This window comes from Xenopus laevis, chromosome 3L (assembly GCF_017654675.1).
Source record: "Xenopus laevis strain J_2021 chromosome 3L, Xenopus_laevis_v10.1, whole genome shotgun sequence".
NCBI lineage: Eukaryota > Metazoa > Chordata > Amphibia > Anura > Pipidae > Xenopus > Xenopus laevis.
The window spans coordinates 62,791,576-62,935,754 of NC_054375.1; the positions used below are offsets into that span (position 1 = coordinate 62,791,576).

Sequence of the window (144,179 nt, forward strand, 5' to 3'; positions counted from 1 at the left end):
CCTGGTCAGTAAAAATTATGCATGATGCCAATGTGATTCCCATTTCAGCTGCCCTGCAATGTCCCTTACAGACCCCTGGGGTCCCACAGGTAAGAGTGGCAAGGGCCTGCTGTTATGGGTGGAAATGCTAAATACAATGAAATGGAAATGGAACTGCCATGAAACGTAACTATATAGTGAAATCGAGTATCAGTGCCATGGACAATGTACTTACTTTGCTATCCAAAGTAGTAACAGAAAACATAGGCATTGCACTCTGGATTGAAAGTTTAATTAACAAGGTATACATGTTAATTAACCTACAAACATTGTTTAGATTTTTGCAATTAAAATTTTAGGCTCAGCACAGGGTTTGTACACATAAGACCCTCAACACACATTTTTAAAATTGTAAACGTGTGCATTGCAATATTTTCTTTGAACAGAGAGCCACCTTGTGGTGTAATAAAGTCAAGTCTACTTGTACAGACAAGGAAAATATAAAGCAATCCCAACTAATACACCCCAATGTAAATAGAGGATATGTCAAACTGCACAGCAGCTTATAGATGCCTATATAGATCTCTTTTAACCCTTTCTTTATTCTCTACAGTTTCTTTTGCTTTGTTTAGTCTGCAAAGTGCCTGTTAAGTCAATATTAAATTTGGCTTATTGTTCAAATCAATTTGAACTGGAAAAAACATTATTTTCTTTCCTTTCTTTCTGTAAAATCAAAAAGCAAAACACAAGAGCCATAAACATTCTGTTAACGATATGCTTATAAACTGTTCTTAGTGATCTATTATAATCAGTGCTTAGTGATATCATTTTTGTTGTGCCTTTATATGGTCATGGAACTCCTCTGTGACTTATGATATCCCTATATTTTACAATAATCATTATTACCTATATAATACCACCAGACTTAACATAATACAATTATGCTTTGCTGGATTCCTTAAAACATAGTTTTTTTGGTCATTTTGATTTGTTTCAAATGCACATAAACACATTTTACAGCATCAATGGATATTATCATTGTTTTTCATAACTATAAATTACTTAATAACAGCTTATAAATATTCAAATGCAAGCAGTCAAAAGAAAACAAGAAAACTGCTGTTAGAATGTCAGATTGGGTGCAGCTACATGGAGCAGTTTTCACCGCCAAAATGATTAGGTGTGCATTTTGGCTTTGAATCTGATTCGGTTGCATGCACCTAGACTGACACAGGAGAAGGTCAATGCAAGCGGAGGGGTTTATGCTCATCCGCATAAAATTATTATTATTATTATTATATACTCCCCCCCAAGTTTTCTCCTAAAACAGGAAATGAACAAATGTCCCAGGTCTCCATAATGGTTTATAATTTATCAATAAATGTTGATTCTGTGCCTCTCTGCTGATAATACTGCATGTCTCTCAGATGCTGCAGCATAAAACCTGTTACATTGTATCTTTTCTGTGCATTAGTCTGGTTACATGATGCTGTGTCTTTCTACAGATAACATGGCACGTCTCTCTGGCAGCTGAACCAGCCTCATACTTGTTACTTTTCTGAGCCTAAGGCTAAGGGCACACATTTAATTTGCTGATCTCTGTCTGTATTTCATACACAGGCTGAGAAAAGTGGATCTTCTCCTTCATGTAGCTCACTATGGGGCACAGGGTGCAGCTACACTGAGCTGAAAGGATTTATGCTTTTGTGGTTTGGGTCAAAATTTGCTCATTTTAGCTGCAGACAGGCCAATGCTATGCCTCTCAGTGGAGCTACATAAAGGAGCAGATGGGAGCAGGTTCTCTTGGTGCAGAAGTAGGCCATCCGCATCATGTGCCATTTGCCTTAGCCTGGTCACATGAATTTGTGTGTTTGATAGTGAGACCGTGTTATAATATGACTGACAGTATTAGAATTAGGGATGCACCGTATCCAAATGCTTGGCCGAAACAAATCTTAAACCAATAAAACACAAAAATATGCAGCTGTGTCAATTCATGTGCACACTCTGTGAGCGCTTCATCAATTTCCACCCATGTACCTGCAATTATCTTCAGCACGATGGCAACTTCCGGCTTTAAATTTGGTTCAGTATTTAGCCAAATCTGTAATGAAGGGTTTGGGATTTGACCGAATACAGAAAGCTAGGATTTGATGCATTCCTAATTAGAATATTCAGCAAGTGTAACATTTAGGGGGAGCCTGGTTGTGATGAGGGGTTCAGTGATTTTGGAAAGGCTTTAAGGAATGGACTGAGTTTTGGGACTCCAGAAAAAGACTGCCTTGTGATAGCAGTGTGGACTTTTGTTTTCTACATGTGAAAAACTTCAATCTGGTGAAACTCTGCCTTACTGATTTTCTTATTCAGCACAGAAGTTGTTTTATTTAGTCTGCTATGAAAATGAACCACAGGCAGGAGCCTGCAAACTTTATGGCCAACCCGAGTAGCCTGTCTCATCTGCAGGGTCGGACTGGGGGTCCGGGGCCCACCGGGACTGGTGTCCAGGGCCCCCCTCTGGCCCCCGCTACCTACTTGTTAGGCGAATCCCTGCTCGGCGCCCAGGCGGCGCATCGCGGATGCGCAAACGGAAACGGCGCTCGGCGCGCATGCGCAAACGGCGCTGCTATGCGCCGAAATTTTTTTTATTATTTTTAAAAAACTGTTTGGGAGAGGGGGACTGGCCCGGCGGGGCCCACTAGGGTGGGGGCCCACCGGGTATTTTCCCGGTATCCCGCCGGGCCAGTCCGACACTGCTCATCCGTGCAACCGAATTATCTGACCTCCCTACCTGCTGCTACAAGCAAACTCCCGCAATATATAAAATGGTGACTGGTTAACTATCTATGTACACTTTCTCATCCATATTATGTTTTTGGCTTTATATCAGTTCCAAATTGTGATTGTAACTGTTTGCTTCTGTTTAGATTTTTTTTTAAGTAGACGTATGGGATCCGTTATCCGGAAACTCATTATCCAGAAAGCTCCGAATTACTGAATGGTCGTCTCCCATAGACTCCATTATAATCAAATAATCCAAAAATGTTTACATTATTTTCTCTTTCTCTGTAGTAATAAAACAGTACCTTGTACTTAATTCAAACTAAGATATAATTAATCCTTATTGACTTAATCTATGAAGGAAAGATTCATTATCTGGAAAACCCCAGGTCCCGAGCATTCTGGATAGCAGGTCCCATACCTGTAATACATTTAAGCTGCTGCGTTTTAGAGAACTGGCAGCAGCTGTTTTGCAATAAGACAGTAGGTGGCAGTGTTGTCTTTGATGTATACAGAAAAGCACCGATGACATTAACCTTTAATTGTTGGCTAAAACAGGTATGGGATATGTTTTCTGGAATGCTTGGGACCTGGGGTTTTCTTGATAAGGTTTTTTTTTTTACCTTAATTTGAATCACCATACCCTCTAATAAAACTCAACAGAATTATTTTGCCACCGATATAGATTTATGCAGCTTAGTCACCATCAAGTACAAGATTTAGTTTTATTATTACAGAGAAAAAGGAAATATTTTTTAAAATTAGAATTATTTGATTATAGGGTAACTATCATGAAAAGCAATGTTGGCTTCATCTTATAGAAATGACGCCCAACATTTTGGAAATAGAAAGGGGGACAAAAAGATTTGTCGTGTGGATCGTGTCAATTTTTACCACGCCTATTTTGTGGCCACACCCCCTAATTACCATGTCCATTTTACAAAATTTGTCAGGTTATGAAGGTTTTTAAGCATTTCTGTGGTTTTTCTGTGTTATTACAGCTTTGCTAATGAAGGTGAATTTCCCTCTAAGCTGCAAATCACAGTTTCTCCAAGAGACCTGCTTATCTTGTTACAAAAGTATCTAAATATCTATTCTGGGGTCTCTGCTAAAAGCCAATTAAGTTAGAAACATTGTATCTTTGGGACATTTCAGTAACAAATTCGGACTGTGGGTTGAGCTGTCAAAATCGGGACTGTCCCGTGAAAAACAGACTATTGGGAGGTATGGTCACCTCCTAAATATAATTAATAATAAATGCTATACTGCTTCTGGAATAATCATGTTACTCTTGTCTATCCCCCTTCTCAGCAATCTGTCAGATTTTCAATGACAGTTAGGTCTAATACATATTGGGGAGGATCCTTGGCAAAGTTGATTGTTCCCCTTTAAAACTGATTATACAGTATATGGCAGGATAATGCATAAAAGAGAATCTATCTGTTTAATGTTAAATTTAAGATAGACTATAAGAAAAACTTTCAGTACTTACAAATGTGGCAATACTTTTTTAAAGTGACTATTCCAGAATACAGTTGGTGTGAAGTAGGTAGGTTCATGCTAAGAGAAAACATTAGTAAGACCCTATGCTGGTTCAGCATGTGAATGGTTTCAGAGGAAGGAAGCAATCCCTTGTTCCAACTAGATAGAGGCAGTTTATTATGTTACCAGCAGCTGCACTAGAAAAGAATTGGAAAATTGTCCCTTCTTGCATTGTTCCTGAGTCAATGTGTGTGTGCCAGTAAGTGGATACTTTACAACATGAATGAAAAATATGTAGACATCGCTTTCTGCCCCTCCCCTGAGATCTAGTCTACAAGGAAACATTCACACATGTGCATAAATACTATTTTTTTAAATAAAACACCTATTATCTCTTTAACAAGACTAGACTGCATAACTACCAAGGGCCATTCTGCTGCAGAGGCCCAGACATAAAGATATAGTGACCCATGAGTATTAGTGGTATTGACTGTATGTTCAGTAGGCAATATTGAAATGATGTTCTATATTTTTTTAAGGAAAGGCATAACTGCTCCAACTCACCACGATCTTATGGTTTGAGGCCGGCAGCACTTAGCATTTATCCGGGTGCAGGAAACTCTTAGTGTCCCAGGCCACACAAAATACAGGAAAGAGAAAGGGTTTTCCACAAGCCAGATTATTGGTTATAAGTTGAATTTGTATATGTTAGCTAACCATGCAGCGTGTTCTTAATATGGATTAATAAAGATGTCGGCTTTTAACCAATAATCTGCCATGCGGAACTTCACCCTTTCTCCTTCCTATATTTTTTTTAAATAAAATGTTTTTTATGCACTTCATAGCTTTGTTAGAACTTTTTAGTTGAGCGTACTTAATATTTATATAAGCATGAGTGCTAAACAGTCTTTAAATGAAAATAGACTGCAGAGCTCTGCTGCTTAGTGCTTTATTCTACACACGACATGTTTCGGATCACATGGACCCTTTCTCACTCCATGTGATCCGAAACATGTCGTGTGTAGAATAAAGCACTAAGCAGCAGAGCTCTGCAGTCTATGGCTTCCTTCACTGTTTTCATTTGATGTTATTTGAGGTCTATACGGTGTGACCTTTGGAAGGAGAGCCTATTATCATAAGGATTGGGGATACGCTGATAATTCATTTGTTGGATGCTAAACAGTCTTTCATGCTATAACAGTGATCAGGTGTGAAAATTGTAAAAATTATAGAAAAAGGATACACATCACCACATACAGAACGGCAGTAATGAGAAAATGTAAACAGTATTTTACCCTTTGCAGACTTAAAGCCAATGCTGGTGATTTACTCCTGCCTACTCTGGAACAGCTAGCAATTCTGCATTCCTCCTGTCCATATCATACCTGTTTAATAAGAACTTCACTTGGGTGAATGACTACCCTATCCCTTATTTTTAATCTAAAGAACACATCCCTGTGTTATTTTGTGCCAAACTGACCGGTTCCCTTTTCATTATTATTTGTTTTACTAATCTTTGTCTTAGTTTAAACTTCTTCTTTTTTGTGGTTGACCTGACAATTCCCTTTATTTGTTCTTCCTCATGAAGGATAGTGGGCTCATGTTATCACCTGCAAAAGGAGAATTAGGGAGTGTATGTGGAAGCTGTATTCTGCCTCCCCAACTATTATACAGAGAAACAAGGCATATTGTTCATCTGAGCAAGTAAATCTACCCAAGGTGTGATAACTACATAACACTCTGGCCATGATTTTGTTGTCATTGTTTATTCAAAAAATGGTCAAACTGATTTTTTTATTCCTGATTCAGTTATGCATTGTGCTTCTTGTTTTTGACAATGTGAGTGGTGTTTTTATTACTATAAAAATATGCGTGACTTTCCCTAGACAAGAAAAAGGATAACCGCTTTCTTTAGTTTAGAAAGGATAGTCATTTCTAATCAAGAAAACCATCTGTCACATGAGGCCGTGATGCCAACCAAATACTCAATCGGGTATATATGAGTTATCAGTGTGATTCTAAAATCAGTTAGAGGCATGCTGGCTTCTTGCTCTTCTACCATTAAAAAATTTTGCTACAAAGTATTTATAATGCACTTTACAAAGTACAATTTCTGTCACATGGAGATTAGCAGTTACTTGTTGCTGGATAAATAGGTGTCATTGTTTTTTACAAAGCAAACCATCTGTTATGGCTCCATAGAGTACAAGCTATACGTTGTATAACTGCCATTCATCCCCCATTGTTACATTAACAGGTTGCCCTTATAATGAACATACCCATCAGTGTTTTGTGATTGAACCAGGATGCTACCCAGTACACCGCAAATACGGTCTTGCACCTTGCAGCACTTTAATATGTATAGGAAGCTCAGTCTAAAATAACATGCTGGGGTGCAGCAGAAACATTCCATGGGTGGAACAATTGCTTCTGTATACTTACTTGTGCTTAATAATCAAGGCCCAACCCTAGCAAAGAGACCAGCCAGAAGCCAGTAGTCACAAGCCTCTCCCTTCATTGCTCTGTGTGTCTTATGGACAAGTCAGTTGCCTGCATCTTTCCTACTCAGTTTTTTTAATCTGTTTAAGAATTTCCAAGTAACAGTGTTGTAAACAGCATGCCTTTCAACTCTGATAGAGCATCCATGGGTCATTGTGACTCATGCAGCTTTACGATCATAAAAATTCTAGCCATGAAACACGACCGACCGCACATTAAATAGTAAGTAAACCATGCTAACAAATGCAGAGAAATCGACATTGAGGGTAAAAAAACACATCCCTTAAATTCATATGTAAATACACAAATGAGAGGCCCTATCTCAATGTACTATTGAATAATTATTATACAGAGTACACCAACACCAGATTATGTGAAAAAAAGCAACATAAATTGGACAATAGATTTTTGGCTGTTATAAAGTACTAATGTTGTTTTCATTGAACTCACTCCTGCCTTCCCCTATAAATAAGGTCATTTGTTTAAAGTGAGATGTATAAAGTGTGAGTGAGTGTATAAACAAACAACTCCCTTCCCTAAGTTGCGGTCTTTGTAATTGGAAGCTGCGCATTATAAAGGGTAGTTTGTTTTTTTATTTAATTTCACTGTCAACATTTATAGCATGTTACTACTATTAGTATTCGTTTTACTTTTTCAATTTTCATCACCCATAAACATTGTACTATTCTGCCATAACTGCTCTGAGGCTTTCAAGTTGGTTCAAGTTAGAATTAGGCTTTCTGGACACATTATAGAGAACTAAAGCTCTACTTTCTGAAAAGTATAACTTATCTTCACACAGTATTCTCTCACTGTCTTTACACAACCAACATTTTTTTCATGGTGGTATTCTTTTAAATATTCAGGGACAATGAAGTACTGAAGATTTCCCTTTTATTGGTTTATACACTGTTTATCCTTTTTATTCATTTATGAAAAAGCATGAATAACAATGACATCAAGAGTGTGCTTTCTTTTCTCCCTAGAGCTCTTCTCACGCATGGTGTCTGTAGATGTTCCCATCAGAGGCTATCTACTACCGCAGAGATGTCCACTAACTCCATGTCATCCGGGAAATACACAAAGATAAGTGAACAAAAGGGGCATACAGAATAAAACATGACAGTAATGTACAGTGGCAAACTAAGATCTCAACAATAATAAATTATGACTTAACGAGCACACTTATTATTATTTATTATGCAAATTTGTAAAAAATAGTTACAGCACTGAGAAGCGGTTGTTGAGGCACTGAACATGAATCAACTTCCCATATATTCAGTTGTGCTGTTGTATGTGTTAAAAATAACATGATGTTTCATGGGTGGGTTTCTGCCAGACTAGTTTCCGCCGTAAAGATAATATGATGAAAAAAATTGCAGCAGACAAGCATTCCCTAACCAGGAGAAGTTGATATTTTGGATCTCCGTGCCTTAGGCAGCTAAAAACTATTTAAACATTAAATAAACCCAATAAGATTGTTTTGCCTCCAACCAGAATCTATTATATAGAATCAACTACAATGTACTGCTTTATTATTACAGAGAAAAATTAAATTAATAAACAATTGAATTATTTAGAGTCTATGGGAGCTGGCTGTCCTGTAATTCAGAGCTTTCTGCATAAATGTTTCTGGAAAAAGGATCCCATATTTGTTTATTGTGATTGTTTGTAGCTTCTGTTCCTCTGGCCAGATTAGCACAGGAAATAAAAACCCTATGTTTTTTAAGATTAAAACAATACACAAAAAGCATGTTCAGCAGCACAAGTACTTTTCATAGAGTGTGGACCTATCTGGAATGTGGTACCTGTCTTTGATGCCAATTTTTCAATCATGCTCCAGATTCCCTGCATGCTCAAGGTGAGGCAAACCGTAGTACCCAAAGAAAGTACATTTTGCCACCGGTACAAACATTTTAGACAACATCTGAACCCCCATTTCGCATTTTTCAGAACACAACAAAAAAAATTATGGAAAATCCGGGAAAATGTAAAATCAGGGAAATGCATTATGCATTTTATGTTGGTGTGCCGAAAGAAAAAGTGTAAATTGAGATGTATAAAATTAAGTTTTCACTTTCTTGGAAAGTGTTTGAAATATTTTATTTGATTTTCCCATTAAACAAATAGAATCAATAGACAACAAATATTATGCAGAAGAAGAGAGAACGGTACAGTCGACTAAATAGTATGTTATTGTCAAAAAGTATACCATATTAGAAAATTAACAAGAGCTAACAAAAATTAATTTACTAACTAAGTCAGTGGATGAATCTGGAATGTTGGATAGATCTTTTACAGTTGAAGAAACCGCATAATATGATCACCAGTTTTAGAGTTGCATATTTCAAAATAAGGAGACCAAATCTGCCTAAAAAAATCTTTAGAATCACTTCCTTGAGATTTAATAATTAAGGCTTCTTGCCAACAAAGCTGATTCATATAAGAAATGGTGTCCGATAATGAGGGGGGTTCCTTATATAGCCAATAATTAAGTAAAGCTTTCCTGGAAGCAGCTAAAAAATAAGTAGTAAGTAATTCATTTTCATGGGAGATAGACATTGACTTATGGAAAGTGTACACTGGAGAAATAACCATATCTAGCACTGAAAATGGGAGGCAAATAACTGGCCTAGGGAAATCAGCAATAAGATACATTGAATTGTGAGCATACTAGACAGAGCAATACATTAAAAAGGGCTAAAAACAAATTAGCATGGCTGAATTCACAATTCTTGCGTTCTTTTCACTGCTAGTTAGAAGTTGTTTTGAGCGGTCTCAATTGTGTTCTGATTCATTATCTTTTTTATAGAGGTCTGGCATATAATCTGCAGAAACCCAGCTCCACAGGTGCCTCATTTATCTTTAAAAAATGCTATTTAACCCTCACCTTCACTGTTAAATAGGAAACAACAATATTTAGCCCCAGGCTACATCTTTTTTCCACATTACATCTATGCATGAATATGCTTGACCGGCTACTCATGGCGCTTTTTATTGCTGTCAATGAAAAGTGACCAACTAGTATTTTTTACATATAGTTTATGAGCCATACCGCTTACAATATAAAAGCAGTTGCTCTAATGCACCTGCACAGAACGCAGGTTGGGACACAGCATGTTTTTCCTGCGTTTTTACATGCGTCTGTGTGAGAACAGTGGCAGTCTGAAGCCAGTAAATTTAAGATCATCATCAAGCACTACATAATCAGCAGCTTAATCTTAAATGAAACTTTTGAAAGAAAAAATATTCAACCATTATCCATGGTGAAACAGTGTGCTGTATTTAGGTGTGAATTTCTTTATTACCCACATAGTGAATATTATATAATTGCCAAAAGACTGGGACTCGACATGGCACTAGAAGTTACATTTGCATCTGTCGTATCTAAGATTATATAAAAGTGCTCAATTCAAATCAATTTAGATATTAATAAAACAATTCTCTACTAATATAAACATGTTTGGTACTTGTTTTGGTACTATTTTTGGCTTTGTACAAGTTTTACCAACGCCTATACTAGTATGTGAGCTTTTTTTTTTTTAGCCCCTTTTTCATGTTTTCACTTTTTTCATGTACTCTCTTTGTACAAGCAGTTTAGTAATGCGAGGATCATTTTCCTTCTCTAAATTACTCCGTTATTTAGACAATAAAAGCCCCTGGAAGTGTTTTGTTCCAATGTAATGTATATCTGCGGGATTTATGGACTAAAGTATGGAATCTGCAATTTAATGCCATCAACTGCAGGGTTTAAAGTCCAAATGCAGTATACTGTATCAAAGGCACAAGACTACAAAAAACTGCAAAGCAATATGACCTGGGAAATAGACCTAAAGGTATATAAGGAGTGCAATTATGTTGGCTGAAATCTAATGCCAAATAACAGAAAGTAGTAGTCAAACCATTTTACCACTTTGCAGACTTCCATTTTTCTGCCTCTTTTGTTCAGCTTTTAAAACAATAACTTTTAAGTAAACATTGGTACAGATGTTAGCTTTACTTCTTTGCAGCACCGTGTTGGACCACAGTGCTGCAAAGAAGTAACCCTAACATCTGTACCAATTCTCCATTACAGCCAGGCCACTATCTATTTGTCCAAATGACCATAGCGTGTGTGAATCTGATAAGGGCTCTAGTAGAGCAGGGACTGAATAATGTATAAAAATAAGTTTAAGGTAAGCGTATCCAAATAGTTTGTTGCAACAATGTAAACATTTGTGTATTTCCTTGAAGTCACAAGCTATGAGCACATACTGTAGCTAAGGTCATGCAGCAGGTTGAGTATCTGCAACAAACCTTCACTGCAGCGGTGCTATAGAGCGGCAGTAGTTAGTGGAAACTGCAGGACGATTTACCTGCAGGTCAGTGCAGGTGTGCTGAGCATTTTGTTTTGCTTTTCTAAAACACACAGCTGTCCTCACCACTGCCTCCAGAAGTTCCTTACTTCTAGCTGGTAGTGAATTCAGATAAAAGGGTTGCTGGAACCTGCTGACAAGTATAGCATAGCATACTATATGCATGAAACATAAGTATAACCCCTTTTTGGCTACCCCCTTCTGTGCCCAAAGTTATACATCACATTATTTACCACTTACAGGTCCTGAGTCCCCTTAGCTATGTGAAAGGGTACTGGGAATACTCTTCTAGCAGTGCCTCCACCTAATGGGATCCGAGAATACACCTGCGAATAGTCCCATTAGGAAAACATTCAACGCACACACTTGCTTTATAAAAATATCAACTTTATACAAAGAAGTGCAGATTAAAGGGGAAGTAAACTGTAACAATACACATACAAATGCATTCAAAGCATGACCCAATACCCTGATGAACCTGTGCCAGTCCTATCCTGGTAATTCCCTGCCAGGCAAAGTCCCGCACTACTCCTTTGGAGACAAAGAGTCTCAGTCCCTTTTCCCAACAAGAGCACACATGGTCCAGGTAGCGCTATTTCCCAAGTACCTCCCGATGGACAAGGTACTGGCTCCCACGTGGCAGGCACATAAACAGCCTGTGACACAGTAGAAACCCCGCTGGATCCTTTCCTCTACTTTCCCCAGGCAGACTCACTCAGGAGCTACAGACCCTCCTGATCGAGCTCCCAGGCATGGGGTCGCCTACCCTAGCCTCAGAGGCCTCCTGCCTCTACATGGTGGCAGCTGAATTCACAATCCTCCAGCAGTAAGATGGCTGTGAACACGTGGCAATCTCCTTTTATATGGTGCAGCAGCGACACCTAGTGACTTCCTTTGGGATCAGCCATGCTGCACCAATCCAAGGGCTCTGTCCCTGGGAAACCCCATATCTCAGCCATAGAGGGGATTTCCAGACCATGAGGTCTCAGACCGTAGGGGATTAACACTACGGGTCCATACATAAGTTATGTCATAAGTTAAGGCCAGACTTGGTAACGTTCCTATAACCCCTTGAGCACAGATTGAGCTATAGGATACCTATAGCTAAAAAGCTTGACGCAGACTATAACTAACACATGTGCAAATGCTTCTGCATGAATAAACTGCTGTGCATGATATGTAAACATACTAATTCTACTACACTGTCTAAGGCATCTTCTATCTGTTTCACCTATGTACATGCCTTTCTCATGCTACTAGCAATGCTCAGGAATGCTGGAAAATAGTGTGGCATGCTGGGAAATGTCAGCACAATGCAGGCCAAATATTGATTTAAAGCATTTTGTGCCCCCTTTATGAGGCCTATGTTGTTCCTGTAAGGGTAATAGCACATGGGATGTTTTGTAAATCTGCTCTACCGTTGGGATCCAAATTATCCCTACTTCCACTTTATATTAGTGCTGGTGGGAAGACATATGCATCACTTCCTATTTTTTGAAGTAGCCCAAATTTGTCTCACAAGGAAACTTCAGGCTACTTTGCGTAGGGTTGCCATCTTGCCTCTTAAATAATACCCACATATTGAATACACATCCTGAATGGATAGTAGGTAATTTGTTTAGATGCATACTGCATGGCTGCATTTGAATCACTAGTCTGCAGCATGCATCCAAATGAATTGCTAATTAGCCATGCAGGGTGTGGATTTAATATGTGGTAGGTATTAAAGTGGTGAGGGGGCAACCCTAATCTTTGCACAATGTATGTCTTTCAGCCATTGATTTACATTACTGCTGGTAGGAAAGAAATTAGGGACATTTTGTTGCCTGCTGTAGCACAGATTTATTGTAGGCAATAAACATCCCAAGTGCCATTGCCCTAATAAGCAAAAGCTTTCAAAAGCCATCAAATGTAGTAGTGGGTTAGTTATCTCTTCTTGCTCCTAAATCCTTTTCTGTACTTAGGCACATTTTGTTAATTTTCTCTGTGACTATACTTTCATCCCTGTTTTATATACATTTGGATCTCATATTAGCCTTTTGCCAAAGTGTAACCACAGCATCACTTTGTCCTTTCTCTACATTGCAGCAATAATTGTATCTATTATTTTAGGCTGCCCTTTGGACAGAGAACCTGCTGCTGTTATTTATATACAAAAAGACTGTAAAAAGAGTACAATGTAGTACATTATACCAGTTACTGTCCTTGTCCATGGTTAGATGGCAGATCTCACACCACATACCAAAGTATTAGTGTTTAGTTAGCTGAGAGTAGTTAAGCTGTAACATTTTATGCATCTTCACTTATGCATTTGCTTATTAGGTATGCACCTCTTCAAATTAATTAGTAAGGTGGCTTAGAGTTATTGCAGCCGTTAAGGGAATGTGAACTTCTCTAAGATATTCTGATTGGCTTGTGGTACATGGGGAATTTTTGCTGCTTCTGTAATCGGAAAACAGCAGCAGTCAAATATCCTATATAGGGGAAATCCACTGCCTAAAGCAGACAGGCAGTGACAAGTGAAGCAACACTTCAAAATGCTAATTTTTGCACTGTAATACTGAAAAAGGAGTAGTTTGCATTTGGTCCAAGCAGGATTCCCACCACTCACTGTCAAACGGCACAATATGTCTGATTACATTGTACTATCAGCAAGCAAAAACTGCATGATAAACTTAATATGTCAGATAACAAGATGACTGGTATGGATCATTCACCTCACCATGTGGAATCCACTTGCATATGTCATTAAATTTGGGATGCCTACATTGCAAGAGTCAGTTTTAGGAAATGTTAAATACATGTTAATAATAAATAATAATAATTGACACAAATATCTATGATAATATACAATATATATATATATATATATATATATATATATATATATATATATATATATATATATATATATATATATATATATATATATATATATATATATGTTACATACACACACCTGTGATGGCACCCAGAAAAGCGGAGCAGTATTTTTTATGTCCCCTCAATGAAAAAGAAGTCACATTTATCTATATGGTAAACGAAAAAGATTTTTGAAAACATATGCAGAAAACATTAAGGCCCTATTCTTGAACTTCATTTGCTAGAAGAAATTTCAAACCCATTAACCCCATTGAGAGGAACTTTTCAATGGTGTCCATTGTCCATCATTGGGTTCTTAAAGACTCCAAATTACTAACTTCAATAGCTAAGAGGATAAATTAACAATTGTTGATCTTTCCAAACTAATCTGGCAGTTCATAAATCTACTTCTTCTTTCCTCTTTAAAACACAATGAGAAGGAATTAGATCCTTCATTAAAGGCAAATTAACTCCCCCCTTTATGCAACAAAGCCCCATACACTACCCTCCATAGTGGAGGAAGAAGGTAGAGGACACTATGGATCAGGGATCCCCAACCTTTTGAACCTGTGAGCAACATTCAGAAGTAAAAGTAGTTGAGGAGCAACACTAGCATGAAAAATGTTCTTGGGGTGCCAAATAAGTGCTGTGAATGGCCATTTTTAGCCTCTATCTGAATTTTCAACCAACATTAAGGCTCTGTGTGGCAGTGGACCTGGTTTTTATACAACCAAAACTTGCCCCAAAGCCTGGAATTCAAAAATAAGTTCCTGCTTTGAGGCCAATAGGAGCAACATCCAAGGGGTTGGAGAGCAACATGTTTCTCTCGAGCTACAGGTTAGGGATCACTGCTATAGAGGGTAGTGGATGGGGATTTTGACATGGGGGGTTCGTTTGCCTTTTAACAAAGGATCTAATTCCTAATTTTTTTGTGTGGAAGAGTAAAGCTGTCCATACATCTGCTCGTTTGGCTTTCACTGATATGTCCACCTTGGGCCAAAATTAGACAAGATTCCGATGAAAGACCACATTAACGAGCAGATGCAGATCCAACAGGAATATCAAACCTGCCATATATTAGTTGGATAAGCTACCAAATAGGTCTGAAGGGGCCAACTGGGTAGCTTAACTCTGTCCATGTATTGTCCTTAAGTCTCCAAGGATTTCTAACATATTGTACATTGGGACTTTATGTGGCTGTCTTCAGCTTTTTCAGCTTTTATGAAATATTTTTTAGACTTCATATCAGGCATGATTAATCACTCTGATTAAAGACTGTTCATTTTCACTGATACGATTGAAATTGTAACATGGAAGGAGCAAGGACTGGAAATTAAACAAAATTAAACATATAGTAAGTAGTATGGAATCATGACAAACTACACAAAGAAATAGTTATGCTAGAATTTATGAAATAACATATGAAAGATACAATATTTCCAGAAAGAGAGGAACTACTTACTAGGACTGTGCTTAAAAGCAAATTTTACTACAGGGTTCTACTAGTTAAGACAATACTATAGATCAGTACAAATCTTTAGCTTAAGTTCTTTCCGCATCCCCCTTGGCAAAAGCCATCCCACATTTCTACTTACCTATGGTGAAAAACAATATAAGGAATTCATCACCGTCTTGCATAACAGACTTATTCTTTCAAACCTACTAGCTCATGCTGCCAAAAAATAACAGAATAATTATTTAATAAATAGGGAAGCACCAAATCCACTATTTGGGATTCGGCTGAATCCCCGAATCCTTCGTCACAGATTTGGCCGAATACCAAACCGAAACCGAACCTTAATTTTCATATTTAAATTAGGGGTAGGAAAGAAAAAAGTGGAAAAAATCCTTTTGTTACGAAAAGTCATGTGATTTTCCTACCCGCCCCTAATTTACATATTCAAAATAGGATTCGGATTTGGTTCGGCCAGGCACAAGGATTCGGCTGAATCTGAATCCTGCCGAAAAAGGCCGAATCCTGGCCGAATCCCGAACTGAATAGGGGTGCATCCCTATTAATAAATAGAATGGTCAGGATTCTCACTGGGTCCTCTTTACACTTGGTTCACAAGTAGCTCTACGTTTACTCCCTGGGTTAAATAGACTTCCAAAGTATACAGAAGAAAAAATATTGTTTTATTAAGGGATTTATCTATGTTTATCTAATTCTGTTGCTGTATCTTTCTTAGACAAACAAATACTATGTTACCAAAATTATAACTTACTGAAAGAAACTACTCATTTGCTATGCATCAAAAGATATTTGGAATTTGTTACTATATCTGTTACTATATTTGAAACAAAATCCTGAATATTGAAGGACACAATATTGAGAAACACATTACCTAAAGAATAGCATAATTTAAGCAATGTATATAATATTGGAGACAGGTGATTAATTAATATGAATCGACAATTTCCTGCTTTGTCTTAAATGTATTGATTTTTCCACTGATTGTCGAGTCCTTAGGCTTGGGTTTGTAGGCAATTTTATGGATTTTGTATAACAGGGAGACTAGAAGAAACTGCTAAAACAAAGTGCAGCAAAAGTCCAAAAACAATTATTCCTTTAATTTAATAATCAGAAGGCTTAGGGCTGCTTTGATGGTTCTCACGTTCAGGGGCCCTATGATACTGAAGTTGAAGGTCCAGTAATCTACCTTACACCATCATCCAACATGGCCATCCATCCCTAAGACAATGGAGCAGCTAGCGTACACTGTTCTGATTCAGGGTGCAGGGTACTTGGATCACACAGGTTCCCTAAATCCTGGGCATGTGCACTGGAGGACCACTGAAGGCACATTTGGGACCATGGGGTCTCTGTTTCCATGTATATGTATAGCTACTGTATAAATATAGTGTATTATTTGCAAATTCAAGAGCTACAAAGATGCTGCATAAAGTGCATGGTGAACAAAATGCTTCCAATCAAAAAAGCCTCTGGATTCTGGTGAAAAGAACAGCAGGACATGAAGTATGCAATTAAATATATTTCCCAAACTTTCTCTTGCTAAAGAAACACAGCACTTGCAAGGTAAAAAATCCCAGTTCATAGTCATAATTATAGGGGCTTTTACAGAAATAGCAATATCACATGAAATATCCCTTGTGTGGTTCTCAAGGAAAAATTAACAGCCAAAAGGACCATAAGTGACTGTTTTTAAGGTTTTATTGTAACTAAGGAAATGTGGGTAAAGAATTCAATCACTACATATAAAACAGTCTACTGAGAGACTGTGAGCTGCACTAAAATATACTGTAGTATATTGCCAAACAGAACAAATCTGAAGGGGAGCACAATAAATCTACATTTACATTCTTCACACTGGCAACAGCACACTTATTTGCTAAAAAGTGTTATTAATGTAATTTATGTTACTTTACACAAAATAATACCAAGCAGCTCCCTGTGCCTGGGATACAAAGGTATGGCCCAAATATTGAAGAACATTTTTTTACAGTCATACCACTACCTGTCCGTTGTTAATCTGGCACTAACAGTGTTACTTGGACTGACAATCTGCAGATTTTATAAAATGTAAGAGGGGTTACTGTAAGATGCCACAGACAGTCATTATTTATTGGGTCTTTTTTTTTGAGGCTGTGTGGACCCCTGCTTACTTGAAATGCCTGGGTCTGTTTTGAATCGTAGTCCAGACCTGTTTGGACTGAATGGGTCCCAGGGATTTGTGTAGTATAAATGAAGTCTCTAACCCAGGGATCCCCAACCTTTTGAAACCGTGAGCAACATTCAGAAGTAAAAGGAGTTGGGGAGCAACACAAGCATGAAAAATGTTCTTGGAGTGCCAAATAAGTGCTGTGATTGTTCATTCAGTAGCCCCTATGTGGATTGTCAACCTACATTGAGGCTCTGTTTGGCAGTACACCTGGTTTTTATACAACCAAAACTTGCCTCCAAGCCTGGAATTCAAAAATAAACACCTGCTATGAGGCCACTGAGAGCAACATCCAAGGGGTTGGAGAGCAACATGTTGCTCACGAGCTACTGGTTGGGGATCACTGCTATACTAGGTTTTGCTCTGTAGTGAAGTGAAATCATGTCAATTAGCTGAGTATAATGCATTTACTGCAGTCTCTAGAGTATTTTTATAAGCTTATCAGAAGCAGGGGAGTCATAAAAACAATCCATTTATTTGTAGGGCAGGGGTCACCCACGCACATTGTTTACAGAGAACTAACAGCAGAAATAATATGAATGTTACCTTTTGTTGCATCCAAATTCAATGGGCTTGTTCCTGCTCTAACTATTATTCTTTGGAGGGATGTAAAACATGTAGGATATGCAATACATCAACAGGAAGGCTGCAATCTGTATTATATAGTTTCATAATAGACAAGGCTGATAAAAGGCACACATTCAAGTTCAACCTTTTGCTTAATTTCTATTCGATTCAGAGGAAGATAAAAACAATTGAATATGACTCAAATTTGCAAGTTTGATTTCACAAACTCCTGTATTTTCTTACTTGCAAAAAGGCATCTACCCCTTTCTTGAAACTATTTGCTGGTATAAACACTTCAGCGACAGAATTAAACAACGTCACAACTCTGAAACTCTAAAAAAAAAACACAAAAATATTTAACTTCCTGCATTCTAATCTTAAGGGATTCCCATGTATTTTTGCAAAGATCTAATGGTGAATAAGGCATCACTAGATTTATGATAGGTTCCATTTTATACTGTATTTATACAGTTTCCTACTTATGTTAATGTTGCACATAGTATTTCTCCCCATGACTCCCATTGACATAAATGCATCACCTAGAAGTGTAGGTGCAAGTACTTACCACCAGAACATTTTTGGGCACAATAATCAAAATAAAATACATGTTTGTAGGTGACATGAGTCTTTCTAAATTACACCAATCAGGGCATCTGTCTAACTTTGTATTAGACAGACACATTTATATTTACTTCACGGCTGCTTGGAGACAGCTGTTAACTATGAGGGCTATGACACATTTAGCAGTAACGTAACTAGAGCACCGAGGGCCAGGCCAGGCAGCCGGGCCCCCCACCCCCCTGAACGAAAGTTTGCCACCAGATTCCCGTTGGCACAAACATCTAGTGGACCCCAAGGGGGTGCAGGCCCCGGTAGTTCTGCCATTGAAATTTAGGTAATTTGATTGCAGCTATATTTATGAGATTACAGTAGTTTAAAAGTCATAGCAGTAGCATAGCCTATTTTGTTTTGCATTAAGATGAATTATATATATATATATATATATATATATATATATATATATATATATATATATATATGATTTTGAAGGGTTTTTCGTAGAGGGAAAACAGCCAGTGCAAGGGAGTTTTCTCTGCATAGATGGGTTAGACAGGATGTCAAAATTCTGTGGAATCCATTGCTCATAAGAATAACGTAGGAACAACATTTACACTGGAACAACAAAAGCACCTTACGTAAAACCTTAAGTACATAGCATATCTGGGAGATTACATGTGAAAGTAGTTTTTAATATTGTGCAATGATAGGATGTTAGGATATTGTTTCCTCCTTCAGAATAAGCAAAACATGATGCTTGTATGAAACATGAGGTGGGAAATTGCACGTTTAGACATGAGATCATTCAAAAGGACACATACTGTATACTTTATTTCCTGGGTTTATCAAAGTAATATATTTAAAAAAATTCACCTTAGAAAAAAATGAAGGGTCTGGTTTTTTTATCAATGTGTTTTTCATTGTTTTAACCAATAAATTATTTACAACATCATATGGCATTGATTCTGAAGATATCTCAGCAAACATATACAGGTATGGGATCTGTTATCCAGCAACCCGTTATCCAGAAAGCTCCGAATTACAGAATGGCCGTCTCCCATAGACTCCATTATAATCAAATAATCCAAATTTTTAAAAATGATTTTCTTTTTCTCTGTAGTAATAAAACAGTACATCGTACTTGATTCAAAGCAAGATATAATTAATCCTTATTGGAAGCAAAACCAGCTTATTGGGTTTATTTATGATTTTCTAGTAAACTTAATATGTTAAGATCCAAATTACGGAATGATCCATTATCTGGAAACCCCCAGGTCCCGAGCATTCTGGATAACTGGTCCCATACCTGTATATGAAAAAAAACCCATAATAATATTTTGTTTAGATATCAAAGAAGATTGCCGTTCACACCGTTAGTGATTCTGATAATCCAGTTATGAAGGGTCTGTTTTAACTGTGTATTGTAAAATCTAGTGGACTTATTTATGACAAAGCTGCTGCTTTATAGAAGACAAAGTATAAGATTTGATTTGAGCTAGTGCTTCTGTATTGTAGCCCATCTAAGCTTCTGCATGGATGACTTGTAGTGATATAAAATCATTTTGGGCAGTTTTACAACATTCTTGCTGGATGGAACATTTGGTTTCCTGTAAATCCATTTCTATTAGTGGTAACTTATCAGTTTTTGGTGAAAGCTATTTTAAAACGATACTCTTACATTTAAAATTTTCTGTATAATGTAAGCACCATGCGGCTCAAAGGAATCAGCTGACTTGTCTGTATCTGTTGGATCAGATGGAACTTCTGTCAGGTTATAAAAGTTATCATTTTTTTTAAACCTTTTTCTCGCTGCTTTGAAGTGTGAACCTTGGAGCACAATTATCCCCCCCCCCGCTCAGACTGGACCACCCTATAAACTTTGCCCAGCGTTGATAAATGACCCCCCACTGTGTGGAATACTATATATATTTATTTACTTATTTATTTTTGCATAACCTAATTTTGTTTTAAAGTCTCTGCTTTCAAAAGTACAGAATCCCTAGAGATAATTGAGACCATTAAAAGTGCAATATCATGGGTCACAACCAGACATCAAGTACAGCACAAACTAATCTGTGGTATGTGCCTTGAGCTACATATGGCCTCTGGCCTGTACTGTACAGCCTTGCTCAATCCCATAGGGGCAAATTCACTAAAGTGCGAAGTGGCTAACACTGGCGAAAATTCGCCAGTGTGACAGCATTTTGTCACTTCGCTGATTTACTATGGGTACCGAATTTTCGTTCTGGCGAATGGACGTAACTACGCTAATTTGCTAAGATGCAGATTTTTCTGAACGTGACCTCTTGCGCCAGAGTTTACTTCTCCAGCTCAGACCAGGCGCAGTGCAATAGAGTAGATAGGAGTTTGTTCAAAAGTCGTTGGAAAAAAGTCCCAAAAAACGCTGGGGTCTTTTACTTTTTACAGGGTGACAGGCTGAAAAAGATCGTACATTTTTTTGGGGTACCCTCCTTCCCCCCTACATTTCCTAACATATGGCACCTAAACTATACTGTGGGCACATGTGTAGGGCAATATAACACCTCAATTTTATTTAAGGTTCCCTGGGCTTGTGTAGTGTAATGTAGTTGCTGCAACATATACGTCCATTGTACTTTAACTTCACGCTGTATGTTAATTAGGCGTCGCTAGCGTAACTTCAAACTGTTTATCGAATTATCACTAGCGCAACTTCGCTAGCTTCGGATTTTCGTGAATTAGCATTGTCCTGGCAAATCTACACCTGGTGAAGTGTTGCGATGTGAGTGAAGCCGTCGCTGGCAAATTTATGGAGGTTGGTGAATTTGCCCCATTGTGTCTTGTACATGGCAGAGAAAGTGAAATAAATGCTTTTGGTTTGCTTCCTATAACCTGCTTCCCACAGCTGTACATTGCTTAAGACTTTATCCCTCACATGACTGAGGTCTCCCTGTAAAGAAAAGCTACATTTATATTGTTATTCTCACACTACTTCATCACTTCAGAGTCAGACTCAGGGTGGGTATTCACAAGTGTAAAAAAATAAAGGTGAAAGAAGACAAGTTCTTAAATATCACCAGAGAAACCTGTTTCCCGTCATGCCTCCCTTATGCAATTTCATTTACACTGAAAAGATGGTCATTTGTTCAAACACATAATAAGGACAGAGTTGCCTGTACAGTGAGCAGGGAGAGAGGAATGAAGCAGGGGGGCCGTGTGTGAGGCTCGGTTAAGCTTGGCTGCATTGTACCCACAAGCCTCCACCTCTCTGACCTCTGTGGCAAACAGGAGTGTTAGAAACGTTGTGTCAGTGAGCAGAGGCTTCAGTCGCAGCAGGGCTGCTGGGGGAGAGCCAGGAGAATAGAGCAGGGCTGGGCTACTGCCTGTTTGTTGCCTTCTCTCCTGGGAGTTTGCATTAAACACACGCGATCCAACAAAGCAGCTATGGCGTCATTCAACCTGCAGCTGACGGAGGGGTAAGTAGATCACCTCTGATTTAAGTTAAAAATCCTGATTCTGACATAGTGACTACTGTGCATTTTCTGCCAGTGGCTGTCTGTGCCTCTGACAGTATTTCTCTAAATCATTTAAAAGGTGAACATTTCTGATAAACCTATAGAAATGTGTAGGACTTGTATCACTGTAGTTTTAGGGACTTTATTATCTGGAATGACTGGGTCCTGGGGTTTTCTCGTTTTCGGGACTGTTTCGCTATCAGTATGGATTTATAGCAAGGAACAATATACTCTTTAATTGCTACAGAAAAAATGTAAACTCTTAAAAATATTGCTTTTTAAATAGGAACCCATGGCAGATGAGAATGTTGTCATTTTAAGCTTTCTTTACTAAGAAGGGGTTTGCTCCCCTTTAAATTAAATTTTAGTATTATGTAGAGAGTGGTATTCTGAGACAATTTGCAATTGGATTATTATTATTTATGGTATTTGAGTTATTTAACTTTTTATTCAGCAGCCCTCCATGTCAGCAATCTGGTTGCTGGGGGTCCAAATCACCTTGGCAACCATGCCCTGATTTGAATAAGAGACACGAATATGAATAGGAGAGGCCTGAATAGAAATATGAGTCATATAAAGTAGCAATAACAATATAATTTGTAGACCTACAGAGGATTTGTTTTTAGATGGGGTCGGTGACCCCCATCTGAAAGCTGGAAATAGTCAGAAGAAAAAGGCAAAAAATTAAAAAAGTATAAAAATAAAATAAATAATGGTCCAATTAAAAAGTTGCTTAGAATTGTCCATGATATATATATATATATATATATATATATATATATATATATATATATATATATATATATATATATATACGTAACTTAAAGAGATTCCATGCCTGTAAAAATCATGGGAACTTGTCAGTATCAAGTAAATGTTGCACCCGTAATCGTTCCCCTCAAAGCCCCAGCTGCCGCAAACCTGCGTTCACCGACCCTCCGACACTACTAAAAGACCCTCTGGGCCATTTCAGTGATGCTGGGCTGGGGGCAACATGATCCTTCCATAGGCTGATTATGAATGAAACAGGAATTCGGCCTATAGAAGGATCGCTCCGCCCCCAGCCCAGCGTCACTGAAGCAACATCTGTTAGTAGTGTCAGTGGGTCGGCAGCACACAGGTGCGGGGGGGGGCTTTTTGGGGAACGATTACAGGTGCCGCATTTACTTTATACTGACACATTCCTATAATTTTTATAGTGTCAGTATCACTTTAAATGATTCCTTAGTAGACTTAAGGTATGGAGATCCAGATTACAAAAAGATCCTTTGTCTGGAAAACCCCAGGTCTCAAGCATTCTAGATAACTGGTCCCATACATTATGACATTTCTTAAAAAGAGCTAAAGGTTGTGTTATGTGTTCATTGTTTATCTACACAAATCATGTCTGTGCAGTAGTATTTATCATAGATATGAAGGAATTATCAGTAAAATAAGCATTTAATGAACATTTTTATTACTATTTCATTTAATTGCTGTACTGTCTTTAGTGCAAATGTGGCATTTTAACTTTAGCACCTTTCTTTCTCCCTTTCTACATTAGAAAGCACAGCTGTACTACAGCTACACAATAGTTGCCTTTGGGCCGGGATTGTCTCCTGAAAACACACACTAGTAGATAAAATCTTCTCAGCGCTTCTTACTGTAGTTGCTGTCAATCAACCAGCAGTAAGAAAAATGCAGGCTTGTCCCGTGTCCTACTGCCACTGTGGCATTTGGAGTTGTAGTTCAGTATCAGAGGACTGCAAGCTGAATACTCTTAATATACGTTTTATTAAGGGAAATAGTGGATCCAATACCTGTACTGTACAAAGGGAATAACTGATTCAACACCTGTATTTGGAATATTCCTTATTGCTTTTACGGTATAAATAATAAGAATATTTTTTCATTAGATTCATCACCATATGTGGTATGACAGTTGGGTTAAAAATACTCAAATGATCACAAAGCACAGAGTTATATTTTAGAACTGCCATGAATTTGTAAAATATTATTGGAACATGACAGTTTGCTTTTGGGCGTAGTCAGGTGTTTAGCACATTGTCTATTGGTTTTACTGCTTATTAACTGTACGTTATTTGCTTCATCTTGTGCCAAGAATGCATATTATGTACCTATTCAAGGAGGGGTAATAACTTGCTCTATTATGATAGGCTGTTGTGTTCACCTGATTGTTTAGAAATGTGTGTGCACTACTTAAACAATTGGTAAATTGCAAATGGTAATCCATTCCTATTGTGTGTAATCAGGAAAGACTTTTCCATGCACAACAGATTTCCAAACAGCAGTATTTGATACCCACTTCCCTGTCCTACTGGAAACTGTAGATATTGGGTGACATGGAGGGCTGTGGCGCACAGGGTTAGAACCAGGGTCGGACTGGGGAGCCCAGGGCCCACGGGGCTGCTGTCTCTGTACCATACTAATTTCATGGTACGTGTACACATGAGCTTGTGATTTCAGTTGGGAGACACACGTGGGCAAACGCTTTGCCCCTCCATTGACTTGAATGGTATTCACCAGGATCCTGCTAGTGCACTGCTGCATTTCAGAGTGATAATTCTCAAGTGCACTTGAGAAAGGGTCCAGGCTTTCTAAAGGGGCAAGTGCAAGTTTTTTGCCACCCCCAGCCGAGATGGGAATCACACAGGAGGTGGTTATCACCAGGGTCAGACTGGGCCAGCAGGGCCCACGAGATCCTGGGCCCATCGGATTTTTCCCCGTGCCCCGCCAGCCCAGTCTGACCTCATGTGTGATTCCAATCTCCCAGTGATTTTAATATTTGCTCATAGTAACATATTTGCAACCCCCCATTATATTAAAACTTCCACTTTAAATGCATCTTCTGGACTTGGACATACCCCTTGTTTTACTTAGCAAGTTTTTTAAATACATAACTGGTCTGCATAATGCCCCTTTTACTTGCCGTCATTTAGAGCAATATTTCATGTTTTTTGGTCTTTACAGAAAGTCAGTAGCAGCTGGCTTGTCTTACATTATATCAACAGTCTGAGCCGCCAGGGCAGAGAATAGACAGGGACAGACAAACATTGCTTTCAGTAACAATGCAAATACAAATAACTGAAAAAAAATGTAATGAATTTATATAGCAAAGTTGCTTAGAATTGTGTTTTATTTCATTACACAAACATTATTTTTTGGGTTGACATTCCCTTTAAGATCCCCAGACTGCTGCATTTTTTCTTGAACAGGGGTAATTGAATACACTAAGAGGGGAGAGGCCTAATATATTTCCTAAACCCCCTATTTTATAAACCATTCCTTTTTTTTTAAGCTGCCACAGCCATTCCATTCCTGGGTCGAGAGTTTATTGACCCAGGTATTAGACAAAGACCCTGTTGTTTGATGATAGTTTACCCTTTATGAACACTTGGCTATTGATGATTTTGTCTTGTTAGAAGAATCATGGCTATTCCTGCTCATCAGAATATTGGGGATAGAGTCTGTCCCCACAATGTAATTTCTAGTGTCCTTATATAAATTGTTCAACAGAAGCTACTGTTGTGTGTTGACTGGCAGTCAAATGGTTAAAGGAAAACTATACCCCCCAAAATGAACACTTAAGCAACAGATATAAACTATCATATTAAAGAATCTTACCGAAACTCAAATATATATTTAAGTAAATATTGCCCTTTTACATCTCTTGCCTTGAACCACCATTTAGTGATGGTCTGTGTGCTGCCTCAGAGATCACCTGTAAAGTGTTTGGTACATGTATACTAGGGGAAGGATCCCAACCATTTGATGTACCGTGGATATTGGATTTTTTGTTGATCACAAAGGTTTGAAAATTTAATTTGGCAATGCAACATGTCAGCAAGTGTATGGGAACCAAACTATAGAGCCTTATTTTCTGCAGTTGTTTGCCCAAATAATAGAAAGGTGGCTATACCATGTATGGCCACTTGTAAGGTATTTTTCATGATCAGAATATTTAATAGTGAGAATATTCAGTCATATCCTATATACTAACCGAAGGCCTATCTATGTCCCGAGTGGAGGGGAGGCAGATGCGCACGCAACTTCGGTTAGGATCTATGAGATGCGCGCGCAACTTCAGCCGAAAGACATAGATGCGGCCTTCGATTAGCAGATGTGCTGGAAGGTTAGGATCAGAACAGGTTAGGATCGGGGAGGCAGATGCGCTGGAAGGTTAGGATCTAGGGAGGCAGATGCGCTCACCGTCTCCTTCTGCCTCCCGCCGCCTCTTCTTTCCTGCTCACTCAGGCGGCGACCACTGGAAGGTTAGGATCTAGGGAGGCAGATGCGCTCACCGTCACACTAGGGGAACCGGTTGCGTACCTGCACGAAAGTCTGTATAAGCGTCGGCCATCTTGCTACTCCTCTGCGACTTTGTCATCCGCCCACTGCCAAATCCGCCCACTAAAGTCTGTATAAGCGTCGGCCATCTTGCTACTCCTCTGCGCGTTTGTCATCCGCCCACTAAAGTCTGTATAAGCATCGGCCATCTTGCTACTCCTTTGCAAGTTTGTCTAATGGCGGCGCTAGCGTCACTCTAGGAGGGGAACCGGTTGCGTACCTGCACGAAAGTCTGTATAAGCGTCGGCCATCTTGCTACTCCTCTGCGACTTTGTCATCCGCCCACTGCCAAATCCGCCCACTAAAGTCTGTATAAGCGTCGGCCATCTTGCTACTCCTCTGCGAGTTTGTCATCCGCCCACTAAAGTCTGTATAAGCGTCGGCCATCTTGCTACTCCTTTGCAAGTTTGTCTAATGGCGGCGCTAGCGTCACTCTAGGAGGGGAACCGGTTGCGTACCTGCGTGGGTGGCCATTTTTAGCAAAACGGGCTATATTATCTCCAAAAAATATTGATGTTGACATGATAAACAACCAAGTGATTGCATTACTTCCTGGACAAAGCTGTGTCTTTCTGAGTACTGACTGTATTGATTCTGAAGACGAAAGTGAGAAACTTAACTTCCCATTAGAATATTTAAACACTATCAACAATGCTGGATTACCACAACACAATCTTATACTCAAAGTAGGAACAATAGTCATGCTGTTAAGAAACCTTAAGGGTAGGGGCACACGGCGCGATTTCGCCGCGATTCTGCGCTAAGCGAGTTGTCGCTGCGTTTTTTAAGCCGAAATAGCTTTGCTAACTTTGGCGCTGGCGTCAATGCAAATCGCGGCAAAATCGCTGCGCTAATTCACACGCGGCGATTCGTTTTCTATTGTCGTCCGAAGTTGCCTCGCTGAGCGTTTCCGGGCGACAGTAGAAAAAGAATCGCCGCGTGTGAATTAGCGCAGCGATTTTGCCGCGATTTGCATTGACGCCAGCGCCAAAGTTAGCAAAGCTATTTCGGCTTAAAAAACGCAGCGACAACTCGCCCAGCGCAGAATCGCGGCGAAATCGCGCCGTGTGCCCCTACCCTAACACTAAGCAAGGTTTATGTAACGGTACACGGTTGGTTGTGAAGAGCATGAGACAAAATGTTATCAAGGCAGAAGTGCTTACAGGATCCCATAGCGGTGATACTGTTTTGATTCCCAGAATTGACCTTACCAGTTCTGACCAGGAATTACCTTTTAAACTTAAACGACGACAATTCCCCATTAAGGCTGCATTTGCCATGACAATCAACAAATCACAAGGACAAACATTGGATAAAGTCGGCATTTACCTATCTGAGCCTGTGTTTGGTCATGGTCAACTTTATGTTGCATTTTCAAGAGTGCAGCGTTCATCTGATGTTAAAGTCAAGATTTTAAGTACAGCTCACCAGGGAGAACTCATTCAAGGACAGGAGAACATTTTCACAAAAAATGTTGTTTATAAAGAAATTTTTCAGTAACACTTTACTACCAATAAACTCAAAATTTAAGAATTCTAATAGCAGATAGGTAATAACAAGCAATAGGCACAGATTCACTCTACATCCCCACAAATTAGCGTCGCCAGTTGCTGCCTGGGGATGCCGAGTGAATCAGCACCCATCGCATTTTGCTGCCTCACTGTTGTTACCATTCTTTCATTAACGATTCTTTAGAGAATCGGGGGTTTACTGGTATACATATAATAGATAGATCAAGGTGTGATTGATCCTCAAAGCTTGGTTATGTTAATGGAAGCTGTTTAAACTCTCCAGCATTGGGTTTCAAGATGAGCACACAATAAGATGAGATGCTTCAAACAGGAGTAACTTTCTCCATGTAAAATGAACTCCTAGGCTACCTGCACTCCTATCAAGAAGTATATTGCAAAAGTGCTTAGAAACACACTATTTAAACTAATTAAGTCTGGTGTTGTATGGATGGTAACCAATTAAGGCAGTTCTTTTTTTTAAATTCTAATTGAAGCTCTTTGCAGTTTTTCAGTAAAGCCTTTCTAATACAATTATTCCAGTGTTGACTTGGAATTCTTGTTCTCAGTGATTATAAATGTTATTGCTTGGTAAGGTTTGTAGACAGACCTATTTGCCTTCTGGTTTAAATCCCAAATACCCAAGAAGATAAATAAACTAGAACATTTTGATGGAAGCTAACAAAATTGTACCTCTGTGAAGCTTCTGTAATATTCATTAATACAATGTCAAGCACCAAAAACCCACCGTCTGTCATTTTTAATATGTTTACTTAACAGTCTTCAGGACAATAATGTGTTATGAACTTTATAGACAGAATTTGGAAATAACCTTCTAGTTCTCTTGGAATTGTGGAAACCAAAGCACTGACAAGTAGTTATTAATAGCCATTGAGTTTAAGTATTATAAGTAAGAAATTGTACTTGTAATACAAACTAGAAGCATTCAGAAAGTATATTGTAATAGTGCTCTAATAAAGAATACTATTTAAACTCATGGTGTTGTTTCATGAATAGCAACCTATTAAGAAAGTTCTTTTCTTTATAGTCTGACAAAACTGTGTCTATAACATTCTTTCAGTGTTGACTAGGTATTTTTGTTCTCAGTCATTATAAATGTTATTGCTTTGCAAGGCTTGTAGGAAAATTATTAAACTAAATCCTACAAGTACTCAAGAAGTAGAATGGGCTAGAGCTCTTTCAGAGCAGCTTACAAAACTGTGTCTATAACATTCTTTCAGTGTTGACTAGGAATTTTTGTTCTCAGTCATTATAAATGTTATTGCTTTGCAAGGCTTGTAGGAATGTTATTAAATTAAATCCTACAAGTAGTAGGAAGTAGAATGGACTAGAGCACTTTCAGAGCAGATTACAAAACTGTGCCATTGTAAACTATGTGTTGTAATACTAATCAATTCACTATTAATCACCAAAAACACACTTTATATTTGTCAACGGGTGAAAATACGTACGCAAAACTATATTCACTAAATTATTCCCTGAAGCTTAACAACCAGGTGGGAAACAAATGTAAATGGGTAAAGGGGCGGCAAATGTGGCTTAAGAGGGAAGACGGGATACTGAAAGACGAAGGGGCACTGTTGTTTACAAGTAGGGTTGCCACATGACAACTTTAATAAATTATTTGTGTGTGCAGAATGCATCTGGATTACTTGCTATATTAGCCATGCAGGATGTTGATTCAATACGTGGCTGGTATAAAAGTGGTGTGGTGTCAACTGTATCTACATGACAAGATGAAATGGAAACATTTTTAGAAAATATATAAATTACAATTGGTGTTCCAGATCAACAGTCAAGCTGGAAAAAAAAGATTTTTTTTTGTCTGCAACCTCCCAAAAGTAATTATTTAAATAGTAAGTTGTTGTAATGTAATATACTGATATTGCTATGTGCATTTCTGTGATTGGTGAACTGCAGCAGCCAACTTGATAATGTACTGAAGATTTCTAGGAGTTTGTACTGCAGCATTTGGGTGAAACAATACTGCTATGCAAGCTATATGCCCTTTCTGAATGAGAATTTATAAAGTGAAAAGATAAAATTGTGAGTGTGGGCTCATATAAAAACGAGTTTTGTTATAGGGAACACGTAAAAGGCAAATGTATTGACCAGATGGGACTTATTGGACATATTGGAATAATGATGTTATAAAAAGAAGCCTGTGGAGCATACAGCTAGTTTGGGAGCCATAAAAACCCCATGAATATCTATATCTGGTACTGTAGCACCATCTGCAAAAACACCATCTAACCTTCAAACATTTTTTAAAAGCTAGCCTCCTTTTATATGTAAATTAGAAATAAGTGTTGGATTTCCATCCAGCATTGAGCTACGCACTCCTACCTTTCCCCTCCCTGATCTCACTTGTGCCACTGCAAGAAGGCTACTCAAAAGTTACAGTAAGTGTGCATATGTGTATATATTAGATTTCCATATATTTATTGTTTTATGTCCAGTTTTGTGATACAAAAATTATTCTGTGACTTTAGCTCGTACAGTCATATGACAACTACGATAAGTCTTATTGTTGGTTGATTGTTGCTTATTTTCTTTGTAATTAATGGACCATTATTACCTCTTTACACAGAAACTCTGAATGCTAAGAGATGCCTTAACATGGAGGAACCTCTGCATATGTTCTTTTCTGTGATGAATAAAGAGATTTTTAACACTACTGCACATGCAATGAAGGTTGGAAATGGAACAGTGTGTGAACTTATTGATCCATCTGGTGAAGTGCACACATCAGGGGGTGATTCCATGACAAAAGATGTACACATATGTCCAGACCATGCAAAGCCTACCACAGAAACTTTACACAGAAAAATTCACAATATCTCTCCCCTTATTTTAATGTTTCCTCCTAATGAGGCTGATGGAAATTATAACACACCTTTTCAATTTGATAGACAAGCTCCTGCAAGGATTTCTACTTCTCCTACCTTAAGACGGCTAAGAAAAAACACACCTGGGCATTTTATGCCATTGCAAGACATTTTTGATGTTACCAAGTTCCCAACCTCAAAAGAGCAATCTGCTTTAAATAATTTAGCTGGGCATCTGTGGGACAGCCCACCATGGAGTCCCCAATGTACAGTCTCTATATCACCATCTTCTTCTGAAAACCCAGAAGGGCTGTCTGTTTCTGAAAACGATGGAGCTACTATTACAAAAGGCCCAGAGGAAAGCATGAATGATAATTGCACAGATGACACCCGATTACACAGTCCATTGTCAGCTGGTGACCAGCCAGTGGTGAATCCAGAGAACAGTCATATTATTGAACCCACTACAGAAAACTATAATGATGATGATTCTAGCAACCAAAGCACCGAGGTAAGGTTTAATAAGGCAGTAGGACGGTTATATGAAAAGTAAGGCTATATACTTTGGTAGTTATTCATGCAAAATTTGTGTAGAATTATTTGTTTTCTGGGTATAATGGGTAACCCAACAATATTATTGATAATGTTTTTAGGATACTGTAATTACAAATGTAGCATTGACCAAATTAAGCATTTCTGCCTTTAAATACAGGTATGGGATCCATTATCCAGAAACCCATTATCCAGAAATATATAAATATAAATATATAAAACCTTTATATGATATAGGCACATATCTGGAAAGCCAGTTGTGCAAAGCAGCCCACCCACAGGACACCAGTTGCACCTCTCCAAGAAGCAGACATTAGCTTCTGCTCACATGGTTTATGCCAAGCATAATGGGGGGTGGGGTGAAAATAGGGTTTGGAGTGAGTACCAGCAACAGCAGGATGCTTCTTCATTGCCCCCTTGTCACATTTTGCACTCGTTTTATTACAAAACAGTTGGTGGGATTTTTGAAGACTGAAGACTTTACATGCTTTGGTCTTGGCTACAAAATAAAGCATTCTGCTCTCCTATGCGGTTATGACATTTAGTTATGTACTCATATACTTTGTCTTATTTATAGACTACTGTAGAGTGGTTTCTGGGCCTTTAGCCTATCTGAGGTTCAATTACTTGTATAGGGAAATTATGGTTTGTTATCATGTTCATGTAACTCTTTCTAAAAGCAATTCAGAGTTAAACTTTCCTAGCAACCACCTCTTTGTTTGAATGCTGGCACAATTATTGTTTGATGATATTTGTGGTGATCACTGTTTGTGGTTGCACAGAACGTGGGTTATTTACAATTAGATAAGGTTGGCACTCACTCTCTAAAGGAGAAACATATACCTCTTGTCAAGAAGTAAGTATTTGGGACCAGTTTTCTGGGGGTAAAGCTGCCTAAGGCACAATCACAACTCATGAGAGGTCTCTTTCCGCCCGTGTTTATTTTCACTTACAACAAATAAACTGACTAAACAGTTCAAAATAAAATTCTTGCCACTTACTGGGCTTATAACTAACACAGGTCAGTTTTCCTAACTAACCAGTAGTAGGCCTGTCTCCCAAAGAGAGAAAATGAAGGAAAAAGTGCCAAATTTGTAGTGATTCAAAATCTCTAAGTGAGTTCACACAGACAGCTTCCCTGTGTCTTCCCCAGACTGGAGCTCTCCCTTCTGACTTGAGCTGCCTTTTTAATTATCCACCTGAGATGCCTTAGGTAAACCTGAAACACCCAGGACTAGCAGTCCTGGAAACACTCTGTTTAACTTTTGTGGTGTGAAAAGGGCATGTGTTTAGTACTTTGTTTACTTTGCACTGTATAATACAATACATATAAATATTATGAACAATACCACAACTTGCATTTGTACAAGTAAAAAAAACATTTATTTGGTCCAACAAAAGGCTGTTCAGTACTGAAATACTTCTTCAGGCCTGACCAGTGCTGACCCCCAGAGCTTACCACTGTATTGGGGCAAGGGCGGGAGTAGGAGAACAAAATTGTGCTCTTCTACCTGAAAAGGGCAGCTTTTCTTGTCAAAAAAAATTCTGCCCTTAAAGGAAAAAGAAAGGCAAAAAAATAAAATCTAAAATAGAATAAGGCTAGAAATGTTGTATTTTGTATACTAAACATAAGCACCACAAGCCTAATCAAACAAATGATTTATCCTTTCAAAGTTGGCCACAGGGGGCTGTTATCTTGTAACTTTGTTAAACATCTATGCCTGACCCTGACCCTGCACATGCTCAGTGTGGTCTGGGCTGCTTAGGGATCATCATAAACAAAGCTGCTTGAGTTCTGCATGGCTGGGAAGTAAGGCAGAGGCTCCCCCTGCTGTTCATAAGTATGATTATTTCCCTGCTCAGCAGTTAGGGACCATCTGACAATTCCTATCCACAGCAGTAAATGAAGGGAGAATATCACTGCATACAGTCAGGTTTCTTATAAAAACGGTACACATTTTTAAATTAAAGTATATTGGAGAAAGGTTTCTTTTTCATTAAAGAAAGTAAAAATGGGATTTTATTTTTTTGCCTTTCCTTTTCCTTTAAAGCAAAAGGTCATGAAACCAGTGTATTTTGTGACAAGCCAAAGTCTGTTGAATTGGATATCAGGACATGGAGATATGATATTAGAGCAGGAATAGAAAATAGTGGATATAATGATATCATGCAGCAGCCTGCACAATAATGTGGAGATTATGGTCTGGTAGTATACATACAGTTAAGGTGCCCATACACTGAGAGATCCGCTCGTTTGGCAATGTCGCCAAACGAGCGGATCTCCCTCCGATATGCCCACCTTGAGGTGGGCAATATCGGGCTGATCTGATCGTGGGCCCTAGGGCCCAACGATCGGATCCTAACGAGGCCTTAGCGGGTGGTCGGATCGCAGGACTGCATCAACGAATAGATGTAGCCGCGATCCGACGGGATTTTCTGTCCCATCCGATCGAGATCTGGCCGACTTTCGGCCAGATCTCGATTGGTGAAGCCCGTCAGGGGGCCCCATACACGGGCCAATAAGCTGCCGACACGGTCTGTCGGCAGCTTTTATCGCCCCGTGTATGGCCACCTTTAGGTCCATAAATATTTGGACAGACAACTTTTTTTTTGTGTTAAAAAAAAGGCTTTAGTTCCTCACATTTTTATGTAATCTTTTTGTTCAACCCACTGAATTAAAGCTGAAAGTCTGCAGTTCAACTGCATCTGAGTTGTTTCATTTAAAATTCATTGTGGTAATGTACAGAAACAAAATTAGAAAAAAAAGTTGTCTCTGTCCAAATATTTATGGGCCTAACTGTATGTAAAAACGCAATTACTGTTGAAAGAATTATCTTTCTTGTATGTGACTATTGAAACAATATAGCAGAAGCCAACTGATTAACATACCTAGGAAGAAGCACTGTGGAAAATGTAGGAGATAAATACACAAAGTATAATAACAAAATTGACTGAAATGTATCCAGTTTACATAGGTGGAATTACATTGTCTATAATAACAACAAATTGTTGTTTGCGAAAGAGTGAAGAGATCCATTTGCCTCGCCATTGCTTGCAGTATGAACACTAGCTTGTAGGACAAGAAAATTGCACATATCAGCCGTAGAAATTACTATCTTAGTTTTCTTTCCCATCGTTCTGTGTGCTTAATCAGAGGTATAGCTTCCCTTTAAATCCTGCCCACTAAAACTTTTGTATGATGGTAGTACTTGATAACACTTGGCAACAATTTTACCATGGTGTGGTGATAATTTTGGAAATAGATGATATCATTTACACATGTGAAAATAACTTATGTGATAAGTTAGGCAAAAGCACAATTTTTATTTTTTCCTTTGTTTGATAGATGTTCTAAAACATTTTTAGCAGATTCATTATATGGATTCAAATCACATTCAGAGTTATTCAGAATGCTCTGAATAATACTGCATTATAATCAAATATATCAATTTTTTTATATGATTTCTTTTTCCTCTGTAGTAATGAAACAGTACCTTGTACTTTATCCCAACCTAGATATAATTAATCTGTATTGAATGCAAAACAATCCTATTGATTTTCTAGTAGACTTAGGTATGGAGATCCAAATTACAGAAAGATCCCTTATCCGAAAACCCCCAGCTCATGAGCATTCCAGATAACATTTCCCATACCTGTATTTTCATTTACTGCATGAATGGAATAGTAAACCATTCTTGTTTTTCTGTCTTTTAGATTAAAGCATTACAACACTCAAGGTAAGTATTAAAGTGTTTCTTTCTAAATATTACATTGATAATGGAATTTATCTTTCATGGGGCAGTATACAACTATGTACAACTTTTGAGTAACATGAATATCTGAATGACTGCCTTACAAGAACCAGGAAGATGGAAACATAAAGTAGTTTTAATTTTTCCATTTTCCCTGTTTAACGCAAATAACAAAAAGAAAAAATATTGCTCTCAAATAAATCAATAGGCAAAACTTATGTTCAGATTAATTTCATAACCCACAGTGTCATAGGTTAATTTTGCAAAACTTTGAGGTTATGCTGAACCACACATATTCATTGTCTTTTTAATAAATATGAATAGTGCATGTATAGCACAGACGAGATTGACTGCCCTGGCAATCTGTAGATTCTGGCAAATGCCAGAGGGGCTGCTGTAAGATGCTATAGACAGTGACTATTTATTGTGTGGGGATCTGTGTACTTGGTATGCCAGGGCCTATTTTGCAACCCATTATGGACCTGAGACAAGTGCGACAAACCTCAGAACCAGCTCTTGTCTTTCTTACTTTTGGGAAAGATTTTTGTCTTCAGATCTTCCTCTACACATAAATCTGGCTTCATGAGAGTAGGAAACACTCAAGTTTTCTGTCCATTAGATACTATGTAAATATGTACATAAAAGACACACTTTAAGGAAGAACCATTAGTACTTAGAATACTTTTGTGTTGCTTAAAGATGGATGTTCCCTTCAGCAAACATGTTCAACATGCTCTTTGACTAATAGTTTGCAGATGTTAAGCCAAAGTGCTGGTTGAATTGGTCCATTTACTCTCTTAAGGTGGCCATAGACTGAAAGATCCACTCGTTTGGCGACATTGCCAAACAAGCGGATCTTTCCCCAATATGCCACTAACGGCATGGCTATATCGGGGGTAATCCGAACGTTCAGCAGTATGGCCGAATGATCAAATTACGATACGCCAAGGGGCTCCGATGGGTCGTCGGTTAAAAATCAAACCTTCCCGATCGATATCATGGCCACATATTGATTGGGAAGACCCGTCAGACGCCCCCATACACGGGCAGATAAGTTGTCAAATTGGTCCAGACGACCGATATCCGCAGCTTTATCTGCCCGTGTATGGCCACCTTTAGGCTAGGGCCAGACAGGCCAGTCTGCTGAAATCCACAGGCCGATTACAGCCCCTCGCTGCTAGCAGAATCCTCTTCTCTGTTCATTTTTGGCAAAGAAATGTGAGACTTTGCAGTATCTATGCTGGCATCAGCCTTCCACCTTGCTTGCCCTCAGAACCAGTGGCGGAACTACCGGGGGAGCAGGGGGTGCGAGCGGGCCAGCACCCCCTCAGGGCCCCCCGGCAGTCTGTGCGCCACAACAAATGCGGCCGTACGGAGGGGGACGGGGCCCGGCTGCGCATCACGCACCAGGGCCCGCCCCCTCTAGGATCACTTCTGCTCAGAACCATTGTGTCGGCCTGGATGCAGGAACACGCAGTGGATTTCGATGCAGAAAAGCGAGAGTTTGCATTGATTCAGCCTTTGTGGCATCAGCCTAAGTGTCCTGTGTGAGTCAGTCCTTTAAGCTTAGGCAATGTACCACTAAAAAAATGTCAAGAAAATCAAGGTCATGGATGACATAATTTGTTGTTTACATTGTGTCAGAATAAGTTGAACGAACAGATTTATCATATTTTCCCATGGTGAGTATTGTATTGTATTAGAAGCTTACAGGTGTCACACAGGTGTTGCCAAAAATTTTCATATAGCCTGGCATTTCTCTAAAAATATCATAGAAACAGGTATACACAATATAGTTATATACAGCAGAATAATTTCCTTATATATTTATTGTAGGATGTTGCCCATTGTCTTGCACAATTGAGCATTGCTTGGTAGAAACTATAGCCATCCCAATGTACAAAGCCAAATGGCGTATCAGACATTTACAGGTAGTTGTGTAGCTGATTTCACTTGATCAATATTTGTATTTGCTTTACTTCATCTTTGTATCTTTCACTGGAATGACAGCAAGTTTCACAACCTACACACCTCTTGTTTATCTATTAAATCAATTCCACTTCATCAAAAGGAATCTTAAAACCTTTGTCCATTCTATTGTTAGTATTATTTTTGGTAACATTCTTCATGCCGTTCCTTGTAGGTTAAAAGTCGTAGAAAAGCGAGTGAGCTCTAATTCTTACCAATGGCTCACTGTCAGGACATGGTACAGGATTTTTTAATTATGAAGACTCAGATGGGTAAATGAAACCACTTGTTTAATAAGCATGCAGTTAGAATTTAATTAAATACCAGCTAAATGCAATGTAACCTAACACAAGACCTTACAAACATATATTTTTCAAGCATTCCACCTGCCCTGTAAAGCAGTGACAACAGGTTTTGGTGTCTGTAATTAAATAAACACCAATTCAATGAAAAATATACCGTATTAATGAGTAATGATCAACAGTAATTTCAGTGCATTTATTCTCACATGGTACCATTTTTAGTGTGATTTCTATATCTCAGTTTTATTAAAACACGTTAGTCTTACTTATTCTATTAAGTGTATCTGTTGCCTTCACATGCTCCTTTGAAGACTTACATTGAACGACCAGCTTTACATATATTGGCAAACAATGTCTCATGGAACCTGCAAACCGTGCTTCATGTGCACATTATCATCCGTCTGTCCTATCCATTGATCAGAATTTTCAGACATTTTCAACGTAGAGAGCGTGGCAGAGGATGTAATGTTCAGATCGCAGCCCGGTCATTGTAAATGAACCCTCTAGTATCAGCATTCCTTTAAATTCTGGTCTTTCTGTTTTTTTCAAAGGCTGCTTGAACGAAGACGCAGTTCTGTGGTATTAAGCTTGCCTGGCCTAGAAGTGTTTCCTGGTGATCTTTTGGTGTCTGATGGAGCCTCTGATTACATGTATCACTCTACATGGCTTTCAAATACAGGTACAAAATATTTTGCATTCCCTTTAACTTTTTCCTCATTTTACACTTTTTTTTTGTGGTCCCACCAATACAAAACGCATAATACCTTTTGTTGATTTTACATTTTCTTGGATTTTTACATCTTTTTCCCCTGGTCCCCTGAAAACTGTAAAACTGGGGGTTTTACTGTATTTGTTCTAAGAATAGTGGTGCAAAGAACCTTTTTTTGTGATCCTCTGATGGAGAAGTTAGTGTTACTGAGGAACACTCATTTCATGGCACTATGTTGTGCTTTAAGGTAGCATGCTTCCCAATTACCATGATATGAAAATGGACTGATGGCAGGGAGGGGTGTTTTGATTACTATGTTCTTCTTTGCAGAACCAGAACCAAATCTAAACTAGGGGTTTTTCTACAAAGACAGAGAAAAGCTATACACAGAACTGATTTTGCGCCAAAAAATGCATACTTTCACTTTTCACTCCAGAATCTGTTTGTGCCTGCAAACTCTTTCTAAGCAACTTTTCAATTGATCTTTCAATTTTTTCTTTTTTTGAATTATTGGCAAACATTTCTCATTTTTCTATTCAGGCCCTCTTCTATTCATATGCCAGTCTCTTATTCAAATCAATGTATGGTTTCTAGGGTAATTTGGACCCTAGCAGACAGATTGCTGAAAGTGTAAACTGGAAAGCTGCTGAATAAAAAGCTAAATAATAAAAAAGGAAAACCAATTGCAAATTGTCTCAGAATATCACTCTCTGCATCATACTAAAAGTTAATTTAAAGGTGAACAACCTGTGCACATGCCAGTTGTAGTTTCCTATTGCATTGTAGAGCAGAGCTTTTCTTGTTTTTTTCCCTCTTTCTTTCTTTTGAGTAGAAGGAAACAAAAAGGAAGGAAGGAATGGGGGGCAGTCAATCAATACTATAGAAGGCTCAATACATTTCTACACATTCCTAGTTAACTAACACAACTTATTAACAGCTTAATGCTTACTGACTAGTCAGTTAGATTGGGATCCCATAATTCCATGCTGTGCCTTTAAACCAAGTCCTATAACCATTATCTGATGGCATTCTCTGGCTATATATGCCTGTTCATCACATTGTAGCAAACTATTGAGCAATTTAATTGTTGTATGGTGCCTGGGCCACATTCAGTGAAGTACAATAGGCTTTGAAATATATTATAATGCTGAAAGATAAAGAAAAGGGAAGTGGGAAGTCACTGTAGTCTGTTCCTCTTGATTCATATTCTGCCACTTATCTGTTAATTGTGCCTGAAGTAATGCTCTTTCAGTTTATTTCCTGTTCCTTATTTGTAGTTTTGCATCCTACCTACCATAAGTGGCCACATGCACATGGTCATTTTCTCCTGACCTTTATTATCAGAGTGTAATCAGCCGAACCACTCGTTAGGACCCCACAAACAGCGCAATATTCACATTCCTTTTTTCCTTCGAAAAAAAAGTTATGTGTAGAAAGTTGTGGGTCCATGTATATTTTCATTTTGGGTCTTTGGCATAAGATTCTTAAATATCTTTAATCAGGAAATGAATATGATTACCAGATAAAATGTGCCCTTTGGATTCCTATGGGTGCTATAGAAGAAACACATCATTGTGATCAGGCTTCAAACCCTGCATAAGTGTTAGACTCTCCTGTAATTAATACTATTTATAGTAATAAATATTAAGATTTTACAGTCATAGACAACAGTAACATGATAATAATGTGACATCACTCATGCATTGTATAGATGATGTATTCTAAACTAAATGGGGAACTATCATGAAAACTAAAGAAATATATGCTTTGTATGAAAAAAGTTCATTTCTACCTGTATAGAGGACAATTACTAAGAGGGCAGTAGTAAACAACAACATGATTATTTCAGAAACTATGCCGAGTTTTTTAATAAAAATATTTAGAAAGTTTCTTATTTCCATTACATTAAGCTCACATTCCATTTTTGTTTCCAGAATAACTCTCTTTTAGGGATATATGATGTCATGTATGCTCTAGTGACCTGTTTTGCTTAGATGGTGTATTTATAAAGCCAAAACAACCGCTCAAGAAGTACAATTGTTAATCCCTACTGTAATTTTTATGATGCATTGTTTATTGCTAGAATATAGCTGTACTTCTAATTTCCTAAATGTACATGTTATAAAATGTAATAACCTGTCATAGGTTGAATTGTTTTACATCTTCTAAAATGGAAAGTCTTTAGGGCTCATTTAATAAATGGCTTTGAGTACAAAAACTAGCACAAATCTCCATGTTTTTATACTTAATTTTATCTTTTTTATTTTTTTGTCCTAGATTCCAAGAAACCAAAGTGGCCATTTTCTAAGAAGGGAACTGTGAGTAGAGTCTTGCCTAAAATATATACAATATCCCTTCAATATGAACTTTTTCAATGCATTTGAAAAGTAAGAATTCATCAAAAAATTAAAAGGTCAAGCCAGCAAGCTTTGACTATAATATCATTATTTTTTCTAAAGGTCTGGCAGATTAAATTCCCAGCTAACAAGCTCTATTATGAGGCAAACCTATTGACCAGTGAATTGCTGGTTGTGTTGTAATTAAGTAATTAAGGCTAGCTGCAAAGTTGAACCTTCCCTTCCTTTAGATGTTATGCTGCAATTAATCTTAGGCTAATGGCACACAGAACACCTCTTCGGGCTGACCTCCACTCCACTTTGCTGTGTGCCTTTTCTGTATGACTTTTTAAATGATAATTCAATAATTTTAATATGATAATATAGACCTTTAAATTTGACATTTTTATCCTTTAGCTAACGAAAGGAAAGCAAAAGCATATGTCCGATTTGGAAAACTGTCTGTCAAGTGTTAAGATCCAAGACTTCACAGGAAATGAACTGTACATTCTTAAGGTAAAATGACAATATTATTCCAGTCAGTAAACTGTGTTACTGAATGATTACTTTGGGGCAAATTTACTTAAGGTCGAATATCGAGGGTTAATTAACCCTTGATATTCGACTGTCGAAGTTAAATCCTTCGACTTTGAATATCGAAGTCGAAGGATTTAGCGCTATTTGTTCGATCGAAGGATTTTAACCAAAAAATGCTTAGGAAGCCTATGGGGACCTTCCCCATAGGCTAACATTGGGTTCGGTAGCTTTTAGGTGGTGAACTAGGGGGTCAAAGTTTTTTCTTAAAGAGACAGTACTTCGACTATCGAATGGTCGAACGATTTTTAGTTTGAATCGTTCGATTCGAAGTCGAAGGTCGAAGTAGCCCATTCGATGGTCAAAGTAGCCAAAAAAAACATTCGAAATTCGAAGGTTTTTTCCTCTATTTCTTCACTTGAGCTAAGTAAATGGGCCCCCCGTGTTGATACAACATGAGCATTTAGTCCTAGGACTGTTTCTATAGGGAATTCTACTACAACATTGGATGATAAATTGTCCTATGATGTGAACAGACTAATTACTGCAATAAGGTAGCCTTTTCTGTTCACACTATATAATACATATTATTCTGCCCAATTCATTTCAGTAGGGAGATCAATGTTTCTGCTGAGTGCCAACAGCCAATGCTATATGTCATGCTACAGTGGTATGTAATATGAATACATTGTCTTTTAAGTAATTAAATCCATCCCTTTTGGCTTAGGCACTGAGTGATTTAGGTGACAAAATATACCAGCATAATAAATATTCATGTACAATTGGTATCTAGGACAAAACATGGCATGAAGTTCTAAGTATGTACACTGCAGAGAAAATGGAGAGTCTTCAGAAATCAAACAGAAGGCACCAGGAGTCTATATGGGAGCTTTTTACCTCTGAGTGCACTTACTACCTAGATCATTTGCTAGTTCTGAAAAAAGTAAGTACCATCTCAGTTAGAAGTCTCAAGTAATAAAACTGGAAATATGTTAGTAGCACACTTCATTTGATTGGGTGATTCTTAAAGGGACACTGGCACCGGGAGTCATACCCTCCTCTGTATATTAAGTGCCTTTGTGTTTGTTCCTTATTTCTTCTCATTTGATTTTATTTAAAATGGTGCGCCATTGCTTTTCACTAAGTCATATTTTACAGTGAAATTAAAGCCCAAAAATAGAATGAATGGTAACTAATATTTGAAGTTAAACAGGGCAAGGGAAACCCCCAAGTTAATGACCTAATCGTACAGTTGTTGAAAATTACAATTATTTATTGCTACTGGAATCAAGAAGGGTTTTCTGTCAGTTTGTAGCTCATTAGAGACAGCTTAAGACTGAAGTTTTGACATACTTTATTATAAACTAGTAGCTAAGAAGGAATAGTAAAGGGTGTGTGTCTTCTTTCAACCTCATCTGTAATGTTACAGTGGGAGATACATTAAAACTTACCAACAACAAATGTCTGGAAGTGATTTGCTAAAATATGGTTTGTTAAAACACAAGTCACTCATGCCATAAATATCAGTGTTCATTTTTTTTATATTGTAGGTATTTTTTAATGCACTACAGCATTTGCAGAGCAATGACCATTTATTAGATGTGGACTTGGGGAGGCTATTTGCCAACCTTGAGGAACTATTGCAGGTAAATCTTTTTTTCAGGGAATGATTAGCAAGCTGCAGCTTTGCCCTGGGAGCCTCCATTTCCTACCCAAGTGTCCTCTCTTGGCCTTTATAACAATTACTTCTTGCCTTCGGCATTAAGAAGAAAATGGATAATGTGTGGCAGAAAATTGAGACAAAATCTCAGATACACTGGCTCATTTTTGCATGACAAATGTTGGGAGAGTAGTGCTCCTCGTGCATTCCATTATTGTGATGGGAAGCGCATAGTAATGATAATTATTATTATTATTATTATTAACATGTATTTATATAGCGCCAACATATTGCGTAGTGCTGTAAAGTAAATGTGATTATACAACTAAATCACATGAATTATATACAAAGAACATATGGAGTTACATACATCACAATCAATACCAGTACAAAAGGTGAGGAAGGCCCTATGCCGAAAGAGCTTACACTCTAAAGTAATACACAAGGTGTGGGAGTGGGCAAGATCGAATTAAGTGGGCGAAAAATGTGGTACTGTATGTGGTGTTGCGTCTGGTAGTTAAGCAGAGTGAGGGTAGGCTTCTGGAAAGAAGTGCGTTTTCAGAGATTTCTTGAAAGCAGAAAGGTTGGGAGAAAGTCGGACAGACTGTGGGAGAGAGTTCCAGAGGAGTGGTGCAGCCCTTGCAAAGTGTTGAATGCGAGCATGTGAGGAGATAATGAGAGAAGAGTTGAGTAGCAGGTCAGTAGAAGAGCGTAGTAAGCGGTTGGGTGAGTATATAGAGATGAGATCAGAGATGTAGGGTGGGGCAGAGTTATGAAGTGCTTTGAATGTCAGGGTCATTAATTTGAATTTAATTCTGAGAGGTAGTGGAAGCCAGTGCAGGGATTGACAGAATGGCGAGGCAGAGTGGTTGCTGAGGTGTATGAGCCTCACAGCAGTGTTTATTATGGACTGGAGAGGTGACAGTCTCTGGAGGGGAAGGCCAATTATAAGAGAGTTACAGTAGTCTAGACGTGATATGACGAGTGAGTGAATAAGAATTTTGGCAGCATCTTGGGTGATAAATGATCGTATTTTTGGATATGTTCTTTGGGTGGAAGTGGCATGATTTAATAAGTGACTGGATATGAGGAGTGAATGGGGAGAGGGGGTGATAGTGTTAAGGTGGGGTAATCAAAACACCTCAAATGTCAAAGCTTTTAATGTAAAAGAATGGCCTTAATTAAGTATTCAAATAATGAAAAACAATTGCAATAAACTTTAACAGGATTCTAGCTCCCAGCCCTGAGTAGAGTACGATACACTTAATTGGAAATTGATAAAAAGGGCTGAATTAATCTTTCCAGTTTGCTTTGGGTTCCAAATGCATTTGCTCTACAAATTTGTTTATGTAAATCACTGATCTGTTACACAAACTAGGGGCTGAACTTGTTGCAACCACCTTTTCCCAATCCTCTTAAAATTTGTGGTATAGACAATTCCGCAAGGGATACTATATGGATATAGGGTATATGGATGTACCATGACCCATACCTTCCCTCATGCCAGGTCTGCTTTCTTATACGTGTTTGGAAGGTCATGTGAAACCCTGAGCTTTATGCATAGGAATCAGAGGCAGTGTTAGAAAACAATGCTGGGGTCTTCTAGTATGACTATTTTTATGTTTATACAGAGATACCCTTTGGATTTGCTCCTTTCAATTACCCCATAGAGAGTGGAGTGGTAGGAGCAACAAGATTAATGTGGATCCTTTCTTTCCTCTGCAATGGTGATGGGTTGGGTGTTTGCAAGAAAATATTTTTATACACCCCTGAACAAGACGGGGGTAGCGCATACTCTGATCAGAGATAACATACAATATTCTGCCAATGTATCTCACAAAGTAAGAGCCTTTTAAGTTTGTTGCTCCTTAAAGGGAATAAACAAGAGAAACATTTGTATATTTCAACATACAGTACATTATTTATTGCTGACATAACCACAGTATGGGAAAATAATTTGCCCTTGTTCTTTTCCACAGGAGAGCCTTAATTTTGCTACTGGCCTACTCAACACTATCAAAAGCAGAGAGCTAGGATGTTCAGCCTCATCTCTCCCACTGGCAGGCCTGCTAACAAAGGTAGGTGTAGTGCTCAGTGTTCCTATCTGTATGTCCTCGAAAATTGTAGCCCAGATAAGTGAAAGTTTTGCCTTTTATATGTGTAGGTTGAAATGATCAGATGTGAAAAATCTATTAAACCCAGCTAGAAGGGCTGTGGTTGCATTTGAGTTAAAAGCAATCAGTTTGCAATCAGTGTAGCCCAGCAACATACCAATGTTAATAATAGAGAGGAACGATAACAGTGCTGTAAAGGCTGGTCTTATTTTTTCCTATGGAAAAGGTTCTATCCCTAATCACATTCCTAGGTCTCAGTTATCTAGTGGGGTAACACATTACATTAAAAAATGTCTTAACCGACATTTGGCCATTTGGATATCTTTTAGTAGGTGCTTAGTAAAAGAGAAAGGGTGTCATTATTAAAATGAAGGAGTTCTCTATGTACATTGTGTATTAGTTGAAAAACCAGTAGTCAGTTTGAATAAATTACTTTTATTGTTACACTTGTACTAGTGACCTATCTGCTTTAGCTACTCCTTTTTATGTGATGCTTCAAAGGGGTTGGTCTCATGTTAAAGTCTCATCAGAAGAAAATAACAAGTTTTGGACAAATCAGCTTTAAGGTCTTCAGCAAAATCTAATATGAATATGATTTTATTGATGTAAAGTTTGCTGTCTCGGTTGCTTTTTCAGCATTTCAAGGACAACCTCTGTCTCAGCCACCAGGTTTACTGCATGAATTATACGTCGGCTGTCATTTACCTGGAAAGCATCAAGCAGCGAGACGACGTTGCCATCTATCTTAAAGTAATGTGTCCCTTTCCCTCTTCTGCATTGTAATCAGTAGAGTGCTGCAGCATATCATGGCACCTTGTGCATAAACTCTCATAAGAACTATAATTATCTTTAGAGTTGGTGACCTATATACAGTATTAACTGTTGGCTTGCTGTAGAAAGTGATAATTAAAACTTAGCAAATATTGATATTTGAAGTGGATCTTTATGCTTACATACTGTAGAAGCTTGATGATAACAAATGTCTATGTATAGATGCATAAATGCTCATGTTGTAACCAGTGCTGTTTTGTTTTTAGTAGTGGTGTGAACAACACGAGCAGTGTAAACGGCTACGTCTCTCAGACCTGCTAGTGGCACCTTTACACCGACTCACTCGCTACCCACTACTCCTAAAGAATATCTGGAAGCGAAGCAGTGACGCCACTGAGAAAATCGCCATCTATTCCACAAAAGATAAAGTAGAGAGCTCACTGCGTAAGTGACAAAATCTGGATGCGTTTGTGATGTCAAATGAACCAGGGGTTAAATAACTTGCTTTGAAAGCATGACAGTCATTCCAGAAATAGCATGATCGAGAGCCAAATAGCCCTAATTATGGCATTTTTTAATAAACTTAAAAGCAGTAAATACCGGTGCTGACGTCTTGAAACGGATTATTAGCTCAGGATTATGAAAACCGCATAGTTTCCTTTGTGACATGAAATTGAAAATACAATTTTGTTGATCATAAATGGCATAAACGCAGTATAAAACACGACGATAGCCTCTTGGTACCAGCCCCGTGTCGATCCACTTTCCAGGGAAAGTGGAAACATTAACTGCATCATGCAAATAACGGCTTTCTGTTCAGTTCTGTTTGGTTTAGGTTACAACATGTAAACCAATCAGAATATATCCTCACCTCCATGTACTCTGCAAACGATACATTTAACATTGGGATATAGATCTTAAAGTGAGTATAGGAGGGTAAGTGTAACGTCAGCTAGTTCCGGCAGAAGACAGCAATGTTATGTAAAATAAGATTATGGTGTTAAAGGAGGGGTAGAGGCAAACATCAAATTTCACATGGTTTATAAATTATTCTAATAACATAGTGTAGATCAGTGATCCCCAACCAGTAGCTCGTGAGCAACATGTTGCTCACCAACCCCTTGGATGTTACTCCCAGTGGCCTCAAAGCAGGTGCTTATTTTTGAATTCCAAGCTCGGAGGCAAGTTTGGTTGTTTAAAAACCAGGTCCACTGCCAAACAGAGTCTCAAAGTAGGTTGACAATCCACATAGGGGCTACCAAATGGCCAATCACAGCAATTATTTGGCACCCCAAGAACATTTTTCATGTTTGTGTTGCTCCCCAACTCTTTTTACTTCTGAATGTTGCTCACGGGTTCAAAAGGTTGGGGATCTCTGGTGTAGATTATGAATCTTAAGGGCAGAGGCAGACGAGAAGATTCAGGGAGATTAGTCGCCCAAATGCCTCTTCTTCGGGCAACTAATCTCCCCGAACTGGCTCTCCACCTGCTAGAATCTAAATCGCCAGCCGGGTGGCACTCGGAGCACTTCATTTTCCGATGTCGCCCGAAGTTTTGAAACGAATATAAAATTTTTTAGACCATGCGAAGCTTCAAACTATTCCTATATGTTTGGGTAAAGGGGCATCCACATTTTGCCGATTTGGACATATAAAATATGCACGCTGTTTTTTATGAAGGTTAAAATGCTAATATTACTTCATTTCTGAAACACAAGAACTATTTTTGAACAAATTTGATGTTCCTTTTCATCCAGGAGACCTTGAGGGGAATGTAAAATGGCTCGATAAGTCTCAGAAATACAAGCAGCTCCAAGAGGTTATTGTATGGCCATCATTATGGGAGAGAGACAAAAGGTTTTTCATTCACGAGGTATGATTGCTGTACTTGATTGTTAGGTGGAACAAAGCACAGCGTGTATTATGTAAAACTGCTTATAGATGCAAATACTCCAGAAGGCCTATTTATCAAAGGTCAGGGTTTTGAAACCATGATTAAATTCACTGTCTCTAAAACCACGAATGTCATGACATTTATTAAAAGATCCGAATAGAAAAAATACAAATGAAAAATAAGCTGAACGATACGCTAAAAAATACGAATATCTTTACATTTGAGTTTTTGGGACAATTCCTAGCGAAACAAAAATCTAAAAACCTCTAAAAGTCCAGCGGTCCAATAGGATCAGCACTGCTCCCATTGACTTCTATAGGACCGCAACATTTTTCATCTGGTGACGTTTTGTATTAGACATTTTCGGGGTTTTTACTAATTTGATTGTTAGTAAATGGGCCCCTTAGTGAGTGTTGGACCCGGCAGCCACATTGTATCAGGTGACAATTTTAAACTTAGCAACCATTCGTTTTAGGAAACAAAATGTTCTTTCTTATTTTCTGTTTGGAAAAGAATGGGGCATGATCAGTGGTCATTGTCTCTTACTGCTTTTTATGAGAAGAGACAAAGAGATAATTGTTACATGCAGTGATTTTTATCTTTATTTTGGGGCAAATTCATCAAGGGTCGAATTTCGAGGGGTTAAATCCCTCGAAATTCGACTGGGGAATAGAATCGAATAGACAATTCGGGCGAATTTACGCGATGGCGAATAGTCGAATTGGCGAATATTCGCCAGGCGAATAGGCGCCCGATCGAATATTCGCTCGAAGGATTTTCATTTGATCGAATGCCTTTTTATTCGATCAAAAACTTGGAAAACAAGCCTATGGGACTTTCCCATAGGCTTTTAAAGCAATTCGGTAGGTTTTAGGTGGCGAAGTAGGCAGTCAAAGTATTTTTAAAAGAGACAGTACTTCGACTATCGAATGGGCGGAATAGTCGCATCGTTTTTGCGCTCGATCCAGTACTTCGACTATCGAATGGCGAATAGTCGCAGCGTTTTTGCGCTCGATCTATTAGAATCATTCTACTCAGGCGAATTTACGCCAATTCGATAGTCGGAGCACAAAAAACTACTCGAAATTCGAAGTTTTTTACTTCGAATCCTTCACTAGAAGTTAGTGAATCGGCCCCTTAGTATTGCATTCACCTTGATAAAGTGTTATGTTCTGCAGCACAAGTACATTTCACTCCACTGAATCCTTTTCAAGCTTCAACTAGAAGCTCATGACCGAAAGAAGCTGACAGGCCTGTTTGTGCCAAGCAAATAGTCCAAACTTTGCGCATAATTTTAGGCAAATGCCATTTTTTAAAATTTTGTATTTTAAGATGTCACATTCTTTTATCCTAAGAAAACCTCTGAGCCTTGCAGCTATCAATCACAGTTAGAATATGTTTAAAGCTAGCTTTGCCTAGAGAAAGTTCTTTATGTCTTCAGTGCACAACAACCAGTTTGCACCCCAGGCACAAAAATGTATATTGCCTTGATCTGATTGATCCTGCTGAAAGCATCAATGAAGTTGTCCTGCTGCACAGCACCTGCTAAACATCCACATCTAGTCTATGATCTCTATCTCCTGGCACCTCTGCTTTAACTAGACTCCAGGCCATGATTGCTTTCAGGCCAACAGCTTTGAAGTTGATTCTCTCAACATCCAAATGATAAAACCACATTCCTTTTCCCAAAACAACTTTGACTGCATTGATCTGCCTGACTGTCATTTAACTGTCACAACAATAGCAATGTTAAAGGGCAATGGGACCCTGCTATCACATCATTCTCTGATAAATACAAGTGCACAGAGAGAGGGTTTTTTTTACAAGCAAAATGTTATTAATGTTTTTGGGGCAGTTTATCAAAAATGTGTAGAATTAATCGCTTTTTCACTTTGCCCTGCCAGGAACAAATTACCAATGAGTGAGATGAAATTTCTATATTATATAAAGTGGTTTTATTAGGAAATGACTTGACAACAGTTCTCTGGGTATTTGCATTTACTCTAGAAAGTAGAATGGATTTTGGGTATTGTCTAGGCAATGTGTGTCAGCCACATCAAGTAATATGGCAGCTCTCGGGTTCATCTGTGAATGCAAACTGGGTTGAAAAGGAATAAAAGGAAATAGCTATGACTTTAGAGTTCACCCTCTTGGGAAAATGACCATGCATGCATACTCTTATACAAGCAAAGCCAGGGATTGTTTGCAAGTTGTTATTTAATCGGCTAATCATTTGCATACTTTCATAGCTTGGTTCTCTTGCAAAACGTTATAGTTCATCACCAAGTTTTAATTGTAGTATTAAGTCTGAATTCATACATACTAGGATCAATCCTCTGTTAGGGAAGGTATTGAAGAACTGATATTTTCACATAACCAGGTGGCAGTTGGTGATTACAACTGCTCAGAGGTGCATTAATGCTACTAAGAAGGGAATAAGTACCTGCTCCTGACTCCATTTACAAGAAATCAGTATGCAAACTGCTGGCCCATGTGATTGGTAAGTGGAAGAGGACAAATGTGGCATGGCTGAGGGCTAATAGGTTGCTACCATATACAATTTTCAAAAACTGCAAGCAGAATTCTAGCTAACATGAAAATAATGATTTTACAATATGTCATTATATTTTTTTTTACATCCAAGGGCCTTAAACATCATTTCAAAGAAGCCAATGTTGAAAGCATGCTGTCTTCCCCAAACAGGGACCTTCTACATGAAGGAAAGCTCATCCTGACAGGTGGGTGGCTTCAGTTTTTACCAGTGCTGGTGTTTGCACTGCATTTGCCCTTCAGTTCACAAAGTTACATGAAAATGCCCCTTTTTTATTAAATTATTTCAATTTAAATTGCAGGCAGTGGCAAATCATTTTTGCCATTTAGCTGCCCACAGTTTAACATGAATAGTAACGCGCCCTATGTGTCATTGCCTTAAGCACTAGTTCTACACAAAGCACTAGTTCTACACATACAGGTATAGGATCTGTTATACAGAAACCTGCTATCCAGAAAGCTCTGAATTACGTGAAGGGCATCTCGCATAGACTATATTTTAATAAAGTTATTAAAATAAGGAAAGGATTGTTGGAAGTAAGACCAGCCTATTTGGGGTTATTTAATGTGTTCATGATTTTCTAGTACAGGTATAGGATACCTTATCCGGAAACCCGATATCCATAAAGCTCCGAATTATGGAATGGCTGTCTCCCATAGACTCCATTATATCCAAATAATCCAAATTTTTAAAAATGATTTCCTTTTTTTCTGTAATAATAAAACAGTAACTTATACTTGATCCCAACTAAGATATAATTAATCCTTATTGGAATCAAAACAGCCTATTGGGGTTATTTAATGTTTAAATAAATTTCTAGTAGACTTAAGGCATGAAGACCCAAATTACGGAAAGATCCGTTATCCGGAAAACCCCAGATCCCGAGCATTCTGGATAACAGGTCCCATACCTGTAGACTTAAGATATGAAGATTCAAATTACAGAAATATCTGTTATCGGGAAAACTCCAGGTCCTGAGAATTCTGTGCCATACCTGTATTGAGATATAATTAATCCTTATTGAAGGCAAAACCAGCCTATTGCTTTCATTTAATGTTTAAATGATTTTTTATTGGAGTTAAGACATGGAGATCCAAATTACAGAACTGGAAAACCACAGGTCCCGAGCATTCTGGATAACAGGTCCCATACCTGTATATATAAAGCACAGTTTAGAAATGGCTGCTAAATGTCTTGTAATTGTTTTTTTCTTTTCCCCCAGAAAGTACCAGACTTCTTGATGTATATTTGTTTCTCTTTGATGACTTTCTGCTCATCACAAAGATAAAGCGAAATAAAAGGGTAATTCATACCTGGATGGAATTTAGCACTGCTTTATGAATTATTTTTCGGACTTAAGGGAGGAAGCAGAGGGTATATGGTGCCATGGATGTTGTAGAGCAGGGGTCTCCAACCTTTTTTACCATGAGCCACATTCAAATGTAAAAAGTGTTGGGGAGCAACACAAGCCTGAAAAGACACATTGGGGTGCCAAATAAGGATTATAATTTGTTATTTGGCAGCTCCTATGTGGACTGGCATTTTACAGGAGGCTCTACTTTGCACTGTACTTGGGTTTTTATGCAATTAAAACTTGCCTCTAAGCCTGGAAGCCAAAAATTAGCACCTGCTTTGAGGACAGCGAGAACAACATTCAAGGGGTTGGAGAGCAAACTGTTGCTCACGAGCTACTGGTTGGGGATCACTGTTGTAGAGTATAAACCCCACCCCCCCCAAGAGCTGGCTTGTAGCAAAGATATGCTGGTATCACTTTCCAGTGATTAGTTAGTGCCCAAGATGTTTGGGAAAGGAGCCTTAGGGAATGGGAGGGCTGTGTTTTGAGTCTATTGATTCTATTGAAGTAGGTTCTTTACCTTGTGACCCCGATATAGAATAAATATTCCATGTGAGGGATCCACGTCTTTCTTATGATTCTGTAACTTTGTATCAATATGTAAATCATTATGACACCCTTGACTTTCTCACTGCTCGCAGAAATCTACAAATCTGGAGATTAACCAGTACCCATCCCTCCACCCAGAGCTGCAGGGGGTGACCAAGGAAGGAGGCTACTGCAAAGTGCTAGACCAGCCTATTCCTCTCGACAGATTAAGTCTGAAAACTGTTGATCAATTCCATATCACAGGTATGGTCATCAAACAGAAAATAAAGTTTGTCTATCCTGCTGATCCTTCAGGGCTCAATTTTCAAAGGTTTCTAAGCTGCTATGTAATGACAATATTGATATTAGCCTTCTATTATATCTTATATATTCTGTATATTGTGGGTCGATCCCTAAGCTCAGTAAGTAACAGTAGCACAGAGCAGTGAATCAGCAGAAAAGAAGACAGGGAGCTACTGCAGCATATTTGGAGACACAGATCTTCCCTGCTAGAAGATCCAATCAGGACCTTGGGCTGATATAGAAGCCCAAACATAATGTGTTGACAAATTCTTTGTTCCGCTTTAGTCGTCCTTTATCTAATACCAGTCCTTAAAGATTACATCACTGTGAGATTCAGCCAGGAGGAACACTAACATCAAAGCTAATGGAGGGCATGCCAGGCTAGAAATGACCCCAACATTTCAGCAAGAAACCTTTGTCAAGGGAACTCTAATGCCAGCGTAGGGGCTGATTCTCAGCGTGTGTCGTTGCGCAGCCTAAAAATCAACCCCGTGTGCCATTAGACATAAACCTTTATACAGCATACATACATCTATTTCATTGCTAGGATTATTTTAGGAATAATACTCACTACTGTATATATTTTCAGGGCAGTTTCTATTCTGTCATCACATTGCAACTTGCAAAGTCATAGATTTTCTTTCACCCTTCTATCCCCTTTTTACAGTGTATGGTATGAAGAATGCTTTTATGATCCAGCATGAGAACAGATACCAGCAATGCATAGCTGCCTTCATCCTCCAAGCCCACACAGAATCGGAGAAGGTCTGTATCAATGGAGATGAAAAAATATAGAAAAGTTTCTGTTTTGATCTTATCTCTCATCTCCGTGTACTGTTAGGACACGACCATACAGGCAACTTAATCACCCAAGGGGGAGCAGAGACATTTATAAACACTAGGCAAATCTGCACCTGAGCAGTAACCCATAACAGCCAATCAGTGATTAGCTTTTTTTCAGCCAGCTGCAGGTAGAACAGTGAAAGCAAGCATCTAATTGGTTGCCATGTGTAACTGACACATTTTAAATTATCCAGGAGAAAGGAAGTACTGGAAGATTTATTAGTTTTGCACAATCCATAAAAAAAAATTCCAAAAAATACGTTAATTGTGAAAAAGGAGAAGAATAAAAAGTGATCACTTCAATTCATGTTTAGTGTCATATATTTTCTAATAATTTTTCTGGAAGTTCCTTTCTCCTGAATAATATAAAATCGGCAATAATGGAGTTGTCGACACATCCAAACTGCTGAACTTATATCTAGTAACGGTGACTTGTTAGCAGGTGCAGATAACACAAAAAAAAAACACATTATAACTGACAAATTTGCTTATTCTTTATGAATGATCTTAACTGTGTAATGTAGAAAGGTCAGGTTTGGGAGCCCAGGGTGGGCCGTGAAGGCAAGCGACAGTAACATATTTCTGGGATAATAGGGAAGCTCACAACAGTTGGCTGCATTCCCAAATATCAAAATGCACAAAATGTGCTTGCCAAACAGTATTTTAGGCATCATATGGGTATGGGATCCGTTATCCAGAAAGCTCCGAATTACGGAAAGGTTGTGTCCCATAGACTTAAAAATGATTTCTTTTTCTCTGTAATAATAAAAAGGTACCTTGTACTTGATGCAAAGATATAATTCATCTTTACTGGAAGCAAAACCAGTCTATTGGATTTATTTAATGTTTACATGATTTTCTAGTAGACTAAGGGCTCTTACTCACAAGCGGTTGTAGCTGCGCTGCCCTGCGTTCCGTTTTTCTGTGTTCAGCCGCAGGAGAGCGCAGGAATAGACGCATTACATTTTTCCAATGGGGCTGTACTCACACAGGCGCGTGTAGACGATGAACGCAGGAAAAATGCAGCATGTTGCGTCTCAACCTGCGTTCGGCGCCTACATGTGCCTGTGTGAGTACAGCCCCATTGGAAAAAATGTAATGCGTCTATTCCTGCGCTCCCCTGCGGCTGAACGCAGAAAACAGAACACAGTGGAGCGCGGATACAACCACTCTTACTTAAGAGTAAGAGCCCTTAAAGTATGAAGATTAGGCTTTGGCGAATTTGACATGTTTCACCAAAGATTTGGCGCCTCGAAATGTCGTTGATACCCTTTAAAGTCTATGAGCTTCAAAAAGTTTTTGACGCAAGGCGATTTTTTTTTTTTTTTGATGCGCGACCCCATGCAGGTCTTTTGGGGACATTTCTGCGGCAAAACAATTCGCCCATCCCTAATGAAGATACAAATTACAGAAAGATCTGTTATCTGGAAAACCCCAGGTCCCGAGCATTCTGGATAACAGGTCCCATACCTGTATAGCCATCTTAAAGAGAGGCCTAAGCACCCTTGGATGTTTGTGTTTTCAGGCATAATAAAAATAGAGCAATATGCTTTATAGTAAGCAATGAATACAGAGAGAAAAAAGAGAAATAGCTTTTCCTAATGTAGTGACGAATTGTGACAGACTTCTTACAAGTTTGAGGTGCTCATAGCTCACTGGTCAGAATCAAGAGCAAAACAGGATTTAATTGAACAGAAACTGAGCTAAATGAACCAATAGCCAGTGGAAGATGGTGGAGTGGCTGCAGCATGTCAGTCTTGAAAGCTAATTTGAAACCCATTAAGGGCTTAATGTACAGTTGTTTGTTTTTAACCATGTCACTTATACGGGGTAAAGCTCCCCATAGATGCGACGATTCTTATTGCCGAACGACCGATTTTAGGGAAGCCCGACCAATTATCGTGTGGTTAGTGGTATTCGAACGATCGTACATCTTACGATTTTTCGGCCGACATCTGTCGGGAAATTGATCGGCCAGGTCAAAAAATCTTTGTCGGTCCCAGTGCAATCTCTCTATGTTTGCAGGGCCAAGCAGGCAGCTCCCCTTTGTTTTCCTGGTAAATTGGTCTTTTTAGTTGATGGTAAATTCGTACGATCGTACGATCGTTCTGAGAAGATCGTGGTCTCACGATCAGGATCTGATCTTTTAAAAATCTATGGCCAGCTTTAGAAGCAAATTTTGATTCCTGCGTCTCACTGCTGCATTAGCCCCTTGCAGCCTTGGGCAAGTCACTTTATGTATTTGTGCCTTGGACAACAGACTGGGCTTATGTAGCAACTGTGTGCATCCTAAACTAATTGCACTAGATCAGGCAAAGCCAATATGCACTATTTTTTGTATTATTAAGAGCAATCAGGCCATGTATAAGAAAGATTTACACAACACTGCTTTTGCTATTTCTTTGCACAGAAAACATGGATGTCACAGATAGAAACAGCTGTGTCTTGCTACACAGAAACCCACCAATCGAAACGACTTTCAACCTTGTGGCAAACATCAGAGTCAGCGGAAATCTAGACTTTGCGCTTTCTACGCCTTGCACTTTTGTTTAGGTGTCCCTTTTTTATTTGTTTTTTTTTCAGTGTACAGTATTTGCATTTTGTATTTCTAACAATGTTTCATAGAGTTGAAGTGTAACTTATATTATTTTAGCGTTTTCTGGTGTAAAAACCTTCCTAGTGTTTTGTAGAAATAAAGACCACCGTCTGCTCCAAACAAGCATTTGTATGGCACTATTATATTTTAAAAAATAAAAAGTTGCTTTGTCTGTGATATACTAAAAGTTAACTTAAAGGTAGATGAACCACCCCTTGAATGTAACACTCCTTTATAAATGCGCATGCGTCAATACATGAAGATTACCGGATAAGAAGATGGCTGCCGTGAACTCCGAGGCCAGAATCTGCACGGAGGGGTAGAAATAGAAAATTAGGGGCATTTGCTGGGGGGGGGGGGGGTCTACCCAGGGTAGGGTTTTTTTTATTTCCGTTTGAATTCTCCTTAAAAAAAACCTTCAAAAACCCTTCTATGTTGCTCTGCCTCTCTGTCTTTGCTCACTAGTGTAGCCTGTTGCAGGGTAACCTGCTAACACTGAATTTCTGTGCTCCGCATTTTTCTGTGTTCAGTTTACATTAGCTAAACCTTTATTTTAATCCTGGTAAATCTGCATTATCTGTAGTGGTATTTGCATTGCTTATCTAGAGAGAAGTTTATCTGTTTCAACCAGCTGAAAAGGGTACAAAATAGCCAATAGCAACTAGAAGAGGGGACTTTTTTCATGTGACGGAGAAGCAGCATGTGTGTATTTTCGGGCCGTCCCATCTGTGCAGGGACAGGCAGACTGAATACCTGACACTAAAGATGTATCACTAGGGGGTGAATTAGCAGTTTCTTCACTGGGAAATAAACCACTCCTTGTGAAATTACTCTTAGGCATGCAGATTATTTCTGGTGAAACTTGTTTGCATACTTAAAGGGGTTGTTCACCTCTGAGTTAACATTTAGTATAATGTAGAGAGTGATATTCTGAAATAATTTGCAATTGGTTTTCATTTTTTATTATTTGTGGTTTTTGAGTTGTTTAGCTTTTTAATCAACAGCTCTCCAGATTGCTAGTTAAAGGGATCCTGTCATCGGAAAACATGTTTTTTACAAAAGCATCAGTTAATAGTGCTACTATTAGAATTCTGCACTGAAATCCATTTCTCAAAAGAGCAAACAGATTTTTTTTATTTTCAATTTTGAAATCTGACATGGGGCTAGACATTTTGTCAATTTCCCAGCTGCCCCTGGTCATGTGACTTGTGCCTGCACTTTAGGAGAGAAATGCTTTCTGGCAGGCTGCTGTTTTTCCTTCTCAATGTAACTGAATGTGTCTCAGTGGGACATGGGTTTTTACTATTGAGTGTTGTTCTTAGATCTACCAGGCAGCTGTTATCTTGTGTTAGGGAGCTGTTATCTGGTTACCTTCCCATTGTTCTTTTGTTTGGCTGCTGGGGGAAAAGGGAGGGGGTGATATCACTCCAACTTGCAGTACAGCAGTAAAGAGTGATTGAAGTTTATTAGAGCACAAGTCACATGACCAGGGGCAGCTGGGAAATTGACAATATGTCTAGCCCCATGTCAGATTTCAAAACTGAATATAAAAATACAGTTTTCTCTTTTGAGAAATGGATTTCAGTGCAGAATTCTGCTGGAGTAGCACTATTAACTGATTCATTTTGAAAAAAAATTTTCCTCGTGACAGTATCCCTTTAAGCAACCTGGTTGCTAGGGTCCACATTTCCCTAGCAACCGTGCACTGATTTGAATAAGAGACTAGAATATGAATGCCAGAGGACCTGAATAGACATAGGAGTAGCTATAACAATAAATGTGAGCCTTACAGTGCGTTTGCATTTTAGATGAGGTCAGTGACTTCCATTTGAATGCTAGACTCAGAAGAAAAAGGCAAATAATTAAAAAAAAAAAAATAATGAAGACCATTTGAAAAGTTGCTTAGAGATTGGCACCTGAATGTTACCTGAAAGTTGAAGCACATGACTTAATTTTCCACTTATTTAATGTAGAAAGAAAGAGATAATCACAGGCAAATGTTAGGCACCTCCCAGTGATTATAATCACTTACCTGAGACCTTGGGCCAGGTAAGCAGAAAACTGCACTGGCCAGAATTATTTCTGTAGGAGCACCATAGTGCAATATTCTACACTTCTTAGATCTTGCTGGTAAGTTTGGAATTTTACTCGGCTGAGTAACCTATAGTAGTATCCTGGGCTGTTTTATTTTCAGCAAACATGAGTACTGGCCTGGGTCTCTGTTGAATGATAATAATCACTGGTTGGGGAGGGGGGTGACAAGATGTTGGGTTAGATCAGTGATCCCCAACCAGTAGCTCGTGAGCAACACGATGCTCTCCAACCCCTTGGATGTTGCCCCCAATGGCCTCAAAGCAGGAGCTTATTCTTGAATTCCTGGCTTGGAGGCAAGTTTTGGTTCTATAAAAACCTGGTGTACTGCCAAACAGAGCCTCAATGTAGGTTGATAATCCACATAGGGCCACTAAATGGCCAATCACTGCTTTTATTTGGCACCCCAAGAACATTTTTCATGCTAGTGTTGCTCCCCAACTCCATTTTCCTCTGAATGTTGCTCACAGGTTCAAAAGGTTGGGGATACCTGGGTTAGATTCTACCTTTTTGTCTCCTTTAAGCAACACAATGGATATTTGCCTGCAATAGCTGAATGTATCAAATTAGTGCTCCCAGGATCCTCAGTTACTATTAGTTCATGACACCGGCCTCAAGAATTTGCTGATTTACAGGAGGACGTGCTAGAGAAAAATGATAGAAAATGATGCCAGTAGCTGTTAGAAATATCAATGTTTATTCATTGTCATTTTTTTATACGTATTAGAAAAACATTTTTTTTTTTCAACAAGCATTCTTCCATCTCACCTCTGGACAAATCCTCATTAGCTGATGCGCGACCACAGACACGTGTCCTATTCATTTACTGGACTAAAGTTGTTCACAAATGTAAGGCACCACCACACGACCACACGCCGCTAACATAGCAATGAAAGAAGGGCTTGCTAAAGAAAAGCCTAAAATAAAAATCCTCATGCAGAAATCACAATGAAGAAGAATCGTTTGCTCACATAGTGTGTAGAATCCAGTTACAGTGTCGTGCCGTGTACCTGCAAAGTGCATGGGAAGCCAGAGCAGCTTCACAGGTGCTTACATTATATGTGCAAATGCCTTCGGTTTCCAGCGAAACCTTTGGAGTTTTTCATATAGACCTAAATTATATCTAAATTATAAGTACTGCTCGGATTCCATGAAGCATATGCCCTTGTAATAATAGTCCGCCAAAGAAAACCTAAATGTAGAATAGCCCCTACTTACAGATACAATATGTTTTCTCCTTGAAATACTGGCTTTCCCACGGCTAGCAGCAGCGTTGTTGTAATGGGAATAGTGTGTGCTACTAAGCATGTCAGTACAGGAGAGACATCACGCAAATCGTGGCTGTTCCACTCAGTAACATGCCATGCTGGAGACATGAAATAGGTAATGCTCTACAATCAACATTGTATTTGCCAATACACAACATTAAGGGGCAGATTTATTAAGGGTCGAAGGGAAAAATTGCATTTTTTTTTGGTCAAAATTCTGAAATTCGAATCGTGAATTATCCAAACTCGATTCGAGTTTTAATTCAAATTTCGAGATTCATCATACTCTCGCCTTGAATTCCACTATTCGCCACCTAAAACCTGCTGAATTACACTACAGGTATGGGACCTGTTATCCAGAATGCTCGGGACCTGGGGTTTTCCGGATAACGGATCTTTCCATAATTTGGGTCTTCATGCCTTAAGTCTACTAGAAATTCATTTAAACATTAAATAAACCCAATGGGCTGATTTTGCTTCCAATAAGGATTAATGATATCTTAGTTTGGATCAAGTACAAGCTACTGCTTTATTATTACAGAGAAAAAAGAAATCATTTTTAAACATTTGGATTAATTGGATAAAATGGAGTCTATGGGAGACAGCCATTCTGTAATTCTGAGCTTTCTGGATATCGGGTTTCCACATAAGGGATCCTATACCTGTATAAGTCAATGAGAGACGTCCAGGAATCATTTTGGTGATGTTTGCAGCCTTCCTGACATTTGAGCTTTTTTTCTGAGTTTATGGGAGTTTTAAAAAATAATTTGACCCAGTCGAGAGCTGACAGTGTTGGGCTTCTGTGTTCTACTGGTTACAGCTCAAGGACTGCTGGTAATGGCAATCTATGTTTTGAGCACTCCTGCCTTTGTACAAATCCTGTTCAGCTAAGAAGGAATCTAAAACTGTAGTACAAGGTGGTTATAGTAAAGATTAGTCGACAGAGATTCATTGCAAGGGCTCCTGCTCCCACTCAACCAGTTAGAAACAGCAGTGTTGTCAAATATCTTAAAGGTTCTGTTAGAGAATACTGATTTTAAGGGGTGGTTCACCTTCAGGTTAACTTTTAGTATGTTATAGAATGGCCAATTCTCCAATTGGTCTTCCTTATTTTTTTATAGTTTATGAATTATTTCCTTATTTCCTCTCAACTCTTTCTAGCTTTCAAAAGGGGGTCACTGACCCCATCTAAAAACAAATGCTCTGTACAGCTACAAATTTATAGTTATTGCTACTTTTTATTACTCATCTTTTTGTTCCCTCCCTCCCCTATTAATATTTCATATTCTCATTTAAATCAGTGCATAGTTGCTAAGGTAATTAGGACCCTAGCAACCAGATTGCTGACATTGCAAACTGGAGAGCTGCTGAATAAAAAACAAAATAATTGAAGAACCACAAATAATAAAAAATGAAAACCTATTGCAAATTGTCTCCGAATATCACTCCCTACATCATACTAAAAGTTAACTCAAAGATGAACAACCCTTTAACAAGCTTTTATTTCCATCACCAAACCATAAGGCCACCCTGCTATCCAAGTCTACCCTATATATATGAGCTGTGCCTTCTTACTGGCAGTAAGGAGTTTGTAGATGGCAGTTACAGTATATGACATGATACAGAAACAAGGCATATCATGTGAATACAACATACTACAATGTATTTATGAGTGTATATAACTCTCTATAACCTTTCACCAAACAAAGCAACAAAAGAAATACTATTATTTCAATTCATAGAAGAATGACCCCTGAAAAATGAAAAGGGGTTTCTTGGTGTCTCCATATAACAGAGTATTTGAGACAATTGGCACAGGTATGGGGGGGGGGGGTCCACACATTGTCTGGGACACTAACACCAACTCGTATTAGTGTGCCCAAAAACACACCACTGTTCCGTTTTTAAAACAATTCCTATATCATAGTGAGCTCACTCAGCAGTCTGTACAATTTGCTCTGATTCTGTACAATACTGAACATAAACATCTCCAGTAACACACACACATATTTACAGAAACAAAACCAACTGCAGCCCATCCGGGGTCTCATACTTTGCAGGAGATTAGGAAGAAGGGTTCTTGCCCCTCAATAAACATTCTATTAAACTTTCCCCAGAATTCTCCAAAAACCGTGGGTGGGAGTATCTTTCAGACTTTGGTAATAATCTCCTAATGTCATTGGCAGCCTGATGTCTTTGTATTGGTTCAGTACAGTGACACAAGTATCATTGTGGGATGAACCAAACCGTATGGTTCTGACCCAATAACCAGCAATTACTTGCATGTCCTCCCTGCACACAAGTTACTATTATGCACCCCCCCCCCCATCAGAGCAATGTTATGGTGAGCTCCACACTAGAGCCCTTGTATGTAAGTGTTTGAGTATGGCACAGTTGTATGATACACATCATTAGCATGGTCAGTGGTAACACAATATAACAGAGATAATTCCTTGTTAAGAGAACAAGGTAGAAGGAAATCAAAACACTGTGTACGTGTTTTTTTTCCAAAAATATTGCACTTATGTAGTTATGAGCCCGTGGTTTGTAGATGACACATATATATATATTATAATAACTGATAATGATGGGGGGATACATTGATGTACACGCCATCTGCACTGCTGGCAGAAATGAGCTTAGTTGTCTCAGGGCATTACATATCACTGTGCTGTACATTTTTTTATACTCAAAGGATTAAAGCTGTAAGGGCCTTATCTAAAATCTGCAGTGTTCTCTGTTCACAATGAAGCTAAATGCCAGTGAGAATTGTTATCACTGAATGATGATGGATATGTTGCATCCCTGGCACCAGACTTTACTTTCAGTAAATGGAAACGATCCTGTCAATAAGATGATGCTGTTTTCCCTGGGAGCAGCAGCCGAACGCTGAAGGCAGGTCCGGACTGAGAATTTAAATAGGCCCTGGCACTTCAGGTACACAGAGGCCCAAACAGCCCCCACCAGCCCACTAAATACTGACTTTCTATGGGACCTTATAGCAGCCCCTCTGGCATTTGCCAGAACCCACAGATTGCCAGTCTGGGCCTGACTGAAGGTGATGGTTTAGCCACCATTTTCCTAAAACCTGTGTTTATAGCAATTTCAAGTACAAAAAGCTCACCTCGATGACTCTTTAAAGCACCAGCACAACATTCAGCAGGCAAACAAAATGAGAACCCCTAAAAGGGGCCACACAAAGATTCAGCTCTCTGTATATATTATTCTAGCTCAAAAACACTTTAGACAAATAAAAAATGAAATGAAAATTAAAAAGCATTTAACGGTTTGTCCTGAATTCTGTAAGCTTAATCATGTTCGTTCATGTTAAGGAAATGAATCCCCGAGCTGACAGAAGGTTATCTTGGCACGGCCATGCACTTGTTTATGTTTACATAGTGTTTTGCATATGTTGCAGAGCATTCAGATTTGGCAAGTGATCTCTAAGAGTCAGGGCACACATTCAGATTCAGAGAAAGTAGTCGCTTGGCGAAAATCTCCTCTTCTTCAAGGTGACTAATCTCCCCGAAATGCCTCCCTAGAATGTAAATCGCCGGCAGGATGGCACTCGGAGTGCTTCGTTTACTGAAGTCGCCCAAAGTTTCCTCGTGAGGCGATTTCAGCATTCCGAGTGCGACCCTGGCGGTGATTTACAGTATAGCCGGCAGGAGGCAGTTCGGGGAGATTAGTCGCCCCAAAGAAGAGGATCTAAGTGTGTGCCCTGACCCTAAAGATTGGGATTTTGGAGGTAGATGTGTATCATAGCAGAAGTGAGAATAATTTAGGAGCACATGCTGCCTGTAACAGCCTCTCTTTCCTTATGCCTTCCATCTAAACACAACAAACATAAATAGTTATTTATCTTTTTTTTTAGCAGCTCTGCAATTCAGCAATCTGGTGGCTACAGTCCAAATTACCCTAGCAACCATGCATTGATTTGAACAATATGAATAGGAGAGGGCCTGAATAGAAAGAGGAGTAGTTAAAAAGTAGCAATAACAATATATGTGTAGTCTTACAGAGCATTTTTTTTTAGATGGGGTCAGTGACCCCCCCCCCCATTTGAAAGCTGGAAGGAGTCAGAAGGTGACAAATAATCCAAAGACTATAAAAAATAGATAGCGAAGACCAATAGAAAAGCTGCTTAGAATTGGACATTCTATGACATACTAAAAGTTGACTTAAAAGGTGAACCACCTCTTTAATGATACACCACAAACTATACAGATTCGTTACACTGGCAAAAATAAATGTATGGCTGTGTTTATAACCAAGTGCACACAGGCTGTATGTTAGATCTAAAGAAAGGGTAGATGTCAGTTACATCATGATAATAAAGAACAATATGGCAAGAATAGGAGTCTGAAGGTTGTTACACAGTGCACAGCAGCCTCAATATTAGTGGATCAGTCGTAGGGAAAACAACCCTAATGTACAGTTACCTCTGAGCTAAGATTAAAGGTCAGTTCTCTTTTGTCTTAATAAAGTAAACGAAATTAAAGGGCAACAAAACACAAAGTGGTTCTAGATCTTATGCTTCTCTGGCAGATAGTGTTGCCATCCAGCCGGTATTTTACCGGCGTAGCCGGTAAAACACCTGCCAAGGTTGGGATTACAAATATACCGGCAATGTAGTTGCCGGTAAATTTGTAATACCCTTAACCAAACCCCTTGGCTCGCCCCCATTGCACTGGAAACATAACTGTTCTCCTCCTTCTGGCCATCGGTGCAACGTGGCCCCTTTTACGCCACGACCCATGTAATGTATGTGTACCCGCCATTGCAGGGGGATGCTGATTAAAGGTCAAGGAGCCGACAATCACATGGGCAACTTTTGCCAATTAAAAAAGAAGTTAAAAAGCAATTTGAAGGTGACATTTGAGATGGTAGATATTATTGGAACTATAACAATCTTGTAAAACATATTTAAAACACAATTATGTGTTAAAGCGTAAGTAAACCTTTAAAATAAGTGAATGTAAAATTGATGAGAGTGCTATTCTAAGCACCTTTGCAATTTACATTTTTTTTTTTAAATTCCAGTATTTGAAGGCATACATATACTGTTAAATATGAATTAATTTTGTAACACCAGCACCACCTGCTGGTCTGTTTTGGAAAGATGTGAGAAAAGTTATCTGAGGTTTCTACTGGTTTTACTAAGCAAAACATCCAATCAGCCTTCTTTCTTTCTCTTGACAACTTTCCTTGACTACTTCATGGTCGGAAACTGACCAGTAGGAGGTGCTGTACAGTACATCTCTTGGAATTAAGAAATATAAATAGTGTGCATTGCAAAAGTTCTTAGAATAGCACTCTCATCAATGTTACATTCACTTGTTTTAAAGGTTTACTTGTCCTTTAAGGGTGGCCCTGATTTCCGGCCTTGAACAGAAAAGGAAACAACTTAATGCCACATCCTGTGACCTGCTAATAATATAGGATATTTTCCTGTTGTCAGCTTATAAATGCTGTAAATAGAAAATAACAAATGTCTTGCAATAAACCTGCAGTAGTGTTTGATTTTGCTCAGGTAAAACGACAAGAAGACCTAAAATATTTATACTGCCACCAAAAAGAGTTGAGAAGGATGCGTTGTCTGCCAAGGATATAAAAGCAAGTTGTGCCATTCTGTTGGGGTTATAAATATGCCAGGCTACCTCTTTTCTGTCTCAAGATATTCCCTCAGTGCTATTCATGCAAATACATATACAGATTCTTAGTGGGACATTATTATTATAATTATTAATAAGCCCATGGATCACAGGGATTATACTCTTTGGTTTCATTTCTGATGCACAACAAGACTTTGCTGACCAAGATCCTGCACAGTTTCTCTAAACATTCAGTGCAATAACAGTACTACTATCAAAAGGCCTATCAAAATGTGGGCCTCTTCCTAATTCTTAGTGCAATGTTCCAAATCACCACTTCTGCATCCATTTCTTGGTTCTGGGAAATACCAAACAGCACGAGCAGAAACCCTCTTACCCGTTATAGGGTGGCATGAGACCTGCAAGTCATCGTTTGATGTTCACTAGTCACAACTAAGTAGGTGCACCTACATGCCTCCAAATCAAGCCCAGAGACAATACTTTTCAGTCCAACAAACCATGGAAAATACGAGACTCCAGACCACAGACAACCTGCCCTGTATCAGATCTGCAGCAGATTAGGGGCAGCCATTACCTTATAACAGGCCTCTCTTCTCATCAGAACCACTTGTAGTGTTCTACAGATAATGGATTATTAAAAAGATGCTCATTGCAGGCATACGGAAATAACTCAGGATTAAGACAATATTCCAAAGCAACTAATAGCATTTAACGGTCGGGGCACACTGGCAGATTCGAGGAGATAAGTCTCCCTGATCTGCCTTCCGCTGGCTGAAATGAAAATCGCCTGGGGGCAGGCACTCTGAGCACTTCGTTTTCCAAATTCGCCCGAAGTTTCCTCATAAGGCAATTACGGGTGATTTTGGAAAACGAAGCGCTCCGAGGGCCTGCCCCCAGGAATTTTTCATTTTAGCTAGGGGAAGGCAGATAGGGGAGATTAGTCACCCCGAAAAGGAGGAGATTTGTCGCCTGGCGACTAATCTCCCTGAATCTGCCCGACCCGAACTCTCCAACTTGAAGCTACTTACTATTATCCAACAGGGAGAGTGTGAGGCCTATATGGAAACTCAACAGTAGTTTCAAAAGGCAGAAGAATTAGCTCTGACAGAGTTTGCATTTGCACATAAATAAAATACTCAAAACATGGCTCCTGGGATTTCAAAGTGACCCTCTGCAGCAGCAGCAGTACCCTTAGCTCATAAAAGAGTGACATTTCACTAACGTTTGAGTGGGAACCCTCGATATAAGATCTTCTGCCTATTTAAAGTGACCCAGAAATGTGTGAATATCACTTTATAAAAAGTTTCTGGCACTGATTGAATGAGTTAAAACAAACACCTTCCCCTCCAAAGCCCCTGTATTCCTGCTGCTTATGGTTTTGGCCAGTATCTTTACAGTCATGGCCGCTGCACCACTTGGGAGCAGGCTAAAGACACAATAGGTTGGGGAACGGATATAACTAGTGCCATGAGCAACTGGGAATTTGCCCAGCCCCCAAGAATGTTACTGCTGAAGCCGTAGCCATCACTGAAAAGGTGCTGCAAGTCGACATAGGGTGGACCGACTTGGGGTCTCTGTGTCATTTTAGGCACAGGACAGTTTTGTTCCTATATTGGCAATGGCTGCAGCTGCTTGAAGGATAATTTCACTTAGCATTGCTAGTACATTGAGCAAATACTGCTGCATCTTTCATTTTGTGCCTCCGTTTTATTATCCCCAAATATTTCAAAAGTCAAAATTTGAAACCATACAAAAGTACAGTTCAGATGAGCAGGGGCACATCGCTCCTGTTTGCTGCAATATAACAACTCTTAAGTCAACAGGGTTTGCTTAGCAGAGAGTTGCAGCATTGTGCAGCAGCACTGTTATAGGCTTTGGTCACACAGGGAGTTCAGTGGACATTTTTTCATTGTTTTCTGTACAGAGAATAGACTTTTATGGTCCCAAGGAAAGAATGAATCTTATTTGTGCCTGGATACAGGTTTTCTCCCTGTGTGACATAAGCCATATGAAAAAAAAACAACCAGCCAAAATACAAATGCACAACACAATGGACAGAGAAAAGAAACACGACTATAAGCAATGGCAGGTCACTCTATGAAGATTGAGGGCAGGGAGGTTATTTTTGATCTGGAGAGGATCGCCTCACTATCATGTCTTATTTGGACTCCTTTATGCCCTTCCTACCAAACATAAGCCAAGAGAGTCAAATGATTATTCCCACTGAATTACAACCCAAATATTAGTAAACTATTGGACTGTTTTCCTGGTTTATTCTGAAATGATGTATAAAAAAATATGCAGTTGCCTCTCTGTTAGCCAACTATTTACAGGCAGCCATACCAAACAGAAACTAAAAACACATTTAAAATCTTGACTGAAAGCTAAAGGCAGGATAAAGACCATCACGTGGCCTTGTGTTCTCGTGAAAAATACAATTATCTGACTTTGTATCAATAAAATATGTCCAAAGGTATACTGTGGTGCCAAAGATTACAATCTTCATCCAAACAAATAAGTACTCTGAGTGCTTTATGAAGTGCATTAACAAAAATACTATGTGTAATTTGCAGGTAGCTACTGAGGGAGTGTCTCCTATCCTTGCAAGTCAACAAAACATGTATCACACACACGCACAGGTTTTTTGGAGGAGGGCGTTAAGGCATTCTTTGATGAACATTCCCCACAGAAGATATTTCCGCATTGTCTACAGTGGTGCTGCAAAAGAAGACACAATAGGATTAGATGGACTGCAACTCAATGTGACATTTATATACTGAAAGGATAATGCCATTAACCCATTAACTACCAGCTGCCACAACTTCAAGCACATATCACATGTTACTACCCCATAGAAGAGCAGAGAACTTGGAAATATGTCACCTGAGTCTGCAACGCAGGTTCTACATTACTGGCAGTGAAAGTGTTAATTTTAACAGTGTTTTGATGGATTTGCCTTTTTTCTGTAATAAAAACAATACCTTGCACTTACTATTATTACAGAAGTCTTGTAATAACCCTCTGACTATCACGAAACTTTACTTTGTAAATACAATCAATTAAATATTCTGCATCATATCTGAAATAATCTTCGCTATCCCTCTCTCAGCATCTGTTTCTCTTCATTCTGTCTTCATGTGGGAGTTGGGTGTCAGATAATCGTCGACAGTTAGATCCAATATATCTAATAGGGGGCTCCTTTTGCCAAGAAGATGTAGTAGAGCTCACTATTAAAATCACTAGAAATACTGTCTCTCTACATGCAGAATTAGTGCAAAAGGCAGTTATTTTGTTAGATTTTGTTTGTACTGGAATCAGTTATTTGAGTGAGCTCGAATTCATCTGCTAGGAAAGGAAGGCCCCCCAATAAGATATCTAACAGTCAATGAATATCTGACACCCAACTGCTGCAAGAAGTCAGAATGAAGAGAAACAGATGCTGAGAGAGGGATAGTAAACATAAACTTGATTATTTCAGAAATTATGCAGAATATTTAAATGATTGTATTTACAAAGTTTCTAATTTCAGTATGCTGAAGCTTACAATATATAAATTTTAATTTTCACAAAAGTTCCCCTTTAATACTAGTATATAAGGTACGTAATAACCCTCTGACTGTGCAATGGTAGAGCAGATGAAGAGAATTTATCTGAAATATAGCAGATATCACTTCACATACCCTTCTTATTGTCACAGAAAATCCTTTGCCGCAAGACATGCAGTTCTGCACTTCGTTATCCTCTGTCCACTTCCTATTGAGTGCTTGGCTGTGCTTTATCTGGATATGGATAAAACAAAATACAGTGTACATTGTCCAGACAATATTACTATAGCACTGTGTCATCTGCATCCCTGTGTTATATACTAGTGCAAGCTAAGAGCAAGGAAAATATATCACTTATCTATCAAGCGAGTGTGGCACGTAATAAAGGTGGCTGATGACGTTTCCGCTAAATAAAACTGATGAAAGCACTGTGATTTATCACATGAATGCTAGCCAGGAAGTAAGCCATAACATCTTGAGAGAATGCCTTCCAAACTGCCATTGGCTAATCTTCTAATCTATCAATCAATCATCTATCAATCTATCGATCAATCAATCTATGTATCTATCCATCTGCACATAGGTTTGCTGTTAAACAGCTGTGAATATTTTCCTGATTTAGTACAGTAGACGGGGCCGGATTTACATAGTGGGCGCCCCTAGGCCCACTGCAGTTCGTCCCCTCCCCTTTCTTGTATATTTTCATCATCTGGACCGGAGAAATGGGGATTGGCACATAGGAAATTTAAAAAATGATTGTATCTCCAGTTCATCACCTGTGTTTTTGAACCAATGTGGGTGTGGTTGGGCAGCATGCCTCCCCCATAAAATCCTGCCATCCTAGGCCCGGGCCTAGGTGGCCTTTCCACAAATCCGAGCCTGACAGCAGAGCCTAAGTAGCAATACACAAATTGCAAGTGATACCTGTAGTGATTGGTTTTCCCTGCCAAGTTCCTCCATTGCATACGAACTTTCATCCACTTTTTTCCTCAGTTCAAATATTTTGGCTTGGAGCTTTTCAATTTCACCCTCACTTTTAAGACATCTAGAGAAAAAATGAAAAGAAAAAAAAAAGAACATGAGCACCATGAAAAGATTTAGCGTAATTGAACAATGAATCTTGAGACACAAGTGGAAGAAGGTGCAGTTTAGCAAAGGAAATGCATAATAATGTTAAGATTATCACAGTTACATTCAGCTCTGGACTTGGATACAAAAGAGTTCCTGCCATATCAATTACACATAGGCCCAAACAGCCCCTACAAGCCCACTAAATAGTGAAGGTCTATGGCATCTTACACAAGCACCTTCAGGCATTTGCCTGAATCTACAGATTGCCAGTCCAGGCCTGATTCCATTCAGGTTCCTGTAGCAGTATACAGATAATATTTTCCTCTTTCAGCAAAACATCCTTAGCTTTACGTTTAAAGGAGTTCTCAGAATATTTATCAAACTAATGTGTTCCCTTCAGGAGACCGGTGAATTTGAAATTTACTAGTAAGCACTGCAGTGACAAAGAAATGACTCAGGAAACGCCTTTCCACTACCTAAAGAATTTTTGCTGCCAGTCATATAATCATGTTTTGGACAAAATCCTGGAAAATATACCCTTTAAGATGTCTATATGGTATATTAGAAATAGGAGATAGAGAACAAAGAAAAGGGACCGCTACTGCTCACCGCTACTCCTGACCAGGTGCTCTGTCGAGCAGTGTCCCCACTGCGAACATCCAATGAACTCGAAACAAGCAGACGGCACTTCTGGAAAGGGTTTTATTGGGGTTACTGCTGTAGAACCGTACACCTCTACAGCAGTAACCCCAATAAAACCCTTTCCAGAAGTGCCGTCTGCTTGTTTCGAGTTCATTGTATATTAGAAATACACAAGTAAGATAAACAAAGAGCTGTACAATCTTATGTGGTGCCACCTTGCGGCTAAATGTAAAACCGCAGGCTCATAAAACATCAATAGGGATTTAATCACTGCTACTATATACAGTACATCCCTCCTTGTACTTTATAACATTTGTGGTGGTGTCTGTCCAGGATGGATCCTAAACTATAAGAGACTCATAACCCTATGTGTAAGCATAATTTAAAATGCTAAATTTCCAAAGTATTAGTTCTTCTTTAAACAGTTAAACAGGTCTATTTACGTCACAACAGCGATTGGGGTTATTAGAGGTTTGGGAATGATATAACATATAGGTGTAGGAAATGGTTTTCTGATCTTTTTTAGAAATGGGGTTCACTGACCCCAGCAGCCAAAAAAATATTGCTCTGTGAGACTTTCATTTTATTGTTATTTTATATTACCTATTAGTATCAGTCCTTCTCCTGTTACTCTCTCTCTGAAACCACTGCCTGTTTTCTATGGCAAAATGGACCCTAACAATCAGAAAGCTGAGAAATGCTGACTTGAGAACAAAAACAAAATAAATGAAGCCTAACTACAAATTATCTCAGAATATGAGCATATATCATACTCAAGGTTCATATAAAGGTGAACTGTCCCTTTAAATATTCCTGTGTTGGAAAAGATTCACAGGAAAACATCCATGGACTAGAACAGCACCCGCTGATCTGCCCAAACCCACCTTTCTAACAAAGCGCGTCTGTCGTCCTGATTGTTCTGGACTGTTGCCTCTAATACTGCAATCTCTCCCCGCAGGTCATCTGTCTGCTTCTCCAATTCACCGACCCTGCGCTGGCTGCTCTGCCATTCCTTTTTTAACGTTGCCAGGTTCTCATTTAGAGCTGTAATCTGCATGTTTAGCTTTGACTCATTCTCCTCATGTTTCTTCTTTTGCTGTTCTTTTTCTTTTGCTTCTGTAGACTTATAAGGTCAATGAACAAGGAGATCATTAGTTTTAGGAAGAACTGCATAGTATTAAAAAGGAACATGGACAGCATACATAGTACGTAATGATTGGATAAACATTTATTAGAATATCCTAAAGATGACAATCATCTATCTTATAAGTGCACCAGTACAGTCTGGTTTCACTGGTCCAGCAAATAATAATGTTTAGTCTAGTACAGATAGAATTTTGACTTCAAATATCTGATTGGTTGCTATGGGTCCAGGCTAAACGTAAAACCCTTCAAATCCTTATTCTCATCTTCCATGAAATGGCAAGGATTCTCAGCTGAACCCATGCCTTGCACATTCTAACCCTAACCATATGCTTGCATGTGCGCTCAATTGCTGCTTTTACAAGCAGTGGTGGTGCATGGGAATGTGATATTTTCCAGCCCATGGAAATGACAAGGGAAGCTTGTCTATTACAGGTGATGCACCATTTGTGTTTCCTCAGTTTCAGATGTTTTTGTCAATTGAATACAAGCCCAGTAGCTTTCTTCTCTTACCAGCTTCTCTCTCAACTCTGTGCTATGTGTCTTCCATTCCTCTTGCTTTTTTTTCAAGTCCTCCTTCAGAGCCTGCTGGTTATTCTTTTCTTGCTGTAGAACTGAAGCTGAGCTATCAAGTTTGGCTTGCAACTCCAGTTTCTGCTGGATTAGTAGCTGTTTGGCATCCTCAAAACTGCTGGTTTTCTGTTGGCAACCACAAACAATGAACTGTAAATATTAAATGTATAAATATGCTGAAACATCTCTAAATAACTGCACTAAAAACTCAAAGCAACACATGAGAAATCTGTAATGCATTTTGTTAGGCACTTACTACTTCCTTTATCGATCTTCTATTTTAACTGTCCACCATGACTACATTATTCTGGACACTGCACTTTCAAGAGCCAACTCTAATCATTGTTACCACCAGTTAATTAAAAAATACTGGGGCATGATAAATCATTCTTTATGTAGATGGTTTATGGCTCCCCAAAATATAACAGTATTGGTAGGCTTATTAATTAAAGATTAGAAGCCAATCAGGCTCCTACTCTTAAACCAGGCAACATTGTGTACTCAAAAAGTGCATGCTCCTGTTTCGTTAAAGTCTAGCGTTACATCAATGCGACTCAGCATTTTCGAAAGGGAAAGGGCCATATTGTGAGTTTTTATGACTGTGGTTGGTGATACGGGAGGAGACCTCTGGTTAGACTAATTTTGATCTCCTTTAAAAGATTTACACTTAGCAGTAGCTAAATGAGATGGAATGATGGGAGCATAATTTGAAACCATAACATCCGTGTATGCCATACATACCTCTTTTTGTTTGCTTGCATTAGTTTTTAAGCAACTGTTAAATACCTTTTGGCATTCATCTTTGATGCTTTTCAGTTCTTCCCTGGTCTTGCTTAATTCTCCTTCAAGCTTCTCCTTTAAGGAGTTTAGATTAGTTACTTTCAGTTTTTCTTCACTTATGTCTTTCTCAACTAAGACCTGAAAAGACATAGCATAGCAAACATATCAAGTCATGTAAATCTCTGGCTGCTTTGGGTTAATGACCTGGTGCAGACTTTCACAATTGTAATGAAAAATGAGTATGTTTTGTACATTGTAATGAGTCTTATTCTAAAGAAAATGCTGACAAACAGATCTGCGTTTGAAAGGTTTGTTTGGAGTTTATAAAATCATTTTTGTAAGAAATGGAATGCGGAATACTGTGGAGTATTGGGATTAACAGATTATGTTCAGAGCACTCAGAATGAAAGCTTTCTCTTCCACTGTATAATTTTCAAGATGAAGCACAGCATGTGAAATCTGTTTGCTGAGAAACTGTGTTCTGCCAAGTGTACGCCTAAAGCAATCAGAGGCAGAGCTTCCATTGTCATGTGTATGTTTGAAATGCCTCCAGAATGAATGGAAAGATTTTAATTAGAAGAGACAGAGCAAAGGTAAGCGGTTATGCTTTTGATTTAGTACAGATGGTTACACAGAGCTTTCCTAGTGGAGACTTAAGGAAGCAATTAACTATACTCTGCATGAAAAGAGCCAATTGAGAGGATGAGAATATTAGTGGGGGAAAAGGTAAAATTAGAAAATCAAAAAAGGACATACAGGGACACTGAAATAATACCTGGCTACAAATAAAAATGACACATTATTACTGGTTGGGACACCGAGTCACTCCAAATAAGAACAACAAGCATGACAATAAATACAGATAAGTAAAAAAAAAATACTTGTGCCTTCCTTTAGGTCAATATAAAAGCTTTAAAGGAATTGTTTAATGTAAAGCTAAAAACTGGATAAGCAGATAGGATGTGCAAAATAAAGATGTTTTTAATATAGTTAGTCAAAAAAAAAAAAAAGATCTATAAAGGCTGGAGTGACTGGATGTCTAACGTAGTAGCCAGAACACTACTTCCTGCTTTGCATATCTCTTGGTTTCCATTGATCAGAGACTTGAGGGGGGGGCACATGGGTCATATGTCCTATGTGGCCTTCCTTCAAGTCGCTGACTTACTCAGATTTAGAGAGCTGAATAGCAGCAAGTAGGGTTCTGTTTATTATATTAGACATCCAGTCACTCCAGCCTTTATACATTCTATAACATTCTAAACAACTATATTAGAAAACATTTTTTTATTTTGCACAGCCTATTTACCCAGTTTTTATTTTTACACTGAACTGTCCCTTTCAGTTATAGCTCCTCTACCCCTACCAGTGGGGTGATTGATGCAACACTTAAGAGACATTGAAGCGTCTTGGGAATATAATTTAGTGTATTATCTTTCACTTAACTGGGATAAATGGGTCATGTAGTTCCCATATCATGACCCTTTTTTGATGATGTAATAAAAGGGGTAGGACCTTGGATATTTAAATCTAGGGAACATTTAAGCACACACACACATAATAAAGGGGGGCATCCACAGTTGAGTTGAATGGCACAATAAATGCACGTTCACAAGGAATAAGTCCTGCTGTTGAGCCTTTTTGTTCTTATGGAGTCTCTTAAATAAATACAGATTACTAAGATAACAAAGCAACAATAATATATATGAACAAAACTATTACATGAATAAAATGTTTTGCAGAAGGTGCGTTGACCCTGTGACCACAGTTTTTGCTTTGAAGAGGTTATGGAGAATGAGTAGGGAAAGAGGAAGAAACAGACACATTAGCCTGTGAGAGCAGTCATCCTAGACTTATCATCACAGTGCTGACATATAAAAATCATAAACATGCTTTATGAGAATTGCTGAAAACATGTTTGAGTACAAAGTTGACTAATAGCAGGAAAGCAGAACAAGGAACATACCTTCTGCTCCTGCACTTCCTGCAGTGTTTTCTCCCGCTCCTTCAGCAAGTTTTTATTTTTAGCTATATCCTGCTCCAGGTTCCCTCTCACAGCAGTTAGTTCTTGAATAAGCTTCTTGTGCCCATTCATTTCATTCCGGTTTGTTTTTAGCTCTTCCTGTGCAAGAACAAGCTTTTCCTCTGTACTCTAGTAGCAAACAAACACCTTCATTATTCCTAGCACTGATATTTCCTAAATCACTGTGTTTTTTTTAACAAAGAATTACCTGCCTCACATTTTAACCCCTATTTGTTGCTAAAGAATACAAAAGCAATACTGGAGAACAAAAAACAAAATCTTCACAAACATAAAAAGAATATGTTTAGAAATGCTGCTTTTTATACATACTGAACTTACTGTACCAGCAGAGAGGTTCAGCAGCCCAATAACAGTAACGGTAGAGGCACACAATGCTATTTGGAGGAGATTAGTCGCCCAGCGACAAATCGCCTCTTCTTCGGGCGACTAATATCCCCGCAATGCCTCCCTGCCAGCTAGCTTCTAAATCGCCGGCGGGATGGCACTCGGAGCGTTTGGTTTTCCGAAGTCGCCCAAAGTTTCCTCGTGAGGCAACTTTGGAAAACGAAGCAATCTGAGTGCCATCCTGCCAGCGATATAGATTCTAGCTGGCGGGGAGGCAGTTCGGGAGATTAGTCGCCCGAAGAAGAGGTGATTTGTCGTTGGGAGACTAAATCTCCCTGAATCTTCTTGTCTGTCTCTAGTGTAAAACTACATGGAAGATTTTGATCAGATTTTGTGGGAAAGATTTTACCTGATCTTGTCATACAACTGAATGTAACACCACACTTCAGCACAAGATTTGTAGGATCCAACAAAATCTGATCCCCCTATAAGCTAGAATGTAAAGTGGGATCAGATAACTTTGGATAGTTTAGTTTTGTTCACAAATCTACATCAATGTATTTCAATGGAAAAAAAGTCGGTCAGACATCATCAGTTATTATCTTGTTAGATAAAGATGCAGTATGCAGCATTCGCATCTGAAGGAACATTTTCCATGTAGTTTACACATAAGATTTTTGTACCAGTCCCATTATATTGTAACCCACGCGACTACATCTGACTAGTTGGGTGCGTTTTGCCGATTCAACAGCATCCGAAAAAAAGCACTTGTGGAGTTTAGCCCTACTATTATGTACCATATACGAGCATGGAATTTCCAGTGTCTTCAGATATCCTAATATTTTACAATATATACTTTGGCTGTTCATGCTCTTAGGAATATAACTTTCTGATTGTCAAAAATTGTCCCAATGTTTCTGTATACACACAACTATAATGTGAATTGGTACCTAAGCTAAGGCAACAGACAAGAGCAAGGAGTGTTGAGAATCAGCATAAAAAAGATAGATGCTAGTGAGCCTAATTCTCTGTAAAAAATAAAGTCAATTAGAAAGTAGGGCAGAAATGCTGTACATTATATTTTGGGCTTCAATACCAGCCTAAGGCAACCACAACCCTTTAGCAGTAAAGATCTGTCTCCAAAGATGCCCCAGTAGCTCCCCATCTTCTTTTCTGCTGATTCACTGCACATGCTCTGTGCTACTGTCAGTTACCTGAGCTTAGGGACAGACTTGCAATTTACTGAATATATAATATAAATGTCACAATTTAAGGCTGATTAGTAAATATTTCACATTATGGGTACATGGCAGCTCAGAAACCAGCACAATTAGCATCAGAATAATCAGCCCCATAGCATCAGCTTATATGACAGGCAAACCTCATTTTCTGCTTGATGATTTAAGCATGTGCATGTTGCAGAGACTTCTAACAAAATCCAATAAGGAAATATCATGGGACAACTTTGAAGGCCAGGATCATTACTTCTATAGATGCTGAACCTTTAGGCTGGTTCAATAAGTTCAAAATATAACATATGGTATTTCCAGCCTATTTATTTTTAGAGTTTAAGCTATAGTTCTGCTTTAACTTGCACATTTACATTCTCAACATTAAAAATTAACAGAATGAGGAAAAAGATGCAGAATTCCCTGTGACATGCTATCAGCGAACTCACCTGGCCTCCTGCCTCAACCACTGACTATAAGAACAAGTCAGTCGTGTAAGGAAGTCAACATAATGGAACACCTGTTTGGGCAGTGTATCTGTGTAACATGTCCATGACCACATAATTGTTACAATTTTTTCCCTTATGTGAAATAAAATTTAAGGTCAAGTAGTATACTCACTAGCAATAGATATGAAAATAGCCATATTTTAGTCATATTACACAAAATTCCACTCAAAAGATTAAACAATACGTGGTAAATCCTACTTTGAGATCCTGCCGTATTGCAGATACTTCTGATTCTTTCCCATATATATTGGACTGAAGGTTATTCACTTTCTCCTGAATGGTTGTATGAGCTTTCTGCAGATCAGACACTTTTCCTTTCTCAGTTTCCAGTTCATTGGTTAACACTGTCACTTGCTGCTGTAATTTTCCTTCTTGCTCTGCCTATAAAGCACAAATACAATAACAGAGAGAATGTTTGTTTGTTTGTTTACAAAAAAGTCAAGATTAAGGGTCCGGGCACACAGGCAGATTCAGGCGACAAATCTCCTCTTCTTCAGGTGACTAATCTTCCCGAACTGCCTCCCCGCTGGCTAAAATACAAATCGCCGGCAGAATGGCACTTGGCGAGATTCGTTTTCCGAGGTTGTTCGAAGTTGCCTCACGAGGAAACTTTGGGAAACGAAATGCGCCAAGTGCCTTACCGCCGGCAAAGATGTAAATCGCTGACGGGATGGCACTCGGCGCGATTAATCTCCCTGAATCTGCCAGTGTGTCTCTGCCCTAAACGGGAACTCCACTCAAAGTGTGAAAAAAATAAACTTATAAAGAACTTCCCAATATGTTATAAAGACAATAGTTTTGAAAACAGTAACATTAACAAATAATGTTACAATAATTTAAAATATCTGATTGATATACATTGGAAAGTTGCTAAAAATGTAACTGTATACATTGTGTCATTATTTAGAATGCTAATATGTTCGGTACCACAAGGATGCAGAGGGATCATTACATCATGATCTCTAGCTAGATACCAGGGAAGAGTTCTGCAGTTTTGCATTTACCTTTTGTGCTAACTGAGTGGTCAGGGCGTCAACCTCAGATTTGTGTTTCACTTTCTCCTGATCTGAAGTTTCATGCATTTTTTTCAGTTCTGTCTGGAGCTCCTGCTCAGCTTTCTCCTTCTCTTTGATAGCACCATGCAACTTTGCAACATAGCCACGGGCTTTTTCCAACTCTGCTTTTGTCTGTGTGGATTCCTTTTCAAGGAACAAATGAAAACATTATTACCTGCATTTTCATAAACTCTTTAGAATCGCTTCGAAAAAATATCATACAAGTATTCAATAACAAGGGATAAAAGAAGGAACCAGATACCTTGATAACCAACACACATGCAGACAAATTATTTCATAGATTACTACTCTACTGTTGTCTCTGCCATTTGATATTCTTTAAATTGTACAAGGATAATAACATAACTTGTTCATATATATTGCTTATATGTAGTCTTATCGGACTCCAAAAAAACTCTCGTATAAAATAATTTGGCAAATTAACAAAAAGCCAGTTTCTTTGTTGGTAAAGTGGCTCTTTCCTGTGATTAGGGATCAATATTCCTGGAAATTCATCTGTGAATTATTCGTAAATTTAACTTGAACTCTGTTTGCAGTCAATTTTATTCTACCATTTGCTCACTTAAAACTGCCTCAGCTCTCAGCATTTACTCTACCCTGAGAAGCATCTCACATCAATCAAGGGGCCTGCAGTTAGTCCTTGTCACTTATCCATCAGCTAGGTAGATGTGTGTGATGGGTTTAGTATATGTTCATGGCACAACACACCTGTCGAAAACGTCTAAGGGACAATCTGGAGGCCTTTAGGTGTCACAGTGGCTACATGCAAACTACAGGCAAATGTATGCAAGTGCAGTAGCCATGTAATCAGTCTGCAGTGAGATTAACAATCACTGGTAGCTGTGAATTAGTGCAAATATTTGTTCAGTGCTAAAAAATGAGTCCCACTAAGCAGCAGTTAGCACTAATCTCCTAAACATGCTATAAATGGAACAATATAATGGTGGACCATAGGATTTTACAAAATGCTGCAAATAAAGGAAGTGATCCAAACACTATATGAAACTTTTCCTGGAAATACAATACAAACAGAAAACTGTAATAATAATAACAATGTACATCCCAGTGATATAAACAGTTTAATACAATATATAGTAAAAGTAGACAGATAAACTAAAAAGACAGATACTGCTTTGTCATGCTATGCAGCTAGAAAGTCATCTCCCTGCTGAAACTTGACAGGCCAACCTGGTCTACCCTCTATGAGAAGGGATATAAAAGCAAGCCAAACTTTACCTCCTGCTTATTTTCTACCATAGACTTGAGCTCTTTCACCTCCTTTGCTGCTGTATCCACCTGTCTTTGTAGATTCAATTTCACTTCTTCCCGTGACTTCTCCTAATAAAGGAAGTGGTAAAAGTTAGTTTGAGGCATTAATCATAACCTCCAGTCTTGTGCTATATATTTGCTTTGGTTAAGAAACAAGTTCATTTTCATAATCCAGTATAAGAAGTGAAAGTTAAGGATTGCAGACATCATATGAGTTGCCAATCCATTCCTCATCTAATGGAATTTTCAAACCTGCCTGAAAGATATCTATGCAATTTATGACCAGATATTGGTCAGGCAGGCCCCCCCCAATCAAATGGGCCAATAGATGCTGACTTGATCTGGAATGGCCCAGACAGCAGCTTTTATCAGCTTGTAGTTGTCCACTTTAGCACAAACAAAAATACATAGATCTTCAGAGCAAACCAGCGTTTTAATTTTTTACTTCTGAAATGCTTTAGCAGAACCATCAAAACACCCAAAAATGCCTCTGCATGTACACCTGTCACTATGGCAGTGTCTGCCATAGGTAGAGCATGGCACTTTTTTTTTTGTAGTGAAATTTTCTGGCCATCACAGCATTCGGATTCACAAATGGCAACAAAACCATAGCCATAGCCAAGCCATATTACAATTGATCAGACAGGTACTGAGCAATTGCAGTGTAATCACTATGGTAAAGTTATGGGTCCTTTAATAACCTAGAGTGTGCATCAATACAATCATCTACAAACTAATGAACTCACCATGCCCTCAATTGTTTCCTTGCCTTTCTGTTTTTCTTTTTCCAGTTGATCCCTTGACTCCTGTAAAGATTTGCTACTCTTTGATAATGTGTCCTTCGTCTCTGCAAGATCTTTCTGCAAATTTTCTTTCTCCAGTTTGTTTTTTTCCAGGCTTGCCACAGCATCTTGCATTTTGCCTGTTATTTTCTCTAAGTCTTGCTTTAACTTTTCTGTATTCTGCTTCAGATTGTTCCTTTCTTGCTCATGTTTTGAAATTAATTCTTTTGACTGCTGGAGAGACTCCACTTTCTTCTGTAGTTCCAGTTTCATGTTTGATACCCTGTGGAAATAAAGGGCACACAGCATTCAATTTAAACAATATTTCTTTCTGTGCGGCATACTTGCTTTTATTCCTTTTAAGTTCACTATAATGTATTTCACTAGTGAGCCTAAAGGGTTCATTTACATTTGAATTAATGTTTTGTATGATGTAGATAGTGATATTCTGATTTTTTTATTATTTGTGATTTTGGAATGATTCAGCTTTTTGTTCAGCAGCTCTCTAATTCTCTCATGCGAAAAACTTAAATAACAATAGAAGAGGGCCTGTATGGACACATAAGCAATCAAATGTAACAATCACAAAAAAAATATTTTGTGGTTGCTGGGGTCAGTGACCCCTTTAACCTCAACCCAGAAAAATCTTGAGGAGTAGTATGTATGAACATGCAACGCTTGTATTGATCATAACTGGAACTGTTACACAAACTGCAAGTGACTTACAGTCCTTTCCCCTCCTCTAACTGCTTGCTCAGCTCTGCAGCTTTCAATTCTATCTGAGTGCTCTTCTGCTTCTGCTGCTGCAGTTCCTCGGCTGTCTGTTCCCGGTTTGTTTTCACACTGATCAGATCTGTTTCAAGTTTCTGTTAAAAGGTTAAAACATATTTAATGGTTTATACTTTAGTTTAAATGAAAGGTAAAAACCAAATCTTTCTATCTAATAGAAGCGCATGATAGCCTTTAGCTAACAAGATCCATTATAGATTTACAAATGGAAAACCCTAAACTGGACACCCCTGCATCCAAACATTAGTGAAATAAGCTGGAAAGAGAAAGAACCTTATAGTTAGTTCTACAAACCTTAAGCTGTCCTTCCAGAGCTTCAGACTTTTGTTCTAGATTGAGGTGCTTCTCTTTGTACTCCTTAAGGCTTGCCTCCAGTTGAATGCTGTACTCCTGTTTATCATGTAACTTTGTTGTTACTTGTTCCAGTTGTGCGCTCACTTTGCTTAATTCCTGTTCAGATACAACACAAATTTCATATAACTATTGTGCGACATTATACTGGAACAACTTTGACAAGAAACACCACAACTCTTATGCTCCATCTCTAAGCAATAACAAATAGCCCCTATTTATATGCATAGATCCACAGAACTGTTTTTGTGTATCAAATTAACATATTCCAGGTCCTGGCAAAAGCAAAGCTGTTTTTAATGTATGGAGCACCTGTTGCTTATCCTGTAGTGCATTTTGGGCTGTATCCAAGTGGTTCTGAAGATCTACTCTTTGCGCTGTCTTTGCTGCCTCTGCTGCTAACAAAAGTTCAGTTTTTGCTTTTATCTGCAAGTAGAGATAAATGGATTAGTACTACACATAATTTTAGAACTAATCTTATTGTAAGAAACAGTGTGCTTTTAGGGTGCTGACAGACAAGGAGATTGGTCTTCCCGCAAATTTATCTTCCCCAGTGGCTAACATGCGAATCAACGAAGGGCAAACACACACACACGTCGTAAAGTTGCCTGAAGTTTCATCACAAAGAAACTTCTGGCTACTTCAGAAAGTAGTGGTGCCACATGTTTCCCTATCTGTTATTCGCATTTAGGGAAGCATTCAGAGGAGATTAAACTAAGCTTGTCTATCATCAGCCTTATGGCCATGGCACACCAGGAGATTTATCGCGGGCGACTTATCACTTGGTGTGCCATCACCCTTAAAACAAGATTTTTCATACTCACCGTTAAAATTGTTTCTCTGTGATCAATAGGGGGACACAGGGACCATGGGGTTAAGCTCCACCCTCCAGGAGGCAGGACACTTACTACTAAATTTGTGGGCGTGCCTATCTGGCCTAACTCCGACCTTATACAATCAGTTTTGTCACAAAGAGTGCTCTAACAGAAAAATATATATGTAGAAGGTAAATCGGGGAATTATCCCGTAGTGACCAATGGTCAACAATAACTTCAGGGCGGGAAGCCCTGTGTCCCCCTATTGATCACAGAGAAATAATTTTAACGGCGAGTATAAAAATCTTGTTTTCTCTGTCATCATAGGGGGACCCGGGGACCATGTGGACTTAACAAAGCAGTTCCAGAACAGCAAGGAGGAAATGAATGCAGAATTGAACATTACTTCAGAAATGAATGAAGCACCTTGCGCCCAAGTGATGCTTCAGCTGAAGAAAACGTATCAACTCTATATAATTTTGTAAAGGTGTGCACAGAGAACCAGGTATCCGCTCTGCAGATCTGGTCCAGTGAAGCAGAGTTGCGCCACGCCCAGGAAGCGCCCTCTGCTCTCGTAGAACGAGCCCGAACACCTTCGGGTGGGTCTTTCCTTTGGATAGATAAGCCTGACGGATGGTCTCGTGGATCCAACTTGCGATGGTGGCTTTTGATACAGTCTGACCCCGTGGGGACCACTTGGTAGTCTGAACAGTGATTGAGATCTTCGAAAAGACTTTCAAGGTACCATCGTAATGCTCTTATTACATCTATGTTGTGTAGAGAAGGAACTACAATCTCTTGGTTGATGTGGAAGGATGACACCACCTTGGGAAGGAAGGAAGGAAGGGACCGTGCGTAGGACTGCCTTATCCTTGTGGAATATCAGGAAAGAAGGATCAGATGACAGGGCACTTAGTTCAGACACCCTTCTGGTTGATGCTATTGCCACTAGAAACACAACTTTCCAGTTGAGCCACGTGTCTGACACAGATCCCAGCGGTTCAAACGGAGGATCAAGTAGAGCTTCGAGTACAATATTTAAATCCCAGCCTGGTATCGGATGATGATATGGATGTAACACATGCGCCACTCCCTGTAGAAATGTACGAACTGTGTCATCTGGGGCTAATCGGGACTGAAATAGGACCGACAGAGCTGACACTTGTACCTTCAGAGAACTGAGCTTTAGTCCCAATCGTAGGACCCACTGCAGGAATGATAGAACTCTAGGAATGTTGAGATCAAGGAATGGTAGATTGTATTCTTCACACCAACTTCGGTAGGATTGCCAAACATGATGGCAGGATTTCGAGGATGTAGTTTTGCGAGCTTTTAGCATTGTAGAGATAACTATTTCTGCTAAGCCCTGCTTCCGCCAGATGGCCGTTTCAACAGCCATCCCGTCAAAGCGAACAGACTGGGGTTGTGATGTGTGATGGGTCCCTGCAACAGCAGATCCGGTCTGTAATGAAGACATATCGGTTGTGCTACTGACATTACCTGAAGGTCGTAAAACCAGGTTCTCTGAGGCCAGTATGGGGCCACCACTATTACTGTGATGATGGATTGTCTGATCTTTTTGAGTACTCGTGGTAACATGGGAAGTGGGGGAAAATATGTAAGCTGGACTGAATTGCCAGTGCTGCGTCATGGCATCCACCCCTTTCGCCAACATTTCTCTGTAACGAGTGAAGAATCGAGGGACCTTTGCGTTGTCTCTGGATGCCATTAGATCGATCTGTGGCTGTCCCCATTGGTTTACTAGTTCTGAGAACGCGTCCGGGTGAAGTTCCCATTCTCCCGGATCCAGGTGATTTCTGCTTAGATAATCTGCTTTGGTGTTTAACACTCCCGGGATGTGGATGGCAGATAGTTTCACATGTTGATTTCCGCCCAACGAAGAATTTGTTGCCCTTCCATCAGTGCAGCGAGTACCTCCCTGGTGGTTTATGTATTCCACTGCTGTGGCATTGTTGCTTTGCACTCAAACTGGTTTTGTTTGCAGTAGTTCTGTCCATTCGACTAGGGCCAGCCTTACCGCTACAATGTTTATTGGGAGTTTGGCTTCCCTTGGAGAACACTGCCCTTGGGCAGAGAGGTTGTCCCATGTTGAGCCCCAGCCCTTCAGGCTGACGTCCGTGGAGATCACGTTCCAATTTGGCATTGCCCAGGATTGCCAGTTGGCTAGGTTGGTTGGTCGTAGCCACCACTGGAGGGCTACTCTTGTCGATTGGGACAGGTTGAGATTGTGAGTCAGATCTCCTCCTTTCCATGAGGTTAGAAAGTTTGCTTGCAGAGGCCGTAAGTGAATTTGAGCAAACGGGATGGCTTCTATGGCCGAAACCATCAGCCTCAAAACTTGCATTGCAAGATGTACTGTTGGTCTCTGGATGCGGAGAAGTAGACAAACCTAATTTATGATCTTGCCTTGTTTGTCTATGGGGAGGTGCATCATTTGAGTGATGGTGTTGAATTTGAGGCCCAGAAATGTAATTTGGTGACTGGGCTGCAGATTGGACTTTGACCAGTTTATGGTCCAGCCGAAGCTCTGTAGAAGCTTGACTGCCAGTTCCCGATCCTCCTTGGCCTTTTCCTCCGATCTGGCTTTCAGAAGTAGATCGCCCAGATAAGGTGTTACTGAAATTCCTTGCAGACGTAAGGCTGCCGCTGAAACTGCCGTTCGTTTTGTGAACACTATGGGGGTTTACGAGAGTCCAAATTGTAGAGCTACAAACTGGTAGTGGCGGTTCGTGAATGGTGATGCACTCTTAGAAGGCACTTGCAATGTTGGGGTCTGAGGGTACTCTGGACATGATGAATCTTTTGGGGGGCTTGGTTGAAAAATCTAGGTGGTATCCCTCGAATATGATCTCTTTTACCAACGCATCTGAACAATGGCTGTTCCACACCTCCCGGAATTGAAGCAACCTGCCCCCCCCTCCCTGACTCCGGAGGGGGTGGCCCGTCAGGCCGACGTAGACTTGTCTGTAGTGGGTTTGTTATTGGGAAGGTTGGACTTCCAGGGTGTGCGATTTTTGTAATTTGTTTTGGCTCAAAGTGTGAGCGCTGTGGTGAATTGTTTCTTCGTGTGTACAGGCCACTTGAGCCACACTCCTGCCACTTAGGTGTTTGAGGGATATTAAACACTCCTAGAACACCATTAATAATACCCTCCACGTAATGTTGAGTATCATGGTCTCTGCGGTCCTCTAAATTTTCCTCCTCTTCACCTGAAGAGATGTCAGATGGTGGTAGCTCTCCCTCCAAGTGAGAAGAGGCCTGTTCAGCTGATGATTCCTATTCCAGATAGGTGTGGGGAGCGGTGTCAGCTTTGGCATTGTCTGCCCGATTGCGTTTGCCGCTTGTTTTGTGGTCTAGTTTGGCCAACACCCTACCCAGATTGTCAGTGATGGAGGGAAGTCCCTGCAGGAAAGCTAGTGACTGACTTAGTTGAATGGCCCACATTGGAGCTGGTATGTCAGAAACAGTACTGGGCCCTTGTTCCTGGGAAGTACCTTCCATAGCAGAGTTCTCTGTTAATGCTGCTGCTGGGCTCGTGGTAACACCTGCAGCCGGTGCTATTCCCTGCCCCTCTGAGCAAGACCTGCAAAGCGGCTCCCCCTGTCCACCGGGCAGCTTAATTTGGCATGTAGTGCAGGCAAAAAGGGGGTGGTGGCCACAGCAGCTTTCAGCCAGAGAAGGCTTTAGTCAGGGCTCCTATCTTCCTTGTACGCTGGAGCGGTGCTGTGAGCTGTTGCGCCACAAGGTGAAGAAAAGGTGTGCAAGATGGCTGCCGGAAGGCGGAAGTGCGCTGCATTCCACTGCGGCGTGCACTTAGTCTCCCCCCTCCTGCTTCTTGCCCTTAAGGTGTAAGTGCTGATGCGCTGAGGGAAAAGGGGGCTGTTCAGGCAACAAAGGACTTCGCTTGTGTTTAGAAGAGTCGGGGGAGAGAAGCGTTAGCTTTGTAAGGAAGTGCATGTCGCTATAGCACAGAGAGGAAGCCCAAGGCGGAGGAACAGGCAGTGAGCATTAGTAAGGACCCGGGGAGAGGGGGAGAGCTGCCAACCAAGGGAGCGAGGTGAGCTGTTATGCTTAATAGCAGTTACTCACCTTGTGCACAACCGGCCAGACCATCTGCCCTTGATTAAACTTCACAGGAACGTCTGGGTAGCCGTTATAGCTAGAAAATAACCCCGGTGGGATATGCTACTAGGCCATAGACAAGTCCTGCTTGTAAGAAGAATTAGTTATCAGTCACGACTTGTGAGTGTGGTGTTAAGACAGATAGGCACGCCCACAAATTAGTTATAAGTGTCCTGCCTACTTGAGGGTGGAGCTTAATCCCACGGTCCCTGTGTCCCCCTATGATGACAGAGAAAGAACTATAAATATCTATAATTAGTCTTTCATGCTCCAGATTCCAGGGACAACCAATTACTGGACTTTGCATGAAGTAAAGTGTGATACAAGGAGCCACAAAGAGCTACAACTACCATAACTAGCACATATGGCAAGCTTTAGGGTGGTGGAACACTGGGAGATTTAGTCACCTACGATAAATCTTTGCTACTGCGGGCGACTAATCTCTTTCCGTCAGAAAACCAAAGCGACGCTTCTGCTATCCCACGGACGATTCACATTCTTGCAGATGGGAAGGCATTTCGAGGAGATTAGTCACCCACAGTGTCACCACCGTTAAGGGTATTCATATTATAATGTACATATGTTCATATACAGATAGTGTTGCCACCTGGCCGGTATTTTACCGGCCTAGCCGGTAAAACACCAGCAAAGGCACAAATTTATTGCCAGTAAATTTGTAATACATCAAACAAATGCCCGTGGCCTGCACCCAGCCCACCTTTTTGCTGCTGGCTTGAGTCCAAATGCGCGCTGTGGCCCCGTCCCCTTTGACGTCATGACTGGCCCAGCCAATCACGTGCCATGGATCCACCCCCTTAATTGTCACGACCCGCCCCTTTGCAGCCAGAGCCCGCCCTTTTATACCCGCCCCCTCCAACAGCCGGTAGAGATTTTTTTAAAAGGTGGCAACCCTATATACAGACTTGTGGGAATGTCACACAATTGAAATCTGGCTTCATAAATTATAGGCTGAAATAAGAGCAGACACTGAAATTGGAGTGCTGATCAATTGCACAAATTTTTTTCTAAGTTTTAAAAACAGGAATCGTAACAAGCAATTAAGAACAGTTGACAGTAAGAAAAGTGTGGTGTGTGTCACCCAGCCTGTATTAAACAATTATTTACCTGTAAATCTAGCTGGACCATTTTCTCTTTGCTCTCATTCAGCTGACTGGTGACTTCATTCAGCGTTGCCTCAAGTGCCAGGACATGATCTTGGGAGGCTCTAAGTTGGGACTTCTGCTCCTGAACCTGCTCATGCAAGTTTTCCTGGGCTTGTTTGTGACTTTCTGATTGATTTTTTAACTTCTCATTAAGCTGGGTTAACTGATAAGAGACAAAGAAGAATATGGAATTTAAGCATGTGCCTCCATTCAAGGCATATCTCACAGCAGCCATTTTGGACCAAAATTTATGTTGTGTGCAGACTGAGAGGTGGATGCCTTATCTAACAGTGCACACTGAACAGGAGAGGATTGGTGATGTCATTAGCCAAAGGACCATACAGCTGAAAACACTTAATATCAACTGCAAAGTTATATTTGCATTGCACTTGAGAGAATTTCAAAGTTAGCAACAGAAACAACAATACATGTAAAGGTGGCCATAGACACACAGATTCGTACGATTTTCGGATCGTGTGTGGCGTGTGCCGACATCTTTCGCCCGGCGGAGATCGGTCGTTTGGTCGATCGGTCAGGTTTGATTTTGACCCGACCGATCCCGCCGGAGCTCATGGCACATCGTAATCTGATCGTCCCCGATATAGCCATGCCTGTTAATGGCATATCTGGGAAAGATCCGCTCGTTTGGCAACATCGCCAAACGAGCGGATCTTTGCATCTATGGCCACCTTTAGTTCCAAATATGAAGAGAAAGAACCTGCAATATCTTCAGAGTAAACTATATGCTAATGATCTAACAACATTCATTGCACCAGCAGATCAGATTTTTTCTTTTCAGGTAGCACTACTGTGTTCAAATAATTGTCTGCTGAAATGTCCTCCCTAGGGACCATCTTTCTCTGTAGACAAGAATTATATATAGCCATAAGTCAGAGTTCTGGTTATAACTCCCCAGTGACTGGTAGGTATATCTGGAGTGTTTGATAAACACTATTTGCAGGATAAAAAAATAAATGTGTAATCTAATTGCATATAAACTTGAGTGCTGTTTGAATTACCCTTTGCTGATCCCCTATGTCTGTCTTTACACTGGTCTCCAGGATTAACTGAAATAAAGATCCATTACATCGTGTACCTTGCATTTATTGCTGACCTAATTTCTATAATTCTGCAGTAACAAGAACACAATTTTTATAACAGTTACCTGTTCCTGCAAAGCATGGTTTTTCTCTTGAAGCTGGTTCAGAACTGCAGTTTCCCCTTCCCCTGCTTGAATTTTGGCATATAAATCTTCTCTTTCTTTTTCAAGAAGAGAAATGTTCTTTTTGCTTTTCTCCAATAGTGCTTCAAGGTTCTGGATCTTTTGGTCTTTGTCCCCAATCTGCCGTAAGACTTGTTCTAGGTCATTCTGGGAACACAAAAATCAGTACACAGGTACCACAAGGAACAAAATATAATCATTTGCTTTCAGATTCAAAAACGGATAAATAATGTGTACTATTTAGTGTATTAGAAAGCAGTAAATTGGAATTTGTGCACAAAGAAGGAAGGCGATATATAAACAAGACAAAAAAAAAGCTAGTAAGTCTAGTAAGTAAGAAGAGTACATTTATTATTATCTCATGGATTAAACAGGAGAAATGTTGAACCTGAAAAGTAAGGAAACATTCTACTTCAGGTTCCTAAGCAAGAGCAAAACAAATATCCGGTCCATTGAGAAGCCCTCTATATAATAAGCTGCTCATTATCGATGAGCCTAACAAAAGCTGCATCTAGAGAGGAGGGAGAAGTTTGTTTATACAGAGGGTTTTTCATGGGATTATAAAATAACTTAAAAATCTGTAAAGCTTCAAGTATTATAACACTTTGCCCAGGTTACTGCATTTAGCCACTAAGTACATTCTTACCTGGGCCTCTCTCAGTTTGGATGTGGTATTCTGCTGGAGGTTGGTCTGTTCCTGATGCTGTTGCCTTATCTTTTCCAGTTGATGCTGCAAGTCAGTCGAAGCTGAAGTCTTTTCTTTGAGCTGCAGTTATAATTAAATAGATATGAGATGAGGTTGCTACAAACAGAGGATACTTAAACTTCATATTAAAATCCATACTTATTAAAAATACCACCGATATCAGTGCTTATCTGCAACAGAGTTTTAGACAATGATATTTTTCACAAATGTTTTATAGTTTTTTCTAAGTTTTGACTACAGCTTTTTATTGCAGAAAATTTGTAAGAAAACAATACAAATGCAGTGTCAAAAATCAACCTGCTTTTTGGTTACTATGGGACACTATAGAAGTGCTCACCCGGGCCTCTAAAACAAATGCTACCGGACACATAGTACTCTGGGAGACATCACTATATATAATGTATAATACAAGCAAAAAAAAATAATTGCGCTCAGTAGGCAATGTGACAAGAAACTATACCCTGTACTTTACTGAATAGAAATCCACCTTTCTCAGGTGCTAAGGGAAACTGGCCATAGCAACCATAGCTTTGAAAAAAAATGTAAAACAAATGGGCTAATACAAAAAAAAAGATTACAATTGATTTTGCAATATATGAAAGTTAATTTAAAGGTTCCCCAAACTACCAGAGAAGAAAGTGCCAGCTTTAAACTCTTCTAACAGGAAACATTGACACCCTGAATTGGGAGCCTCAGCTAGGGAAACATTCAAAAACAGTGCCATGTAGTACTTTATGTTGCAAGTGTGACTTTTGGAGAAAAAGAAAAAAAAGAGATTACAATGTATATAAATATACCAGGTTAAATCACTGTTCAATGTCTTTCACAAGGCGAGAAGCAGCAGTTTCCAGTGACAGGAAAGCTGCTAGAAATAAAAGCTGGAGTGGACATCCCTACCTGCTCCTCAGCACGGGAGAGTTTCAGCTGTAGATCAGCCACCTGCTGTTCCTTGTCCATCAGTTTCTCAGCAGACAGCTGCCTCTGCTCCTTCAGCCTCCCATGAGCTTCCCCTAGTTGGCGCTCTGTCTCCAGTAACTTGCTGTGAAGCTAAATACACAGGGCTCAGGTCAGTTGCAAGGTATTTTCCTCTGCTTAATCACCCATACAGCAGGGTATTCATATTAACACTGGATATATTTCTTAAATGCATCATTAACACACCCAGTGGGCTGTGATTCTACGTCCAGGTCAGTTTCAGTATCTAGTGTTATAAAATTCTTGTGGTGCAGATAAAGGCGTCTCAGACTAATTGCAAGTTCTACTCTCAAAAGCAGACCTGGTAACAGTTTACATGGACAAATGAGGAGCATTTCTAGACAACAGGGCTGCATTGATTGATGCAATATATATACATACAAATGTTCAAAAAAATTCAACTCGTTCTTGAAACTGTATAATATACAGTATCTGCCATTACAGCTGCTTCAGGGTAGGCATTCCAAAACTTCACAGCTCCCACTGCAAAATATCTTTATGTACCATAATGTTAATAACACATGGTGTGCTTTTGGTCAATTTTAGTGCTGTGTTTATTCATCTATTTAAAAGCATATAAAATCAGCTCTATTGACTGCCAAACACTTATGGGATGGTTGCCTGGAAATGCAGCAACAAAACCTCCTTTTTTTCAAATCTCATGTGATGCCCTCCTGTCCTCTGCAATACAGCAATTAGCATTTATAAAAAAGTATCCCTGATTTTTTTTAAATTACATGATAACCTTATCCTTAACAGGACAAGTTCACAGGTTCTAAGTGATGGGGAGTCGCATGTAAACGTCATTCCGGTTTCTACTCAAGACAGTGTCACAATGTGTTGCAACACATCGAGGGCAACCAGCCTTTAAACCAAGGTACTGCCACCCATGTCAATGCAAGCCCTTACATAAGGTTTCTATTCATGTAAAGATATGAAAGCACAACAGAACACACCCATATAACATTCTCTATTTTTTCTATTAATTCAGAATACACAGTTAAGGTCTGTCACCTGATTGATCTCACTTTGCTGTTGCAAACTAAGCTGCTCCTTCTCTTCCCGTTGCTGCTGAAGCTGTTTGAATTCGGCCTTGAGATGCTGATATTTGGTCTCAACTTCTGAGAGTTCTGCTTTAAGTTTCTGATTTGCCTCGCCCTTCTCAGCCACCTCAGCCTTTACTGTTTGCAGCGACATCTCACTTGCAGAATGCCAAGCTTGCACCTGTTGGAACTCCACTTCTTTCTGATTAAGAAGGACTTGCAGGTTTTTCCTTGCAGTGGACTCTTCACTCTGTTTCTCTTCAAGCTGGGTGTAATCCAATTCTTTCTTCAAAAATTTTTCCATCAAATTCTGCAAAAAAAGACATATTACAAATTGTTCTCTCATATTCAAAAGCAATTAAGCACTACTATGTTCCATGTATAAATCTACACCAATTTTGGATACCAGCTCTCTCTCCATTATATTCAGCTGTAGGGGTTTTAAGTTTTGTGTCTCTATATACCGGACACTTGGAGGCTTCAGGATGCTCCAGTCATGCCTGTAGAAATGTTTACAAGAGGACTGAGCTCTGGCACGTTATGCTTTCTGTCAAATTTGTACACATATTAAAGACCTATTTTGTGGGGTGTGGATTCCTTTCCACGATAAACACGAAACCAAGTACATGCACTATGTTTAACTGATATATAACAGTCTTGACAAGGTGCAATGTATTACTCTGCCCTGTAGACCATAGGTATCATTTACAAACGCAACCACAACTGCAGGTGATCCAAAATAAACACAACTGAAAGTTCATATTAACACATGGTATTGTATGGTACTTTTGCAATTTGTGTCAAAATACAAGCACAAAATTGTGCCTGTTTTGTTACACTGGGTGAAGTTGTGGCAAAAACAACAATGAATTCCAATAAATATCAATTTGATTCAATATGCACAACACATTTTTTGGACTGTTAACACATCCCTTTAAATTGGAAAGCTCATGAAACATGTCTGTGGATGGCAGCAGAAAAAGGTAGAGTTCTAAATTGGGAATTTTCTAATTCATGTATGTTTCAATTCAATGAAGTGCATTACTGGGCATGGATTAAGATGCCATGAAAAAAACAGAAGTGCCACAGTCAAGATATCGAATTTTCTTTGATACTCTTTTCTAAAAAGCAAAGGAAGATGTATACCCCAAAATGTGCTTACTTACATCATGTTTTTGATTTAATTCAGTCAAAGCAGTTTTGAGTTGCTGCAATTCCTGGACATAAACTGCAACTTCTTGAGGGCCTTTAGCAAGTTCAGCTTTCAGTTGTTTAATAGTCACCTAAACATGAAGCGAAGAAGAGGACTTAGGAAACAACAAGCACTTGTTTAGATTTGGTAATGCTATGCCAGGTTTATTTATGGTCACATTAAAAAAAAAAATTCCCTGAAGTTGAAATCCCAAAAGAAATAGAAAGACCTTCCTTTTACAAGTTATGTCCTTATACAGATGCAGCTTTGCACACAATTAATGTACATTTTTCCCTCCCACTCAAGAATAGGTGCAGCTAAATTTACATACAGAAGTCTGACAAGAATTCCTGGTAAAAAAAATACTTACACAAGAATATGGGATGACACTGGTTCTGTAACTTAGGCCCTATTTGGAAACATTTTGAGGGAGCCTGCAATTCTACCCCCCCCACCCATGGAACATTAATTCTATAGTTGTCAATGGTAAATCAATTCTAAACTCCTCAGTAGATCTATTCTAATCTCCTTCATGGAACATGGAAACTATTCATTGGAACATCTATTCTAACCTCCTCCATGGGACAACAGTTCTAAACTGCTCAATGGGACATGATCTATTCAAACCACAGGCTACTTTAAAGGGTTCATGAGTGAGAATGCTCCAAAACATAGTGGGGCTCATTTATAAACAGTGGGCAATCTAAAAATCTAATCACTGATTGGTTGCTATGGGTTACTTCCCAGGTGTAAGAAGAATTTCACCGGCACACAGGAATTGTAGTAGCAGGGCAAGCCCTTGCAATTTTATTATGCAGTAGTGCAACGTTTCGGGGTCACGCCCCTTTGTCAAGCTTGACAAAGGGGCGTGACCCCGAAACGTTGCACTACTGCATAATAAAATTGCAAGGGCTTGCCCTGCTACTACAATTCCTGTGTGCCGGTGAAATTCTTCTTACCCTTGTTGTGAGGCTGCCGATTCCTCTATCACTGGGCACCAGGATAAGAACCTTTGGGAGTGTGTGGTGTGCGGCTTCTCCATATTCTATTACTTCCCAGGTGCAAATGTGCCCAGTGTTTATAAATGAGCCCCAGTGAGCCTTGCTATACAACTGCAATTTGTAACATTCTGGGCAACATCTCAATCACCTCTGTTATAGCTGTAGTTTAACGTGAGAGTCAAGACTCCCAAGAAAATATAATTGGAAGATTTATGAGATTGTTCCTGGTATTTTAGAAAAGACAGTGACAAATTGGCACTCTTATCATTGCCTAAATGAATCCTCTCACTGTTGATGTCTAATCTTAACTGATTAGTAATTGTTTAAGTGTTTTGAAGCATAGCTTCAGTGTATTCAAGTATAGCTTGGTAGCCTAAATGATCTTAAAATGGCAGCAGGTTTATTTTTGGTCGTGTGAAACAGCCACACACCGACTGAAGGCATTTCAGTATTTGTTGCCGCAACAGGATAACCATTGTTAAAAATGTAATTACTAGGTATAAAGAAGGAAGCCACCCTCTAGTGTAAGGTACAGCTATCTTCTCTGATTTAAACCTGATCATTTTCAAACCTCAGGCTCCCAGGCAAAGCTAGCCATAAAGGAAACCCATGACCAGCAATAAATAATGTTTGCACAGTAATTCATCACAGAACTAAAGCCTACTTCTCAAATGAAATAACACATTCTATACAGCAAATAAGTCTATGAATAGCAGACTAAAAACGCTTAAATAGGCACCTAAGAACATACTTTGATGGTTCAAACTACATAGCACCATGTTTATACTAAACAATAGTCAGTATGCCTGCCTAAAAAATGCAGGGGGAGGTTTGAGCTTTGCGCAGGTTTAAGGTAGGGTAGAATTCGAAGCACCGATACTTTCTGTGGATCCGCTCGTCCACTTTTTATAATGTAAGTAATGCAGGGTTCAGTGCGCTGATATCTGCTGAAAGTGATGTTTCCCCAAAGCCTAGATAAGAAGACAATATATAGTGTAGAATGTCTTATACAGTTAGATTATGAGCATTGAAATCTACTCACAATGTTCACTGCTTAATACGAGCATCTAATCTTTCTTAGTCGATGTTGTAGTCCTAAAACAGAAAGGCTTTACATAGTGAAATATAGCCGAAACTTAAGAAATGGCCCTGCGGACCATTTGCACTTACCGAGCGGTAGTGAAAGGAAAGACCTGTAGATTATAATATACAGTTCTCTCACGAAGTCTCCCCCTATCCACTTGTAAGAGGTTGCGGAGGTGTGTAGAGATGCAAAGTGTTGCCAGGCTTGTATTAATTACCATTCCCTAATATCTGCCTGATTGAGTTTTCTTTAATAAACTCTGTACCGCTGAGCTAATACAGTTTAGGAGAGACCTGACCAGCTCACAGCCCTACACGCAGTTTGTATAGAAGACAGTGCACTCTGCTTGCCGGCTACACTTCGCATCTCTACACATCTCCCCAACCTACGATCTCTTACAAGCGGATAGGCGGAGACTTCGTGAGAGAACTGAATATTATAATCTACAGGTCTTTCCTTTCACTACAGCTCGGTAAATGCAAACGACCCGCAGGGCCATTTCTTAAGTTCCGGCGATATTTCACTATGTGAAGCCTTTCTGTTTTAGGACTACAACATCAAAAAAGTATGATTAGTGTGCCTGACTAACCTAATTCCAAAGGAAACACTTGCTTTCATTGAATTCACTGAATAACAAGAAGCTACAGAGCAGTAACTGTTGTGCCACTGACCTTATATCCTAGATACTGTGTATATAGTACATATTGCACAATTTAGCCACAGGTTTCCTTATTCTATTCATTTTCTAACTGAAAATACTTTTTAAAGCATAACAACAAAATAAATCTCTCACAGTATGTCATTTTTATATAAATTAACAGGCAATAGTTGGATTGTGTTTTTGGATTGTAAGATGTATCTCATGTATTGGCTTGGCTATTGGTTGGTTTTCTATGTAAATATGTTGGCGCTTTATAAATATGTGCTGAAGGGGATGTTCACTTTCCAAAAACTTTTGTATTAGTTCAGTTTTTTTCAGACTGAAGTTTACCAACGGTTTCCTAATATTTTATTTTTGACTGTTTTTCTAACATTGAAGTTTACAATTTAATATTTTTTTCTGTCTGGCAATTCAGGGCCTGGTTGCAAAACCAACCATGGATGTGATGTGGAAATCAGTTGGGCTCAGCTTCATTTCCTACAATATTATTAGTACACGCTTGGATTTATTTGTAAGGGTTGAACCTGATGGACTTTTGTAACTATACGTATGGCAAGTTTAAGGCATATCATTTTTCTGCTTAAATATATCTTAGCCTTTAGCATTCCTTTTTAGTAAATGAAAAACATCCTAGGTATGTCATTCTTTCCATACAAGCAGAACTGCAGAAATGCCCCATGTTGAAGCATGTTTAATATATTTGTAATATCCACTCTGCCATTGCACACACATCAGTGTCAGGACAAGACAGATGAACACAAGGCACACTTGAGACTGACTGTGTTAACATTCACAAGCACGCACAAGGGCACAATGATACTACCTGCCATATTTTACACATCCCCCGGCATTTAATAGAGAGTAACCTAGCAGCACAAAATTGAAAAATAGTGGTCACATAAATCAATAGGAGTTATTGGAACCCAGGAAGCTACATAAAAAAACATCTGGCAATACAGTTTACCAATATTTACCTAAGGCAATGTGGGCATGTCATGTACACTTATGCAGAATTTTAGGATATCTTCTAAGTTAACCTACCACTTGCCCGTCCATATTAACATACACAAGTATATCTGGCATAAATGGACTTTATGGTGTCCCCAGAAAATATTAGGGACAAGAGACCTTATTTATTCCAATACTAAATAGTATAGTGTTTCAAATATGTATGCAGCACAAGTCAAACCATAAATATAGCAGATATGAATATTTCCTTAAGTTGAAGATTAAGTATTGTTTGAGTTGGTACGCAGAGCTTGTTTTGTTTCTAGGTGATCAGCTTTCTGGAGCTCACTTCAAGCATGGATGCTTTACCTCAGAGTTGGAGATTTGTGCCTGCAGCTGTTTGCACTCATCTTTCAGCTTCTCGGATTCTTTTTCAGCATCTAGAGTTGTTCTGTCCATCAGTGTCTGGACCTGGATAAGTTCCTTCTTCAACACAGCAACATCTTCAATTCCAGGCCGTTGAAGCTGTGAGGCAACAAAACTATAACTATACATAAGGCTAGAAGATTTGCCAGAAAACACATTTGTAAACACATTTGTATACACCTTTGCAGGCCAAACATAATAAGCACATCTTTATCTAGATCCAAAGGATACAACAACACTAAAATACTAAAAAAATGTAAAATATATGGAAATTACTTCCCTTGATGTTTTAAACTTTGGCACATCTTAGTAACTCTTAAATGTTTTGCTTTTATACGGTCGCTTATTTCTTTAGGCTTTTTTCATAAGCATATTATCTCGTGCCATTTTTGTCATACAAATAAAGCATCCAAGCACCTCTTTTGCCAAGAATATTTAAACAGACCCTGCTCAGTCCCAGGGAATACCTATGCAGGCATATTTTTTTTGTAATTCTTATGCACTTTGGATATTGCCCCCGCTATGAATTCACGCCTCACCAACTGGGTCTCTGGTCCACACTTCCTGCAAGGGGATCATAAAACAATAAAAGAAGTATGGCATGTGATAAGAAAGATTGTGGACATTAAAGGGGTTATTTATCACTCGAATGGTATCTTAGTTAAAGGGCACCTGTTGGGTAAAAATGTTATCCCCAACCAAAGGTGTGGGCTAATAGAGTGCGCATTCCGGTTGGGGATAACAGTAGGTTTTTTTTAAAAAAAATGCCACCCCGCCAGCGCTAGGCTACTCGCAGCCATGTCCAGTCACTCACATGCCCATTATGCGCATGCACATAGTGAGCAATTCGGGGCAGCTTTTCATTATGTGTATGTAAGTGACCGGACATGGCTGTCCGCACTGGGAGCTCCCTTCTTCAATCAGTTGTGATTAAATGTGATTAAATGAAAACTATACCCCCCTGAACAATGTAGGTTTCAATAAAAATCAGCTCATGAAAAAGATATTGCATAAAACAGCTCATGTAAATAAACCATTTTCAAAATAATATACTTTTATAGTAGTATGAGCCTAAATAAAAAAAAAAAAGCCATTTTAAAAAATAAGGTCCACACCCTGGGATCGTAGGATTCACGGTGCACACAAACAAACCATACATGTGAAGTCACATGAGCCAATTAACAGACAGAGTTCTGTCTTTTGCTTCCACACTTCTTCCTGGTACAGTTAGGTTAGTAATATTTCTGGTCAGGTGATCTATGGCCATCACGAAATGGTGGCTCAAGGCAAGAGTTGTAAAAGGGGCAAAATTGACTTACGGTAAATATATACCAGTTTGCTAAGATTCTTTAATATGCCACTTAATTTGATATAAACTATCTGTTGCTCAAGTATTCATTTTGGGGGTATAGATTTCTTTAAAGGAACTATTGGAATGGGCTGGATGGAAAATAAGACTGGAACATGACAGTTTTGCCATGTTTGTAAAACCATTGTATTAGTGCAATTTGGAAAGATACATGTCACAAAACTCGCCTCTTATCTAATCATTCTGCTATCTGACTGGGAATTGCCAGATGAAGAAACACAGAATTCTGGACTTGCGATGCACTGTACAATGACTTAATTGTTAGATTAACTATTCGGATAAACAGAATAAATCTATTGCTAAAATGCTAACATGCTGCACTTACCAGCTCATTATTCAAGTCTCCAATCACATGTAACTTTGAATCAAGATCCTGTGTTAAACTTTTCATTTTCTCTTGTGCAGCTGCCAAGTTACTTTTCTCTTCATCATACGCTGCCTTTAAATCTGGTTTAAGCATTGAAAGTGTAAAAGAAAATAATAGAATGAGAGTGCAGTTTGCTGATCCCTAATACAGTCACCGTTTACCCAGCATTCTTACTGTATAATACAATATAAATTGAGTAGAACACTCACCCACTACTTCAGTAGCCAGTTGAGCTGCTTTCTGTTCAAATAAATCCTTCATTTGCTTTATATTAAACATTTCTGTTTGGGCCTCTTCTATCTTCTGTTGTAAAGATTGGAGCTCTACAAGGAAAATGGAACTCACAGGTCAACCAACAAATGGCACCATAATTTAAAATAAGAAAAATTATGATGTTCGCACTGAATCTGTACAGCCCTACATTTACATTTAGTGATCCTGTGTAATCACACAAAAATGATAAAGAAAGCATTTTTCATTTATAGGTGATAATAACCCATGTGGAGTGACCCACATTGCTTTTGATTGCAAAGCTATCTATGAAAGACCTGACAGAAAAAAAACTAATTATAATTGTCCCTAAGAAAAGATCTGGGCATAAGCAGCTCTAGCCAGTTATGCAGCTGGTAAACTAAATATTGCTTATTTGTGATATCCGGAGGCTAGCTAGGGTTCCACTGCACAGAATGGTGCCTGTTCAATAAACAAACCAAAAAAATGGCACAAAAATAGCAGTCCACCCTACATACAAGTACTGAAAATCATATACTATTTACTCTATACTATATGTGTAGGCCAGCTTAACATTAAATATTGAAATGTACAGTTTCATTAATATATCATGTACCTGTTGCTGCAATTGCGGTCATCCCATCTGAAATGGAATTCTAAAGGCAAATAAGAAATAAATAAAAATTAAGAGATATTTTTTTTTTCAGATCATGGTGGCTTACAAAAAGAACAGCCGAGGCATACACAATTAAACTGGGAAGTCTAACTTGCTTTAGTAAAACATGTAATCATTAAAAGAGAATAGAATTGTTTTGCCACCAATATATTATGCTAGCTTAGTTTACGGATCCTGTCATGATTTTTATGATGTAGTTTTTATATCTAAATGACACTGTTTACACTGCAAACAAGCCACACTACCATATAAAATTTAATTCCAGAACCAGCAAGTTTATTTTTGTTGTAATACTGGTGTGTAGGCAGCCATCTCAAGTCACGTGCTTTCAGAAAGAGCCAGCACTTTAGGATGGAACTGCTTTCTGGCAGGCTGCTGTTTCTCTTACTCAATGTAACTGAATGTGTCACAGTGGGACCTGGATTTTACTATTGAGTGCTGTTCTTAGATCTACCAGGCAGCTGTTATCTTGTGTTAGGGAGCAGCTATCTGGTTACCTTCCCATTGTTCTGTTGTTAGGCTGCTGGGAGGGGGGGTGAAATCACTCCAACTTGCAGCACAGTAAAATGTGACTGAAGTTTATCAGAGCACAAGTTCGGGGCAGCTGGGAAATTGACAATATGTCGAGCCCCATGTCAGATTTCAAAATTAAATATAATAAAATCCGTTTGCTCTTTTGAGAAACGGATTTCAGTACAGAAGTCTGCAATTTGAAAAAAAAACAAAACATTTTTCCCCATGACAGTATCCCTTTAGTTATGTCATGTAGACGAGTCTCAGAAACGCCCTGTTCAAAGTTCAGCAAAGTAATTTTAGCAATTTTACATTCTCAATATACACACACGTGCAGAATTCATGAAAATGCACTTAATTACTATATTTCCACTAAACAATGTTAGAATCAAGCTAATGCTATGGCTGCAAACATTTGAATGTCAGTGTTTAATACTGAATAATGCATTTGTCAATTTGCCTTTTTATTTTGCTTCTTTCCGATGTAAACAGCTGTTGTTGTTGAAGTTAGTGGCTACTGCAGCCAGAAAGCGGATTTATTAGAGGTCAACAGGGATTCAATATCCTTTGGTTTATCAGCCATTCGTGGCCAACATGCCTACCCAGATTCATTTGATCACAAATAGATTGCAATCAGAATGTTGCTTTGCTTACATCCCACATGCTGTGGGATGTAAGGCTGGTCCAAACTACCTATACTAGCCCTAGACATCTAGGTGGAAGTCAGACATAGGGTGTATACTATCTACAGGTTATTAGTCAAAGGGTTCAATAAACCTCCCAATTCACTCATCTTGTTAATTTCAAATATTTTAAAGGAATTACTTGCTTCAGTTGCCCTTGAACATTTTCCAACTCTTTCTTCAGCTCTTCGGAAAACCATTTTTCTTCCTAAGAGGCACAAACAAAAAACAGAAATGATCAATCAATCAGTGATTGATTGGAGTGTGAATACACACAGGTTTGTGTTAGGAAAGAGAAACTCAAAAACTGTAATCTCAGGGTGTGTAATCAATGAGATAAAACATTTCTCAGCAAGCTTTCCCTGTTCAATGTAATGAAATCACCACAAAGCAGAAAGCTACACAAGCAAGTCTCTGGCTAGCTAGCATCGCATGAATGAGGAGAATCCCACTGAACTTCTTCTGCTGCACCCTGAAGTCTCAGCCTGGGTGCAGGCAGACGCAGCGTATTTCGGATATCCACCGCGTTTGCCTGCACTGGAGCAGAGACTATCAACCAGCACAGCAGCAGCAGAGAAGAGGATTCTCTGCCTGTGTTTCTCTGCAGGCTGAGATCCGCCTAGTGTGGCCCTAGCCTTAACGTCAAGCAACTTGCCCTCAACCTTTGACAGACAAAGGCTGCAAGTAACCCATTAAATATTCAGCAGCACTATGAATATAAATTCTGAAAGGCATGTAAGAAAACATCAAATCAATACAAAAGTTCAAACCTTTAAAGAGGTCTGTAAATCTTTCACTTCCTGCTGAAGTAAGAGCACTTCATCTCTGTAATCCAATAAGACATATCAATCATCAGATATCAATTTATGTAAAAAATGTTATTGATTAATGGTGTAAAAAACTCACAGCAAAAGACATAACTTTACATATTTGAATTCTGATACCACACTTCAGCTCAACAGCTCTCTCTGAAAGGAAGTCAGCAGCCCTAAGGTTAACCGACTATACAGGAAGTGCAGAGAAAGAACATAGAAAGACAAACAGCTGTTGAGCTACAAGCATAGTGTTGGCAGTCTGTCTAAACTTCATTTAGAGTACCTATAGCACAGATCAATGATGGTCACTGTAATAAAAAAAAGTTGAAAAGTGTCTCTAGTTATACTGTATAAAAGACAGTACATAAAAATATTTTTTTTCCATATACAAAGCAGCCTTTAACTTATATTGACTAATTGGTTATTCAGAGAAATCACATGTTTTAGGGTTGAGACCTTCTTCGGGTGTAGGGCATTATAAAATTACCCTTACTATCTTTAAAGGGGCTAGCTGTTATTTTCAAGTAACTTTGCTGATCAGATATATAAAAAACAAATATCTAAGCCACTGTCACATGTCAGGAATGATGTGTATTGGGATCAAACAAATGAGTACCTATTTGGCGTCAGGTTGGTTTCTCCTCTTTGACCAGGGTCATTGGCAGGTTCATGTGATGCTTCATAGTGCACAAAAAGTTCTTCAGCTGTTGCATGGGATTTCATACACAGTGGACAGATGAAACCCTGTAAGTAAAAATTAAATGTCAGCGTCTATATTATTGTTTACCTGTATTTTTGTTCAGTCTGAAAAAATAGAGGATGTTGAGGAGAGAAGTAAAAAATACCACCAACATGAGTATAAGAAATATAACTACCACCCTGCAAGAAAAAGATTAAAGGAAAAGAGGTTGAATTAGTCAAATGATTAAAGCTGAATTTTGTAGAGATTTTATTGAATGCACTTTGTAGCTATTTAGTTCTACACGAGGAAAGGATCCCTGCCCCAAAGAACTTTCATTCTAATTAATAGAGGGAGTGATACATGCCTGTGAGCTTATTCGGTAATGCTATTTCTTTCTTTTGTGCTTTTACAACAGTTATGTCACATTAGTAATTAAAAGCTAAATATGAAACTGGCTCCCAATGAATGACAAGACATACAAGCTTCCTCTGTGACATTCAATTATGGACTGTTTAATGGCCTAAACAAACAGTAAAGAACAGCTGCCAATGCATAGTGCAGTGCAACACTTTTCCTTTAATGCTATGAGTAATGAATGACACTTGCGGTCACTGACATGATACATTTAATATAAAAAATTTTGTTTGTCTTTGTAAAGTAAGAGGCAGGTAAACGTATGTCTTTATTATCTTGTTTATATATTCACCGCCTCATAAAAAGCAGTAAAACATATTAGTCTAACATTCTGAACTAAACAGTTAACATTCACTGCAATATAAGGAACATTTAATTCCTGCTTATAATCAGAAAGTACACTTTAACAGTAATTATCCAAAATAGTTCACCTTAACACATGCTTTTATTATGGTCTAAGCATTTTTATCTGAAATTAGGCATTTTTGTAGCTTCTAACTAATTTTTTAGGGCGATCCCCTTAAATGCTTTCCTTCCAGCAATAAAGTAAAAGACTGGTGGAAAAACATACTCAGTGTTTTGGTTTCGGAAGTTGCCTGAATTTTCCTTGCAAGGCAGGGAGTCTGTATTGTCATGGCTGTAGTGCTAGGAAGTCATGCAAAAGTGAACTCAATAAATTTAAGGCAACATGCAAGAGTATAATAATGTTCTTTCAGAGAGGACCATTTCAATGAAACAAGGGAATATCGATGAAAAATTACCAGCAGTAAGCCCCAGAAAGCGAGGGGCCTGATTTCTGATCTCTAAGCAACCAGACAACTGCAGCACACTTGTGCTTTCAGTCTAATATGGTTTCTGGAGATATGCATTTCAGGCTTGAGAAAGGGAACAAAGACCATTGCCAATCAAAGACACAGAATGCTCAAGATATAGGATATGTTGTAGATACTGCAATTACACTTTAATGCAGTTTGATGTTAATATTTTTCTTAACTAAAAGGTGCCAAAGCAATATAGGATTTCGATCACAAAGCATTATCAGCTGAAAACATAAAACAACCCACAGTTACACCAGGTATTTGAGTAAGAGGCTTCTGTTCCTTTATTTCTGACTCCATATGCTCATCCTCGTAATGATCGGCCAGTTCACTAGAAGTGATAAACTTTTTCATGCATGCTGGACAGATGAAACCCTGCGGAACAACAACTTTTAGGAAAGCACAAATATCTCTGAACTTCAGAAAATGTATTTGCTTCTGAAAGGCACGTCTAAACTGTTGCTGATGCTGGGGCTTCTGAGTGCTTCAGAGATGAATCCATATTTATTAAGGTGTAAAAGTACTGTGCATTATTTGTTAAGATTTTTGTATAGTTAGTACACAAAAACCTAATGGAGCGACTGCAAAAAAAACTAAATAAAACAAAAAGCCACTGTGGGTCAGTTTTCACCATCTCTGTGTCTAGGGGTGTAAAGTAGTAGATGCTTTTTTTTTTTTAAAATGCACGGGAAGGGAAGCATCTGCTATAGTCCATAATTTTATATATATCACTTGAGTAGGCAGCAATGCAACATGTTCTTTAAGCAATCTTCCACCAATGATCTGTTGCATCATGAAAGAAAATGTATTTGTAAACAATGTCAAATATCAATGCCTAACACTTTGACCTCCAATAAAATATGTTGCGAAACAGTGGATTAAATATCATGCTTGGGCATGTGTACTCAGTAACAGATAATTCACACACTTCCTGCTACCAAGAACATGGAAGAATCACCCAAAAGCCTGCTAATGACCACCTTACATTAGATAGAGCATTGAGTATGCAATGATGATCTCCAGTTTGCATATATGCTTTTGAACTATAATCAAACTTACCCACTGATTTTTTTTCACTTTTTCGCATTTTAAAACATCATGGTTGCTTTTTGATAAGTATCCTTTAACCGTATAAACAACAGGGTTAAAATATACCCTGAAGAGCAGTTACACAGCAGTCAATGAATTTCCAACGTGCTCCTCTGAAGGTGATTCCCAAGTTCCCTGCTCCAATGAACATATAAGGTAAACCAAGTGATTCCTGGATAAAAATCTTACCTCAGAAGAGCTTTCAGCATTTCCTGGAGTGGCCGAAGAGTCTGATTCAGAATTCTGTGAGCCAACTCTACCAGGAGTCTTAAACAAATGAAAGACAAGGCAATTAGCAATGCACTAATATAAAAAGTATATTGAAAATGACTTTGTAAAACCTACAAAAATGCCAGTTTAATTCTGTGACCCTTGTTCCATGCAAAAGACACAATTGCATTGTTTATAGTTCTCATAAATGACACAAATCATTGCACATCTCCACACTCATTCAAAAAAATGGATCTGAAAATGTATGTAAAGTATGTATACTTTTATTTATATAAAAAAAAACTTGTACAGTAGAAAAATACATTTATAGAATAGAGGCCAATACAACAATAAAATATAAATTGAAAGTTATAGTATAGTTATAGTAACAACAACATTAAGTCCTAAGTGTTACAGACAAGATGAATATTGACAGATGGTTCGTAAATGAGATGGGTGTTTGCGAAAGCGTGACCACTGTGCGTGCTTGTTGTGTTGAATATTGCGTTGGTGGTCGTTTTATGAATATAAATTTGGTGAATATTTTCCTGCCACCAAAGTTGCGGCGTCACTCTTCAAGGACAATCTCAGGCGGCACGGATTTCTCAATGAAGGCTAGGATTGCTAACTTGTTTTAAGTTAGCAAAGCTGCCCAAAAAGTTAACATTCAGTGCTTTGCACTACTTGATCCAATAGTACAAAATCAGAAAATTCTAATAAATCCCCACTCATGAACAATGTCATTATTAAAGAAGAAGGAAAGGTTAAAATTAAGTAAGCTTTATCAGAAAGGTCTATGTGAATACAACCGAAAATAAACCTGCTGTGCCATTTTAAGATCGTTTAGGCTACCGAGCTATACTTGAATACACCGAAGCTATGCTTCAAAACACTTAAAGGAGAAGGAAAGGCTAAAATTAAATAAGTTAATACAACAGTAAACCCTCAAAGTAATGCTGCTCTGAGTTCTCTGTCAAAAGAAACACAGCATTTCTTTCCTTCTATTGTGTACACATGAGCATCTATATCAGACTTCCTTCTTTCAGCATAAACCTCCAGGGCTAGGGCATGCTCAGTTTTGCTCCTCTCTCCCTCCTTCCTCCCCTCCCTGCTGTAATCTGAGCCCAGAGCTATGAGTGAGCAGGAAGTGATGTCACACCAAGCTATTATGACAGCTGCTATCATAAACAAACAAGAGAGGGTTTCTAGAGCCGTTTACTCGGGTATGGTAAATCATTATACAGAATAAATATATAGTGTTATAGCTTGCACTATTGTGGCTAATCTTTTGGCAATAAACTGCTTCAGTAGCTTTCCTTCTCCTTTAAGACTACAAATGAACCTCATGTCATGTCGAGGACTAAACATAAACATATGAACCCTCGACTAGTAAGTCCTTGCCAAATGTCACCAAGAGCCAAAGTACAACTTGTTAGTCATTCAGGCTACTGATTTAGACAGGCGTGGCATTACTTGCTGTGGAATGTTCAGTTCAAACAGAGGGAATGGCATGGGATGAAAAAAATAATGAGTCATTCTAAAGACACAGCCAGGGGATTATCTATCACATAAAAAAAGCCTAAAGAAATATTTCTCAGTTTGTCCAGAAAAAAGTGTTACTGTGCATAAGCAAGGTTTATCATTTGGTGCATGGTAATCAGATATGAAAATCAAAGAAACAGTGGAAAGAATATTGCTGCAAAATGTATTCAGTAATAAATCAGAGTATATTAGGAGTTGGTTTATTTAAGAAGAACTATAATGAAATTATAAGCTTCAACTCATGAAAATGAATAACCGTCGAAATATAATCATTCAAAACTGAATTATTCTTTCTAAAATAATCAAGTATCGTCAAATATTCTTCCCTGTTCAATCTTTACCTGTGTATGCAGGTTTAGATAGACAGCTTTATCACATTATTGCTCAGTGTAAAGCAAGAGAATTCAACAGCTAAACAGGAAACTGCTATAAACTGCTTGTTCGATTTTGGTCCAGCACTATGCAGCTGAATCACCCAGTACCTTTACAGAAGTAAGGAGAGATCCTTTTGGAGAGCGTATAAGCTATGTTTCTATGCACTGGCTAAGACAGTCATGCTGCTAACAACTATGATTGTCAGCCTTTGTAATGGTGGGAACATGGATGGTCATGTCTCAGAGTGACTGCTTGCAGTACTTGCCCTGGAGCTTCTATCAGTTGTGGGCAGAGTTATTTCATTTGTGGAATTCTTTGCCAGTAATACTCTGCTGTAGGGAGCTCCATTATTTTTTCTTTAGTAGGATCTTGCGTTGACAATATGCTGCCCCTCCTTAGACCTTTGGGTTGTCTTTACTTCGTCACACACAAAGGTTGGAGTACACCGCAGTGCACTGGTACTGCCAAATCAATGGATGGAATGGTTTTCATCACTCCCTGCTTTGGACTGTATCCAGGGAAGAACCTCCTGCAGACAATCTCAACTAGGATTATGCAACACAATGACAACTCTTTTACCTCCTGATAGAGACAACAGTGGCCCTGACTTTGCATCCTTCTCCTGTTTTCCTGTTGCTAAAATTACTACCCTGTTGCTAAATTTAACTAAATCTGCCAACCAAACACTGGTACGTTTACACTTAACCATAACCAATATGTTGCTCTTAGTCAATTATCACTAATTATACTCTGGGTTACATGACTCACATCTTTTAAGGCAAGCACTTTCCCATGCCACATGAGGGCTAAGGGGCCCCTATGCTTCAACACTGGAAGGTTATAGAATGCACACATCTATGACAAAGTAACCATACCTAAAATGCATCCAAGATTCAAATAGGTATGGTCTCTCACAAAGAGTGAACAGATGCTACAGAAAAAAATGTATAAGGTACCCTAACATATAAGCATCAGCATGTCCAGCCTTTTAGCTGCTACTATGCCTAGAATACCACCACTTTATTTTACTATTGTCAAATGACAGAAGTTGTAAATCAAGAGCCGGGCACTGCTTATATCCTTGACACATACCCAAAGAACTATATATAGGTCCTGGAATGTATCACTTTTATGACCTACATCTGTAATGAACCGACTGAAATCTTGCTCCTGAGGTTTTCTACTGTTGACATATCAACCATCAAAAGGTACACAGTTGGCGATAATTGGTAAAGTTTGGTAAATGTACAAAAAACAAGGCAATAGCCCATATATATATAACGCACGTACTCATCTGCCTGCAATTTCTTTTCCATTGTTAATAGTGGAACTTCCAACCCTGGGGTCTGCTGTCCATGCATTACTATATTACGCATCACTATAAAAGGAAGTTTCAAATCCATGGGTCAGTAGGTACTGCAGATGTTCACATCTTTGGCAATTTAGATATGGCACTATGACTTTGCACCTGACTCCACCTCTTTACCAGATCAAACAAAGAACTTGGATAGAATTATTGTCACTTTTGGCATGGACACCTGCTTAATATAACCAGTAAAATGGATGCCATTTGCTTAGTACACTATCCCCCTGAGAAATAAAAAGAGCATCCAGAAGTCCCAGTCTGGACATAAGTTGGAATATTAGAAAGAGATCCACCCAGATTGCTCCCTTTATTCTCTGCTCTTTTTCTTCTGCCCAATGATGACTCATGAACCCCATCTGTAAAAGAAATTACAAAGGTTCAGCCATTGCAGCATTTAAATATGTTTTATATCTACAGTATGTGCCATCTACTCACTGCATAAGCACAACAAATTGCAATAATAAAAGACAACGCATGGCTATGGGCAATGTCTGTCTTTTATTTAAAGACTCATAAGCTGGCCATACACGCAAAATATATAAGAATATATAAAGTTTAGTATATTTTTTTCTGAGCATGTATGATGCCCACTGATCCTGACCAATATATAGATGTACTATGGATATCAGTTGGTTCAGGGATTGGATACATTTAAAAGGTTCACTGCTAATTCACCATAGCTACAAGTATATGGTACACTGGCAGATTCAGAAGTAGAGAGGGACCACATCTACTCTTCTGCTGTGTTCCCACAAGTGGAACAATAGAAAATAGAAAGGCACTTATACTGTGTATGGCACCTCATAAAATACAGTATCTGTCCATTTGGCCCATTGGCAGCTTAGTCGGAATGTGAGGTTGGCCCATGCATGCCTGCCTTCTTGTAGCGAATGTTCATGTACTATTAGTAATTGCAACAGTTTCAGTAGAATCTTTTTGCACTTGCAAATTACATTTTTTAATTAGACTAGTTTATCCTGGGAAAATGAATCCCATGTTCCATGTATCAATTTCTTCACCCAAGAGTAGGGATGGGCGAATTTGACCCGTTACGTCAAAAATTCACTGCCTGCGAAATGTTGGCGACACCCATTAAAATCTATGGGCGTCAAAAAGATTTTGTTGTGCGTCTTTTTTTTTTTTGATGCACAACACCATACAAGTCTATGGGCGTCATTTCTGCCGCGAAACAAGGTGAACAAATTTGCCAATCCCTACCCAAGAGTTCTATTACATGGGTGGGAGCAATAGTTTGAGTTTCTGCTAAAAGGGCACCAAATTTATTTACTACAGCAATAAATGTATTGAGAAATATCTTATATGTCAGTACCAGGTGGTCATATAAAGAAAATATTTTTGTAATGAAGTAGTTGGCCACTAGATTACATCCTGTAACAGATGTAACCACCCATTCAAGTGACTTCAAAACTATGTTGACAAAATTACAGCACGTGCCAAAAGTATGGCTCTTGCTGCTATTGACAGCAGGAACCTTAGGGCAGGGGCACACGGGCAGATTTAGGGAGATTTAGTCGCCTCTAATCGCCTCTTCTCCGGAGCGGCAATCTCCCCATTACTGCCTACCCCCTGCTAAAATGAAAAATCGGCTGCAGCAATGCACTCGCGGCGCTTCGATTTCCGAAGACGCCCGACGTTTCCTCGTGAGGCAACTTTGGAAATCGAAACGCCGCAAGTGCATTGCCGCAGGCGATTTCTCATTATAGCAGGCGGAAGGCAGTTCGGGGAGATTATCTCCCCGAAGAAGAAGTCGCCATACCATACGGGGTGGCAGTAATTCCAGGGTTACCTAGTCAGTGAGCACAATTGTGCACTATTCATCAGTAGATGCAGGACAGATGCACAACTATACAGAAGTGGAAGGGGTGCACATGTCAATCATTATGTACACAAAGTCCATTTTTGAACGGCGCACGAGAAGAAGTACAAAGTATAGTATAAACAATTTCTTGCAATTCAGTTAAAAAATGATGAGTCTTACCCAGCTGCTGCAAGATGGAAGAGTGACACTGTGGCCCCAGTGTGTGGTTGGCATGCAGTATTCTGTGGCATGTGCCTGGCTGTGAAGCAAGAGAATGAGAGGAGGGAGGGGGCGAGAAGGGAGGAGGGAATGCAGCTGCTCTGTCTCCCGTTGGTGCTGTGACCTGTGAGTAGAGAGCAGGAACTGTGACAGGCTGAATGGGCGCCTGCTCTGAATAACAGTGTGCCAGTGGCACTACGGTAAGTGGCGCGGTCCAATCCACTTGCCCTGAGCCATAGATCCGCCTCAGGCTGATTTGACATGCGACGAAGAAAGGGAGGGCCAGACTGCTGCGTTTCTCAGCGCTTTATTGATAACCCTTTGATGCCCACAGCTGCCACCCCATGCCCAGTGTACACTACAGCCATTCCCCTACAAATCACTCATAATAATAAATCAACCTGTACAGTAGAAATGTTCAACAGCCTGACAGGCACAGGTTGTAAATCAGCGCAGAAGCATTAAAAGCAGTACAGGCTGATCGTGCGGGCCCCACTCGCCAACACACACTCACATCACTGGCCAGTGTCATTCACGTGTTGACTTCCCAGCTTTACCCTCTCTTGCTCACCAGCTGTAAAATCCTCCTGAACATGTCTGCGCCAGGGCCCCGCGGGCAGATATCTCTGTGCAGCCACCAACCAAAATGAACGACCGAATACCGGGACGGAACAGAGGCTGGGAAGGCTTCTGCCTCTTACTTTCTTATTGTATTGGATTCAAAGGGGAAGCGCATAGAAAAGGGGAATGTCTTTTCTTCTCGATCATTCAAACCAACGACAATGTTTACAATCCAAACCTTCTGTTCTGTCAAACAGCTGCAGCCTGCTCCAACAGCGCCCCCTAGCCAACCTCCAGGGCACTTGTTTGTACTGCAATATAAATGAATCCTGTCAAATGCAGACCACATAGTCAGTGTTGCCACTTTGTCTGTACCTATTTATTATATTTACATTTTAATAACATTACGATCATGTATTATTTTTACCAGCCAGGCCAGTTGGCAATACATACCTCCCAACTGTCCCTTTTTTGGAGGGACAGTCCCTCTTTTGACAGCTCCACCTGCAGTCCCTCATTTGTACTGGAAAGTCATTATTTTCTCTGCACTGAACAGCCAGAAAAAGAAACAAAGTTTCTAACTTAAATGGCTTTTAGCAGAGAGCACAGAACAACTAACAGGAGCAAATAAGATACTTTGTAACAATTTTGAGACACAAAAAAACAGTTTAGATAAGGAGAATTATTTTTAAACTTTCATAACCTGCCAAATTTTGTAAAATGAACATGGTAATTATGGGGTATTTGCACAGAAAGGGGATTTCTGGAAAGGCCACAAAGGCCTAGGGTGGCAGAATTTTAGGGGGTGGCATACAGCCCAACCACATCCACACTGATTTGGGAGTTCTGCTGAAGCACAGGAGATATGATGGTTTTTTAAAAAAAAAATTCCCCAGTGCTCTGGATACAATGATGAAAATTTGAGCATGTGCATGAATGAATGGGAGGGAACTGGGGCGACAAACAGCATTGGGCCTAGGGGCGTCCGCTATGTAAATCCGGCCCTGCTTGTGAGAATGGGGAGAGGGTTGTTGTACTTTAAGGGGCAGGTTTGTCAAAGGTCAAGTTTTAGAGGTTTGTGAGTTTTTTTATACCTGGTATGAAACCACAACCACAATTTTGCGATTTAAGAAAAAACTTGAATAAAAAAAAAATAGAATCAGTGTATTCAGAGTGAAAAACCCGAAAACTCAAATTGAAGTTTTTTTTTACAAAAACCCGAAAAATGTATGCTTTTTTTAACGCTGAAAAATTCAAGTTTGTTTTTAACCTGAAAATTTGAGTTTTTGACGAACTACCCTTGAAAAACTCAATTTTTTTGGGAAAACACAACTCGACCCCTAAGGGGCAGATTTATTAAAGGTAAAGTTGTATTTAGCGCAAATTTTTTTAATTTCTATATTTTTATTATACTCAAAGCTGGAAATAGCTTAAATCTGAAAATACTCCAGCTTAAACCTGCCTAGGTCATGTAGAAGTCAATGGCAGATGTCCCTTGAACCATTTTAAGATGTTAATAGCTTTCATGATGTTTGAGATTTTTAGTGGGTTTTGCTAGAAAACTCGATCAATTAGAGTTAGTGTAGTAGAGCTCAGGGCAGAGTACATTCCTTCAGAGCACCACTAACTATCCAGTATGCTGAAGCTGACCCTGTTGAGGGGTGAGATTAACCAGGACTCTCTTGTATTAATTGGGTGGCAGACCCTGGATGGCTGGAGAAAAGATTCTTAAGTTATGTTGTTTTAGGAAAACAATCCTGATGCTACTAAACTAGACCTCTGATCATACATTGGGGCTTGATGATATATATGTTGGAGTATCCTGGAACTGGTAGCCCAACAAGATCTATGGTTGAGCAACAGCATTAAGGTCCTTTGATTCTAGCCATGCAGAGTTCTCAACCCATCATCCTGCAGTGTAGAAGAAAAAATGCTATAAGCTCTGTGTGAGTATTGGAGAAGTAAAAGCAGCACAGAAATACTTTGGGCACTTTATAGAGGGATACAAATCATTTATAACATACCCTTTACTTTGTGGTTCAAATATGAACCATATAGTTTGTCTGTTGAGACCTTGTTTTTGTACCACAAAGCAGATGTAAGCCTCACAGGGACTGTGTATTTGGCAGGCTAAACATTGGGTTTCTCATAATATCCAATCCTTACATGGCTAATAGTGGCCATATGCGGGCAGATCAAAGCTGCCGATATCAGTCCTTTAGACCACTTTGGCAGCTTATCTGCCCGTGTATCGGGGCTTCCGACGGGTCTTCCCGATCGATATCAATTGGGAAGGTTTAATTTTCCAAACCGTCGGAGCCCGTTGATCCTTGCTGTAATCCGATAGTTCGACCCATTGGTGGGCATAGTGGGGAAAGATCTGCTCGTTTGGCAATGTCACCAAACAAGTCGATCTTATAGTGTATGGCCAGCTTTAGTCTTACATTTACACAAGGGAAGAGACATGACAAGCATCAAAGCAACACATATCTGAATAAACTATTAATTTACTCCAGTAATTTACTCCATATCCAACTATGCTGGAAGCATGTTGCAGGTAGACCATACCAATTAATATCCCTCCAGTGTTCCACATGATTTACAATGTCAACAATGTCTCCTTCAAGTTGAGGAGCCACAATTGGCTTTGTGACTTTGACCACTCTCTCCCACTCTTCATCCACCGTTTGAAAATCAGTCTCTCCATTTAACTCATCAGAAGCCCCCATAGAGAGCATGGTGTCTTATTTGACAATGCTGTGGGCCTAGGACTCCTTCTACTCTTCATTGCCATCTTTGATTTCCTCTAAGGCTTATCACCAGATATGGCTCCAGATCTTATGGCCAAAACCACGTGTATACATTAACCAAGCTTTGATCTGTGCTGCCTGATCCTTAGTAGGAGCCATAATAGCAAGTTTGCAGAAATGTATTCTATAACAAAACCAGCAAGTCACCTTTGTTCCACAGTAGAGACTTGGGCACCTGCACTCAGGCAGGAGGTAAGGACAGGAGGTAAGTACTGGACTCCACTGCAGCTTGCTGTTGATAGCACTCACTGATTTGCATATTTGAACAGTGTGTAAGTTAGGGGATGGGTATGACTACATGTCTTAGTAATACAGTGCTGGCTGCCAAATGCAGGCATGGCAGTTACTATATTTGTGTATCTGCTTTAAAAAATGCAGAGTAGCATAGATGGGTTGACAGAGGGGGGTGCCATCTTAAGCCACTTCGAATCTGTGCAAGTTCTCCAGCAGGAGCATACACATTTGAAGCTGATCCATACCTAGCTCAAACTTTGCATGCTCTGTGTTGGTGATTGCAGAAGAGGATCAAAATTAAGTGTAAGATGAGTGACACCTTTCAACCCCATTGCTTAGCTCTGCATTTTTTTCAGTACATAGATACTCAGCCAGAGTGGTCATTGAATAAGCTTAGTGGGAAGGTTTTGTTTTTCTTTTAGTCCATATTCTGGAATATCTATCTACACAATTATTATAAACATCAACATATTCTGCAGCACTACACAATAATTATGTATACAAAAAACACACAAATTACATGCTGGTCGATACACGGAATAAGAAGCGCCATGTTAAGTAAAACTTTGAGTTCAGTAAAGAGGTGCCCAGGTCACTTGTATAGGATTTTTTAAAGGATGTAAATACAGCAGGGAAAATAAGTATTGAACACTTCAACTGTTTTCTCAGTAAACATATTTCTAATGGGGCTATTGACATGAAATTTACAGCAGAAGTAGGTAACAACCCAAGTAATCCACACATACAAAGTAATCAAAACAAATAATCCACAAATTGTTATGTGTAATAAATTGGAATGACACAGGGAATAAGTATTGAACATGCTTACTGAACTATCTTTTAGAAAAGCCTTTTGTTGGTAATGACAGCTTCAAGACGCCTCCTGTATGGGGAAACTAGTAGCTTGCATTGCTCAGGTGGGATTTTGGCCCATTCTTCAACACAAACTGTCTTCAAATCTTGGTGGTTCAGGGGGCCTCTTCTATGAAACTTTACTGTTGGTATGATGATGTTTTTTGGGGTGATGTGCAGTGCCATTTCATCTCCAAACATGGTATGCGCAATGACATCCAAAGAGTTCAATTTTGGTCTTATCTGACCAGACTATATTTTCTCAGAATTTCATTGGCTTGTACAAATGTTGTGCAGCAAACTTTAAACAAGCTTCAACGTGCTTTTTTTTCAGCAGTGGAGCCTTGCATGGTGAGCGTGCATAGAGGTTGTGTCGGTTGAGAGCATTACTTATTGTTTTCTTTCAAACAACTGTACCTACTAATTCAAGTTCTTTCTGAAACTCTCAGTGAGTGATCCTTGGCTCTTGGACTGGCAAACTGCAGTGACCTTCAGTTTTACCATTTCAGTAATATGGCTCAGACTGGAGATCACTTTAAAAAACAACTAAAGCTTAAATAAAGAAGTATGGCAGAAATGGTATACATTATGTTTTAGGCTTTTCTACCAGCCAATGATTATGCCCCAGCAACTCTGTGTGCTGCGGTAAGTTACTCATCTTAGGGTCCAACATATAAATGTCACAATACAAAGTTGACAAGTAAATAATACAGATTATTAGTACTTGGCAGCACTAAAACCAGCGAAATTAGCATCAGAGCTGTCAGAGTCATAGAGTTGGAGTCGTGGAGTAGGGAGCAATTTTGGGTATTTTGAGTCAGAGACTCATAATAACTTTAACTACAAAGCACATAGCAGATAATCCCTGTCCAATACAATAGTGTTTCATCTGTTATCTGCTGTGTAACCTGTGCTTTTCTCCTTTTTTACAGCAGCTTGAATGACTGCCCCCATAGCTGTACAGCAGCTTGTTTATATAAACTATAGTAGCCTTTCTGAAGCAAACACATAGGGGCACATTTACTATGGGTCGAATATCGAGGGTTAATTAACCCTCGATATTCGACCATCGAAGTTATATCCTCCGACTTCGAATATCGAAGTCGAAGGATTTACCGCATTTCCTTCGATCGAAGATTGAAGGAAAAATCGTTTGATTGAACGATTAAATTCTTCGAATCGAACGATTCAAACGATTTTAATCCATCGATCGAACTAAATTCCTTTGATCAAAAAAACCTTGGAAAGCCTATGGAGACCTTCCCCATAGGCTAACATTGATGCTCAGTAGGTTTTAGGTGGCGAAGTAGGGGGTCGAAGTTTTTTTTAAAGAGACAGTACTTCGACTATCGAATGGTTGAATAGTCGAACGTTTTTTAGTTCGAATTGTTCGATTCAAAGTCGTAGTCGAAGGTCGAAGTAGCCAATTCGATGGTTGAAGTAGCCAAAATTTTTTTTCGAAATTCAAAGTTTTTTTTATTCTAATCCTTCACTCAAAATTAGTAAATGTGCCCCATAGTATTGACCAGTGCAGAGAAACAGTACATTATATTTTAATTACTTTGATACACTTTCAGTTTTTGGTGTTACTGTTCTTTTAAAAACAGAGGAGTTGGAGTTGAAGGATTTATGTACAGACTCCACAGCCCTGATTAGCATTATAATTTGTTAATCAGCCCTGTGACATTAGCATACATGACAGGTAAATCTTATTTTCTGCTTGATAATTTGCTACGAGTTTAATTTGAAGTCCTGTATCATTACTATTGTAGAGACCCTGAACCTTTAGGCAGGTGCAATAAGTTCTGTATGTAAAATGTGTTTTATTCAGCAATTTTCATTTTTAAGAATGAGTACTCCTTAAATAGCATTTGTAAAATGTATCTGAATGTATACATGATGTTTTGTCCTATAAGAATGATGATAATGCTTATTGAAGCAATCTAAATAGCAAATCACTGCCTGCTGCCACTGATTTAAGGGGCAATCCCTGACAGCATTAACACTACATTACTATTTATACTATTAGAATTGAATCTAATATGACATGTACAGTACAGCATCTATCCAGTAGGTGATGCCATTACCCTACTTACAAATGTATCTCTCTCTTTAAATCTATGTTGATTTTATAAAGTTCTACTCAAATTAATATAATTTTTTAATATGGATTGTATATTTCATGATTACTTCTTTAGAAAAGAGTAAATATATATTGTATGTATATGGAAAATAGAATCTCATGAGTCATTTATTATTTAATTAACCACCAGATTTCTATATAAAGCATCAAGCACAGTTCCTTAACACGGTTATTTGAGATTTTATTGTCACATATTAGGAACACTAAAGGTACTCTAAAAAGGTTAGGTTACATTTAATTTTGTTACTTATATGAATTATTCAAATAGCATAAGACATCTAACAGTTTTTTGGGTGATGCTTGTGTCTAATGGTGTCCATACACAGGAATGACTTCCTCATAGAAGACACAATCACCATTCAGATCATATAGTCTCTTCTTTAACTACTCCCATGACATGGAGATTAAACAGAATACATTATTTCCAGCCTATCTTCTGTCACACAGTGTCTATGTCAGAAGTTAGGATAAACTGCATGTTCCTCATAGCTGCAGAATTGCAAAAAAAATAGAGTTGTGTTATTATATATATATCTCTATAGAGAGTCAATTATCTTCCCGCCATGTGGGAGTAAACTGGAGCACATAGAAAAAACCACACAGGTCTCAATATGACTCTGGACCCCAGCCTTGCAGGAGATCAGTAATAATCAGTGAGTGACTAAATAAATGAAATCCAGATTGTTATATAAATAATTATATGTATATAATTTGCATTTATGCAGCTTAGGTAACATTAAGAACAGGGCACTGTCATTTTAAAGGGGTTGTTCACCTTTAACTTAAAGCTGTTCATAGATGTTGAGATTTTTAAAAGATCAGAGCCTGATCGTAAGACCACGATCTTCTCAAAACGATTGTACGATCGTACGAATTTACCATAAACTAAAAATACCAATTTGCCAGGAAAATAAAGGGGAGCTGCCTGCTTGGCCCTGCAAACATAAATAGATTGCATTGGGACTGACAAAGATTTTTTGACCTGGCCGATCAATTTCCTGACAGATGTCGGCCGAAAAATCCTAAGATGTACAATCGTTCGAATCCCACTAACCGCACGATCATTTCGAAGGATTGGTCAGGCTTCCCTAAAATCTGTCGTTCGGCAAGAAGAATCGTCACGTCTATGGGGAGCTTTACATTAAGCATTTTATAGATTGGGCAATTATAAGAAACATTTTAATTGGTCAACATATTTTTTTTTTTTTTATAATTTTTCAGTTATTTCCCTTTTTCTCCTAACTCTTTCCAGCTTTCAAATGGGGGTCACTCTAAAAAACAGATGCTTTGTAAGTTAACAAATGTATGGTTATTGCTACTTTTATATTACTTTTCTTTCTATTCATATTCCAGTCTCTCATTCAAATCAATGCATGGTTGCTAAGGTAATTTGGACCTGAAATAGCAAACTGGAGCTAAATAAAAATAATAAAAAATAAATAAAAAGCTAAATAACTCAAAACCCACAAATAATAAAAAATTAAAACCTATTGCAAATTGTCTCAGAATATAACTCTCTCCATCATATTTGGGGGCAGATTTATCAAGGGTCAAATTTCAACCATCGAATTGGCCAAATTCGAAGGTCAAACTTTTCTTTTTGAATTTTTTGGCCGTTTTCTGACGAAGTAAAATCGTTCAATCGATCGATTTGAACGATTTAATCGCTCGAACGACTTTTTCAAACTTAGCCAAATTTTGGCTCTAGGTTCTAGGAGGTCCCGATAGGCTATTCGGCAGGTTTTAAGTGGTGAAGTGTCAAAGTCAAAGTCTTTTAAAGAGACAGAACTTCGATTTTCAAATGGTCGAATATTCGAAGTTTTCAATTCGAATCGAAGTCGAAGTCCCTATAATGTGAAAGACTGGGACTCAGCCCAGTGCAATTTACAAGGGTTCTGCTACTACACTGAATGGATCTAGCAAGCCAAACCCACAAAGGTAAAAATAAATGGTACTTTATATAGAGAAGGAAGTAGCAATAGCCCAGTGTATTGAATGTGCATATCATTCACAGCAGGATACCTAAAATTAAGTCTAGCACTAAAAGGCACAGTTAATGACACAATATACACAACACAACCATATCAACAATTGGCTGTTGTGCCATATGCAGGTTCTATAAAACGATTAGAATAAATCCATGACTGTTATGAGCTATATACTTTTTTTGGGTAATTTTTGGAAGTTTGAAGACAACTTATTGTTGCCCTGGCAACAAAATGCCAGGGATTGTCTTCTACTCCAAGCAAAGTTTATGGAAAATGTGTCAGCTGGTAGATTTCCCATATTTTAGGAGACAGTGTTCAGATGTCAGGGAAAATTCCCTTGTGTCTTTAACCCACTAGATTTTCCTTAACCATACTGGGAGGCAATTCTCAGACTTATGTCAACAAAAGGCCGCCTGCATTCCTCCTGTGTTATCCCTTGCTTTTCCAATAGATGTTACATTGAGACAATACCCAGACTTGTGCTAGGAAAACTTATTGCCATTAGCATTACACGGGCACATACTCCTGCCTCACATGCATCTTGTGTGTGACTTTTCCTGGAAATTCATCTCAGAGGTGGCAAACTTTCTGATAGTTTAGGTAAAAACCATATTTGCTAGCACTCTTACATATGATCGAAAGTGCCAATCAGTATGCTGGGGATCTCTGTGAGCCACATCATATACAGTAGATGTAGCACATTCGTAACAGTTACCTGAACAGGGCTACTTATAGTCTTATTTCTGTAGTTGGAAATAGACCCAGGGCAATTCCCATCATTTAGCCTGAGCAACAATCAAAACACCTTTGTTGCCGTAATCCTCAGGATAAGCAATGTGCAATCGTGCTGGAACAGGTGATTATTAGCTTGTAGATGCTCTGATGTATTCATGTGTTTTGTGCCATGAACTATCAGATTTATACAGTATTAACATTGAATGGGGAGGGGAACAGACTGGTTCATTTCTCTGCTGATTGAACTATACCACCAATAAATCACCACCCTTTGAGCTGTTAACCTAAACACAGTCAATGCACTATATTTATTTATAAAACTGTGCAGATATGAGGGAATATAATTAATAACACAATAAACTGAGCTGAAACAAGTTCAATCAGCATCTAAAGCTGGCCATACACTATATGATCTTCATGTTTGGCAACCTTGCCAAATGAGCAGATTTTCCCCCTGATATCGGGCGTAATTGGGTTACATCGGCAGGAAAAGGAGCCGTCAGAGTGAGGCCCACATCAACTAGAAATGCAGTCTTTGTTCCGACGAGAAAGTCAGGCCTGTCCAATCAACATCTGGCCTCTTTTCGGCCAGATATCAGTCAGATGGGCCTGTTGGGAGGGCCTATTCATGGGCTGATAAACTGCCCAAATGGTCTAAAGGACCCTTATTGCCAGCTTAAATCTGCCCATGCATGACCAAAAAGTAAAGATCAAATGAATGATCACTTGACAATCAATTGAATTAAGAACAAATTTATAAAAGGCTATATTAGTGGTTTTATTGGTAAAAACTTAACAAAAACAAAATCTAACAATGTATCTGCCTTCAATAGAAATGTAGGTGGCTCAGATTTTCTTCACAGCCTTTTCTATATATCAACTGAAGACCAACCTATCTGTCAAAATCAGCTGCTAAACACTGCAGGAAAGTGATCAGTGGGGTATCAGTTTCATTTCCACAGACAACCACACAAGACAACCAGCAGACAGAGACTTCTACATAAAGTTTACAGGTAATAAACTTGTCATCTGAAACATCAGAATTTTTATTAGATTAGGGTTTGAATTTTACCACCAGTCATAACTTAGAGAAGCAAGAAATTGGAGCCGTCATTGAGTTGTATTCATTAGGCCAATGGTGAAAGGTCAATGTGATAATGACACTTTATAATCAAAGAAACAAATAATGTCAGTGTCACTTAAAGCCAACTTTATGAGCCCTGCAAAGTTACTTATAAGTCATCTCCAAAGTCTCTGAGGAAGTGCAAACGCAAGAAACACTTAAGTCTTCGGGCATTCTTTTAATGGGTGCTTAAATAAACTTTAAGAACTTTTAAAACCAACCATTGCAATCTTTCAGGACTTTGGTGTGCGTCACAATGGAGTAATTTCCAACATCCCCAATTACACAGGTGTCAGACTTACCAGGGAGGATCAAGTGTAGTGGAAGAGACCCAAAAGCACCTCACACAACCCTCACACTCACCGGAAGTAGGAACAGGGAGCTGGGGAAGTGCATAGTGGCTGGTGAGGCCAATAAAACGTGGTACACAGGAGTAGGCAAAAAAATGGGGGCAGCCATTCAAGCACAGGACACACAGTAGATAACAGATGAAGAATCCCATTGTATACTACAGAGCTTATCTGTTATCTGCTGTATATCCTGTGCCTTTTCTTCTTTTTTCAGCTTTGAATGGCTGCCCCATGGCTATACAGCAGCTTGTTTATATAAACTATAGTAGAGTTTCACACGCATTGTACCAGGGCAGGGCAACAGTACATTATATTATCATTCAATTAAAACACATGAATTTTTTGGAGTTACGGTTCCTTTAAATAGCCCAGAATCTTTCTGTTTTTCTTATTGTCAGTTTTCCCCATGTAATTTGCTCCTCTATTCTTCTGCTCTACTCTTTCATGCATTTCTGCCTTTTCTCCTCCCATTCAATTTTCTAATTTTGTCCTCCTCTGCCATGAGTTTTTTTCCTTTTTACCTATTTCCTACTTTCCTACTGCTTTTCTGCTCTTGCCCCTTTTCACTCCCTCTTGCTGGTGTCATTAGCACTAGAATTGGCAGCCAACATCTGCCCATTTACAGGCAGCTTTACAAAGACAATTTCCTGCAGGGTCAAGGTAATTTGCCATATTACATGAAGGGATGTTATATCTTTGGCTCCAAGACAAATAATACATACTTAGTTGCAATAAACTATAAATGTCATATAAGTTATAACAAAGATATAGGTTCACTGCTGTCATTTGGTGTGAAGCCAGACCAGTCTGGCATGAATTATTGTTAGCAGAATATATTAGTCAGTGAAATGGGATCACAGTATTAGTGTCCTCCTAGTGCTCACTATAAACTGCAGTCCTGTCTTTGGGATCCAATTTAGTAATCTTTGTACTGCATTAAAATATATAGTTACATATTGATCTGGCCACAAAAATAATGGATCCTGCAGGAGTAGAACAGGGTGCAGCAGGCTGGTTGCAGCAGTTCAGTTTTATGGCTTGTAAATATCTAATTTACAAGAAATGTACCTATTGGGTCTGGGTCCGTAAGATGCACTTGCCCAATCAATTCACAGAGGAACAGGAAATGTAAATACTCTTTTTATCTTTAAGTTTAGAGGTAATAGCACACAGGATTATTCAAAGCATTTTATTGCTTAATTGATCCCTTATTACATTTTTTATATAGCAATTGCCTGCCTGGATTCACAGACACTATCAAGGGTTAGCTGATTGCCATGAAAATTAGGTTTTTCTGGCTTTTCAGGCAAAAATCCAAAAAAAAATAGCAATTTGGGGAAAAAAAAACGATTCAGGGGTTTTGCTCAATTTTATTTTTTATTTTATTCTTTCAATTTTACCCCAACCAATTAAATAGAGCTTTTTTAATAATAAATAAAGTAAAATTGGGTGTGGAGATAAATTCAGATATTTAGTATATAACCCCATAAAAGTTACTAACAAAGTTCTCTACCTCTATTGTGTATTTTTGTTACCTTGTGTGATTGGCAACATTTTTGATTATTTCATGTATTTATAAAGCAACAACATATTCCCTGATAATGTATAATAAAATGGTGCATACAGTGAACATACAAATACACTTGGGGGCATATTTATCAAATGTCGAAGTTAAAAAAACTTCGAACTTCGAATTCAAAAAGACCAACCGAATGGTGGTCGAAGTTTTTTGGGGTCGAAGTGGGCCTACTTTGATTCAAAGTTTTTTTAACTTCGACCTTCGATCTCCCAAACTCCCCCAATTGCCTCCATACAGATTCTAGGAGGTCCCCCATAGGCTAAAACAGTCCATTACACAGAGATGGAAGTGTCACACATATGTGCACACACATTCATATTTATGTTGCCAAACCAGTAAAAGTTACTAAATCTATAAAAATAATCCCTAGCTGCATGTCATATTATTATATCAAGTGTAGTGGAAGAGACCCAAAAGCACCTCACACAACCCTCACACTCACCGGAAGTAGGAACAGGGAGCTGGGGAAGTGCATAGTGGCTGGTGAGGCCAATAAAACGTGGTACACAGGAGTAGGCAAAAAAATGGGGGCAGCCATTCAAGCACAGGACACACAGTAGATAACAGATGAAGAATCCCATTGTATACTACAGAGCTTATCTGTTATCTGCTGTATATCCTGTGCCTTTTCTTCTTTTTTCAGCTTTGAATGGCTGCCCCATGGCTATACAGCAGCTTGTTTATATAAACTATAGTAGAGTTTCACACGCATTGTACCAGGGCAGGGCAACAGTACATTATATTATCATTCAATTAAAACACATGAATTTTTTGGAGTTACGGTTCCTTTAAATAGCCCAGAATCTTTCTGTTTTTCTTATTGTCAGTTTTCCCCATGTAATTTGCTCCTCTATTCTTCTGCTCTACTCTTTCATGCATTTCTGCCTTTTCTCCTCCCATTCAATTTTCTAATTTTGTCCTCCTCTGCCATGAGTTTTTTTCCTTTTTACCTATTTCCTACTTTCCTACTGCTTTTCTGCTCTTGCCCCTTTTCACTCCCTCTTGCTGGTGTCATTAGCACTAGAATTGGCAGCCAACATCTGCCCATTTACAGGCAGCTTTACAAAGACAATTTCCTGCAGGGTCAAGGTAATTTGCCATATTACATGAAGGGATGTTATATCTTTGGCTCCAAGACAAATAATACATACTTAGTTGCAATAAACTATAAATGTCATATAAGTTATAACAAAGATATAGGTTCACTGCTGTCATTTGGTGTGAAGCCAGACCAGTCTGGCATGAATTGTTGTTAGCAGAATATATTAGTCAGTGAAATGGGATCACAGTATTAGTGTCCTCCTAGTGCTCACTATAAACTGCAGTCCTGTCTTTGGGATCCAATTTAGCAATCTTTGTACTGCATTAAAATATATAGTTACATATTGATCTGGCCACAAAAATAATGGATCCTGCAGGAGTAGAACAGGGTGCAGCAGGCTGGTTGCAGCAGTTCAGTTTTATGGCTTGTAAATATCTAATTTACAAGAAATGTACCTATTGGGTCTGGGTCCGTAAGATGCACTTGCCCAATCAATTCACAGAGGAACAGGAAATGTAAATACTCTTTTTATCTTTAAGTTTAGAGGTAATAGCACACAGGATTATTCAAAGCATTTTATTGCTTAATTGATCCCTTATTACATTTTTTATATAGCAATTGCCTGCCTGGATTCACAGACACTATCAAGGGTTAGCTGATTGCCATGAAAATTAGGTTTTTCTGGCTTTTCAGGCAAAAATCCAAAAAAAAATAGCAATTTGGGGAAAAAAAACGATTCAGGGGTTTTGCTCAATTTTATTTTTTATTTTATTCTTTCAATTTTACCCCAACCAATTAAATAGAGCTTTTTTAATAATAAATAAAGTAAAATTGGGTGTGGAGATAAATTCAGATATTTAGTATATAACCCCATAAAAGTTACTAACAAAGTTCTCTACCTCTATTGTGTATTTTTGTTACCTTGTGTGATTGGCAATATTTTTGATTATTTCATGTATTTATAAAGCAACAACATATTCCCTGATAATATATAATAAAATGGTGCATACAGTGAACATACAAATACACTTGGGGGCATATTTATCAAATGTCGAAGTTAAAAAAACTTCGAACTTCGAATTCAAAAAGACCAACCGAATGGTGGTCGAAGTTTTTTGGGGTCGAAGTGGGCCTACTTTGATTCAAAGTTTTTTTAACTTCGACCTTCGATCTCCCAAACTCCCCCAATTGCCTCCATACAGATTCTAGGAGGTCCCCCATAGGCTAAAACAGTCCATTACACAGAGATGGAAGTGTCACACATATGTGCACACACATTCATATTTATGTTGCCAAACCAGTAAAAGTTACTAAATCTATAAAAATAATCCCTAGCTGCATGTCATATTATTATATGGCTATATTAAAACTACAAGGGAACATTTAATAACCTTACTGTCCTTTTGAAATGATGTTAAATTAAATGTAAAAGTATGTAAAATGTCTATGAATTTTCCATTATAAAAAAAAATCTCCCTAAGGATAAAAAGCATAAAGAATCTGTGATTATGGTATTAGTAGACTATATGGTCGGTATGCAGAGCTAAAATTAGGTTTCATCCGACAATGTTTGACTTTGGCCTTTTTTCATATACTGTATGCCTGCTAATAGTGAATTCTATTCTTAGGACATGTATACACTGGTCTCTACCCTTCCTGGTGTCTGTGTATTTCAGCTCAGTTAATAGGATGTTGATGGAAAGGAGCTTAATAGAGAGAGTTAAATCTTAACTTCATTGTGTTGAGGAAGAAAATAGGTCCATGCAGCATTCCTCTCCAACCAAGTAGGGTCATGCAGTTTAGATCTATCTTTGTGTATTACTCAGCTCCATATAAATCTAGACTACTATCAGTGTATATTGTTATACCCCTCCACACACATCTACATCCAGCTGCATTTTCCCTCTTTGCATTTATCCACCTACAGTTTCCTCTCTTCAGAATATTTTCCATATCTGTTTTCCAACTACCTCAAGATGTACCATCACACACTTCTAACTACCCACAAATGTAGCTCCATACACCCATCACTATATCATGAATGGTCAGTTCCAAAATGCTAACAAATTACTCACTTCCAATGTTCTGAAAGAGTTTAAATTAACACTTTCATATAAGCACTTTTTTAATACATTGTTTTCTGTTTTAGGGCTGTCCAACTGTGACCCATGGGTGGATGTGGCCTTTCAAAATGTTTGTGAAAGAGATACAGCTGTCAGAGTAATACGTCTATAATATATAATATAATAAGTCTACTTTCAGCTGAAATATTATATACTTCTGTAAAGTAGAGTATGTTTTTTGAGAAAAATGATTTACTTGACTGTCTTTACTTAATTTTTGGTAAGAACGAAAGAGCAAGGCCACAGTTATTATCATCAAAAATTGTAAAGTGACAATATATCTTGCATCACTATACTATAGATGGGTAATCACAACTGTATATAACTGTATATAAATACTGAATGATACAGGACGTAAAGAAGGGGGGAACCACACAGGAATCATCCAGTATGTTGTCACTCAGTGGCATAACTAGGGGACCATGTACCCTTGTGCAAAAACTGTACTGCACCCACATTCTGCCCCCTGCTGGGACATTACATCACTGTTTTGAATGCTAAAATATATTATACATATTATATATATAGATATATATATATATATATATATATATATATATATATATATACATATATATATATATATATATATATATATACATATATATATATATATATATATATATATATATATATATATATATATATAGTCAAGTAAAGGAAAGGGCAGTAACCAATGTTCTGTGTGCACCAGGCCCATCTTCTTTGTGTATATATATATATATATATATATATATATATATCATATATATCATATATATCATTTCACTTCTAAAATTTACCTGGAAGTGCCCTACAGTGCATCAAGTATTCAGACAGGCTGTACTTCCAAATGCTCAAGAAGGGAAGTTTTGCATTAGCTCTTCTGTGCACTAGAAGGTTTCGTGTTTATAGCACCAATGAAACGTAAAACTCTTAACAAGTATTTATTAGGATATAAACCAGACATCATAAAATGAATCTTCCCCCACTTACAGTAATTTATAGTCTTTCAGTAAAAACTCAGTGGAATGTTTCAGAAAGAATTATCACAAGTTTTTGTAAAAATCTTTAAAAGTTCTTTGAAAGGCCAAGACTTTGGAGCTGATTTATCAGAAATCAAGGCTAAACTTTTAGTCAATCTCAATGGAAAAAAAATGTGTTTTCCCACAGATCAAATGTTTTAAAACATTTATCAATTTTTCTTCCAACTTTTTGCAGCTATAGAGACACAAAGCTTTTAATACAGGTATATCAGTTTTATATCACAGTGCCAGTGACTGTGCTGTTGCTGGGCAGGATTAAGATTTTTCTTAATTGCCAGTAATGCACGGCTACCTACATTGCAAACAAACACCTGACCAACAATACATACATCTTTGCTACAAAGGATAATTGTGACCAAAGCAAACATACTTTTCTTTTGTTGCAGTGTGGAATTTTTATTTTTATGAGCTTTTTGTCAAGACTTTCTAAAATTTACTAGCATGACTAACTTGCCTTAAATCTAGCTTACCCATTGTATCCAGTTCCTGCTGGATGTCATGAACCATCAGAGTTGATAGTACATGGTAAGTACAAGTCTTTGGGGGTATATTTATCAAATGAGTATTTATGAATGGGTGAAAGTTCATCATGTGATAAATACGCCTTTCAAAATTCCATAGAAATGAATGGACAGTCGCAGAATTTCATTTTAGCGGACTGTGGGGATCTCTAACTTCACTCTTTGATAAGTATACCCCTTTGTATTAACAGAATTGTTTAAGAGATTTTGTCATGATTTTTATGGTTTAGTTTTATTTCTAAATTACACTGTTTACATTCAAAATTATTCACTCCAACAACAAATGTATTTTTTCAGCTGTAATATTGGTGTGGAGGCAACCATATCAGTGCCTTATAGTTATACTGCCTGATTCTGAGCTTTGAGAAGGAGCCAGCCCTTTGAGAAAGCTGCTGAACTGCTTTGAGAAAGATATTGTTTTTCCTTTTCTTATTGTACTTCAATACAACCCAAGTGGTAGACCTGAGAATAGCACCCAAGCAGGAAAAAGTAGGGAGCACTTTCAGCAATGCAAATGAATCCTTCAGCAGAGGTGTCAGGGAGCTGCATTCTGGTTAGTTGCACTTTGTTCTGTTGATAGGTTGCTGATGGGCTGCTTGGGGTGGAGATGGGTGGGGTACAGTATCCCTTTAAGTGATGCATTCATAGGCACTATCATAATAAAAGTCGACCTATTAGATGTCCCCCACTAGAGGAAGTTTTAGCTAAACCTAGCTGGCTTTGGCTGCATATACAGTATAATGTAATTTGCTTGTACGTTGAGAGTGTGTCTCATCAATTAATTACAATGCTTATAAGTATTGTATATAGGAACGCATCTATAAGGCTTTTCTAAATTCTTCAAAAGCCTTTAATGAACTGTAGAAGTAAGTTATCTGTCACACCGGTTACATAGCTTTGCAGAATGAAATGGAGCTGAAAGGATACATGTTTCATGTCTGCTTGTCTGTAGCTCATTGAATCATGTCAACTTCAACTGACAGGCACCGAATAAAATTCTAAACTCTGTGATGTTCATAAAAATTCCTTGTGCACCTGAGCTTAATACAGAAGTAAAGAAGTTAATAGGGAAGAAGAGAAAGGCATTTAAAAACTACAAATCTGTTGGGACAGAAGCTGCATTTAATGAATATAAACACTGTAATAAATGTTGTAAATCAGCAATCCGGAAAGCAAAGAAAGGAAATGAAGAGTTAATTGCGATGGAGGTGAAAACTAACCCTAAAAAGTTTTTTTAAATATATTAATAGTAAAAAGATGCAGGTTGAGAGTGTTGCTCCATTAAATAATGGTACCAGTATGGTTGTAACAGATACAGAAAAGGCAAATGTGTTAAATCAGTTCCTTTCTTCAGTGTATACAATAGAGGAGTCTGAGTTCCCATTCTCACTTTATAGCTGCACTAATTGCTCACTAGTCAGTGGCTGACTCAGGATATGATTCATAAAGCTTTTATAAAAATTAATAAAAATTAATTAAAAAAAAATTAATAAAAACAATGCTCCAGGGCCTGATGGCATACACCCCCGGGTTCTAAGAGAGCTTAGTTCAGTTTTAGACCAGCCCCTATTTCTGATTTTCTCAGATTCACTTTCATCTGGTATGGTGCCTATGGATTGGAGAAAAGCTGATGATAGGTCATGTCAGACAAATTTGATTGCTTTTTATGATGAGGTAAGTATGATGCCGGACAGTGGGGGGGCAGTAGATGTGATCTATTTGGATTTTGCCAAAGTGTTTGATACTGTGCCCTACAAACGACTGCTTTCTAAACTAAGGTCTGTTGGGCTTAATGAAGTCGTTTGCACAAGGATAGGAAACTGGCTACAGGATCGGGTACAGAGGGTGGTTGTTAATGGTACATTCTCTACTTGGAGTAAGGTTCTTAGTGGGGTCCCTCAGGGCTCGGTATTGGGTCCACTTTTATTTAACTTGTTCGTTAATGACTTAGGGGAGGGTATTGTAAGTAATGTATCAGTGTTTGCAGATGACACAAAACTATCCAGCCCAATTAATTCCATCCAAGATGTGGCATCCTTGCAACACGATCTTGACAAACTGGCAATCTGGGCAGCTAAGTGGCAAATGAGATTCAATGTTGATAAATGTAAAGTCATGCACCTGGGATGTAAAAATATCCAAGCCACTTATACCCTTACTGGTACTGCACTAGGCAAATCCATTATGGAAATGGACCTTGGAGTCATTGTAGATGATAAACTTGGCTGTAGCAAGCAATGCCAGTCAGCAGCATCAAGGGCAAATAAGCTCTTGAGCTGTATTAAAAGGGGAATAGAGTCACGGGAGGAGGGGGTCATTCTTCCACTGTATAGAGCACTTGTAAGGCCCCATCTAGAATATGCCGTACAGTTTTGGTCTCCATCACTCAAACAGGACATTATTGTATTAGAGAGGGTACAGAGATGGGCAACTAAGCTGGTGAAAGGTATTAAAAATCTTAGCTATGAGGAAAGACTGGCCAAATTGGCAGTGTCAGACTGGGACACCAGGGGCCCACCAAAAAACCTTAGACCAGGGGCCCACTCTCAGTACTGTTATTCTTCCTTTCCTCACTCTATTCTCCTAGTATCTTTTCTTTACATACTATAATCCACTATTCCATCTATTTAGCCTCTTTTTCTCATAGAAATTGGGAATGACCATGAAATAGGCCAAACGTTTAGCAGCATGAGGGCCCACTGACACCTGGGCCCACCGGGACTTTTCCTGGTATCCCGGTGGGCCAGTCCAACACTGCAAATTGGGGATGTTCACGCTGGAGACGAGGCGCTTAAGGGGTGATGTGATAACTATGTATAAATATATAAGGGAATCATATAATAATCTCTCTAATGCATTATTTACCAGTAGGTCTTTCCAGCTGACACGAGGTCACCCATTCCGATTAGAAGAAAAGAGGTTCCTCCTAAATATTCGGAAGGGTTTTTCTTACAGTGAGAGCTTTGAAAATGTGGAATTCTCTACCTGAATCAGTTGTACAGGCTGATACATTAGATAGCTTTAAGAAGGGTTTAGATGGCTTTTTAGCAAGTGAGGGAATACAGGGTTATGGGAAATAGCTCATAGTACAAGTTGATCCAGGGACTAGTCCGATTGCCATTTTGGAGTCAGTTTGCCCCCTTTGAGGCAAATTGTTGGTGAGGCTTCAGATGGGTTTTTTGCCTTCCTCTGGATCAACTGGCAGTTAGGCAGAGATAATAAAAAAAAAGGTTGAACTTGATGGACGTGTGTCTTTTTTCAACCTTACTTACTATGTTACTATGTTACTATGAGTCACATGTTCTTAGTTTCCTTCCAATTAACAAATATAAAGTCACTCCTCCACGAATGGAACTCTTCCCACAACAGCTTCTAGACTCAGCAATAATACATGCTTTGTTAAAGAGAGAAAGGGGACTTACCTATATGATTAGTACCTTTTCTAAAAATAACTTGATAATCTTTATTCCTACAAAGTTTATAAGCACCAAAGCAAAATATTTTTTTGATAGCATCCCACGGACTCTTGAAATTAATACTGGTAAATCAATTCCTAAATAAGATAAGATCTGATTTTAACAGGTGAAAAGGAACAGTTTGATTGAAAGTTTAAGAATTTGTGAGCAAGAGAGAGCTGGTCAACATGGTCCCCAAACCACCAGCTTAATGTGCTTGCTCCAAATCTTATATAAAAAAGGCACAGAGGATTTGTACAGTGTATTTTTACAGTATTTATTCTATTAACTATCTATACTATCTGTATTATATTAGTTGTATTTCTGATTTCCCTGCAGATAAACAATGGCGTAAACAAAGATGCAGGTACAATACAGCTGTGACGCACCGTGTGGCTAGTGCATACATAGCCCAGCAGGAAAGCACAGTGAGTAATGGCAAAGAGCAAACAGGAATCGGTTAGCAGTACGTAATTCAAAAGCTTAAAAATGCAGTGAAGTGGGAGATACATCACTGTTTCTATACCGACAATGCAAGTTAGACGTCAGCGCATGGCTCTCTCTTGCTTTTTCAAATAGGCTGGTCCTTGAATTTACAATTAGAATAACTCTTGGCTAAGTAATAGTTAGTAAACAAAATGTGCATTATTTATACCTTGGTTCTTAAGGGGTAACAAGAGCACAACCACAACTATATTCTATAAGGGCAAATGTAGGTTTTCATTCAGTCTCAAAGAAGTAAAGTAAGAGCACATACATGAATAATAAATAAAAATATATACCACATGTTTTTCATCTGTACATCTTAGAAGAAGTAGAACAAAATAATGGAAACCGGTTATGAACATTTATCAGCAGGAGTTCAGTACCTTTTGCTTTCGCACCAATTTCAGCCTTTTTAGGGAAAGTGCTGGAATTTTGGACCATTACTTTAAAAAAGAAAGATTCTGTTCCTTTAAAAGATTCAGGAAGAAAATTGACTCTGCTAAATGTTCAGTGTCTATTTATATAGCATCAATACATTCTGCAGCACTTTATAGAGAATCTACATCAATTACATCAGTCCCTGCCCCAGTGGATCTTACAATTTAAGGTCCCTATTGTTATGTTTCGTAACAGCTTTAACATGTTCAGGGTCAGGCAGCTGTCCATCTTGTGAAATTATATGGCCTAGAGATGATAGATGAGTTTGTTTAAAATGACATTTAGAAAGGTTAAGTTTCAGTCTTGCTGATTCAATGCAGTGCAGAGCAGATTTAAGGTGCTTATCATAAAGATTCATAGCTGGGCAATTATATTTTCCAAATAGCACTGTGCACCAGGTTTGTCATGGAGTATAGAAGACATCAGTCTTTGAAAAGAACTAGGCACAGAAGCTCATAGGCCAGATCAAAGCCACTCTGAAGATATAGGGTAGAAAATAATTTTGCTTCTCTGAGTTCAGAAAATGCTTCCGCTATGAATGGCAAGGGGCAACTGTCAATAACAACTGCCTTATTAGGTTTACACAACTAAATACAATATCAAGTACCTCTAGTTTTTGTCACCACAATTGATAAAATTATTTTTTTTGTTCAACCAGTAACTTCAGTTCCTGTAAGACGGCTTCTCTTTCAGAGTTAAGAGAATCACAGTAGTCTCAGTTTCTGACATACTAATTTCACATCCATTAACAATCTAAATTTCTATACAAAGTTCTTTGCACAGCAAAGTGAAAAGTTGCCGAGTGGTAAAATTCTGGTGCTGTAGTAATGCGACCATCCTCTAGCTGCAGGATTCAGGCCTCCTAAGTATAGAAGTACCTTTATTCACAATGTAAATGTCAGTCGTCACAGTGTTTCATTGAAATTATTCAATAATAATTCAGTATTTTAAATAATTGATTTCATGTCTGGAGCAACAAGTGGATCTTTTGCAAAGTATTTGCAGTAAGTATCCTCTGGTAATATAGAAGTATAGAAACCGCTGATCCTGTGTCAAGCATCAGATTAATGGAGTAGCCCTTGTCAGCAGTGACAGTGCACACATATGTTTGTCTAGAAAGGATTTACCAGCTTTATTCAGCTTAAGACAAATTTGGAGCATGAAATCTCTATTTCATTTGAAATATCCTACATTTTTGCTTTTGTGCCACTGTACACTTTTCGTGGGAAATAATTGGTGGTCTGCTGTGTTAAAACACACCGGAAATAGGATTTTTATGTCTAATTTCTTGGTTTTGTTATATAGGTGAAACTCTTATGTTTGCATTGTACTTGGTCTGAGAATGTGCCTTAGCAGGCCCAGATGTTGGATTCACAGTCTCTACATTTCCAGCAGATTCCTGATAAAGGCTTATTAGTCCAAGGACTGTTGTATGATGCTACTGGAGACATGTTTAGTTAAATGTGACTTTAGACAGCATTGCACAGAAGGGCAACATTTACTGGGTTTTCTTCTATCCTGTACAAAGAGATACCATACATTGATGCCTGCATAAGTATTCCTCTGTACTAAGCACATTTCTGCACTAAAACATCAGTATATTGACCTTTAAAAATTGAAGGTAAAGTATTTAAAGTATTTATGGTAAATAAAACATATTCAAATATATTCTCATAATAAAGATTTTAAGTTTTCATACAGGCTTAATTAATCATAAAACCTGTTTGCCAGTCCCACCATTCTCTTACGCTGCATAGTGTTCACTGTCTGTTTTGCAGAGCAGAGGGCAGGGACATATACTGATCCCATATACTTTATGCTTGCTTCTAGATTCTGCTTGTTCATGATCTGACAGCTTTTTCATGTTAGTCCCTTAGGGAGCCCCTGTGTCGGCTCAGATCCAGAACCAGGGACCTCACCCTCCACACTGGTTTCTTAGTAAACTGTTTTAGTAAACTGTGTGCTTGCCATAAAAACTCATATCCCATGATACATAATAGCAGAATTCCATTTGGTGGGCTCATAATGATTCAACTAGAATGCAGACAAACCTATATTGTATTCATCCCTAAGCATTGTACTATAAATGCATCACCAAAGACTAAATATAAATCATTAAACTTATAAATTACATATTCCATCAGTATATCATGTTCTGTTCATTTAGTATATCATCGTCGTTATGTTAATGTAATCTTTATCAGACGTGCATCATTTAAATAATCTGAAGAAGCGGGATTAATGTCAAAATGTACATGAATTGCATGTAGATTTACAAGATCCTTCCTGTGTCCCTTTGTGTGTAAGTAACTTCACTTTGGTACCTTCCAGTTGCTGGGATTGCTTGGTTTGATGACCTTGTTCTGTGTGCTTTTTTTGGCTGTATACTATGGCAATTTAGCCTGGTTTCAATTTTAATTGCAGTCATCTTTTGATAATTACTAAGACTTTTCATACAATGTATATTTAGTCAGTTTTAGTGTGTGCAGTAACTTCCACATGTATCTATTGTCTTCTGCACCCTCCAATCATGCTTCTATTAATCATTCCAATATAACCATAGAGGTCACTTGCATACATATTGTAAGGTACATAGTTGATTTTTTTCTTTTTGTATTTATCTTGGTCAGATAAAAATGAAACAACAAACGGTTTAAAGGGATACTGTCATGGGAAACAAATTTTTTTTCAAAATGAATCAGTTAATAGTGCTGCTCCAGCAGAGTTCTGCACTGAAATCCATTTCTCAAAAGAGCAAACATATTTTTTTTATATTCAATTTTGAAATCTGACATGGGGCTAAACATTTTGTCAATTTCCCAGCTGCCCCTGGTCATGTGACTTGTGCCTGCACTTTAGGAGAGAAATGTTTTCTGGCAGGCTGCTGTTTTTCCCTTCTCAATGTAACTGAATGTGTCTCAGTGAGACATGGGTTTTTACTATTGAGTGTTGTTCTTAGATCTACCAGGCAGCTGTTATCTTGTGTTAGGGAGCTGTTATCTGGTTACCTTCCCATTGTTCTTTTGTTTGGCTGCTGGGGGGAAAAGGGAGGGGGTGAAATCACTCCAACTTGCAGTATAGAGTGATTGTTTATCAGAGCACAAGTCACATGACTTGGGGCAGCTGGGAAATTGACAAAATGTCTAGCCCCATGTCAGATTTCAAAATTGAATATAAAAAAATCTGTTTGTTCTTTTGAGAAATGGATTTCAGTGCAGGATTCTGCTGGAGCAGCACTATTAACTGATTCCTTTTTAATAAAAAAAATTTTCACATGACTGGGGGCAGCTGGGAAACTGACAAAATGTCTAGCCCGTTGTCAGATTTCAAAATAGAATATAAAAAAATCTGTTTGCTCTTTTGAGAAATGGATTTCAGTGCAGAATTCTGCTGGAGTAGCACTATTAACTGATGCGTTTTGAAAAAAACATGTTTTCCGATGACAGGATCCCTTTAATTTTTTGGTGTTATTCTTTCTTTAAAGGGATACTGTCATGAGATTTTTTTTTCAAACGCATCAGTTTCTGCTCCAGCAGAATTCTGTACTGAAATCCATTTCTCAAAAGAGTAGACAGATTTTTTTATATTTAATTTTGAAATCTGACATGGGGCTAGACATATTGTTTGTTTTCCAGCTGCCCCCAGTCATGTGACTTGTGCTCTGTTAAACTTCAGTCACTCTTTACTGCTGCACTGCTAGTTGGAGTGATATCATCCGCCTTCCTTCCCCCCCCCCCAGCAGCCTAACAACAGAACAAAGGGAAGGTAACCAGAAGATAACAGCTGCCGGGTAGATCTAAGAACAGCACTCAATAGTAAAATCCAGGTCCCACTTGGACACATTCAGTTACATTGAGTAGGAGAACCAACAGCCTGCCAGAAAGCAGTTCCATCCTAAAGTGCTGGCTCTTTCTGAAAGCACATGACCAGGCAACATGACCTCAGATGGCTGCCTACACACCAATATTACAACTAAAAACAAATACACTTGCTGGTTCAGGAATGAAATTTATATTGCAGAGTGAATTATTTGCAGTGTAAACAGTGTAATTTAGAAAAAAACCTACATCATAAAAATCATGACAGAATCCCTTTAGCCCACTAGAAAATCAGATAAAACCAATAGACTGATTTTGCTTCCAATGAGGATTAATTGTCTCAGTTTGGATCAAGTAGAAGGTGCTGTTTTATTACAGAGAAAAAAGAAATCATTTTTAAAAATGTGAATATTTGGCTAAAATTAAGTCTATAGGAGATGGCCTTCCCGTAATTTAGAGTTTTCTGGATAATGGGTTTCTGGATAATGGATCCCATACCTGTTCTCATGATGCCGATTCTATTGAAATGATCTTACATTTTATGGGTTAAATGGTATATTCTAAAATCAGCCTCAGTGGTTGTGTGCAGATTCTGATTTGAAGACGAAATGGTCCCATGACGTGACTTTTAAATGACTTGAAAGCCCTTAGTACATCTGTGCGATATTTTAAAAAAATCCATAAAATTAATGTTTGAGAGTGCATTTGAGCCAAGATTTGATTAGAAATGACAAGTGAATAGTACTTACCGAAAAATGATTCCCAGGCTCTTACACTGAGCTTTGCAAAGACTTACACTCAGCAGGAAGTGCCAGCTCTTCAGTTGTAGCCATCTCCTGTATCACTTACTTCTAATTTCAGGCCCTATAATTTTTGCTTTAGCATCGGACTTGAGCACAAATGACAAATATCAGGAGCAATGTACAGTATATCAAATTATGGAATGCATGTTAAAGCCATTTTGGTTCTGACAATACAAAAGTATGAAATATCTTTTTCATTCATTTTAAATTTGGGTCATTGGTGCCTCAAGGTTTTATCATTTGGCAGCATATATCAATTAACTTACAAACACAGTTTTATCAAGGCATAAGGAAGAGACAGCACAGACTTTCATACCACCACTGTATACTTGCAAGGTGTTCATATACTGAACTGAAGAACGTCTAAGTAAAAGTTAGGAAGCAGTTAGGGGGCCAGTAGAAGAGACAGGTCAGTCCTCTTAAAGAAGGTGTGCACTCTCTAAATCCTACATGCAGACTACACTGGGCACCAATAGGCTCTACAGTATTAGCTGTGATTGGCTATGATGGTTTGCCTGGAATGCCATTTGATTAGCCCCCTCTGGAAGCTGCCTTTGTTGTTCAGAGATATAATCAAACCTTGTTCTACATTTTACAACCTTCCAGCTTACAAAGGTGGCTGCCAAGAACCCCAGCAGTAACAAACCTTGGCATCCTCCTCAGGCTGATCCACTAAGTGCAGGCTGGCTACCATAGAATTTATAAGAAAAAATTGAAGCTGCCATGCTGCAATAAAGAGCTTTAGTCCTATCTAATGCCCACAACCTCCCAAGGCCTGGAGCCGTCACACTGAGCCAAAACAAATGGGCAACCATGTCTAAGGAAAGCCATAAGGGCCTTTTTTGGGGGATGTTCGACTGCTATTCTCAGGCAATGCAATCATACTACAATTTTCATGATAAGTATCTATTTCTGAAAATATATTGAGTTAATGCTGCAAACTATTTGCTGAAAACTATGTAGCTGTCAAAAGACAACTACTGTATAATCCATTGAAGTAACTTTGTAATACTGAATTGCAAATAAAAGTTTACTGCTCCCATTACATGAGTCATAATGTTGTATTTTCCAGTTGAAGTCTTTCAGCAATTACATGTGAGCATTGTTATTCCCATGGTGCTCTGTAAAATATTTACTTGCAGTAGGACAGCAGTAGCAGATGTTTTAAGAGCCAGTTCTACCGTACAGGCTGGTTGTGTTTGAGAAGACTGCATATCTCATAATGGGTTCTAATATTTGTTGGTTAAAAGGGTATAAATTACATAGTGAATTATATACCCTCTACTGTAAATGGAAGTACTAGAAGTAACCTCTGAGTTCCATGACCTGTATAAAAGCACTCGGTCTTCGGCCTTGTGCTTCTATATGGTCATGGAACTCCTCAGCAGTGACTGATAATATCCTTATATTTTACTTACCAAGTCCAAACATATCCAATAATTGAAATCATATGATTTTGTCACACAATCAAGGAAATAGCAATTCTTTTCCATATAGTTTGCATGCAGTTCTTTTTTTAACCTTCCTTGCCCTCATTTGCATATACAAATTAGGATTCGGATTTAATTCAGGATTCGTCCAAATCCCAAAATTCTGGAATTGGTGCATCATTAACTGTAATTTTATGGAATATACATCTATTGATTTCCACAGACTATGGTATATAGAACCCAATATAGGTCAGGTAGTGGTGTTGAACCACATCTGCAGATAAAAATCCCTACTTATAGGGACTATATAGGTATTATAGGAATGTTGATACCAGTTTATAATTATTTATGTGCTGCTTTATCTATATGACTCACCTTGTATTATCTAGCAGTGTTAGTCAGTCTGGTACTGACATACAAATATGTTCTGACTCAGCCAGGCCAGAGTGTGTATCACTATAAACTTGACTCACCCACTAAGTAATTAATTAATGGTGCTTATCAATAAGATTAATTTCAATTTAATTTGACATAATCCACCACCTGCTTATGTATATCATATTATATTGTATAAAAAGCATATAAAAGAAATGACCTTGGAACAGAGAAGAGAGTACCATTTATGGCCTTTTTCACCTCATAATGACATCAAACTCCATCCTTAAAGGGGTCACCCTAAGAAAGGATTTAAAATTCTTTTCTATTGTGTTTGTCAAGCAAAATAACTGTTACTTACACTATATAATTTATCTAAATCTTTGTTTCCTTCAGTCTTGGAATTCACAATCATGGCAAGCCGGGGGTGCCATTTTGTCACCACTGTTATTAAGGTAAGCTTTGCATCATCCCAAATCTGTTTTATGCACTAGAATGGGGTACCTGATGCTCATGCACAGGTTACAGTCATTAAATGGTGAGGAGGGAGGGGGGAATTTAAGGAGTGCAGTTATGGTTGCCACCAGCAAGAATATGAATCGCCGGCGGGATGTCACTCGGATCACTTTGGTTTTCCGAAGTTGCCCTAAGTTTTGTGAGGCAAATGCGAGCGGCTTCGGAAAACGAATCAATCAGAGTGCCATCCTGGCGGCGATTAACATTCTTGTTGGTGGGAAGGCAGTTCGGAGAGATTAGTCGTCTGAAGAAGAGGCAATTTGTTGCCGGGCGACTAAATCTCCCAAAATCTCCACATATGTCTCTGCCATTAGACTTTTGCAATCTCCTACTAACTGGTCTTCCTGACTCCCATCTCTCTCCCCCCATATCAATCTTAAATTGACAGCTTAGATTTTTAATGTCTTTATAACAGGTATAGGTGTTTTAATTAAAAAAATTGGGGTTTCATGTTTAATTTTAAAAGCTTTTAATGTTTGGGTGACAGGTCACCTTTAAACTGCCAGGTATTCAGCTACTTGTTAGGTGCCTCTAATGCAATAAATGGGTTATTGGAAGAAAGAATGATGTTTCTGGTTACGGGGTAACAGGGTAGACCAAGCGAAACTGTTTTAAAGGGAAAGTGTACCTTTCTGTTTCATTTTTTTTTTTTAAAATGCAGTAGATTTTTTTCTCTGTTGTTAAAGACAGGGTTTACCAGATGAGTAGGCATACCATTAGAGAAGGAGGTTGCTATGCTAATGGGTTAGGATGAGCTGGGGCATGCACAGTATTAGAAGCTGCCCTGTCTCTTGCAATCTACTTTGGTGACTAGATAAGTGCTATAATTACAACAAAATACAAAACTATTTAGTGATTTTTTTTAAAGGGCCTTCTTGTCAAAAATGTATTAAATAAAGAAAAGGGGAGTACAAAAAAGGTGAACTTCGCCTTTAACTTGATCAAGTAGCACCATCATAAATATAAAGATCAAAAAAGAAAGTTGAAAAAATCAATAGGAGAACCATGTCACTATACTGATGACATAAGAGCATTAAGCTAGGAAAATGAAATATTTAAGTCCCTAGCATTCTTAATGAGTGCCTCAAAAATACTCTAATTGACTAGAAGTGACTACTTTTCAGTAAAGATCCCACTGGGATGAGGACCACAAGGGATAAGTATTTGCCTACGAGAAGTCAATACTCTGAAGACAAATGTTTGCATGTTGTACGGTTCATTCTTTATTGTTCCCTAAGCCACAGCTGCTTACACTTCAAAAGTTGTTTGTGAATTTTTTGTTTTTGCTCTAAAAACTCTTATTCCATTTGTAATAAAAAATATACATTTAAAGGATGATAGCAGTGCAACTTTTAAAATATCTAAGAAAAAATGGGCTATGTATCAAAATATGAATTATATTAATTTGCTTGTGCTTAGGTCCAGGTCTCAGACTTGCACAGCCAATAAATGAACTGCCTTTTAAACTGCCTTTTTTTTTATTGTTTTCCCTGAGTAAGAAGACTTCTCCAAGCATTCTGGTTAGCCCAGCAAAACAAATGTTCACTGCCTGCAAAACTCCAAGGCATTTACACATTTCACACTCCACATTTTTAAATGAATATAGGATTACATTTTCGCCAAATGTTTATTGTCAATTTTGTACGGTGCTATTAAAGATATTATTGTGTGTGAAATTTTCTGAATTATCTGAACCTTGAGGGCATGCTAGAGCATGTGCAGTGAATCCTACATTTCCTTTCCCGCTACTATTGAACACATTGTCAGACTGCCCCACCGGGATAGCAGGAAAACTCCCAGTGGGCCCAGGTGTCAGTGGGCCACTTGCTTCTAATAATTTGGCCTATTTCATGGTCATTCCCTATTTCCTTATGGGAACAGATAGACTTTAATAATGGAAGAATAGAGTGCAGTGTGCAGAGAAAGGAGACTAGGAGAAAAAAGAGGTTGAGTGAGGAGAAGAGGTATAATAGTTTGGAAAGTGGGCCCTCAGCCTAAGGTTCTCAGGTGGGCCCCTGGCATCTCAGTCTGACAATGATTGTACACTACCAGAAGATGAAGGCTGGTTTTTACCACCTTGGATGGATGCCAAACTACCTATGGGTAATGGAGCCAACATAGCCATATCCTGCTGAAAACATCACGCTTAAAGGAGAACAAAACAATAAAAAAAAGAATACGGCTAAACATATTTTATATAATAACCTTATTGCACCAGCCTAAAGCTTCAGCATCTCAATAGCAGCAATGATCCAGGACTTCAAACTTGTCATAGGGGGTCTCCATCTTGGAAAGTTTCTGCGACACTCACATGCTCAGTGGGATCTGAGCAGTTGTTGAGAAGCTAAACTTGGCGGTCGTCGAAAATGATCAAGTAGAAAATGAGGTTGGCCTGTAATATAAGCTGATGCAACAAGGTTGATTATTAAAGCCTGATGTTAGTTGCACTGGTTTCTGTGCAACCATGTAGTAATGATCCATATTAATTGCTAATCAGCCTTATATTGTGACATTTCTATTCTTGTGTTGTGTATTGTAAATTTTGAGTCAGTCCCTAAGCTCAGTAAGTGACAGCAGCACAGAGCATGTGCAGTGAATCAGCAGAAAGGATGGGGAGCTACTGGGGCATCTTCGGAGACACAGATCTTCCCTACTAAAGGGCTGTCTTTGCTTTGGGCTGGTACAGAAGCCTAAAACATAATGTACACCATTTCTAGCCTACTTCTTTAGTTAAGCTTTAGTTCTCCTTTAAGGGTGAAGAGACACAGAGTTACTAGTAGCAGCTACTTGTCAAGGTTACAAATTATTTATTCGAGTTGTGTTTTTCATAAAAATTCTAGTTTTCAAGTTTTTTGGGGGGTTCAAAAGTCATATTTTCTGGTAAAAAAACGAAAATTTTTCAAGATTTATTATACGCTGACCCTGGAAATAGCTTGAATTCAAAAATACACCAAAAAACCTATCTAGGTCAATGGCAGAAATCCCTTGAACCATTTGAAGATGTTAATAGCCTCCATGATGTTCTAGTTTTTTTCAAAAACTCAATCAATTTGAGCGATTCAAGTTTTTTTCCCTCCAAAAACTCGATTAATGCGAGAAAAAGTTTTCAGGTTGTTAACCCTGAAATGACTGAAACAAGATTTATCCATTCAAGTTTTTTCTTAAATTAGAAACCATTCGAGTCAGAACCATTCGAGTAGCTCTTTGTGTTTTCACCCTAAAAGGGGAGAAGGTTTACAACTGGAAGCACACACACTTATTCAAGTAAAGGTTGTTTATGCCTCACGCTAGTGCATGATATACAACTATACACTATGGATTTTCTCAAAATTCCGACATGATTTATATATTTTGTGGCTCTATTGATCCATCTAGCTATCATTTATCGATCTATCATCTATTTATCTATATCTATATATCTGTCCATCTATCCATCTACCATCTTTCTATCAATCTACATATATATTATATATCTGCCTATCTATTGACCTATCATCTATCTATCATCTATCTATCATCTATCTATCATCTATCTATCATCTATCTATCATCTATCTTCTATCTATATATCATATATCTATCATATATCTATCTACTATCTATTTATCTATCATTAATTATCCATCATCTATCTATCATTGATCTATATATTATCTATCTATCTATCTATCATCTATCTATCTATCTATCTATCATCTATCAAGGAACAAAAGCTATCAACATTCAAAACCATAATTTTTCTTTGATGTCAAGTAACAAATAATATAGGTCAAGTCAGTGTCAGCAACAATATTCAACAATAAATATCTCTTTCAATCTCTTTCTCCTATGTCTTTCAGAATCTTTTCCAGCAAATTTACTGGAAGGTTGCATTTGAACACTGTCACTGACATGATTCACGTCTTGGTCTATTTCATTTGTTCATTCTAAACTTCAGCTGTCTCTTGCTCTTGCCTTCTCTTGTTTTCCAGTAAAATAGAATATAAGTACATATGTAATGTTGCAAAAATGCTCTCAAAAGATATATGCCCATGTAAGCCTATGTTGTATATGTATATATTTTGTTTGTATTATTTTTTACTTAATTCATTTGTGTTTTTTTATTTATATAAATTTATATAAATATATATTTAAATTAAAAAAAGAACAGTGGGAATTTGAGTCTTGGCTGAAAAAGTGCTGAACATTTTCCAAAGTGAAAAGAAAAAAAGTAATTTTTTTAAAACAATTATTAATATGCGCACACACCAATTCTTTCAAAGGCCCAAACATAACCATAAGGAAGAAGAAAAACAGAAATTAAAAGCAAGCAACAAACAATAAAGATGAAGTGAAAACTGTGGTTAGGCTTAATAGCAGTTTCATTTTTAAACAGGCTAGGCTTATGGAAGCAGTGGCCTGGTGTCATATTTGGATGGAGTTTAAAAAAGTGAAAGGTCAATTAATGTTTAAATACCTTCCTGTTGTATGTTATTGCACATCTCATAAAGGGCCTAGCCCGAAACATGTAGTGGAACATCTACTTCCCCAATAAAACACTTTGCAGTCAAAGTTTACTGCCTTGGATTTGTCCTGCAATATACCATATTTCTTTGATTGTGTCGTTCGGGGGGATTGACACAGGATACCCCTACAGCAGTGATCCCCAACCAGTAGCTCGTGAGCAACATGTTGCTCACCGACCCCTTGTATGTTGCTCTCAGGGTCCTCAAAGAAGGGGCTTATTTTTGAATTTCAAGCTTGAAATTAAGTTTTAATTGCATAAAAACTAATTACAGTCCCAAGTAGAGCTTCTTGTAGGCTGCCAATCCACATAGGGGCTACCAAATAGCCAATCACAGCCCTTGTTTGGCACCCAAGGTACTTTTTTCATGCTTTTGTTGCTCCCCAACTCTTTTTACATTTGAATGTGGCTCACGGGTTAAAAAGGTTGGGGACCCCTGCCCTACAGGATAACCTATAGATGAACCGATACTGGTCAGCTACAGTTTATCTAATTATATAAACTTGAAAACTGAGGTACGGTGACTTCTACAATCTGAGGTAATAATTAAACTGTCTGACTCATGGGAATTTTATTCACTATCCTGCTATTCCTCCCTTCCATCCACAATCTGTGGGCTTGTCACAGTTCCATCTCTGTCTCTATCACAAGATTTAACTGGTACAAATTAAATCTCAGATACCTCGTCCTCACTGTCTTGCAGAACTGCCCAAGGAGCTTTGTCATCCACCAAGGCAAGGATGGCAGTCTGCACCCACCACACATTATTACCCCCTACCCTGCAGAAGAGTAAGTGGCAGACACAGCTCAGCTGACACAGAAACAAGGAGCCAGACTAATTATGAGTCACTCAGATAGTGTCCTGCTGTACATACCATCGTTGACTTCACCCCCACCCAGTTTAAAGTACAGGAATCCCATTTGCAAATGCTCTGCTCCTTACAGCTTCTTCAAAGCAGGTGCAGCAAGTATATTGTATAGTATAGAAGAGTTTTGTGAATGGAGATTTGAAGGGTGCAAATCTGCTCCCATTTCGCACTTTATTCTGTGCTTTGAGACCATAAATAGCCTTATAATCTATGGAGACACTGGACAGTGTATCAGGGGCTGCATTGTAAGGTAGTAGGATGATCCATTCAGATGCTCTGGGGTTTAAAATGTAATCTAAACTGGAAATATAGAGCCAAAACCATATATACTATTAAAATATATAACCATATACTATAAAAAAAAGTGTATTCTAGCAGATAAACAATCAAAGGCAAGTCATTGTCAGGGCCAGGGGCCTAGCGGCTCCCAAAGGGAATAGTCCTTACCAAGGAGGAAGCCAGGAACAAGAGTCCAAGATTGTGGTATCCAAGGGGTTAAACAAGAGAATAGTCAAAGTCCAGGCAAAGTTTCAGGCAGGGCCGGAACTAGGGGTAGGCAGAGTAGGCACGTGCCAAGGGCGCAAAGCTGGGAGGGCGCCAGGCACATCTGTCGCCTACCCCAAGTCTGGTTCCCTTCTCTGGCCGACTCTGCATTTTTTCTCACTGCTTTGCGCTTCTGCACATGCGCGCAAACTTGAATTTGCGCATTCGCACGCGAGCACAAATTCATGCAGGCGCCACGACTGCCGGGCCTGCCTAGGACGCCTGCCCAGCGTTGCCCGGCACTGGTTTCAGGAGGCAGGCAGATCAGGTTCAAAGTCAGAGTTTCAGGCAGGAATCAGGATAGCATTAGCAATAGGAAAAACACACCCAGGTTCTATAGCACAAGAAACCTATAATTGGGCAGGGTTTCAGTGTCCAGGGTGCCCTTTTATGACAAAATCCCGGCACCAGTGATGAAGTCATCATGCAGCGACGCTGCACCCATGTGTTCAACATGGGTGCCGCCA

General features: G+C 38.7%; 2 protein-coding genes across 3 annotated transcripts; one reads left to right on the forward strand and one right to left on the reverse strand.

Annotated features, from left to right (window-relative positions):
* Positions 1 to 21,927: 21,927 nt before the first annotated feature.
* plekhg7.L (pleckstrin homology and RhoGEF domain containing G7 L homeolog) lies at positions 21,928 to 55,847 on the forward strand. Its single transcript, XM_018252382.2, has 17 exons — positions 21,928 to 22,215; positions 30,721 to 31,469; positions 35,225 to 35,247; positions 38,084 to 38,211; positions 40,519 to 40,559; positions 40,995 to 41,093; positions 41,905 to 42,054; positions 42,662 to 42,757; positions 44,751 to 44,849; positions 45,522 to 45,635; positions 45,926 to 46,100; positions 47,413 to 47,528; positions 50,194 to 50,287; positions 51,323 to 51,402; positions 52,096 to 52,246; positions 52,953 to 53,050; positions 55,539 to 55,847. Exons 2-17 carry the CDS (start codon positions 30,750 to 30,752, stop codon positions 55,644 to 55,646), a joined length of 2,292 nt encoding a protein of 763 aa, XP_018107871.1. The 5' UTR covers positions 21,928 to 22,215; positions 30,721 to 30,749; the 3' UTR covers positions 55,647 to 55,847.
* Positions 55,848 to 65,601: 9,754 nt separating this feature from the next.
* Positions 65,602 to 110,178, reverse strand: eea1.L (early endosome antigen 1 L homeolog). 2 transcript variants are annotated; one of them, XM_018252383.2, is made up of 30 exons: positions 109,961 to 110,178; positions 104,048 to 104,125; positions 103,016 to 103,144; positions 101,472 to 101,599; positions 100,811 to 100,865; positions 100,183 to 100,248; positions 98,785 to 98,824; positions 98,147 to 98,260; positions 97,896 to 98,017; positions 96,145 to 96,300; positions 92,056 to 92,172; positions 90,861 to 91,199; positions 89,769 to 89,918; positions 88,812 to 88,931; positions 88,109 to 88,312; positions 86,906 to 87,106; positions 81,135 to 81,248; positions 80,766 to 80,921; positions 80,409 to 80,548; positions 79,647 to 79,965; positions 78,868 to 78,969; positions 77,560 to 77,754; positions 76,754 to 76,936; positions 74,416 to 74,601; positions 72,459 to 72,590; positions 71,613 to 71,798; positions 70,841 to 71,079; positions 69,168 to 69,288; positions 68,379 to 68,477; positions 65,602 to 67,416 (listed from the first exon to the last, which is right to left on the reverse strand). In XM_018252383.2, exons 1-30 carry the CDS (start codon positions 109,982 to 109,984, stop codon positions 67,294 to 67,296), a joined length of 4,338 nt encoding a protein of 1,445 aa, XP_018107872.1. In that variant the 5' UTR covers positions 109,985 to 110,178; the 3' UTR covers positions 65,602 to 67,293. The 2 variants fall into 2 exon arrangements, with proteins under 2 accessions (XP_018107872.1, XP_018107873.1); XM_018252384.2 differs by lacking the exon at positions 103,016 to 103,144 and having other exon boundaries at positions 109,961 to 110,177.
* Between the last annotated feature and the right edge of the window lie 34,001 nt (positions 110,179 to 144,179).

What these genes read in the sequence shown, in the direction of transcription:
- plekhg7.L (XM_018252382.2), top strand. Translation starts at nt 30,750, where the DNA reads ATGGAGGAACCTCTGCATATGTTCTTTTCTGTGATGAATAAAGAGATT. An exon ending in CATTTTCTAAGAAGGGAACT is followed by an intron (nt 40,560 to 40,994) that starts GTGAGTAGAGTC and finishes TTTATCCTTTAG; the next exon opens with CTAACGAAAGGAAAGCAAAA. An exon ending in AGGAAAGCTCATCCTGACAG is followed by an intron (nt 50,288 to 51,322) that starts GTGGGTGGCTTC and finishes CTTTTCCCCCAG; the next exon opens with AAAGTACCAGACTTCTTGAT.
- eea1.L (XM_018252383.2), bottom strand. Translation starts at nt 109,984, where the DNA reads ATGTTCAGGAGGATTTTACAGCTG. An exon ending in ATGCTGAAAGCTCTTCTGAG is followed by an intron (nt 103,145 to 104,047) that starts GTAAGATTTTTA and finishes GTTGTTCCGCAG; the next exon opens with GGTTTCATCTGTCCAGCATG. An exon ending in AGCAAAGTGAGATCAATCAG is followed by an intron (nt 89,919 to 90,860) that starts GTGACAGACCTT and finishes CTGTGTATTTAG; the next exon opens with CTTCACAGCAAGTTACTGGA.